Genomic DNA, 125,180 nt, shown 5'->3' on the forward strand with positions numbered 1-125,180 from the left:
CAAATTGTTTTCTAAAGAAGTTGTGCCTATTTCCATCCACTAGCAGTGCATGAAAATACCTGTTTGCCACACCCTCATGAAGCAGTGTCTGACTTTGTAACTGTAGCCATTGTGGTTGCTATGAAATGGTATTTCATTGTGGGTTTAATTTACATCTTCATGATCACCAGTGAGATTGAACCTCTTTTCAGAGGTTGATTGGCAATTTCTGTTTCCTCTTCTGTGAAAGGCCTGCCCACATTGTTTGCTCATTTTTCTATTGGGCCACTTGTCTTTTTCTTACAGATTTGTGGGCCCACTATTTTTTGTTTTTATCAAGGTAAAATCAGGTTAAATTGCTTTCAGAATCAGGCTGAAGGGATGAAAATTCAGAGGACGACATCTATCTAAGGGATGGACACATCAAAAGACAGAATGAACACACTTGTTACACAGTCCCTTAAGCCTTCTTTATCTGCAGCTGGCTAACATTTTATGCTTTAAGAAATGAAACCAACTAACATTATCTTCTGCTCCAGTGGTTCTCAGCAGCATCCACATCATCTGTAAACTCATTAAAATGAAAATTACTGGACCCCACCAACAGCCTACTGAATTGGGAACTCTGGAAAGAAGACCCCGCAATCTCCTTCAACATCCCTGCAGTGATTTGTACGCACGCCAAGTTCGGGAGCCACTGTTCTGCCCTGTCACCTTGTCCCACCTGGTGGGTAGGAAACTGACCATGACCTACCATTCTACAATCGTCACCCTTCCACCTACAAATATACATTACAGAGTGTTTTTTAAGAAAAGGACAGATATTTGGGGCCCCAAGAATGGGATTTTTGGTGACCCAGCTCAGATTGCAGGGCACTTCAGTTTACGGACTACTTATCCTGTCAGTATTCTAATGTTAAAACTCGAACCTAACCAGACTATTCTGTCTGCCTGAAGGAGGCATTAAACAAGAAAAGGCAAAAAGATGGGACGTCCTGCCTGCATGGGGTGATGTTTTCAGGGATGGTGTTGTCCATGTTGTTTTCTTGGGGTCTGTGGGTTGAGATAGTTTCTCTGCTTTTGGTCCAGGAGAGCGTTCCTTGTCATCTCCCACTCTGGCAAGCCTGGGGCAGCTTCCTCTGAGGCTCTTCCCAATCAGGCACTACTGAGCCGGTGCCAGTAATGAGCAGTGACCAGAAGTCTGCCATTTGCTCCAGGGCCTGTGTCTTCAGCACTTAGGTTGCCCTTCTCTGGATTCCTTCTCTTTGAAACCACCCAGGACAGCTGCATCTCAGGTGACTCTCTTCGCTCACTGAGGGGCAGAGTCAGCCACAATCTTTATTTTGTTTTATGATTATTTTTTGAGACAAGATCTTGCTCTGTCACTCAGGCTAGAGTGAAGTAGTTCGATCATGGTTCACGTAGCCTTGAACTCCTGGGCTCAAGCAATCCTCCTGCCTTAGCCTCCCCAGTATCTGGGACTACAGGAGTGTGCCACCACACCAGGCCAATTATTTTTATGTTTTTACATGTTTCGGTAGAGACAGGGTCTCACTCTGTCACCCAGGCTGGAGTGCAGTGGCATAATCAAACCTCACTGCAGCCTCAAACTCTTGGGCTCAAGCTATCCTCCCACCTCAGCCTCCCACCTGGCTGGCACTACAGTTACATACCACCATGCCTGGCTAATTTTTTTTGTTTGTTTGTTTTAGAGACGAGCATCTCGCTATGTTGCCTGGGCTGGTCTTAAACTCCTGCCCTCAAGTGATCCTCCTGCTTTACCCTCCCAAAGTTCTGGGATTACAGGTATGAGCCACCGCGCCCAGCCCACGCTGTATTTTAAAGAGCCTTGACTGTGCCTGGTTAGCATCACTTCTAACACAGCCACACGAGTCTGTCTGGCTGCCAAGCTGAGAAACTTCTTGGATTTGCAGGAAAGTGACTTCAAGCATGCTGGCTGATGGGGAGGCCTTCCTCATCTGCGCACACCGAGGTGGGGTGGAGGGATTGAGTGGTGCTTATGGAGATGTGAAAGTCAGGAACTGTTTTGACACCTATTCTTAGCACTTTCTGGAGTCTCTTTTGAAACTTAAAATGACCCCTCTCTCTTAACTGTTTCCTGCACACACGGCAGCTCTCAGCCTCAGCAGCCATTTGTGTACCTCCCCCATGTCTCCAGCTAGTTGGACCAGGAATTTACCCTGACCCAAGTTAGGCCTCTCGGCAGCCCTGCCCCAGGAGTCTGGACTGAGGCAGCTGGCCCAGGTCAGCGTGGCAGCCTGTGGCGGTGGCCGTGTTTCTTGTCCTGTGGACTGGAGCAGTGGAGGGTATGTGGGATCAGTAGAGTGAGAGAAAACGAATAGCTATCGGAGAAGCAGGGAGTCTTGACAACTTTCCAGTTCCTTCCTGAAGCCCAGCTCTATAATTATATTTTGGGTCCTGTGAGGAGAGATACTCCTGCACCATTTTAATACATTTTTGAAGATGCTAGATCAAACTGTATTCTGTTATTTAAAACCCAAAGAGGCCTAATGCACACAGGAGTAATCGCTAAGAAAAACTGTTGAGTAGAGTTAGATCTTATGAAGCACTGGAACTGCAAAGGGGCTTCCCCACCACACCCGCTTTCTCCCCCAGAGGCTGCATCCACTGTGCTGAGTGGCCACGTCGTTTAATACTGTGCCCATCAGCAGAGGGACCCAGTTACCACTTGATTTAGTAATGCATTTCCTTTCCTTACCACAGTAGCCCAACACATTTGAGGAAAAAGAATCATGAAAATTTTGTTTTTTCCACTCCCCCGACCCCCCGCCTTTGAAATCACCACCACAGCTGCTAACAGAAGCGCCTTTATGTAGAATGTGTTTTGTCCTTTTGGAGAAGACAAAGAATTGTTGAAAAAGCAGACAGCTGCTTGTACTGGCAGGAGAATGAGAAGAGCTTTTCAGCACTCACTCTTCCACCCTTCCTCAGCTGAATCACCACCGTCTTCCTCTTTACCTCATTTTGCTCTCTCTTTCCCTGGTCCAGAAACATAGAGGACATCACCCTATGCTTTTGCCTCCAACTCTGGGAAAACAGAACAGTCTAATCCCTCTGTCTCTGGTTAAACCTGCATAAGTCTCAAATCTAATACTTTAAGCAAGTCTGACAGTTGATAAACTTCACCTTGACTCATAATCATCCTCTCAGTCTCTCTCCTTCACAAACTCACAGATCACTCAATGTTCCAAGAATCATGTAAAAAGAAGTCTTTTGTTCTAATCACTGAGAACTTCTGGAGAAAAGAAGAAAGGTGAGTATGAAAGTTTCTAGTTATTTTCCTGTATCTCTGGGAAAATCCACAGCAGATTTGTATGCTGAATTTGTAGTTTCTAAATTGTGTGCGTGTTTTCTGTTTTTTTTTTTTTTTTTTTTTTGACAGGGTCTTGCTTTGTCACCCAGGCTGGAGTGCAATGGTACGATCACGGCTCATGGCAGCCTCAACCTCTCAAGCTCAAGTGATCCTCCTGCCTCAGCCTTCCAAAGTGCTGGGATTATAGGCATGAGCCACCACACCCAGCCTGAAGTATGGGATCTTGGGCAAGTTATTTAATGTTTTTTAAGATTCCCTTTCTTCACTTGCAAACTGGGGTAAAGATAGTGTCTATCTCATGGTAATGCTGTGAAGATTAAATGAGATAGGGCAATGGGTCTCAAACTTGAGTGTACATTAGAATCACCATAGAAGTCTCGAAAGTCCAACTGCCAGGGAGCACCCAGACCAGTTAAAGCAAAATTTCAGGTGCGGGAGCGAGCCATTAATATTTTTAAAATCTCTGTGGATCGTTCCAATGTTCAGCTATATATGAGAGAGATTGAGATGATACTAATAATAAGCGCTCAATGAGTAGTTGTAGCTTTTATTAATATAATTAAAAATTGAGTGAGAGTCTCCCAAATTTGATAGACTGCTGAAATTGAGGGCTTACAGGGATCCAGATTCATTTCTTCTTAAATTCATGTATCCAACAATGACTGAGCATTTACTGTGTGCTAGGATCTGTGCCGAATTTCCTCTCTCCAACTGATAGTAAAAAGATCATATTGCCTTCAAGATGAAATTCAAGTTCTTTAGGATGACCTGTCCTCCCCATCCCTTCACACCCTATTGGCTGTCAGTGCCATGACCTATATGCTGGTAAGTTCCAGCTGCTCTAAACTATAGGGTCGTTCCAGGCCCTCCTGTCCCTGTGCCTGTCCTCATGCTCTTCCCTGCGTGTAAGATGCCCTTCCCACACATCTCCCTTGCTTTTCCACCTAGCCTCTCTCATAGGATGGAACTCCTGATATGGAACCTTAAGAAAAGATGGGTGCCACTATGGTTTGAATGTATCCCCCAAGTTTCATGTGTTGGAAATTTAATTTCCAAAGTCATATGTTGATGGCATTTGGAGATGGGGCCTTTGGGAGGTAATTAGGGTTAGAGAAGGTCATCAGGGTGGGGCTCCCATGATGGGACCGTTGGCTTTATAAGAAGATGAAGAAAGACCTGAGTTGGCACGCTCTTGCCCTCTTGCTGTGTGTTGGCCTCTGCCACATTATGATGTAGAAAGAAGACCTTCACCAGATGCAGCCCCTTGACCTTGGACTTCCCAGCCTCCAGAACTGTAAGAAATACCTTTCTTTTATTTATACATTACCCAGTCTGTGGTATTTTGTTCTAGCAACAGAAAATGAACTCAGACAGGTGCCCAGCACTGCCTGGCCGTCTCCACCTATCCTCTCAGATGAATGAGCTGGCCACTGTCCTATCAGTCTCAAGACATTTTGAGCATCCTGCAGTGGATGAGTGATTAGTTATCAGGATCTTCTTTCTGCAGATGGGCTGGGCAACTCTCTCTTTCTCTGTTTTCCCTCAGGCCTCACTCTGGTGGAAGACTGCTCATGCTCAAGCAGGCTTCCTTTCCTTCATCTTGCTTACGAGGCTCTAGTGTTCCAGGACCCCATGGAGCTATTCCCCAGGGCCCCTCAAAGGGAGAGAACCCTTCCTCTTGAACCATTCAGAGGAGCAGGGCAGCTCAGAGTCATTACTTGGAACAGCTGGAGAAGCTGGAGGCTGGATCTTCTGTGGCCACCACATGAAATCCCATGAGGTTGGCAGCCTTGGGGGAATAACATGACTTTATGACCATGGGAATAACATGACTGAAGACTGTTTTGTTATCTCAGAGGAGAAACACCTCTAACAGCTCTGCACTGCAGCCACCTAATGGGTGAGGGGCTGTGGTGGCTGCCACAACTGTGGCAAATTCTGCTGAAGTAAAGACTTCCATTAGGAATCTTCTCACCCCTTCCTGGCTTTGAGCTGACCTCCAAAGTGGCCCTGCTGAGAAGGTTCTAGTCCTTTCTCTCCATCTCCAGCTCCGTCAGGAGGTGCCCCCAGTGTGTAGATTTGTATGTCCTCTTATTGAGCCTTCAGAGCTCTTTCTGTAGGGGCTGGCTAGGAAGACTTTACTCGATGTTCCCAGTACACACCCACAATTCCGCCCACCCATGATTCTGGCACTTCCAACACCACTGGGTGAAGTCATCAACTTTTCAGCCAGGCACAGAAGGCAGCCAGGCACTGCCTTCTGGCTTGGTGAGAGCATCTATCCTTCAAGATTCATATTCTATCATTGGCATTGGGGAAGGGGAAAGGAACTACTATTTGAATTGTTACATGTTACGTCACTTAAACTTTTGCCAAAAAAACCCAAAAAACAAAACAAAAACAAACAAAAAAACAACAAACCCTTATATAGTGGATAATTAGCCCCATCTTTCAAAAAAGGAAAGAGATGCTTCCCAAGATGACATGGTTGGAAGGCCAGTTAGATCTTGCTGTGTTCCAAACAATCCCCAAATTTGTGGCTTAAAACAACCACCAGTTATTTAGCTCACAGTTTTAGAGATTGTCTGGTTGTCAGCTGGATTGTTAGGAGTAGGGCACAACTGGCCACGTGGTTGCTCTCATGCTCCTACAGGCTAGCCTGGGCTTGTTCACATGGCAGATTGGAAGGATTCCAAGAGGAAGAGTGGACAGGTGCAAGGCCTCCTGATGCCTAGGCTTAGAACTGGCACTGCACCACTTCTACCATAATCTGTTGGCCAAAGCAAGTCATGAGGCCTGCCCAGATGCAAGGGAAGGTCAAACAGACTCCACAGCTAGATGGAAAGAACTGCAAAGTCATATTGCAAAGGGGAGCACAGAGAGATAGGGGTGAGAATTGGGTCTGCTTTTGCAATCAACCACAGTTGTTAAGTGGCAGAAGTAGGATTTTATTTTTCAATTTTGAAAATAGCATATGCACATGAGAAAAATTCAAATGGTATACAAAAGGGAAAATAAGGATGAGAAAGTCTCATTTTTACTCTTGGGATAGGAAAACACATTCTAAGTCCTACTCTCCACATATAAACATCATTAAGAGTTTTGTGTGTGTTTTGATACAATTATTTTGTACATCTACATAAATGGGGGTCCAATACACCCACGATGCTATAACTCACTCTTTTCACTTAACAGTATAGCTAAGAGCTCTTTCCGTAGCAGCACAAACAGAATTACTCTGTTCCTTTAAATATCCATATAGCAGTCAACTGAATAAAGGTACCATGTTGTATGCAACTACTTTCCCTCCTGGTGGACACATAGGTTGTTTCCAGTTTTTGTTGTGAAAATGCCAGAGTGAACCACCTCTAACGTTCTCTGTATACTTGTAGATTGGATTCCTAGAAGTGGAATTTCTAGGTCCAACATCATATTCAAGCCTTGATCTGTTCTCAGCGCACATGCTCTTTCTAAGAGGGGTCTCTGGTTAACAAGTGTTTGTCCAGCTTTTTCTTATTTATTTATTTATTTTTTCAGACAGAATCTTGCTCTTGTCACCCAGGCTGGAGTGCATTGGTGCGATCTCAGCTCACTGCAACCTCTGCCTCCCGGGTTCAAGCGATTCTACTGCCTCAGCACCCCAAGTAGCTGGGATTACAGGTGTCCACCACCATGCCTGGCTAATTTTTTGTATTTTTAGTAGAGACAAGGTTTCACCATGTTGGCTAGGCTGGTCTCAAACTCCTGACCTCAGGTGATCCACCCGCCTCGGTCTCCCAAAGTGCTGGGATTACAGGCGTGAACCACCGCACCTGGCCACAACAAATTTTTTTTTGAGATAGTATTTGGCTATGTTGCCCAGGCTAGTCTTGAACTCCCAAGCTCAGGCGATCCTCCTGCCTCAGCCTCCCAAGTAGCTGATATTACAGATGCAAACCACTGTACCTGGCTCCTAGAAGCTATGTTAGAAACCATGGACCACTCTGCCTATATGCACACATGTGACACATGCATATCATCTCTCCAGACCTGTTCCTTCCTGGGCAGGCTTGGGAGTCTAGAGCCATGCATTTTTAAGTCCTTCCAAGAAGATCCAGATTCGTTGTCTTTTCTACTTCTTGCTTTATGATATATTTTTTTGAGACACATACTACTTTATTACAGGCCAATGAGAAAAGAATCCTAGTAACAAATATTAACATACAGACGATGGGTTGCATCCAAGTGAAGCCCTAATGTATAAATGAGCAAGGATTTCATAAGCTGTGCAAATAGAGATAAGTGTAGGAGAATTAAGTGCATCATCACACAGCAAATAATAGTATAGGCCTGTTGTCACATCGAGGAGTTCTATTACATGAATTCCATCCTTGTACACAGCAACTTTAACAGTTCATGAACATTAAGTACAGTAGCAAATATGCAGTGAAGACATTTCTTAAAACTGTATTTTTTTTTTTTTTGTCCGGGCGTGGTAGCTTATGTCTGTAATCCCAGCATTTTGGGAGGCCTAGGCGGAAGGATTGCTTGAGCCCAGGAGTTTCAGACCAGCCTGGGCAACATACGGAGACCCCATCTCTATAAAAAAAAAGAATTAGCCAGGCTTGGTGGTGCATGCCTGTGGTGCCAGCTACTTGATGGGCTGAGGTGGGAGAATCAGTTGTGTCCGAGAGGTCAGCTGCAATGAGCCATGATCGTGCCACTACACTCCAGCCTAGGTGACAGAATAAGGCCCTGTCTCAGAAACAACAAAAACATTTTTAAATCTTTAATATTATTTTTGCAGTTCTTCATGGATCTGATGCCTACATGCTACCTTCCTGGGTGCCACTGGAGCACTGAAGTTTTACCAGGTTATGTATGGACTTAGCTCTATTGTGAACAGCAGGTTGGTGACATCAGAATCTGGAGGTAGCATGCAAGCACACCCAGATACCTCACTCTATTTCTCACAGCCCTCACTTAGGTCCCTGAGTAGATGAAGCCAATAATTCTGCAGAAGGGAACAAACAGCAGGAGGCCCATTTCTGTCATATGAGCAGCCTGCACTTAGGGCTGTTCAGCGGATAGGTTACAAGGGTAGAGTTCCAGATAATGCAGTTTCAAAAAAGTAATTACTTAATTGTTTGAGTTCTTTAGAGAAGTACAGGCATGTGCCTCAGACTTCAAAGCAGGAGGTGCCCAGTCTTCCACCTGTTTCTTAATAATGCAGATATTGCTGTTGCGAAAAAGGCAGAGTTCTGGAATATTCCCACTATTATAGCTCAAGGAAGAATATATTATCCCATGGTACACTGAAGAGGGATGAACTCACAGGCTAATCATTGACCAGTCACATTAAGGTGTTCATTTCTTCTTAGTGCCCCTTTCTGACAGAAGTGCCTGGGACGAAAGTCAAGAGACCTGGTGCCTGATTCTTCAGCCCAAGCCAGTAAGCAGGACACTCGTGCCCTCGTCAGAAGAGTATTCATGCCGAATGAGCTCCGAGGAGTGCTGGAGGAATTACTCTGTGATTGCTCGCCAGCTTCCCCCTGTTCTGGGATCTGAGAGGAGGCAAGATAAGCCTCCCTGTAAAATCCTCACACCTGCTTAGACTCTGCCTCATGCTGGCTACGCTGCCACTTTCCCCATCTTTCCCCCACACTAGACAACATTAATCCATGATGATAGCTATTCCAGCAGAGCCAGAATCTGGTGTCAGAGTCTTTTTCAAGATAGCTCTGTAGGCAGCCACTTTGGATCATCTAGTCAGCATGAGAGAGGAGACTTGTTTGCAGTCCTGCTTCTGAGTAAATTTGTGTAAAAGTAATTCTAAAATCAATGTCTGGAGCATAGGGTTAAGAGGACATTGGGGAGGGAACGGGCAGAGTCAGGGCTACTGGAGAACATAGCTATTACTTAGGTGGGGCTGTCTTGTGGCAGCTCGGGTATAACATGCCAGCCTTCAGATAGGCATGGTGATCTCTTCCCATTGTATTTCCCCACTGTGTGTGTGTGTGTGTGACTGTGTATCCAAGACCCAAGATAGATGGCTGGAGCTGTGGGTTCAGTTTGCAACCACAGAGCAAGAGGGATCCCCCTGATGGAGATCAAACTGATGTCCTTGATTGCCCTAGTGTGGTTTTCAACCAGCTAAGCTAGTTTGTGACCAGCAGAGAAAAATAAGGGCTCATTGTTCAAAGTGTGGTCTGTGGCCAGCTTGTTGGCCTCCTCTGGGAATGCGTTAGAAATGCAGAATCTCAAACCTCGTTCCAGAGCTACTGAAATAGTGATTCAGAGGCCACGTGCGGTGGCTCACACCTGTAATTCCAGCACTTTGGGAGCCCGAGGTAGGAGGATTGCTTGAGGGCAGGAATATGAGACCAACCTGGGCAACATTTCAAGATCCCATCTCTTTAAAAAAAAATAGCCAGGCATGGTGGTTGATATGGTTAGGCTTTGTGTCCCCACTTGAATCTCATCTTGAATTACAATCCCCATAATCTCCACGTGTCAAGGGAGAGACCAGGTGGAGGTAATTGAATCATGGAGGCAGTTTCCCCCATGCTGTTCTCGTGCTAGTGAGTGAGTGCTCACAAGATTGATGGTTTTATAAGGGGCTCTTCCTCCTTTGCTTGGTATTTCTCCTTCCTGCCACCTTGTGAAGGTGGGTGCCTTGCTTTCCTCTTTGCCTTCCACCATGATTGTAAGTTTCCTGAGGCCTGCCCAGCCACGCTGAACTGTGAGTCAATTAAATCTCTTTCCTTTATAAATTACCCAGTCTCGGGCAGTTCTTCATAGCGGTATGAAAACGTACTAATATAGCAGTGCACGCCTGTATTCTTAGCTACTGGAGAAGTTGAGGTGGGAAGATCACTTGAACCTAAGAGTTGGAGGCTGCAGTGAGCTCTGATTTCACTGCTGTATTCCAACCTGGGTGATGGAGTGAGACGCTGTCTCTTAAAAAAGATTCAAAATTTATATCATTTTAACAAATGCAGCTGATTAATATGCACATGAAAGTTTGAGAAGCACTGGCTTAGAAAAGTCACCATGTAGCGCAGTAACTTCAAACTGATTAGTATTTTAAGGGTCTACTATGTGCCCAGAAATGTGCTGGACTTTGATAGATATCAATGAGATATGTGACAGGCTCTGTCTCTGAAAGTAGCTCGGTGAGTGTAAAGGCACCATGCGGAGCACAGACTGGAAAGAGAACTCTGTTTTTGTTTTGTGCTGCTTTTTATTTTCCTTTTTTCCTCTGCTGTTCTTTTATCCTTATAGTGATTACTTAAAAAAAAAAAAAATTAACTCTTATGTTGTCCTGTGTTGCATAGGCCCTAATACCCAAATTTCAGAATTTCTCCCAATTCTTTTGGTGGCTTTGGGGGCTTGTTTCAGTCCTTCCACTTCCCATCCTCACCATCTGCTTCTCCACCACCTTTCTGCTGGCCCAAGGTTTGAACCAAGGCCCTGCTTTTGCAGAGCACACTGATAGGGCATTTTTCCACCTCGGCTATTGCTGATTTGCTTATTCTATTGAAAAGGGCTCAGAATCTTAGGCAATTCATTTGGCTTGGAGTGGAATTGCAGAGTGGAACCTGTTTACTGATGAGAGACAGTCTTATTCAATAGATCCTTAACTGGGGGTCCTTCACGTGTTCTGGAATCTATTAAACAGCTCCTTGGGCTGGGTTTCCCATCTATGTGGGTGCTGAATGGCCAAGGGACAGATGCCAACTGTTTTAACTAGATGACATACGCTATTATCTGTCTTCCCCATCTTCAGCAGGTTTGCCACTCTGGACTGCCATCTCGGGAGACTGCACTGCACTGCCCAGCACCAAGTAATGCAAGATCAGTTATCCCTACTAAGTTCATTTCTATGGGTCAGTTTCAATGGTGTAACTGTCTGATCTGTCCTCTTAACACATAGAACCGCGATTAGGAGAAACAAGACAGGGTGTCTCTAAAGTCAAGTGGGTGAAAGATGGGCTGCTGAAGTGGGTTCTATTTGCCTTCTCTGTCCTTTTTCAGGCCATTAGCTGGTGGTACAGGCACCTCACACTGCCATCCCTGGCTTCTGCCAACATTCAGGAAGGTGGGCCTCTTTAAATCTGAGTCTATGAATTAAATGCGTTTTCTTAACTCGGACGCTGTTAAGAATCTGTCAGCATTTCCATTAAGAAAAGATTAATGAATAAGATGACAAATTGCTAGCTATACCAATGCTCTTTTTTTTTTTTCCCCCTGAGGATTATTTTGGGTGAAGATTTCCACTCTTGTGGCATTGGTACACAACTATATGATCCTCTACTCTGCAATGGAATAGTCACTAACCCGATGTGACTACTTTAATTGAAAATAAAAGATTAAGTTTCTCAGTTACACCACATCTGCAACCTTCCTTTATTCCTTTCTCTTTTTCTTTTTGAAACAGGATCTTGCTCTGTCACTCAGGCTGGAGTGCAGTGGTATCATAGCTCACTGCAGCTTCAAACTCCTGGGCTCAGGTGATCCTCTTGCCTCAGCCTCCTGAGTAAATGGGACTACAGGTAATCACCACCACACCTGGTGAATATAAACTTTTTTTTTTTTTTTTGAGACAGGGTCTCACTCTATCAACCAGGCTGGAGTGCAGTGTTGTGATCTCGGCTCACTATAACCTCCGTCTCCCAGGCTCAAGCGATCCTCCCACCTCAGCCGCTCCCGTAGGTGGGACTATGGGCATGCACCACCCTGCCCAGCTAATTTTCTTTTTTTTTTTTGTATTTTGTAGAGATAGGTTTTCACCGTTTCCCAGGCTGATCTTGAACACCTGAGATCAAGAGATCCACCCATCTTGGCCTCCTAAAGTACTGGGATTATAAGCATGAGCCACCACACCTGGCCAATTTTTCTTTTTTTTTTTTTTTTTTTTTTTTTGTGAGAAGTTTTCAGTATGTTGCCCAGGCTGGTCTCAAATCCCTGGCCTCAAGCAATTCTCTCACCTTAGACTCCCAAACTGTTGGAATTACGGGTGTGAGCCACAGCACCTTGTCACCTGCAACATTTCAAGTGTTCAATAGTCATGTGTGGCTAGTAGCTACAGATAACGGACATTTCTATCACAGTTCTTTTAGACAGTGCTAAGAGTGGCCCAGTAGAATTTAGAAGAAAGAAATGGTCGTCTTTGTCACATGGGCCTTGGTCCTAATCTCATTTCTTCTAAGTAGTGAGATGACTTTGGGCAAGCCATTTGACTTCCCTAAGGGCTCAGTTCCTGCATCTGTTAATGGGGTAATTCTACTTGCATAACAGGGTCCTTCTGAGAGCTCTAGCATCAGTGCTCAATTGGCAATAACCTTTGTCCTGCACCTCCTGCCAAACAACCTATTTCTCTTAATCCCTAGATCACCTGTATTACTAGGAGCTCATTCTGAGCTTGAAGGCCTGGCCAGGAGCAGAGGGAATCGCCTTTCCCTCAGTGGTAGAAAGGGGAATTCGTGATATCCTGAGATTCTAAGATGGTGATTCCTGCCCAGGCAGGGAGGGGATAGGCTTTGCTTCTTCTGCACACCTTGCTTTTAGCTCAACTCATTTCTTCTCTGTCATTGCCTGAAATGAGTGTGTTGAAATCAGTAATGTTTGGAGTTTCCAATGAATAATTGTTACATAAATCATTAGTTCTTAAATTTTACGGGACTTCAGAATCACCTGGAGGGTTTGTCAAAGCACGGATTTCTGGGCTCCTCCCCCAGAGTTTCAGGGTCCGCAGGTCTGATGTGGGGCCTGGGAATTTGCGTATGCATTCCCAGATGCTGCTGCTGCTGGTCTGTAGTGCACCCGAATCATGGAAGCTGGAGCATTTTTATAAGCAAAGATTAAATTGTCTGTATCCTTGCTTTACACAGAGGATACCCAGCATGTTCTTGAGGGTATGAGAATTCTTTATAACATTGTTATAATTGTGATTTCATTGTCAAAATAGAATAGATTCACACTGATTGTAGATTATAGATGATCATCTTTTTTCTTTCATTTTTTTTTTTCTTTTTACAAACCCTTGTGTCAAGAAGGGCTGACTTACAATAGAGGACAACGAGGGAGCTGCTCCGCTACATCCAGAATTCCCAGCCAGAAGCAGGTGGTCTACCAGTGGTTTACCACCAGGTTCCCCACAAAACTGGCAGTGCATGAATGGCATAGATGACGGTCTCCAAGCCAACTGCAGCATGTAGATTTCAGTGCCTGCTTTTGCATTTGTATGTACAATCACATTATTACCAAGCGATTTCCAAAACTGGCAACATTTAACTTTTGACCTAGTGTTTCTCAAATTGTCTCTTCCCTTTCCGGTGATACCATGGCTGTAGCTGGACCCCTGGGCCTTCCCTATCCCTGTTCCTGTTTTGTTACTCCCAGGCTACTTGGTGGGAAAGAGAGACATTTCATTTTCAGGGCATTTTTGGTGGGTGAGCGTCGTAATCTACAGTTTTGCCTGTAGAGGGCAGCAGCACCAAGAACTTCCCGGCTGCATTTTCAGTGTCAAATGGGTATCAGCCTGGTGTCTCTGTTCCTTCCGTCCCTCTTCTCACCTTGCTCTTCTTCCTGGCAGTCACATCTAAAAAAATATTTTCAAAGTACCCCCGTTGCCTCGGCAACTGGTGCCCAGGAAGGCGGCCTGGGGTGTAGCAGCGGTGTTGCTGGATGCCCACCTGCTTTCAGTGTGGCTGGGAGGGGACTGCCCCCACCCCACAGCCTGGACACCTGGCAATGCCCAGTGACTCTGGGAGGTGGCTGTCTGGGAAGCCTGTGCTCGCTGCCGACTTCTGGGGCTTTGCTCGCACATATCCTCTTTTGCTTTCTTGTCCCCAAAATGCCTCTTCCCAGAAAGAATGAGTCAGTCTCTCGCCATTAGATTAGTTCCTGCCAAACTACGGCAGATGTCAAAGCAGCTGATAGGAAGATTATGATTCTCCCTCTCCCAACCCCAACAGGGAAAGCGGAGTAAAGAACCCGAGGGAGGTTTGTTGGGCAAAGTTCCGATGAGGACGGAAGATGGTTCTATATTTTGGCAGCTCGGTAACCATATTCCCATCCCCTCTGCCCCATTCAGCATGGAGACGCAGGAAGGAGTCCCACTTAACTTCCTGTCTGAACAGCCCAGGATCTTTGGATTTAATGTTGCCTTAAAACAAGAACAGTTTCCTTTCTTTCAATAGATACCCCTTGGCTTGGCCCACATGCTTGTGGAAGTAATGGATTTTTGGAAGAGGATTTTTCCTGGTCTAATGCTGTCTTTCCTACATGAACTCATACTCTCACTTGCACACACATGTTTCAACTTATCTTCTGTCAGACAGCACCTGCTCTGTCACCAGTGAGGGATAACTGCTAACAATTTCTTCTCCTGAGGCTCACAGGGAGGGGAGTTCTCTCTGAACCTCCTGGTTGAGGAGCCACTCTGCAGTGGTCCCAGGAGTTCGTCTGGTGTGGAACCCTCCTAGTGTAACCATACACTTGTCCTGGAGTAAACCCTTTCTCCTTAAGGACTTGACACAAAATCTTAGATCCAAGACCCCAGACAAAACAGCTCAGTTCAGAGAAGACTGAAGTCATCAGGATGCTAAAGTGGGCTCAGGAAGTCCTGCAGCCAGGTGGGTATCCTTTGTGGGGAAGAAGTCAGTCAGCAGTGGCCCCAGAAAAAAACCAGATCAAATCCAGGGGGTCAGGGCAGAAGTGGCCTGGCCTTGTGTTGTGCCAAACTCCTATTCACCTCAGTAGGGAAGGCACTAGGTTCAGGAGGCTGAAGAGACCCAGAGCCAGCAAAGGAGACATTGGTGGGTTTTTTTTTGTTTTTTAATTTTTTAATTTTTTAAATTTTTTAGTTTTTCAGATGGAGTCTTTCTCTGTCACCTAGGCTGGAGTGCAGTGGCGTGGTCTCGGCTCACTGCAACCCCCACCTCCCAGGTTCAAGCAATTCTCCTGCCTCAGTCTCCCAAGTAGCTGAGATTACAGGCATGTGCCACCATTCCCAGCTAATTTTTGTATTTTTAGTAGAAACGGGGTTTCACCATGTTGGTCAGCTGGTCTTGAAATCCTGACCTCAGGTGATCCTCCCACCTTGGCCTCTCAAAGTATTGGGATTGCAGGTATGAGCCACCACGCCTGGTCGATATGGGGTTTTATTAGGGGCTCACATACAGGGGAGAGAGTCCAGTAGTGGTGGGCTAGACAAGTTATCCACCTTACAAACAGTCCAGTGGCAGCAAGCTGGGCAGGAAAACAGTAATTGCTTGCAAACAGTGTGCAGTTTAAATAGCATTTTCACCTAACACCCTCCCCTTAATGACCTCCACTTACCAACCTTTGTTTAGCCCAAAACTCAGGGCCTCAATCCCTTGGATGGCCCGCTTTCCATGGGATGGGCCGGGGGCTCAGATATTCATCATTGATAAGATATGAATCTCCAGGTTGGCCATGCCAGATTCCTTAGCTTGGAACACACATTCAGATGTGTCTGCCATAGAGGGTCATTCTCAGGGTCTGCTTATGTTATTGCTATCAGGTGTGTTTACCCTACATGCAGCACGTATCAGGCAGCCTGTATCAGCCACAAGTATCCAGGTGGGAGAGCAACTGGTGGGGGTGCTGTGGCAGCAGGCAGGAGGGAGGGAGGCTGACTGGTGTTGGAATGCCCGTGCCTCTCTGTTAACTGACTTTTCCCTCCTCGGTTCTACTTCTCTGGTCTCCTCTCACCCCAGGCATCCCCTACGTCTTTTTCCCATCAGAACTTTCCTCCTTTCACACTGAGGTGCAAATGGTTAATAACAGCTGAGAGTGACAGTTCCTGAGAGATTTCTCTGGACTACAGTTTTAAGATCATTGTTTATAATAGAAAATGCCAATCGTGTAGAAACAGAAGAGTATAATCGACTCCTGAGTATCCATCATCCAGCCTCAACAATTAACTCATAGCCCACCTGGTTTCTTCTATACCCCTAGATTACTTGGAAGCAAATCCAAGCCATTTCTTTTTATGTGCAGAAGGCTCCTTTAAGCCCCAGTCTGACCATGCCACATGCTGGTGAATGACATTTGGTGGCAGGATAGGGTCCATGCTACTCCCTGGATTAGAACAGGTCGTCTGCAATCTGGTGCTGACATCTCTCCACTTCCCAGGAGGCCCTACCTTTTTAGCTATGCTCAATGTCGTTTCCCCAAACATCACATTTTAAAAATCCACCACTTAGAACTCCTGACCTCAGGTAATCCACCTGCCTCAGCCTCCCAAAGTGCTGGGATTACAGGTGTGAGCCACCGTGCTTGGCCTGTTCTGGCTATTAGTTTCAATGGCAAAAAAACAGCGATTACTTTTGCACCAAGCTAACACTATTTGTCTTCCTCTGTGGACAGTGAAGTGGTTGAGAACAGGGACTGGGACTTATGTTACCTGACACCACAGTGCTACAACCTGTATCTGGCACATTGCAGGTATTGAATCCCTGTTGTTGAATGCATGAATGAACACAGGGCATTCTACACAATCACTTGGAGAAACTCGACATGAACTCCTCCTTGTACCAGTTACAATTTCCAGAGAGATCAGGGTGTTAGGCTAAACGGGATTCTTAATATTTTCCATCCAACACTGCTATGGGTTATGGACCACTCCTTGAATGGAGGGCTGTCTATGGCTCTCACATGGGAGAGCACACTGCAGGGGTTGGAGAGGGCAACTGGAGGCGGTGGAGGCTGGGTTTCACACAAGTAGTTTGAAAAAGCTTCCTGTTGTTCCAGTGCCCTTCAGGTACAGCCTGTTGGCTGAGAATCATTGAGCTGGAGAGATAAGGTGCTAAGGCAAAATTCTAGGCAACAGCCTGGAGATGGACAGGGAATTTAAGGATGCTGGGCACAGACAGGGTCTTCCTCCCATCTCTCAGGCTCTTTTGAAGACCATCCCTGAATTAGACCAATGAGAATGAATGGCGCTATTTTCTTCACAAAAAACATGTTTTTTTCTTCCCCCGTGAACTCTAGTGGAACTGATACTGAGATTGATGACACATTTGAGTGAGCTCCTGGGAAGAAACAGGGAAGTTAGAATGTTTACAACTTTGCCTGCCCTGATTCATTTCAAGGACATGGGTCATTAGCATCTGCCAGCAGACAGAGATAGATGCATAAATTCCTACCATTTTGTGATCAAATGTGGGCATAACGTTTTTTGGTCCTTGAGGTGATTGTTACTGTTTGCTGGAAATTCCATTATTAAATCCCAGCAGCAAAAACCTTTCTCTTCTTTTTTCATAGTTCTCACTAATTAGAACCTGCTATTAGTCATGGTCTGGCTAGAACTTAACTATTGACCTAACCTAAGCCTTTTAAACAAGATTTTTATCACAGCTCTTCAGATACTCTGGCTTGTGAGTGGCAAATCCTCAACCCTGACACCCGTGTGCATCATGGCTCGCTGTGAAAACACCCTCGTTAATATGTAAAACACCTCCGATACATTTTGATGATTGCAGCAAAGAGCATTCACAAAATGAAACAGACCCTAATATCCAGTTCTACTGCTTCATAGTGTGACCTCAGAAAAGTAAAATGGCCTATTTAGTCCTCATTATCCTCACTGACAGGAGAGACTAGAACATGGCAGTTAGGTTTTCCTTTGCATGCCAATGTGACAGGCTGGTAGAGTTGCTTGGAATGTTCTGAGAAAGGATAGTGGGAAATGGTGCTGTGTTTTATTGCTGATGGGATCCCATGGGTGAGGGATCATGAGTGGCAAGATTTACCAACTGTCTGCCCACTCCAGGTTTGCAATATCTTAGGCCTGTCCCTGTAGAGAGATATAGAATGTGGTTAATGTTCTAGTTGGCCCTAAAGGCAAAATTGACCAGGCAGTAGTTCAGTATTTCAGTATGTTATTTGTGGGTATAGATCACCAAAGCCTCCAAAAGATGTGGGAATTCTGGGGTCTTTGGTGCACTTCAGAACTTCTAATGTCCTGGATGACCCCGCCACTTAGACTGAAATAAAGTCCTTCTTGGTGTGTGCTTATTAACCAGGCTAGGTTATTAGATCCCCAGGTCACCTGGTATATTGCTGGATTAGGGTAGGTGGGGGGACCAAGACCAGTGGCATCCCAGGAAGCAATGGGATTTCTGATGGGTGTAGTATTAGAGTACTAAGATAATTAGGGTATCTAATCTTTAACTTAGAAAGTATTCAGATGACCCAACGAATAACCCATGTTAGAGGTTTTCTGAATCTTAGGTTACATAACTGTTCAAAGTCACATGAGGTGGGGAGGAGGGAGCTAACATATTTTAAGAGCCTATTATAAGCCAGCACTTTATGGAGCTGTAACTCAATCTTTCCAACAGCCCTTTGGGGTAGTAATATAGTAATAGTATTACATAGGCAAGAAACTGGTGATTCAGAGTCATGGAATAACTTTCACATTGTTGCATAAGGAGAGACACAGAAAGTCAGTCTTCCCAACAGGCTGAATTCTGATCATAGTACACTTTGTATCAAGACTTCTGTATGTTTCATAACTTCCCAATGCATGAGGACCCCAGTAACTTGATACTTCTGACAACCAGGAAGTGGTATTAAAAAATACCCATTCATGATAAAGATGTTTGTAAGCCAACTGTCAGTATAAATAATTGCTATGGGAATTTCAAAGATATTAAAATTGGAAAGGGATTTTTAAGCCATTAAGAAGTATTTTTTTATATTCAAGTGATTGACAAGCTAATCAAAACTTCTTTATTAACATCAGGTTTCCCAAGTACTTCTGTAGGTCATTTATTGCTCACTAACTTCAAGAAATATTTAAAAGCCAAAAATAAGAGTTATGCTTTCTTTTAAAAGGCTGAGGACTATACAAGAGTTTAGTTTGGCTACCTAGACAAAGTAAAAAGGAAGAGTAGACTTGGTGCTTCCAAGTGAGTTGAGGATGATAGAAAACAATTAGACCTGCTCAATTTGCATTTCAAGTCTGTCTCTGTCCAGAGAAGGTTTGTGTCCTGAAGAAGATAAAACCAACATCAGTAACAGGGAACAAAGCCATTTGGGAAATAAGATGATAAAGCTATATGGAAGCAACTTAAGTGGTTGTAAGTCTCAAGACCTTGGGCAATGACCTGGAAGGGTAGTGAGACGAGAACTTTGTGTGTGAGAGCTCCAAACACCTACGTGTTAACCCTCAGTGTACAGAGGAAAACAAAGACGAGCAAAACAACTGCAGTCTTCAAGATGGAGAAAAAGATTTCACGTGTATACTGAAGACCAGCTGGCTTGATGTTGGTTGAGGCCAAAATCTAGAGAATGTTATTAAAATGGGCTTTTTTTTTTTTTTAAACTATTACACTTTAAGTTCTAGGGTGCATGTGCAGAATGTGCAGGTTTGTTGCATAGGTATATATGTGCCTTGGTGGTTTGATCCACCCATCAACCCAACATCTACATTAGGTATTTGTCCAATACTATCCCTCCCTCAGCCCCGTGACAGGCCCCAGTGTGCAATGTTCCCCTCCCTGTGTCCATGTGTTCTCATTGTTCAACTCCCATTTGTGAGAACATGTGGTGCTTTGTTTTCTGTTCCTGTGACAGTTTGCTGAGAATGATGGTTTCCGACTTAATTCATGTCCCTGCAAAGGACATGAACTCATCCTTTTTTATGGCTGCATAGTATTCCATGGTATATACGTGCTACGTTTTCTTAATCCAGTCTATCATTGATGGATATTTGGGTTGGGTCCAAGTCTTTTCTATTGTAAACAGTGCCACAATAAACGTGTGTGTGTCTTTATAGTAGAATGATTTATAATCCTTTGGGCATATATCCAGTAATGGGATTGCTGGGTCAAATGGTATTTCTGGTTCTAGATCCTTGAGGAATAGCCATACTGTCTTCCACAATGGCTGAACTAGTTTACACTCCCACCAACAGTGGAAAAGTGTTCCTATTTCCCCACATCCTCTCCAGTATGTGTTATTTCTTGACTTTTTAACGACTGCCATTCTAACTGATGTGAGATGGTATCTCACTGTGGTTTTGATTTGCATTTCTCTGATGGCTAGTGATGACAAGCTTTTTTTCATATGTTTGTTGGCTGCATAAATGTCTTCTTTTGAGAAGTGTCTGTTCATATCCTTCACCCACTTTTTGATGGGGTTTTTTCCTTGTAAATTTAAGTTCTTTGAAGATTCTGAATCTTAGCCCTTTGTCAGATGGATAGATTGCAAAAATTTTCTCCCATTCTGTAGGTTGCCTGTTCACTCTGATGGTAGTTTCTTTTGCTGTGCAGAAGCTCTTTAGTTTAATGAGATCTCATTTGTCAATTTTGGCTTTTGCTGCCATTGCTTTTGGTGTTTTAGTCATGAAATCTTTGCCCATGCTTGTGTCCTGAATGGTATTGCCTAGGTTTTCTTCTAGGATTTTTATGGTTTTAGGTCTTATGTTTAAGTCTTTAATCCATCTTGAATTGATTTTTGTATAAGGAAGGGATCCAGTTTCAGTTTTCTGCTTATGGCTAGCCAGTTTTCCCAATACCACTTATTAAATAGGGAATCCTTTTCCCATTTCTTGTTTTTGTCAGGTTTGTCAAAGGTCAGATGGTTGCAGATGTGTGGCGTTATTTCTGAGGCCTCTGTTCTGTTCCATTTGTCTATATATCTATTTTGGTACCAGTACCATGCTGTTTTGGTTACTGTAGCCTTCTAGTTTAGTTTGAAGTCAGGTAACATAATGCCTCCAGCTTTGTTCTTTTTGCTTAGGATTTTCTTGGCTATGCGGGCTCCTTTTTGGTTCCATATGAAGTTTAAAGTACTTTTTTCCAATTCTGTGAAGAAAGTCAATGGTAGCTGGATGCGGATAGCATTGAATCTATAAATTACTTTGGGCAGTATGGCCATTTTCACGATATTGATTCTTCCAATCCGTGAGCATGGAATGTTCTTCCATTTGTTTATGTCCTCTCTTATTTCCTTGAGCAGTGGTTTGTAGTTCTCCTTGAAGTCCTTCATGTCCCTTGTAAGTTATATTCCTAGGTATTTTATTCTCTTTGTAGCATTTGTGAATGGGAGTTCACTCATGATTTGGTTCTCTGTCTGTTATTGGTATATACGAACACTTGTGATTATTGCACATTGATTTTGTATCCTGAGACTTTGCTGAAGTTGTTTATCAGCTTAAGGAGATTTTGGGCTGAGATAATGGGGTTTTCTAAATATACAATAATGTCATCTGCAAACGAGACAATTTGACTTCCTCTTTTCCTAGTTGAATACCTTTATTTTTTTCTCTTGCCTGATTGCCCTAGCCAGAACTTCCAATATTATGTTGAATAGAAGTGGTGAGAGAGGGCATCCTTGTCTTATGCCACTTTTCAAAGGGAATGCTTCCAGTTTTTGCCCAATTCGTATGATATTGGCTATGGGTTTCTCATAAATATCTCTTAAGATGTGTTCCATCAATGCCTAGTTTGAGAGTTTTTAGCATGAAGGGCTGTTGAATTTTGTCGATGGCCTTTTCTGCGTCTATTGAGATAATCATGTGTTTTTTATCATTGGGTCTGTTTGTGATGGATTACATTTATTGATTTGTGTGTTGAACCAATCTTGTATCCCAGGTATGAAGTCAACTTGATCATAGTGGATAAGGTTTTTGATGTGCCGCTGGATTTGTTTTGCCAGTATTTTTTTTTTTTTGAGGATTTTTGCATCAATGTTCATCAGGGATATTGGCCTGAAAATTTTTTTTTTGGTTGTGTCTCTGCTAGGTTTTGGTATCAGGATGATGCTGGCCTGATAAAATGAGTTAGGGCAGATTCTCTCTTTTTCTATTGTTTGGGATAGTTTCAGAAGGAATGGTACCAGCTCTTCTTTGTACCTCTGGTAGAATTCAGCTCTGAATCCATCTGGTCCTGGACTTTTTTTGGTTGGTAGGCTATTACTGCCTTAATTTCAGAACTTGTTATTGGTCTATTCAAGGATTTAACTTCCTTTTGATTTAGACTTGGGAGGGTGTACGTGTCCAGGAACTTATCAATTTCTTCTAGATTTTCTAGTTTATTTGCATGGAGGTGTTTATAGTATTCTGATGATAGTTTGTATTTCTGTGGGACCAGTGGTGATCTCACCTTTATCATTTTTTATTGCATCTACTTGATTCTTCTCTCTTTTCTTTGTCTGGCTAGTGGTCTATTTAGTCTGTTGATGTTTTCAAAAACCAGCTGCTGGATTCATTGATTTTTTCTTTTTTTTAAGCATTTTTCATGTCTCTATCTCCTTTAGTTTTTCTCTGATCTTAGTTATTTCTTTTGCAAGAGTTTCAATTTGTTTGCTCTTGCTTCTCTGGTTCTTTTAATTTTGATGGTAGGGTGTTGATTTTAGATTTTTCCTGCTTTCTCTTGTGGGCATTTAGTGCTATAAATTTCCCTCAACACACTGCTTTAAATGTGTCCTAGAGATTCTGGTACATTGTGTCTTTGTTCTCATTGGTTTCAAAGAATATTTTTTGTCTGCCTTCATTTTGTTATTTACCCAGTAGTCATTCAGGAGCAAGTTGTTTGGTTTCCATGTAGTTGTGCAGTTTTGAGTGAGTTTCTTAGTCCTGAGTTCTAATTTGATTGTGCTGTGGTCTGAGAGACTGTTTGTTGCGATTTCCATTCTTTTGCATTTGCTGAGGAGTGCTTTACTTCCAATTATGTGGTCAATTTTAGAATAAGTGTAATGTGGCGCTGAGAAGAATGTATATTCTGTTGATTTGAGGTGGAGAGTTCTGTAGATGTTTATTATGTCCGCTTGATCCAGAGTTCAAGTCCTGGATATCCTTGTTAATTTTCTGTCTCATTGATCTGTCTAATATTGACTCCCACTATTATTTTGTGGGAGTGTAAGTCTCTTTGTAGGTCTCTAAGAACTTGCTTTATGAGCCTGGGTGCTCCTTATTGGGTGCATATATATTTAGGATAGGTAGCTCTTCTTGTTGCATTGATCCCTTTACCATTATGTAATTCCCTTCTTTGTCTCTTTTGTTCTTTGTTGGTTTGAAGTCTGTTTTATCAGAGACTAGGATTGCAACCCCTGTTCTTTTTTTACTTTCCATTCTCTTGATAAGTATTCCTCCATCCCTTTATTTTGAGCCTACGTTTGTCTTTATATGTGTGATGGGTCTCCTGAATGCAGCACACTGATGGGTCTTGACCCTTTATCCACTTGCCAGTCTGTGTCTTTTAACTGGGGCATTTATCAGGTTTACATTTAAGGTTAATATTGTTATGTGTGAATTTGATTCTGCTATTATGATGCTAGCTGGTTATTTTGCCTGTTAGTTGATGCAGTTTCTTTACAGTGTTGATCATCTTTACAATTTGGTATGTTTTTGCAGTGGCTGGTTCCAGTTGTTCCTTTCCATTTTTAGTGCTTCCTTCAGGATCTCTGGTAAGGCAGGCCTGGTGATGACAAAATCTCTCAGCATATGCTTGTCTGTAAAGGATTTTATTTCTCATTTGCTTATGAAACTTAGTTTGCCTGGATATGAAATTCTGGGTTGAAAATTCTTTTCTTTAAGAATGTTGAATATTAGCCCCCACTCTCTTCTGGCTTATAGGGTTTCTGCAGAGAGATCCACTGTTAGTCTGACTGGCCTCCATTTGTGGGTAACCCGACCTTTCTGGCTGCCCTCAACATTTTTTCCTTCATTTTAACCTTGGTGAATCTGATGATTATGTATCTTGGAGTTGTTCTTCTCGAGGAGTATCTTATTTCCTGAATTTGAATGTTGGCCTGTCTTGCTAGGTTGGGGAAGTTCTCTTGGATAATATCCTGAAGAGTGTTTTCCAACTTGGTTCCATTCTCTCCATCACTTTCAGGTACACCAATCAGAGGTAGATTTGATCTTTTCACATAGTCCCATATTTCTTGGAGGCTTTGTTTCTTTTCTCACTTTTTTTCTCCAATCTTGTCTTCTCACTTTATTTCATTGAGTTGATCTTCAGTGTCTGGTATCCATTCTTCCACTTGATCGATTTGGCTATTGTTACTAGTGTATGCTTCATGAAGTTCTCATGCTGCGTTTTTTAGCTCCATCAGGTCATTTATGTTCTTCTCTAAACTGGTTATTCTAGTTAGCAATTCCTCTAACCTTTTATCAAGGCTTTTAGCTTCCTTGCATTGGGTTAGAATATGCTCCTTTAGCTCAGAGGAGTTTGTCATTACCCACCTTCTGAAGCTTACTTCTGTCAATTCATCTAACTAATTCTCCTTCTAGTTTTGTTCCCTTGCTGGTGAGGAGTTGTGATCCTTTGGAGGAGAAGATGCATTCAGGTTTTTGGAATTTTCAACCTTTTTGCACTGGTTTCTCCCCATCTTTGTGGATTTATCTATCTTTAGTCTTTGTAGTTGGTGACCTTCAGATGGGGTTCTGAGTGGATGTCTTTTTTGTTGATGTTGATACTATTCCCCTCTGTTGGTTAGTTTTCTTCCTAACAGTCAGACCACTCTGCTGCAGGTCTGCTGGAGTTTGCTGGAGGTCCACCCCAGACCCTGTTTGCCTGGGTATCACCAGCAGAGGCTGCAGAACAGCAAAGATTGCTGCCTGTTCCTTCCTCTGGAAGCTTCATCCCAGAGGGCCACCTGCCAGATGCCAGCCAGAGTTCTCCTGTATGAAGTGTCTGTCAGCCTCTACTGGGAAGTGTCTCCCAGTCAGGATACATGGGGGTCAGGGACCCATTTCAGGAGGCATTTTTTCCTTTATCAGAGCTCAAATGCTGTGCTGGGAAGTCTCCTGCTCTCTTCAGAGCTGCCAGGCAGGGAGGTTTAAGTCTGCTGAAGCTGTGCTTATAACAGCCCCTTTCCCCAGGTGCTCTGTCTCAGAGAGGTGGGGGTTTTATCTGTAAGTCCCTGACTGGGGCTGCTGCCTTTTTTCAGAGAGGCCCTGCCCAGGGAGGAGGGAGTCTAGAGAGGCAGTCTGGCCACATGGGCCTTGCTGAACTGTGGTGGGCTCCACCCAATTCGAACTTCTCTGTGGCTTTGTTTCCACTGCGAGGGTAAAACCGCCTACTCAAGCCTCAGCAATGGTGGATGCCCCTCCTCCCACCAAGCTTGAGTGTTCCAGGTCAAGCTCAGACTGTTGTGTTGGCCATGAGAATTTCAGGCCAGTGGATCTTAGCTTGCTGGGCTCTGTGGGGGTGGGACCTGCTGAGCCAGACCACTTGGCTCCCTGGCCTCAGCCCCCTTTCCAGTGGAGGGAATGGTTCTGTCTCACTGGTGTTCCTGGTGCCACTGGGGTATGATAAAAAAAACTTCTGCAGCTAGCTTGTTGTCTGCTCAAATGGACGCCCAGTTTTGTGCTGTAAACGCAGGGCCCTGGTGGTGTAGACACTTGTGGGAATCTCCTGGTCTGCGGTTTGCGACAACTGTGGGAAAAGTGCAGTATCTGGGCCGGAGTGCGTGGTACAGTCCCTAATGGCTTCCCTTGGCTAGGAGAGGGAGTTCCCTGACCCCTTGTGCTTCCCAGGTGAGGCAATGCCCTACCCTGCTTCAGCTAGCCCTCCTTGGGCTATACCCACTGTCCAACCAATCCCAGTGTGATGAACTGGGCATTTCAGTTGGAAATGCAGAAATCATCTGCCTTCTGTGTCAATCGTGCTGGGAGCTGCAGACCAGAGCTGTTCCTTTTCCAAAACAGGCTCTTAATCATCAGAAGAAGATGTGTTGATCACCCCAGCAGGTTTTGGGTTTTCCAAGAACACAGGCCAGAATTATCTCATACTCTTTTCTAGTATATTATACTTTGGTAATTATATCTGGATTTTAGTAGAGTCTTAAAATAGCAAACACTTTAAAAATTATTATGGGCCAGATTTTATCCAAGCACCTTATATTATCTCATTTAATCATGTCCATTATCCACATTTGAGGTAGATACTATTATTATCTTCATTTCATAGATGAGGAAATTAAGGCCCTGATATTAAGACATCATATGTAAGGTCCATGTGTCATATCCTGAGGTAATTCAGTATGAAGGGCCCATGTGTCATGTCCCGGGGTCGACTCTCTAAACGATAGTAATGGTATTGTGACTCAGCATCAGTTATTGTATCCTGCCCGAGATGGTAAAGCTGCTCGTTAGTTGGGTGACTTTTCAAAGCTTGGGAAAATGTTATAGAAATATAGAGATAGTGAGGTAAATCAAATTTTGTAGTATTATACTTTGGTGTGGTTTAGGAATATGTTTTATGATCATTTGGATATTTTATGTATATTTTAAGGTGTCAAGGAATCCAGCATATTGGATAATCTGATTGCAATTTGAAATATGTAATTTTTATAAGACTCACAATACTAATTTTAAAGATGTCATAGACTTTTATTAGGTTTGTAAATGGTATTGAAATGTTTATTGTAAACCAGTTTACTATATTTTGTTTCATTTATTACATTAATGGCTTAGAAATTGATTAAGTGCATAGAAAATTTTGTTTTCTAGGTTTCTGTAAGGCGCTTGGAGTGCTTGAGAAAATCAGGTATGTTAAATGTGTAAAAATTTAAAATGCTTGAGGGAATTTAATTGACTAAATTTATAAATTGGATTAAATATTTAAAATTTAATCTTTTAAAGTTAGTTAACTGAGGTAATCAACGAAAAAGACACCATGAATTCTAATTTATTTATTTTGAAAGATGGAGTCTCACTCTGTTGCCCAGGCTGGAGTGCAGTGGGGCAATCTCGGCTCACTGCAACTGCCTCCAGGTTCAAACAATTCTCCTGCCTCAGCCTCCAGTAGCTGGGACTACAGGTGCTCACCATGACACCTGGCTAGTTTTTGAATTTTTAGTAGAGATGGAGTTTCACCGTGTTGGCCAGGCTGGTCTCCAACTCCTAAACTCAAGTAATCTCCCCGTCTTGGCCTCCCAAAGTGCTGGGATTACAGGCATGAGCCACCACGCCCGGCCTGAATTCTTATTTTCATATAAAATATTAGATTTATAACAAGACTTTTAAGTTGCACCTAAAGGCTTAGGCAACACTAGTCCTTTGAATTTACACTTTCAATATATTTAACTGATTAAAACTCAATTTCTTTGGAGTAGTCCCTTGAGTGCACAGTGTTCCCACAGATATTTAAAAGCTCAAATGATATTAGTAAGCACTCAATAAGTGGTAGTTACAGATGGTCCCTCACTCTTGATGATTCATTTATCTTAATGATTTTTGACTTTACAATGGTTCAGAAGCAACGCACGTTCAGTAGAACGTCAATAAATTATATGAGATCTTCCACACTTTAGTATAACATAGGCTTTGTGTTATAGATGATTTTGTTCAACGGTAGGCTTAATGTAGGTGTTCTGAGCAACTTTCATGTAGACGAGGCTAAACTGTGATGTTCAGCAGGTTAAGTGTGTTAAATGCATTTTTGACTTAACAATATTTTAACTTATGATAGGCTCATCAGGACATACCTCATCATAAATTGAGGAGAGCATCTATATAACTAACAGTAACTCTTGCTTTCCCTGTTGTCCCCTCGAATCCCTGAAATAAAACTTCCATGACCATGTATGTATTTCTTGTGACCCTGAGGGTCCTGATTAGTCACAGGTAAGAATTACTCCAAACAACAAAACAATACTTCTTTGAGTCAATAATTTTATTTCTATTATTTTTCACACTGAGGAGACTTAGTTATATAAAGTGATATTCTATGAATTGATTATCAGTAGTAGAAGCACAAAGGTGTGGACAGTGAAACAACAAGAAACACCCTTTATCAGAATGAAGTCCATGTGAGACAGAAGTACATACTCCAAACAGCCTATGTACAAATAAATAGCTTCCTGTCTATGTACAAACACATTCACAGAGAATAAACTGACATAGTATCGCCATGTATCTCATCATCCAGTGAAAATTGCTCATAATAAACATAACACATATAAAATGACAAGTAATTTGGAAGTGCATCCACTGGATTTTTTGTAGGGGTGAGGATAGGGGTTACAATGCTCCTTTAAAATGGAGGTGAACAAAGGAAGCATGAGACCACATCTATCCTAAAAAAGATCCTTTACAAAAATGGCATTCTGATATTTTTAACATAACCTGTCTAAAAGACAGTTTATATGTTATAGAGCAAATGTCTATGTTGGTGTCAACGTTGACAACATTTTCTTTGTTTTAACCATATCTGAAGAACAAAAGTGTAATTTCTCTTTTAGTGCTAGCAGCAACTTCACTGAACCAAGAAGGTAGCTTTTGCTATTCTTAGTTTTGATGGCTTTTTGAGTCTGGATTGCTTGAAGGTGGAAGGTGTTGCTTCCGGAGTCTTTTGACTTGAGCAGAAGAAATATCAAGGCTAGATGCAGGGCATATATGTGTACTTTGTGTTCAGGGTTCAATAGCACGATTTGGTAACAGAGGATCCCTCTTCCGAATAGTCTCAGCCCTTTAGAGAAACTCTTCAGACCACAAAACTGCCTCTAACAGAGGACTATCACTGGCCCTTGGTTCAGATACCCTTTGCTTAGGACAATTTGGCCATTTAACATAAAGTTGATGGGGTTGTCCAATTTAGTACCCATGTTTACTCTATATAGATAATTTAGGTAGCCAGTTCTGGTGGATATTTCTAGACTATTAAGTGCTTTTTAGTAATTATTTTACTTTTACTCAAATTATATAAAAGGGCTGGGTATGGTGGCTCATGCCTTTAATCCCAGCACTTTGGGAAGCAAAAGCAGGAGGATCTCTTGAGCCCAGGAGTTTGAGACCAGCCTTTGTAACACAGTGAGACCCTATCTCTTAACAACAACAACAATTAGCCAGGCATGGTGGCATGTGCCTGAGGTCCCAGCTACTCAGGAGGCTGAGGTGGGAGGATCGCTTGAGTTCAGGTGTTTGAGGCGACACTGAGCTATGATTGCACCACTGCACTCTAGCCTGGGTGACACAGTGAGACCCTGTCTGTTAAAATTATATAAAAATTTGTGATGAAGTAAAACATTAAAGTTTTTAGTTGTGGGGACATCTTTATGTATGTGTGTGTGAACTGTACCATACTAGGTTAGAACTTGTGTATTTTAGCAGAGAGGAGGAAAATAACCACCAAAGCATTATGAAGTCTGCTGTCCTACGTGTCCTCTGAAGGAAGGTTAATAATTTAGGCATAAGGAATTATTGAAAAATTGTATGTCTCTATTTGCCATTTTTATAAGGGAACTTCTTACACCCATCCTATATTTATATAAAAGCTCAAACACATCCTACATTTCCCAGGTATATGTTTGCTAATTATCTATTTCATTCTCCATATGGGTGAACTTTGCTTTACGTAACAAAATGGATTCCTGAAAAAAATCTACAATTTTAAAATAATTTCCATGTAGTATTAGAACTTGCTAAATAAACTGTAATAAGCTATTTTGAAAACGAAGAATGCTTTTGTGAAATGAATAATTTCTTTGATTTTCAAACAGTTTTATTAAAGCACACATCTAAAATTTATAAGTAGATTAGGATTGCCTAGAACCAATAATTGTAGTTAATAAAAATAGAACAGATAAACTCCAATTTACAATAAACAATACAAAACAGGAATGACTCATGGACTGCTTATTGATTGACTATATTCAGAAGCCCTGAATATATGTATTATTGGTATTTTATGGCTTTAATTAAGACAATTGTCTCTTATGAAGTACTATAAAGTGCAATATTAAAAAATTAAAAAACCCAAAAGGCATCCATTGTCCTTCAGTTTTATTCTGATGAGAAGAATTGGGGATCTGTTTAATTAAATGGCAAGAAGTTACCTACCCTTAATTCATGCATGTAATTTCATCCTTAAAATAATTTTATTCAAAGTTTCAGACTTTTTTTACTTTTCTATTTTTTATGACATGATTTAAAAAATTCGTATTTTCTTTTGGTTAGCTGAGTATTTTGGAGGCCTGTTAGTCTCCAAGACCTTAGTTACTTACGGATCCATTATGAAGGAATATGCAACCCAATATGTAAGAATGTAGAAACAAATTCCCATCCTTTGGTGAACCCTAGTCCATGAGATCAATCAGCAGCTTTACAAGTTCTATCCAACCTACCACACAAAAGGATGTAAACACACTGTAGTACTGGTTAATAAGTGGAGATCCAACCATTTACCCCAGTTTCATTTTTAAAATAAAAACATTGATTCCTCTTGATAAATTAGTGAGTGTAAGTGCAGGCCCAGAGCTTTGGAGTAATCTAAAGTGGTGTCTTCCTGATTGTGAGTTCTTTGTGAGTCTGAGATTATGACCTAATGACCTTAGAAACAGTTTGTGACCTTGACTTCACCAGGGCTTCATGGTCATGCTGCACCCAGTATAGTTCAACACTGTTCAGACAGTGATTATGATTAGTCATAAGAACTATGACTAATCATTTAAGAACAATATAAAGAATTTAAAAAGGCTTAGTAGAGAGAAGCTATAAAAATTAAGAGGGTTAAAGACTCAAAAATCTAAAGATAATTTTAATGAAAATAGGTAAAGAGTCACCTAGTGGTGACTTCTAACTATGGGGCAAAGAGTGAAGAGTGCCCAGATGCAGTTACTTTCTGCCAACAAAAAAACAGGTTCATTAAGGGGGGGAGGGTTTGGGTTAACTTGGAGGGAGGCCTTTTCTGATGCTGATGGTTGTTAAACATTGAGCTGGGTCACACCAGCATCTATGCTGGGATCTCCCCCGTAAGAGGATTATCCTTTGGATTAGCGTGATAGACTAGACAAACCCTCTTAATGGAATTACATCTTTGGTGGGAGCCTATGCAAGCTCCATGGCATTCTTTCAGACTTAGATATTTGTCTGGTTTTAAAAATTTTATTAGGTTTTCCAGCCTGTCAATGAATGATCTAGTAGAAGTGCTTTGGCTTAGATAATATGGTGCCCTACACAGTCCCTCACTATTTGTACACTAATTTGAAAAGAGTTGCCTATCCCGTCGTAATTGCAAGGTCATTTTTGCCTCTCAAATGCTGCCTGACTTGTGGATTTGCTTGTCCTTTGTAGCTGTTTCTTACTCTTTCTTAAGAAATCTGTCCCTAACCACATTAAGGACCTCCATGGAGTTTGGGTGGTTCTGAGCAAGGCTGGTGTCCCACGTGTGAGGAAGGCATGCAAAATGCCAGTGTGTACATTAGCTGGGGGGAGGAGTCAGTGTGGAAAACAGAGTCCTTCTAGAGCAAACATGAGTGTGCCTGTGATTTCTACAGATGCCTACAAGCTCCTGGTGATTACCTGCCACAACCTGTGCAGGTCCAAAGCTCCCGGTGAAAAAGGAATATTGCCATGGTGTAATAAGAAGTAATAGAGTTGAGCTGGCTGTGTAGTAGTTCCCTTATTGCTTTTCTTGTTTGCTATATATTTAAAAAATATGAAGCTGCGAGATTAAAAATGAAACACAAAGATAGAAGCAGAGGCAGAGTCAGAGAGCCAACTGTAAATAGATGGTGGAATAGGGCAGGGTTACTTTTCTTTCCCAAGGTCTTCCTGAGACGGTTTATTTTTTATTTTTTTTAAAAAATCTAAAACCGTATATGGGCTCTTGTAATTGGCTAAACATAGCCTGATATTTGTAACCATTTCAAACTACATAGGGATATATTTCAATGTGATACTTGGTTTCTTAGAATCCTAGGAGATTAATATCTCCTTTCTTCCCTTTCCTTATTCTATTTTTTTCCCTAACCCACTCTTAATGACAAGGCCTTATTTAGTAATTAAAGACAATATTGTTGAAAGAGGTTATAGGGGTTGAGGAGGTATCTTTTAAAAATACTAAGCTGAATGGCTAAGGAAGATGTGGCTTAGCAAGAGTGAGCACTGACTTCTATGCATGCTTTCAGGAGAGAGTTGTTTTTTCCAGAAATCACCCTGAGAACAGCTTCACTTTCTTCTGGAACAGAGCTGCCACCTATAATAGGGCCACCTACTTACTGGAAAAAAAATCTGTCCAGGTGCAAGGAAGCATAGCATCCACATAATCTTGCGTGTGTGTAGGAACATGGGTGTGTGTTTGGCAGATGTGGGGAGGAAAGCACACGGACATGTTCTGAAATGCTTGCCATCAGACCCATGTTAGATAGTCCAATGCAGTAATTTCTGCAGAGCATTTAACACAACTTCCATCTTCTTCAACTCTATCTGGCCAGCCACTCTACCAGGTGTCATTTCTTTGGTCAACTTTTTGTTAAGGTGGTTTGGAGGTGGGCTCCCTTTGTAGCTCACCTCTTCTCACACTGTTCCAGAGGCCTTTAAAAGCTATGTGCAGTGGTGGGGAGTTTGCCAACTCTCTCCCTGCCCAGGAATGGATGTACATTAACATTGTCAAACGTCTAATCAGTGAGGCAGCTGTGTTTTGCTGAAAGGGCTCCAAACCACCTGATTCATGTCTTCCCTATAAAATAAATTATAATGGCCCTTGTCAGGTGACACCTGTTAGAAGCCTTACAAAGCATTTTCCCTGAATATAAAACAGTCTCCGCCTCTTTTTATAATCTTCTGGGCAAGGCTTTAGGACATTCTGCATCTGCCGAGAGCATAAACAACCCTATCCCTTAGTCCCTGCATATATCATTGCTCTGTCACTGACTCAGTTTAGGTCCTGGGAAGCTGCATAAACACCATCTAATCTTCAGCTTCAGTTCATCAGGATCTGGTCAGGTGCAGAGGGCAGCTGGAGATGGCACGGGCATTCTCAGATGCAATTTAGGAGTTTCTATTTGGGAATTGTCAGTTTGAGCCAAGCTGCTCTGCTGCCTTGGAAGTATGGGGGAGGGCAGGCGGTGACAGCAAGCAAGACCTGCTTGGTTTGCTGTGAGTAAATGAAATCATTTGCGTGCAACTTGTTTACTGTAGATGGATTAATACAATGTTGGCTCTTGAATTGTTGATATCTTTTATACCCTGCTCCAGAGAAGCAAAGAGAGTATCTGCAGTCTAAATTTTTGCTCTGTATTTTCTGTTGTGTATTCTTTGCCTCTATATCAGCATTAGGGATATGGCTGACTGAGTTCCTTAAGGCTATAAATCGATATTCTTAGGGTGGGAAAAGATGGGTACATAAAGTGAATATTTGTAGGTATACGTGCATGGAACAAACAACCTTATGAAACCAGGAAGAAATGTTCCCTTTGGTTTGTGTGCATGACTTTCCTCTTCCTTGACTTTGGCAAACTTGATGCTCCCTGCTTTAGAATCCTGAATGTGATGGGGTCAGAGGGTGATGATGTAAGTCATATTATATGTGTACATATAGATCTGGTATAAAGATATATATATATTTATATATGTATATACACAGGCATGCAGGAAAGGAGTTAGAGATGTCCTGTTTTAGAAACCGTGATGTGGAAAGTTCTTTCTTATAATTATGCCAATGATTTGAATGGTTTAAAGACCCATTGTTGAACTCTGTACACATCTCTCTGAATTTACCCTGGCTCAACACATAACCACTTATACAGAAATGAAGGGAAAGCAAGGGCAGGCTGTGGAATCACTTGTGTCCCATCCAGTGAGGGAGCAGTGCTATTGTAAGTCAGGCTCAGTGCACATGACTGATGTGGGAACGGGGCTTGGAAATTTTGTCTTCTTAAATGCAACTTCACATGAAAGACCACAACACTTCCTGTGAAGTGGAGCTCTGAGACAAGCAAAGGGCACCATAGCTGCTCGGATCATTCTTCACTGTGAGCTGGGAATAAATGGGAGGGAGTGAGGAAGCAGGGGGAGGATCAGGAATAAGAAGAGGGCGGCACCAGGTCTCCTTCAACTTTTGTTTTACATAATCTGTTTGCAGTTGAGTCAGTCACCTATTTAAACCTTGTTTCAAACAACACACCGGTCAATAATATAAAATTCACACAATAACCAACTTCGCTGCCCTTCAGAAAATATACAGGGAAAACAACTGGAGTTTTTTTAACGTTAAAGTTCACTTCCTCATTCTTTCACTCAAAGGAAGCAGCACAAATTCTTGCCCCAGTACGAAGTCCTGACCTTGATGAATGCGATTCACTCCCATTAGGTGGCAGGTTCCACTGAGTGCCTCTATTGGATGGTGTTTCAATAGCTTGGCAGGCACTGTCACACATCTGAAGGCCCCGCTCTGCCGAGTTGGAGAGACGTGAAAACCAGCCTCCGACTGGCAGCCATCTTGATTTCTTGTTTTCCCAGGGGGCCTCGGGTTTGAAGTGCTTTTTGCTTCTGGGTGAAGAGCAATGATGGGCATTTCCTGTTATTGCCATGCTCTGTGGGGTGAGCTGGGGTTTTCTGGAAGGAATACTGAGCTTGATCTGGGGCTGTCAGGTTACCTTTCCTCTTATTCCGCTGTAAGTTCTGCATCCTATCTTCCTATGTTAAGAGGTATGTGGTCACAAGAAAATCATAGCAGGCGTCAATGAGAGAATAGATTGGAGATAGGAACACATACGGTGAAATTTCCCATATGCTGTATGTACCGACTTAAGACATAGGATGGGTACAGAATAATGAACCATCCTTGATTCAATTTTTCAACTGATTTTAAAGAAAGCATGACTTGGAGAAATGAAAAGCGCTCTATATAGTTTTCCACTGCTTTAGTTTGCCTATTTTTTCCCCCTTGCTGGCTTTATTTTCTACTGACATAGATGTGAGAAGTCACACAAGGTGTCATGCAGAACTTGGGGGCATTGAATGCATGAAATTAAAATATTCCATGTAATGTTGAGCAAAATCAAGAAATCAAATTGTTAGAGGAATAGCTTGAAACCAGTGTAAGGAAGCTGTCAAATACAGTGTACTCTAAAACCTAGACAGAATCCCAGATAAGGTCCTGATGGAAGAAGAGACATAGATGTTACAAGAACTTTAACCAAAGTCTGGTCCTGGTACAACTCGACCTAGCACTCGGAAACCTTCCTGGGGTGCACTGAGTGTGTAAATGCCTTTCCAAGCATCTCTAATCTGTCTCAACCCAAGCAGTGCTGATCAAAGTTAATTTAGTGCTATTGGGAATAATGATTTCTTCAGACACTAAAGCCCTTTATGACTACATTGGAAAACGTTTTAAAGAACTATGCCCTTTCATCCCATTAGGTGGCAAGGCCCACTAAGCACCTTTACTGGATGGTTTCTCATCACACATCTAGGCTCTCTTGGCAGCCCTTAGCATCAAAATATATCTAAATGACAATCACAGCTAAACTTACCCCCCTTCTTTTGATGATGATGGGACATGCACTGGAAAAATACAGGTTGAGTTTATATAGTCTTGCTGTCCTAGAAAAAGCACTAATTTGGTTTGTAGTCATATTTTCTACTTGCATGCTGGGACAATATAAGAACAAAACAAAAAGCCCAACCCTGGTTACCTCCCTGCTTCCCCAAACCAATGTCCACCCAGCCTAGGTTTTTAACCTCTGTCTGTCCTAAGTACCCTGACTTTCTTGGTCAGGGTACTCAGTTGGAGGTGGGCAGATGGTCTCCCTGTTTGGCTTGTGGGAATGTTTTGGAAGGCTCAATTCAGGGCCCTACAGACCTTCTCCACTAAGCCCTCCTCCCTGCAAACTATTTCCCTGAACCATCTACCTTACTAGGCAGGATCCCAGTAAGTCCAAGGCAGGCTGAAGGTCACAGCAATGCTACCTTTGTCTACTGGTTCCATTAGTTCTCCTCTTGCACTTAAGAGGTAAAGTCCAGACTGCAGGTTGATGCCCCTCTTCAAATAAGTACTATAAATATACTAGAGCTATCCCTGAAAAAGATGCATTTGTACTTTTATATATATATATGATTATATATATATATAAAATTTTTCTTTCTATTTATTTACAGGTATGTACTAATCTATAGGTATGGAAGGAGAGGTATAGTACAGGAACAGGCAGGATTTGTGTGTTCATGTGCGTATATTTATAATATGTATATTTATAGGTGTATATATATATAGCCTCTGTCGTTGTTTGCATCGAATGTACCTCCGACCAGCGAGGAGTACCTGTCAGTGGTGAATAGGGAGAAGCCCCATATTGACGGTTCTCTTTGTCTCTTACATGAAGTCATTTGAGTAGGCAAGGTGGAAGCAGCCTGTGAAGTGAATGGGTCCAGTGTGAATCCATCTCTCCTCAAATCCATCAAGGAGGGACACTTGGTACCCAGGGCTGTGTGCCAGCTGCCTCTTCTCAAGAGGTCAAGGAGCCCAGAGCCCAGAGTGGGGAGGGATCATTCACGCTGCTGGTGCAAGATATGGCTTTTCCTACTAGATGGAGACAGGGCATGTAAGAATTCTGTCTTCCAGGAGAACGCTCACCACCAGGAACACAAAGTAGAGGCCAAACATGATGAAGCCCAGGATTTTGTTCATTCGCCACTTGCAGAGGGCAATGGAGAGGATGACGAAGAGCAGCATGATGAAGAGAAGGACGATGGCACAGAAGAGGCCATTGCTGCTGACAGCCACTGGCTGGAATCTGTGAATGACCGTGTACAGGAGCCAGGGCAGTGGGAGCCTGTGCAGGAGGGAAGCAGGGCAGAGGGGAGTGGGAAGACAAGGGGGGAGTAGTCAGACACGTTGAAGAAGGCAAACAACCTACTACTTTCTCAGGAACTCTAATCTGTGTGTCTTGTTAGGTTCACTATGACTCGGGCACGGTTGGCCCAAGAAACCACATAAGGAAATAAGACTTTAAAAACCTTTATGTTCTGACTGAATTCAGAGCAGGGAGAACAGTTAGACAACATCAAAGACATGACTGCTGTCGGTGATTTCTGCATTTGTGAATTTGATTGGAAATTATTTTGTTTCCTTCCTAGTTGAGATTAAAATGTTGCTTTCAGTCCTAAAAAGGTGAATTGCAGGATTTGCACAGGGTGAAGGGAGCAGGCAGGTGCAAAAAAGGTAGAGAAATGAGTGGTGAAAATGAGGAAAAAATTAAAAAATGGAGACAAAGAATAGCAATGACTTAAATAACAATCTAAAGGCAAGTGAAATTAAATGACGGTGGTGGGGGCCATGATACAATATCATAGTCTGAAGTTTATTCTGGGAAAGATGTTGACAATTGTTTGATGAAAAATTGGTCTTTTTGAAAGATTTAAGGAAGGCAGTATCTTACATTTGTGATGTGTTTTTTGAAAAAACTTTATTATATATTTTTATACCTGTTTTCTCCCTTGTCATTCAGCTTTTAAAATCTGAGGATCTCTTGTGTTTCCTATCCAGAGTGGTGATTCTGAAAGCCCTCAGGAGAGCTAGTTTCCACTACACCACAAGTGTTGACTAGGACTCTGAGAAAGGAAGATGCTGGAAGTGCAGGGCTCAGGGGACATGGGCATTTCCAAGTGGCTGGTGATAGGCATCTGGCTGTACCCATCAGCCTAAAGACAGCATCGTGGCTAAGGAGATACCTGCTTGGCTGGCTGAGCTTTCTGAGTGACAAAAGCTAAGGGAGGTTCAGTTTTGGCCTAGTCTCAGGGTGTGGAAGAGGAGGTACTCTTTTGAAACATTACGTTCTCCAAAGGAAGAGAGAAATAATGAGGGTGAAAGGGGCAGTGGAGTTTATAGATCTGCCTCCTATGCTGGAGAGAGGGAATTGGAAGGCAGAGCCCATGCATTGTGGATCTTTGAAATTCTAGGCCTGGCACATGCAGCCCCTAACTGGGTGCATATATTAACCTGGGCCAAGCTGAAGTGATCGATGTTACTGCCTTGTGGGGATCAGTACAGGCACTTTGTCCACTAGAGCCTGGCCAGGAGGGGCTTCCTTCTGTGAACTTGTCAGGGAGGGGTTCCCAGCCTGGGAACAAGGGGTAATTCCAGTTCTTAGTGGGAGGGGGCAGCCTTGGCACTGGGGTCAGCAGTGAAAAGTCAGAAAAGGGAAGGGGAGGGCATGAGAGTGGCGGTGATGCCAAACTGAGAGCCGTTGACAGGGACTTGGTCTGGGAAACTCTTTTTCCATCTCGTGAAGAAAAGACCAAAACCAATTTTATTCTTATTACACACACACACACACACACACACACACACACACACACACACGCTTCTAGTGAAGTTGAGTTTAATAGCACTACAAATGGCTTGCAAAAACCTTTCGGGGGAAAATGACACTTTTCATGCCTTTTGGGTCTACCAATTCTTTTTTTTTTTTTGAGACGGAGTCTCACTCTGTTGCCCAAGCTGGAGTGCAGTGGCGTGATCCTGGCTCACTGCAAGCTCCGCTTCCCGGGTTCACGCCATTCTCCTGCCTCAGCCTCCCGAGTAGCTGGGACTACGGGCGCCCGCCATCGCGCCCGGCTCATTTTTTGTATTTTTAGTAGAGACGAGGTTTCACCGTGGTCTTGATCTCCTGACCTTGTGATCCGCCTGCCTCAGCCTCCCAAAGTGCTGGGATTACAGGTGTGAGCCACCACGCCCGGCCTGGTCTACCAATTCTATTGTCAGGAATTAAGTATAAAAATAACTGAAAATGCAGATTAAATTTTACTCAGAAAATGATCATTTCAGTGTTATTTTGAATAATAAAAAACTGAGTATCTCTAATAACCTCTAATAACAGGGAACTAGTTAAATAGCAAATAAGTAAATGTAATGTTATATAGCTGTTTAAAAATCACAAGCTTAGAATGCTACAGGAAAACAGCCATAATACAATTGTAAGCTAAAAATGAAAGATGCATACATACACACAAATAGCAATGTAATTTCAATCATGTGAAATACACAAGAATTTCAAAAGGGTGGTGAGTTATTGATCTTTAAGCTTTATTTTTCTTTTCTTTTTTCTTTTCTTTCTTTTTTTTTTTTCCGAGACGGAGTCTTGCTCTGTCACACAGGCTGGAGTGCAGTGGTGCGATCTCAGCTCACTGCAACCTCTGCCTCCTGGGTTCAAGCGATTCTCCTGCCTCAGCTTCCCGAGTAGTTGGGACTGCAGGCGCATCCTACCATGCCTAGGTAAGTTTTGTATTTTCAGTAGAGACGGGGTTTCAACATGTTGGCCAGGATGGTCTCAGTCTCTTGACCTTGTGATCCGCCCGCCTCGGCCTCCCAAAGTGCTGGGATTACAGGTGTGAGCCACTGCGCCCTGGACCTTTATTTTTATTTTCTATATCTGTGAGTATATGTTAATTTCAGAAGCATAAAGAAAATGCTGGCAAAGCTATGAAGAAACTTTTACACTTAATATATTGCTAATGACATCACTCAATATATTGTCAAAAATGTTGTAAGCTGGTGTAATTTCTTGGGAAAGAACTTTTTGGAAAAGAAATATACAAAATACATCAACAGCCATTAAGATGTTCAAAATATTTAGTTCATTAATACTGCTTAAAGGAATTTATCCTAACAAAACAATTGAAAGAGGTTTTTCTTCATAAAGATGTTCATCAAAACTCCCATAGCAGAAAAATTTAAAAAAATCCTATAAAAGAAAAGGAAAAAGCCACTGAAAAACAAGAGGGAAAATTTGAAGCCACAAAATGTTAGTTATGAGCTATGAAGAGTCTTAGAAAAATGGTTATGAATTACTAATTTATTCATAGATGCCTCTTTATGCCAGGCATATATTGCTTTAAAATGGAAAAATAAAAGCCTTCCAAACAGATAAAACTGAGTATTTTACTAAGAAAACTTTGTGAAATACATGGAAGAAAACAAAAAAGAAGTGTTGTTTCTGAGTGATAGAATTAGGAGTGACTTTTCTTTAAACTTCCATTTGTGTGTGTGTTTATATAATTTAAGAATAATGAACAAAACATTTTGTAATTCTTCATAATATACTATAGAACATTACTATTATTATTATTTTTTTTTACAAGAGATTGATCAAGAACACTACTATGAATATTTGGACCACAGAATTGAGAAACACTGTTTAGGCATTCATTCATTCACCCATCCATCCATCCATCCATTCCACAAACATGTGTCAAACAACTACCAGTGACAGCAATGCAGTAAGCTCTGAGGAGTTCCTGCTCTTGGGGATGCACAGTCTAGTAGGCAGATATACCAGGACAAAGAGTAAGACGTACAGAGAGTTTATAGGGACAAGAGCCTCTAAGTCGGGCCCAGGGGAATCAGAAATCAGGATTTAAGTTGTCACTGAAAGGATAAATCAGAGTTTTCCAGTCAGACAAGCATGGAGAGCTCTTCAGTGGGGGCTCACGTGTGATTGAGACAGTGGACACTCACAGCAGAGTTTTATGCAGGGAGTGCTACAATTGATAGCATAGACTCTTTGTTCAAATCCTAGCTACTGCATTTAATAGTTGTGTGAACTCTGGGCCTTTCAGTATTTTTATCTGAATAATAGGGGTGATAATACATACTTCATAGGATTATTGTGTGGCTTAAATGGAGAAAAATGTACACACAGTGCACATGGTAGACACTGTAGGAAAAACAATATGGTAATGAAAAGGTGTAAGACAGAACAATATTTAAGATATTCAATGAGAAAAAGTAGGTGCTTTCAGTAAGGTTCCAGACTCAAGTGTTAGGAGCCCAGTACTCCAGGGAACGTAAGGATAATGTCTTATATCTTATTTTCTCAGGGTACTGATGTTCAAGTTTGTCAGACTACTTTTACTTTTGACAAGTTAAATAAAATGGTAGAGATCACAGCACCCCAAACCCCAATCCGATTCACTTTAGTGATTATTCATATTGAGAGCTCACGTTTGTTTCATTGTAAGAACAGATCTCACCTTCTGGCTTTAGAAAACCTAGAATATCTTCACCAGTGCAGATAAAGAAATGGTAATGCCAAGATTCTCAGTATTTTCCAAGGAAGGATACAAGATATGTATGGTGGGCCTATGTTTGTCCCAATCTACCTTAAAATCCAAATCTCACCTTAGGCTGGTGGGGACTTGAATTAAAATTAGAATGTGAACATTCTTATCATGAAGCTATCACATGATATCTCAGTTCCACTTGAATGTTGTTATATAAGTGAAATTCTCTCAAAATATTTCCTTAAAACATCCATTCTGTATGTAGGTATGTGTTTCTGCTTGTCTAGGGATGACTTATTTTTCATTAAGTTCTCTGAAATGAGAAATAGAATTGGGGAAATGAAACGGTATTCTCAGTCTTTACTCTGTATTGGTATTGGTTAGTCGTAGGCTCAGAGATCCTGGTCATGTCTCTGCAGCTTCTAAGAAGACAAAGACACTGGTGGAGCTGCTGTGCACCTTTGTAGAACTATCTCTACTCACCCTACAGTGATGTCAAAAATGTTGCTTCCAACAGAGCTGGACACAGCCATGTCCCCTAACCCCTTCCGGGCCACTATGACACTGGTGATAAGATCAGGGATGGAGGTCCCAGCAGCCAAGATGGTCAGGCCCATAATCTCTTCACTGATGCCGATTGTCTCTCCAACCTAAATGTCAGGACAGGAATACACATCTCAGTGTTTGAAGTTACAAAATCATAAAAACCACAAAAATTTCAATGCAACCTCCTTTTAATGCATTTCTATACTGTGCTATGCAAAGTGCTGAGATAATAAAGATGAATAAGCCACAATCATTGCTAATAGAGTTTATATTTTTAGGATATTCAGACCCAAGGCATCAGGAATGTTCACATGAGAAACAGATAATCTCCGATAAAGAGCTCTAGAGGGCTAGAGTGCAGCGTTTATATGGTGCTTTCTAAGACTGAGTCAGGGAAGCTCCAGGATTAGAGGTAGAAAAGTCAATTGGCCATGGAATCTAGGGGCAGTGGCACAAAGTCCTGTGGCAGATTTGCCCTTCAACTTACTACCAAAACCAAGGACTGACACCCAAAGTCTCAATTTTCCTTTAGCATCTCCTAGTGTCTATAACCCATTCTTAAACACTTCAAGATTCTATCATTTCCACTGGAAACTCGATGCTGGGTGTTTTGGGTTTTGGTAACACACAGCAAAGCAGCTGTGGAGAAGCAAAAGCCAGAAAATCAGAGGACCTGGATCCAAGATCTGGCTCTGGTATGTGTTAATTTCTTGACATTTTGCTTACTGTACCAATTGTACAGTGTCTTTGATCCTCACTTTGCCATCTATAAACTCGGGATAATAATACCTACTTTAGCAGGTACTTGTGAGGACTAAATGATAATTTGTGAAAGACTCTTTGTAAATAGTACATTATTATTGAAAAGCAAGGGGAGGGTGGTTATTAACTGTTTTTTTTTTTTTTTTTGTCTTTGTCTTTGCCTTTTAAGACTGATGAGTTCTATTTTGAAAGGTTGGTCTAGCCTCAGGTGGAAGCTCCTCCACTCTCTTGAGCAATTTGTCTCCTTGGGACTTTCTAGAAAAACTTTCTATTTTTATTTTTAGAGATGGGTTCTTGCTCTGTTGCCCAGGCTGGAGTGAAGTGGCACAGCCATAGCTCACTGCAGCTTCAACCTCCTGGGCTCAAGCGATCTTCCAACCTTAGCCTCCAGAGTAGCTGGGACCACATGTGAGCACTGCCACACCTGGCTAAGTTTTTTTAGAGATGGGTCTTACTATGTTGCCCAGGCTGGTCTTGAACTCCTGGCCTCGAAATCCTCCTGCCTTGGCCTCCCAAAGAGTTGGGATTACAGGTGTGAGCCACTGTGCCTGGCCTCTTGGGACTTTTAAAACCTGTACATGTTTTGCTGGAGTTGGTGAACTGTGGCTCTGAAAACCTTCAAGATAATGCTTTCCATCTGGTTTCCAATAGGTTATCTGATGATGTCCAGCATTTTTTGAAAAAATTTAAAGGGCCAAAATAGCACATAAGGATAAAGGCTTTTAGGAAATAGAATACACTCATTTCTTAATCCTTTTTAAAAAATTCTTATTTTTATAAGAAATAGAGTGGTTCCTACTAGCTTAAAAGCATATTTTTATGTTGATGATCATGCCTACTCCAGAGCCTGATGAGTTTAACTAGCTTACCCTGTCCTCATGGGACACAGAATCACTGCTCCCCATTAGTAAGTTCCATATATGCAGGATCCTCACCTTGGTCACTGTGATCTCCCTAATTGACAGAACATACAGAGCCTGGTACATGGCAGACTCTTAGTACCAATTTGCTGAGTAAGCAAATCAATCCGCATACATAGGTGATTTCACCAGCATGTTTTTCTGCTGATTCTCCTAGAAAAAGTTCAATAAGAGTTTTGCACAGGAGTGCCCTATTTGAGCAAAATATTCTCAAAAGTTGTCAATTGTTAGATTTGGAGTGAAGCATTGTCAAAGACTGAGAAGATGCTGACTAAACAATTGTCACTGTTGGCAAGTTCCAATCTATTTAGAACATTCTTAATAATTAAATTCTTGGAGGGAATTCTAAAGTAGCGACTGTTTCAAAAATTATTTGCTGGGCGCAATGGCATGCACTGTAGTCGCAGCTACTTGGGGGTTGAGGCACAAGGATCTCTTGAGCCTGGACATTCGAGACCAGACTGGGCAACATAGCAAGACCTTGTCCCCAAAATATAAACAAAATCATATTTGGAGTTTGGACGCTACTATATACAGGAAAACATAGGAATTGAAGAAGAGAAGGATGGTGGTGTGGTTAAGAGCATTGGCTTGGGAGATGACAGTGCTGGGTGCAAATCCTAGCCTGCCACTCCTAGTGCAAGGTAGACAACTTCCCTGAGTCTCGGTTTTTCCCATCTGTAAAATGAAGAAAATATCCACTCAGAATTGTTGATGACTATATGTGATGATGCAAATGAAGCATATAGCACAGTGTCAGGCATAAAGTAAATGTTTTAAAAAAAAAACCTATACTTAATTTTAATTTTTTTCTTTTGTTGAGACGGAGTCTCTCTCTGTCATCCAGGCTGGAGTTCAGTGGTGTGATCTCGGCTCACTGAAACCTCTGCCTCCCGGGTTCAAGTGATTCTCCTGCCTCAGCCTCCCAAGTAGCTGGGATTACAGGCGTCTACCACCACACCTGGCTAATTTTTGCATTTTTAGTAGAGATGGAGTTTCACCACGTTGGCCAGGCTGGTCTTGAACTCCTGACCTCAGGTAATCCGCATGCCTTGGCCTCCCAAAGTGCTGGGATTGCAGGTGTGAGCCACTGCACCTGGCCAAAAAACTAGATTTTATAACTCAGGCATTACTCCTTTCCCTCTCCAATTTATTAGACTATCAGGTGTCTGGTAGCAGGAACAGAAATGGGCTTACTGGGGCCAATTCACATCATGGAAAACTTCATGAGAATTTTCATTAGACATCAAACCCCTGGTGAATCTGTGTGGCTCTAGAAATCCTTTCGTGGAAGGAGAACTAGTCTTCATGAGCTTGTTTTGAGTACATTTCACTCAAGTTAACTTTTGTCAAATCAGTAAAGATGATGGGTACATGGACGGGACAGTACTCTGAAAAATCAGGGAGCACCAGAGAGGCTTAGAGCTTTCAATAGAAAGAATATCAGCAGTCTTTTGGGGAAATTCTTTCATTTTCTTAAAAAAAAAAAAAAAAAAAAAAGAAGCCAATCATGAGGCCCATGCTGCTCCCAGTATTCCGTAATGCAGTTCTGTGCCTTGGTTTAAGGAGGATCTGAAAGAATGCTAATTGGCTAAATGAGACAAAAGGTCTTATTTGACTCTTAAAATTAACTTCTAATATTAGATGCAGGATTGACTTTAACCACAGATTTTCATCACCCATTAAATTCATTAAAGTGCAAAAACAATAAGCAACAAGAGTAACAAAAACAAAAAGGCAAAAAAAAAAAAACCACAAAAAAACCCAAAAAAAGCCAAGGGCAAATTGCGTTAAAGCGTTGTAGGTGAAGGACGTTTCTTTTTTGCCAAACAGTAGCCAAATTATCAAATAGCATTTATGATAAAAGTGTTGATAACAAAAGAGTTGAACACTAAATGGTATAACTGCTATGGATTTTATAGTTCAGAAGTACAAACAACAGAGTTAGAGCTAGACTTCTTGGAACAGAATCTACTTTGTTCAGCTGTCTGAGTGTTTTGAAAGAAGTATTTCTATAGGAAAAAAGAGAAATTTCTCTTCCATCATTGAAAAGTAAGCCTTCTGTTTATGCCTTTCATTCACCTTGGCTTTTTAAAATTATTCTTTCAGGCATTGAATTTGTGTTCCTTTTCTTTGAAAGAATAAAAAGGAAAACAAGACTGGAATTAAGGTAATCATTAAAATGAAAAAGATGGAACCCTGAATAATGATGTTTTATAAAATGGCAAAAAAGAAATATCTGGGAAACAACATATCGCAGCAAGTTAGGAAAACACCATTTTTTCTTTATTAGTATATGAAGAAATAAAAGATGATTATTAAGAAAAACTATTATATGTTATAAATGGCAAACAGTCCTTTCCGCCTGGACATCTGGAGGCTGAAAAGCAGCCCACCTTCTGCTGTGATTTCTGCCAGGTGTTGGTAGCAAATGTCTCTCAATGAGTATAGAAAATAATGACTCCAAGGCACAGAGAACTTGCTCAGGAAGCCAATGATTTTTTGGAAATATCCAGGAAGAGTAATCTGAAGTCAAATGTCAGTAAAATAACTGTGATATGAATAATATAAAATAACTTGTAGAAATAAGACAGTGTATCAGCCAGCGTTTTCTGTGGATCTTGCTAGTAACATGTATTCTTTTTTTTTTTTTTTTTTTTTTTTTTGAGACGGAGTCTCGTGCTGTGTCACCCAGGCTGGAGTGCAGTGGCCGGATCTCAGCTCACTGCAAGCTCCGCCTCCCAGGTTCACGCCATTCTCCTGCCTCAGCCTCCGAGTAGCTGGGACTACAGGCGCCCGCCACCACGCCCGGCTAGTTTTTTGTATTTTTAGTAGAGACGGGGTTTCACCATGTTAGCCAGGATGGCCTCGATCTCCTGACCTTGTGATCCACCCGCCTCGGCCTCCCAAAGTGCTGGGATTACAGGCTTGAGCCACCGCGCCCGGCCTTTTTTTTTTTTTTTTTTTTTTTTTTTGAGGCAGAGTCTTGCTCTGTTGCCCAGGCTGGAGTGCAGTGGCGGGATCTCGTCTCACTGCAAGCTCCGCCTCCTGGGTTCATGCTATTCTCCTGCCTCAGCCTCCTGAGTAGCTGGGACTACAGGCGCCCGCCACTACGCCCGGCTAATTTTTTGTGATTTTAGTAGAGACAGGGTTTCACCGTGTTAGCCAGGATGGTCTCTATCTCCGGACCTCGTGATCCGCCCTCCTCGGCCTCCCAAAGTGCAGGGATTACAGGCGTGAGCCACCGCGCCCGGCAGTAACATGTATTCTTTTGAAAACCAAGGTATGCTTTACATAGAGGAAAACTCATTCTCCTTTTTAAAAAGTGTACAGTTCTGCAAGTTTTTTGTTTTTACTTTTTTTTTTTTTTTTTTTTTTTTTTTTTAAAGACAGGGTCTCGCTCTGCCACTCATGCTGGAGTACAGTGGTGTGATCTTGGCTCATTGCAGCCTTTACCTCCTGGGCTCAAATGATCCTCCCCCCTCAACCTCCTGAGTAGCTGGGACTACAGGCATGTGCTACCATGGCCGGCTAATTTTTTGTATTTTTGTAAAGACAGAGTTTTGCCATGTTGCCCAGGCTGATCTTGAACTCCTGGGGTCAAGGGATCTGCCTGCCTCAGCATCCCAAAGTGCTGGGACTACAGGCAGGAGCCACTGCAAGCAGCCTGCAAGTTTTTACACATGTACGCAGCCATGTTTCTCCACATCCTTATCAACACATGCCACTTTTTTTTAATAGCCAACCTAGTGGTTGTGAAGTGATATCTTGTGATTAGTTTTTACAAGTTTATTGAGACATAATTTACATACCATAAAACTTAGCCATTTTAAAGTGTATAATTCAATGGTTTTTAATATATTCAGAGTTGTGCAGGCTTCATAATTTAGGTTTAGAACTTATTAATCATCCCCAAAAGAAACCCATACCCACTGGCAGTCACTCCGCATTTCCCCCCAACCTCCCCAATCCTAGGCAACTATTAATATTAACCTATTATATGTCTCTATAGATTTGCCTGTTCTGTGCACTTCATATAAATCATATGATATGTGTCCTTTTATGACTGGCTTTTTTTCACTTAGCATAATATTTTAGAGTTTCATGTTGTAGCATGTATTGGTACTTTATTTCTTTTTACTGTGTAATATTCCATTGTATGGATATACTGTATTTTGCTTATCCATTCATCAGTTGATGGATATTTGGGTTGTTTTCACTTTTTGGTAATTATGAATAATGCTACTTTGAACATTTGTGTACAAGTGTTTGTGGACGTATGTTTTCATTTCTCTGAAGTCTATTCCTAGGAGTGGAATTGCTAGATCATATGGTAACTCTATATTTAATGTTTTGTGGAACTGCCAAACTATTTCCCAAAGTGGATGCACTGTTTTACATTCCTACCAGCAGTATGTAAGGATTCGAATTTCTATACATCCTCATCAACACTTGTTAGGTTCTGTCTTTTTTATTATACCCATCCTAGTGGGTGTAAAGTGGTATCTTGTTATGGTTTTGATTTACACTTCTTTAATCAATAATGATGTAGAGCATATTTTCTTGTGCTTTTTAGGCATCTGCGTATCTTTTTCGGTGAAATATCTGTTCAGATCTTTAAAATTAGGATACTTGAAGATGCCTGCCTTCCTATTACAGAGCTTTAAGCTTATATCTTGGATACAAGTGCTTTATCAGATATATATGATTTGCAAATATTTTCTTCCAGCCTGTGGTTTTTCTTTTCCTTTTTAATGGTGTTTCCTGAAGAGCAAAAGTTTTAATTTTGATGAAATCTAATCAATGTTCTTGCTTTCGTGGATCATGCTTTGGTATTGTATCCAAGAACTCTTTGCCTGGCTTATGGTCATACAGATTTTTTTTTTTCTGTCCTCTAGAAGTTTGATAGCTTTACCTCTTAAAACTATGATCCACTTTCAGTTAAATTTTATGTAAAATATGAGGTAAGGATCTAAGTTTATTTATTTTGGCATATGGAAATCCAATTATTCCAGCACCATTTGTTGAAAAGTCTATTCACGTATGTTCTCAGTGTATATTTCCTTATTTCAAATTGCTATATTTTATTTATGTTGCCAAGTATAATAATTTTAGGATTATATTAAACAAAGGATACAAGTGGGAAGTTTGGGATTTATGTAGTTTATAAGAGAGGTTAAAAGTATGATTTTTGGAGTTGCAGAGTCCTAGGTTAAAATCTTAGTTCTACCTATGTGATTTTGGGTAATCTTACCAGCTTTAAGCTTAACTTCTTTATCTGTGAACTGTGGATCATAATAGTACCTCCTTCATAGGCTTTGAACCTATGTATAGGGTTACTGTCAAGATTATAAAGACAAAGGGATGTGAATTGCTGGGTGTGTAGTACATACTCAATTATCAATGGTTACCACTATTATCTTTGAAAATGTGAAACCCTTGACTCTTACTCTTCATTCATGTTTTTCAATAACGAATACTGAGAGTGTATTCTTGTGATAGACATTATGACTTGTATTGAGTTAAAAATACATAATCATTTATGTAAAGTAAAGCTCAAGGAAGAGGCTATTTTGTCTCCAGATGCTTTCCTAGAGCCAGTTTTGAAAGGCTGGTGAGAATGTGAGGTGAGTGGCTGCTCAAGATAAAGTAAGTACTACTGAAGCAGGCACAATCTTGACATTGCTCCCAGGTCTGGGTTGTCCTGGTGTCCGTCAGGCTGCAGAAGTAAGACGTAGTTAGACTTGCCTGCCTCCACATGGCTGTCCAGAGGCTATGCTGATTCATTTCCAGGCTACGGCCAGGAGACTAGGGAAAGTTAAGTGGATAAATTCCTCTAGTCCTGGAATGCTGACTTGTCTGTGTCACACCCAATACTGTTGTGGCAGTTGCAGAAAGCAAGCACAACGATTAAACACTTGACAATCAGGACTGGAGAAAAACCAGGCAGATGAATGTCACTATCAAAATCTTACCTGGTGGGCCCACCAGACCATCAAGTAAGAGAATACTGCAATCCAGGTAATGGAGCCAAAGAACGTGATGGGAAAAAACTTCCTTGATGACTGAAAGACAACCAGGAAGAGTTCAGAATATTAGTGTTATCCGTTGAGACTGATCTGGAAATCCAAAGCTAAAGCCACCATTGTAGCTATTTCTCTAGCATTTCCTGCATCTTAGTAGGATTGGCGATCAAAAGGCCCTACTCATTCCTGATCAAGCTGGGACAGTAAGATTCTTCCTTGGAAATACGAAATTGATAGGAACTGAATGATCACAGTGCTGGTTCCTGAGATGGAAGTCTTGGAGAGAATGTCTGTTAGTTCCTGCTATTAGATGTTTAGATTCCCTCTGCTCTTGCCCTTTCTAAGGCCTGGATTTTTGGCCGTTCCTCAATATTAACACCATATTCTCCCTCCTCCTTTTTCTTTCTTTTGCTCCAATGTTTGTCAGAATCAGTTTCTATTGCTTGCAAACCATGAATCCTAACAATCCATATGCCAGGAAACCTATGGGATTAATTCCATTGAACAAGAAATGGGAAGGATCAGCAGGTTTAAAAATAGATTGACTCATCTTACAGTCCCACCAATTATCAAGAAAGCCACACAGAAGAAGCCACCACCACAGCTTTTATAGATTCTGGATGATGGCCATTCTCCAGGACACTGGAACCACACATGGACCAGAGTAGACAGAGGCAGAAATGCTCAATTGTACTGATTTCCACTGAGATGGCAGATCAGACATTGCTCTCAAGAATGTTTTCTCTCCTGTTCACCACCCCAAAATACATTATGTTCAATTCTGCTTCTAGAAGTAGACTTTATGCTATCCCAGGCATAAAGTGTGAGCACTTTTAAAGTTTCCTAGAAATAGCCAGAAAAATCAGACACTTGAAATGCACTGTTTCTTACCCAGCCCCACTACAGAGAAATCCAGGCTTGCACTGTAGTGGTGTTCTTTTGATGTCCTTTGTTGAAAAATTGGGGTCCTTTAAAAACACACTCAGACAGCACAATGCTGTCAGAGAGCCTCTCGCCTATTATTGCCAAACACTTTTTATTTCAAAGCTTTCCACGTTGAGAAACAATCCCACTTTTTGCTTTGATAATGCCATCCAATTTTATCTAGAGAAATGAATTTTAAAGTTGACTTGTATGAAAGCAATCTCAATTGTTTGAAGGGCTGACCTTGGGCAGTCATATAGAACACATTCTGTCATGGCTTTTGAGAGCTCCATTAAAAGGAAAAGATAAACTCATACATGGTAATCTTTTGAATATCAATAATGGTGAACACAGTCTCTATTGCTCCAAACCAGGCTTACGTTTTCTTTACTAATTTCAAGTTTTTAATATATATTTTTTGTGATCATTTGCATGGTTCTTTTAAATTTTACCCCATCCATTTCTTTAAATGACTGCTGTTTTGTGGGGCCATTTGTTAGCTGGGATGGTTGGAAGACCAAGCAGGTTTGATTAAATCGGGGAAGGGCATCAGGCCACAGTGAGTAGCCAAAACATTATCCTCAAATGCTTTTCCCTGCCCCCTTTTAGAAAAATATTTTGGACAAGGACTCAGACCCCTCCTGGGGAAAAAAAAGTAATTTTTTAAAAAGTGGAGTTGGAGACCCTCACTTTTTTTTTTTCCCCCTCGAGACAGTTTTACCGTCACCCAGGCTGGAGTGCAGTGGCATGATCTTGGCCTACTGCAACCTCTGCCTCCTGGGTTCAAGCAATTTTCCTGCCTCAGCTCCTGAGTAGCTGGGATTACAGGGACCTGCTACCACACTCCGTTAATTTTTTTTTTACTTTTAGTAAAGGCAGGGTTTCACCATGTTGGCCAGGCTGGTTTCGAAATCCTGACCTCAGCCTCCCAAAGTGCTACGATTACAGGTATGAGCCACCACACCCAGCCATTAGATCTTCATTTATGAAAGCAATTTTTTTTTTTTAAAGCTAGGACTCAGCTGGATTCTGAAGACTGAATTCCCTGAGCCAGTGCTAGGAGATCAAGTTTTCCAAGGCATTCAGCTTATTAAATTTCCCATCCTTTGCATCTGGTCACAGTCACTGTTTCAGGATCCTACGTACAATGAGAGTTTCATCTTCCATGGCTGTGCTCTGTTACAGGAAAGAGAGGAGCGCTCTTGCCATGTGGGGTCACATGTGTGATTCGAGCCCCAACCAATGCTTGATTCTGGGCAATGTATGAGGATAATGAAAACCTTTCTACATGCTTTAAGGTGTGGCATAAGTACTGGGTGTCCCAGGAGAGTCCTCATTTCATAGATTGCTCGTTTTCCAGGTTAGCTCATTTAATAAATGCATAATTATTATTTCAACTTTGTACCTCTGCCTGTTTGTTCTTTGAGATAACTTCACAAGTCAGAATCAAATCATTTGAACATATTTCTCATCTGAAAAATATAACTGAGCTACAGAAAATTCCTAGCCATAAGGTAGAAAGCGAGGTATCAGACAAGGAATTAAAGGAACTAAATTCAAATGAACATACTAGTGACAACCTCTCTAAATTAATATTTGATGCTCAACCTCTCTAATATTTGATGACAACCTCTAAATATTTGGCTCATAATTAAGAAGCCAATTAGTAATTAATGGGCATCAAAACATACCTAATGTTGCATTAGGGGCTCAATGAAAAAGGCTAAAAATAAATTTTCTTTGTGAATTTTCAGAGTCTTCATCATAAGCTAGAGGTAGCTAAAGTCTGAGAACTTACTCTGTACCCAGATCCTGAACTAGAGATAAAATTGAAACTAGGTCTGCCTGACTGTACCGCATGTGCTCCCAATATCTAGGTTATACTGACTCTTTCCTAAAGAAAAACAGGGCCAATAATGCTCAAAATATACTCCGCCATAGACATAATGATCATGATCATGATCATGATCATCATACTAGGCTCTGCTCTGAATGTCAGAAAATAAAAAAAGCATCAGGGAAGTAGAAACTAGCATTCCAGCTGTATGGCCATCTGCCTCGCCCAACCTCCCATGTTGTTCCTGCTTTGGAAGTATTCAACCTTCCATGCATCAGCAGTTGGGCTAAGTGTTTCCCAACTGTCAAACTACTTTACCATTTCCATTCTCACAACCCAGGTGATCACTTCTTCTTTCATTTTTCTTGGACCATTCTGTTTACTTGGACAGCGTGGTCTCATTCCAGACATCTCTGCTCAGTAGCAACTGTACAGTCATTTAGTTACCAGTGTCATTGGAAGGCAGAAAATAGCCCTTGGAGCCAAGGTCTAACACGACAGTTTATGGTTATAGTAATGGGGGTTTATCCTGACATCTGCTGGGATGGACCTCATACTAATCAGCAAATAAGCAAATTGCATCCATGTGCTGGCCATTTTGTTCCCATGTTGTGGTTTACTTATATAATTGACAGTGGATGCTCTCATTAGAAGCTTTTAGTACATCAGAGTGATATCGGCTTGGCTTGGAAAAAGTTGCTGTACATTAGCTGGTTGTACAAATTAGCTATATCCTTACTGATTTAAATTCAACAAATATTCACTAAGCATCTACTCTGTGTAAGGTTCTGGGACATATATTTAATGAAGATCCACCCCCAAATCCTACTGAAGATTAAAAGTATGGTCTCTGGATTAATATGACTGGTATTGAAATCTCTGCTCACAAATTAACAGCAATGTGACCTGAGACAAATTATTTAATTTCTTTAAGCTTAGGCTTCTTCATCTGTAAAATGGGAGAAAAAACAATCTAGTTGTTTTGAGGACTTAATGTACATAAAATGTCTACCAAAGTTCCTCGCACATAAGTGCTCAGATAATTATACTTGTTATTAGACAATACAGTCATGCCCTGGTATCCATGAGGGATTACTTCCACTGCCCCTGAGGATACCAAAATCTGCAGATGCCCAAATCCATTATATGAAATGGAATATTTACATATAACCTTTGTGCATCATCCCATATACTTTATTTAGTTATGAGACGGACTTTTGCTCTTGTTGCCCAGGCTGGAGTGCAACGGTGCAATCTTAGCTCGCTGCAACCTCCGCCTTGTGGGTTCAAGTGATTCTCCTACCTCAGCCTCCCGAGTAGCTGGGATTATAGGCAGGCATGTACCACCATGCCCAGCTAATTTTTTGTATTTTTAGTAGAGATGGGGTTTCTCCATGTTGGTCAGGCTGGTCTTGAACTCCTGACCTCAGGTGATAAGCCCTCTTTGGCCTCCCAAAGTGCTGGGACTACAGGTGTGAGCCACTGCACCTGGCCCCCATATATTTTAAATCAGCTCTAAATTACTTATGAGGCCTAATAAAGTGTAAATGCTATGTAAACAGTTGTTAAATTGTATTGTTTTTATCTGTATCTTTTTACTGTTTTAAAATTTTTTTTCCTGAATATTTTCAGTCTGTGATTGTTTGAATGCAGAACCTGCAGATATGAAGAATCGACTGTATTATTCTCACTTTAGTTTTTAAGAGATAAAGAAACTGATACTTGGGGAAGTGAACATGACTGTGAAGACCTGGACTAGAGTCTTGGCTTTGCCTCTTTCTAGCTGGGTGTGCTTGAATGAGTCGCCACACCTCTATGAGTCTCAATTACTTTATCCTTGTTAGACCTTGCTTGGCTCATAGTAGACACTCAATAAATACTTGATGAATGAATTAATAGAAATTGCAAACACCTAGCTGGGTTCTCAGGTTCCTTCCTAGTTCTAATGGGTCACGTTTTCGTATCTTATTAGATGCATTTTTGTTTTGCAGGAGTATCTATCCTAGTCATGAGAGAAGATAACTTTTTGAATCTTTGTTTATTTTCAATTTTCATCAGAGACTTAGTCCTCATTGAGGTTTATATTTTAGTTCTTTTACTTTGGAAACAAAGCCATTAATTTAAGAAAACTAAGTGTGAAGCCCATATTATGTGAGCTGAAATTATGCACAGTTCAACAAACACTGTCATACAATTTGCATATAAAGCAGAAATAAAAGCTAGTGGGAATACTATACACTCTGAAACTATATACATTAAAAAATCATGTTTTCCTTGTAAATACTGTCAAAGTTAAGTATGTTCATCTCCTTGGGTAAACAAAATCCATGGAAGAGGTTGCCAGGCCCTAAGGAGGAGCAAATAGGTATTAATAATTTTTCCTCTCTCTTTCCTCTCCCTATATATTTTCTCAAGAGGTCCTTGTGGAAGCACATGAGTTCTATGGGGGTTTGCAAAAATGGGCACAATACTTTCCTGCTCCTCTCATCAAGAGGTAAGGTCTGTTTTTCCACCCTTTGAATCTGGGCTGGTCTTATGACTTGCTTTGACCAATAGAATGTATTGGAAGTGACAGCGTGCAACTAGATCTCAAGAGGGCTTTGTAGCTTTCATGCTTGCTGCTCTTGGCACTTTGCCATTATGTGAATAAGTCCAGGCTAGCCTGTTTTGGGATAACAGACTATGTGGAGCAGAGACAAGCTGTTCCAGCTGCAATAGCCTGTGCCTACCAGCTCCCAGCCATTGTTAAGTGAGCACCACTAAGACCAGCAGATGAACTGTCCAGCAGAGGATAGCCCAAATTGCCAATTCACAGAATTATGGACTAAAAAAAGGTCTTGTTTTAAGTCACCAGGTTGGGGTGGTATGTTACACAGCAAAAGATAACTTATACAAGGTGAAATATAACAAAAATCTTCTAACAAAGCATGATCACTTATTGGCTTTTGTGTCAACTGGCATGGTTTCTTTTATTTGGCATATTGTATATGCAGAATACACCCATATGTCTTCCAAACCAATATGCTTTGAGAATAAACTGGGACTGTCCTGGGTAAACTGGGATGTGTGATCACCTTAAACGTGCAGTAGCTTATTGATGGTTATCTCATTATGCTTTCCTTAATCACAGAATGTCATGGCTGGCAGGGAATCTAGAAATCTTCCAACCCTTTATTCACAGAGGAGAAAAAATGGGGTCCAGAGTTGAGAAGTGTTTTTCCTAATGTATAGTTAATCAGTTGGTGGGGGAAAACCCATTACAGTCAATGTGTTAGAATGAAAATGATCTGGAGTCAGGGAACTTGGGTTCAAATCCAGCTTCTCATTAATACAGTTGTACAGTCTTGCTCCATGGTTATATGTGGCCATGTCTGGTTTCCTTTACTAAACTTAGAGTGCCTTAACAATAGAAATTGTAAATTTTGTGTCTCTATATCTCTTTTTAAAAAAATATACTTTAAGTTCTTGGGTACATGTGCAGAGTGTGCAGCTTTGTTACATAGGTATACACATACCATGGTGGTTTGCTGCACCCATCAACCCGTCACCTACATTAGGTATTTCTCCTAATACTATCCCTCCCCTAGCCCCCCACCCCATGACAGGCCCCAGTGTGTGATGATCCCCTCCCTGAGTCCATGTTATCTCATTGTTCCACTCCCACTTATGAGTGAGAATATGCGGTGTTTGGTTTTCTGTTCCTGTGTTAGTTTGCTGAGAATGATAGTTTCCAGCTTCATCCATGTCCCTGCAACGGATATGAACGCATCCTTTTTCTGTGGCTGCATAGTATTCCATGGTGTATATGTGCCATATTTTCTTTATCCAGTCTATCATTGATGGACATTTGGTTTGGTTCCAAGTCTTTGCTATTGTGAATAGTGCCACAATAAACATACGTGTGCATGTGTCTTTATAGTAGATTGATTTATAATGCTTTGGGTATATACCCAGTAATGAGATTGCTGGGTCAAATGGTATTTCTAGTTCTAGATCCTTGAGGAATCACCACACTGTCTTCCATAATGGTTGAAGTAATTTACACTCCCACCAACAGTGTAAAAGTGTTCCTATTTCTCCACATCCTCCCCAGCATCTGTTGTTTCCTGACTTTTGAATGATCACCATTCTAACTGGTATGAGATGATATCTCATTGTGGTTTTGATTTGCATTTCTCTAATGACCAGTGATGATGAGCTTTTTTTCATGTTTGTTGGCTGCATAAATGTTGTCTTTTGAGAAGTGTCTATTCATATCCTTCACCTACTTTTTGATGGGGTTGTTTTTTCTTGTAAATTTGTTTAAGTTTGTAGATTCCAGATCTTAGCCCGTTGTTAGATGGATAGATTGCAAAATTTTTCTCCCATTCTGTAGGTTTCCTGTTCACTCTGATGGTAGTTTTATTTTAATTTTCCTGTGCAGAAGCTCTTTAGTTTAATTAGATCCCATCTGTTTATTTTGGCTTTTGTTGCCATTGCTTTTGGTGTTTTAGTCATGAAGTCTTTGCCAGTGCCTATGTCCAGAATGGTATTGCCTAGGTTTTCTTCTAAGATTTTTATGGTTTTAGGTTTTATGGTTGAGTCTTTAATCCATCTTCAGTTAATTTTTGTACAAGGTGTAAGGAAAGGGTCCAGTTTAAGTTTTCTGCATATGGCTAGGCAATTTTCCCAACACCATTGATTAAATAGGGAATCCTTTCCCCATTGCTTGTTTTTGTTAGATTTATTAAAGATCAGATGGTTGTAGATGTGTGGGGCTATTTCTGAGGCCTCTGTTCTGTTCCATTGGTCTATATATCTATTTTGGTACCAGTACCATACTGTTTTGGTTAATGTAGCCTTCTAGTATAGTTTGAAGTCAGGTAGCATAAGGCCTCCAGCTTTGTTCTTTTTGCTTAGGATTGTCTTGGCTATACAGGCTCTTTTTTGGTTCCATATGAAGTTTAAAGTAGTTTTTTCCAATTCTGTGAAGAAAGTCAATGGTAGCTGGATGGGGATAGCATTGAATCTATAAATTACTTTGGGCAGTATAGCCATTTTCATGATATTGATTCTTCCTATCCATGAGCATGGCATGTTTTTCCATTTATTTGTGTCCTCTTATTTCCTTTTGTAGTGGTTTGTAGTTCTCCTTGAAGAGGTCCTTCACATCCCTTGTAAGTTGTATTCCTAGGCATTTTATTCTCTTTGTAGCAGTTGTGAATGAGAGTTCACTCATGATTTGGCTCTCTGTTATTGGTGTATACGAATGCTTGTGGTTTTTGCACATTGATATGGTATCCTGAGACTGCTGAAGTTGCTTATCAGCTTAAGGAGATTTTGGGCTGGGACATTTGGATTTCTAAATATACAATAATGTAATCTGCAAACAGAGACAATTTGACTTCCTCTTTTCCTAATTGAGTACCCTTTGCTTCTTTCTCTTGACTGATTGCCCTGGCCAGAACTTCCAGTACTATGTTGAATAGGAGTGATGAGAGAGGGCATCCTTGTCTTGTGCTGGTTTTCAAAGGGAATGTTTCCAGTTCTTGCCCATTCAGTATGATATTGGCTTGGGTTTGTCATAAATAGCTCTTATTATTTTAAGATACATTCCATCAATACCTAGTTTGAGAGTTTTTAGCATGAAGGGGTGTTGAATTTTGTCGAAGGCCTTTTCTGCATCTATTGAGATAATCATGTGGTTTTTATCATTGGTTCTGTTTATGTGATGGATTATATTTATTGATTTGCGTATGTTGAGCCAGCCTTGCATCCCAGGGATGAAGCCCACTTGATCATGGTGCATAAGCTTTTCGATGTGCTGCTGGATTTGGTTTGCCAGTATTTTATTGAGGATTTTTGCATCAATGTTCATCAGGGATATTGGCCTGAAATTTTCTTTTTTGTTCTGTCTCTGCCAGGTTTTGGTATCAGGATGATACTGGCCTTGTAAAAAGAGTTAGGGCAGATTCCCTCTTTTTCTATTGTTTGGAATAGTTTCAGAAGGAGTGGTACCAGCTTCTCTTTGTACCTCTGGTAGAATTTGGCTGTGAATCCATCTGGTCCTGGACTTTTTTTGGTTGGTAGGCTATTAATTACTGCCTCAATTTCAGAACTTGTTATTGGTCTATTCAGGGATTCAACTTCTTCCTGGGTTAGTCTTGGGAGGGTGTATGTGTCCAGGATTTTATCCATTTCTTCTAGATTTTCTAGTTTATTCGCATAGAGGTGTTTATAGTATTCTCTGATGGTAGTTAGTATTTCCTTGGGGATTGGTGGTGATATCCCCCTTATCATTTTTTATTGTACTCATTTGATTCTTCTCTCTTTTCTTCTTTATTAATCTGGCTAGCAGTCTATCAATTTTGTTGACCTTTTGAAAAAAACAGCTCCTGGATTCATGGATTTTTTTTTTTTTTTTTGAAGAGTTTTTCATGTCTCTATCTCCTTCAGTTCTGCTCTGATCTTAGTTTTGTCTTCTGCTAGCTTTTGAATTTGTTTGCTCTTGCTTTTCTAGTTCTTTTAATTTTGATATTAGAGTGTCAATTTTAGATCTTTTCTGCTTTCTCCTGTGGGCATTTAGTGTTATAAATTTCCCTCTACACAGTGCTTTAAATGTGTCCCAGAGATTCTGGTATGTTGTGTCTTTGTTCTCATTGATTTCAAAGAACATCTTTATTTCTGTCTTCATTTCGTTATTTACCCAGTAGTCATTCAGGAGCAAGTTGTTCAGTTGCCATGTAGTTGTGCAGTTTTGAGTGAGTTTCTTAATCCTCAGTTCTAGTTTGATTGCACTGTGGTCTGAGAGACTGACTGTTATGATTTCCATTCTTTTGCATTTGCTGAGTGTTTTACTTCCAACTATGTGGTCAATTTTAGAATAAGTGAGATGAGGTGCTGAGAAGAATGTATATTCTGCTGATTTGGGGTGGAGAGTTCTGTAGATGTTTATTAGGTTCACTTGGTCTAGAACTGAGTTCAAGTCCTGAAATATCCTTGTTAATTTTCTGTCTTGATCTGTATAATATTGACAGTGGGGTATTAAATCTCCCATTATTATTGTTTGGGAGTGTAAGTCTCTTTGTAGGTCTCTAAGAGCTTGCTTTATGAACCTGCATGCTCCTGTACTGGGTGCATATATATTTAGGATAGTTAACTCTTCTTGTTGCATTGTTCCCTTTACCATTATGTAATTCCCTTCTTTGTCTCTTTTGGTCTTTGTTGGTTTAAAGTCTGTTTTGTCAGAGACTAGGATTGCAACCCCTGCTTTTTGTTTGTTTGTTTTCTGTTTGCTTGGTAAATATTCCTCCGTCTCTTTATTTTAAGCCTTTGTTTGTCTTTGCATGTGAGATAGGTCTCCTGAATACAGCACACTGATGGGTCTTGACTCTTTATCCAATTTGCCAGTCTGTGTCTTTTAATTAGGGCATTTATCACATTTACATTTAAGATTAATATTATTATGTTTGAATTTGATCCTGTCATTATGATGCTAGCTAGTTATTTTGCCTATTAGTTGATGCAGTTTCTTCGTAGTGTCGATGTTCTTTACAATTTGGTATGTTTTTGCAGTGGCTGGTTCCAGTTGTTCCTTTCCATGTTTAGTGCTTCCTTCAGGAGCTCCTGTAAGACAGGCCTGGTGGTGACAAAAATCTCTCAGCATTTGCTTGTCTGTAAAGTGGAGATTTTATTTCTCCTTTGCTTATGAAACTTAGTTTGCCTGGAAATGAAATTCTGGCTTGAAAATTCTTTAAGAATGTTGAATATTGGCCCCCACTCTCTCTAGCTTGTAAGGTTTCTGCAGAGAGATCTGTTGTTATTCTGATGAGCTTCCCTTTGTGGGTAACCTGACCTTTCTCTCTGGCTGCCCTTAACATTTTTTCCTTCGTTTCAACCTTGGTGAATCTGATGATTATATACCTTGGGGTTGCTCTTCTCAAGGGGTATCTTTATGGTGTTCTCTGTATTTCCTGAATTTGAATATTGGCCTATCTTGCTAGGTTGGGGAAGTTCTCCTGGATAATATCCTGAAAAATGTTTTCCAGCTTGATTCCATTCTCTCCATCACTTTCAGGTATACCAATCAAACGTGGATTTGATCTTTTCACATAGTCCCATATTTCTTGGAGGCTTTGTTCGATCCTTTTCATTCTTGTTTTCTCTAATCTTGTCTTCTCACTTTATTTCATTAAGTTGATCTTCACTCTCTGATATCCTTTCTTCTGCTTGATCGATTCGGCTATTGATAGTTGTGTATGCTTCACAGAGTTCTTGTGCTGTGTTTTTCAGCTCCATCAGGTCATTTATGTTCTTCTCTAAACTGGTTATTCTAGTTAGCAATTTGTCTAACCTTTTTTCAAGGTTCTTAGCTTCCTTGCATTGGGTTAGAACATGCTCCTTTAGCTTGGAGGAGTTTGTTATTACCCACCTTCTGAAGCCTACTTCTGTCAATTCATCAAACTCATTCTCCGTCCATTTTTGTTCCACTGCTGGCGAGGAGTTGTGATTCTTTAGAGGAGAAGATGCATTCAGGTTTTTGGAATTTTCAGCCTTTTTGCTTTCTCCCCATCTTTGTGAATTTATCTACCTTCAGTCTTTGTAGTTGGTGACCTTCGGATGGGGTCTGAGTGGACGTGCTATCCTTTGTGTTTTTTAGTTTGCCTTTTTTTTGTTGTTTTGAGACAGTCTTGCTCTGTTGCCCAGGCTGGAGTGCAGTGGCACGATCTCGGCTCACTGCAAGTTCTGCCTCCCGGGTTCACACCATTCTCCTGCCTCAGTCTCCCGAGTAGCTGGGACTACAAGTACCCGCCACCATGCCTGGCTAATTTTTTGTATTTTTAGTAGAGACGGAGTTTTACCATGTTAGCTAGGATGGTCTCAATATCTTGACCTCGTGATCTGCCTGCCTTGGCCTCCCAAAGTGGTGGGATTACAAGTGTGAGTCACCGTGCCTGGCTCAGTTTTCCTTCTAACAGGCCCCTCTGCTGCAGGTCTGCTGGAGTTTGCTGGAGGTCTACTCCTGACCCTGTTTGCCTGGGTATCACCAGTGGAGGCTGCAGAACAGCAAAGATTGCTGCCTGTTCTTTTCTCTGGAAACTTCATCGCATAGGGGCACCTGCCAGATGCCAGCCAGAGCCCTCCTGTATGAGGTATCTGTTGGCACCTACTGGGAGGTGTCTCCCAGTCAGGATACACGGGGGTCAGGGACCCACTTGAGGAGGCAGTCTGACCCTTAGCAGAGCTTGAATGCTGTGCTGGGAGATCTGCTGCTCTCTTCAGAGCCAGCAGGCAGGGATGTGTAAGTCTGCTGAAGCTGCACCCACAGGCGCCCCTTCCCCCAGGTGCTCTGTCTCAGGGAGATGGGGGTTTTATCTATATGTCCCTGACTGGGGCTGCTGCCTTTTTTTCAGAGATGCCCTTCCCAGAGAGGAGGAATCTATAGAAGCAGTCTGGCCACAGAGACCTTGCTGAGCTGCAGTGTGCTCTGCCCAGTTTGAACTTCCCAGTGGCTTTGTTTACACTGTGTTGGTAAAACTGCCTACTCAAGCCTCAGCAATGGTGGACATCACTTCCCCACCAAGCTCAAGCATCCCAGGTCGACCTCAGACTATTATGCTGGCAGCAAGAATTTCAAGTCAGTGGATCTTAGCTTGCTGGGCTCCGTGGGGGTGGGACCCATTGAGCCAGACCACTTTGCTCCCTGGCTTCATTCCTCTTTCCAGGAGAATGAACGCTTCTGTCTCACTGGTGTCTAGGCACCACTGGGGTATGGAAAAAAAACACTCCTGCAGCTAGCTCAGTGTCTGCCTGAATGACTGCCCAGTTTTGTGCTTGAAACCCAGGGCCCTGGTAACAAAGGCACCGGAGGGAATCTTCTGGTCTGTGAGTTGCAAAGACTGTGGGAAAAGCACAGTGTCTGGGCCGGAGTGCACTGTTCCTCATGGCACAGTCCCTCCACAGCTTCGCTTGTGTAGGGGAGAGAATTTCCTGACCCCTTGCACTTCCCAGGTGAGGTGACGTCCCACACCCCACCTTAGTTGGAAATGCAGAAATCACCTGCCTTCTGTGTTGATCTCGCTGGGAGCTGCATACTGGAGCTGTTCCTATTTTGCCATCTTGCCAGCAATCCTGTCTTTATATCTCTTAAACACTGGCTAAGGCCCAGTATTTGGCACATAATAGGTGCTCAATAAATATTTGAGAAGGCAGTTGAAAAAAACCAAAGTGTTCTTCATAAAAGTCTTATTTCTGCTTGGAACAGCAGAGATTATACTCAGAAAAAGAAAAGAAATCCAGTCCATTCCAGGGCTGGCACTTGGGGGAGCAATGAGGTAAAGCCCCGCTGGCTACCCTGCTCATTCTGCAGGGGCTGGGACTCAGAGGGGGAATGCACAGGGAGCAGAGGACTGGGGACAGCTCTGTTTTCTTGCTCTGTGCCTCGGGATTGTGGCATCAGCCAGAGCAGTTGTCATGACCCAGGTAACGACTGCCTTGATTGATTTTTGTTGGTTTTCCAAAAGTTACCAGTTGGGAGCTTTTGATCTTCTCTAAAAGCTGCTTTGACCTTTCAACTCAGATTATCAAGAGGATAAACACTTTGCCAGCCCTTTCTCTGAGTTCCTCCCACCCGTGAGAGTCAAGGGCCTTGACTTACTGGCATCTTCCTCCCATTCCTGCACATCTTCCTGAGTGCCTCAATGGTTGTATGCAAACATCCTCTCATCAACCAATCTGCTCACTCTGCTGGGGGCCACACCACATGAAGCCCTTTTTGGGAATTTAGAAAACTGTATCTGTCTCCCTGATTTTCCTCCCTAGGGCCAAACAAAAGCATTGGACTAAACAGCAGAGCAATGGGGGCGGGGGGGGGGGGGGAGAGAGAGAGAGAGACACTAGAGACAATGCATGCATATCTTAGAAATGTCAATGTGGTGTGAGCCAAGAAAAATCAAACACATTCAACTGTTTGGTTGTGGGTTTTCAGGAAGCCAGGCCTTTGCATAGTGCAGATGCTATACAATGGTATGTTGAATAAAGAAACTTAAATATTGCTTTAAGTGAGCCACACCTGTGTCATGTATCCTTTACCAGGAAACCTATACTGTTGGGAGTCCCTACAAGATGTCCTTTCTTGTTGTATACTTGACAAGACATGGCTCTCCACTAGGCTGTATTATTTAAGGGCCAGGCTAATGGGATGGGGTTTTTCTTCTGTCTTTTTCAAATGAAGGAGCTCTTGAAGACTTAATGATAAATTATGCTGAAAGTTATCAAAATATTCTATTCCAAGTGCTTTTAGAAATGATTTTTTTTTTAAATGATTTTTTTTTCTACTTTCTGGCATCACTAAATATGAAGCAAAGCCAAAGCCATGTGGTCACATAGACCTGGGTCTGGATCTCAGCCCTACTTTCTAGGAAATGACCAGGTATAAATTAGCTAATTTCTTTCTTTTTTTTTTTTTTTGAGATGGAGTCTCGCTCTGTTGCCCAGACTGGAGTGCAGTGGCCGGATCTCAGCTCACTGCAAGCTCCGCCTCCCGGGTTCACGCCATTCTCCTGCCTCAGCCTCCGGAGTAGCTGGGACTACAGGCGCCCGCCACCTCGCCCGGCTAGTTTTTTGTATTTTTAGTAGAGACGGGGTTTCACCGTGTTAGCCAGGATGGTCTCGATCTCCTGACCTCGTGATCCACCCGTCTCAGCCTCCCAAAGTGCTGGGATTACAGGCTTGAGCCACCGCGCCCGGCCAAATTAGCTAATTTCTTTGTGCCTAAGTTTTTCTATTTATGCCAACAATATACATATTCCTACCCTAGACGTTTCCTGAAATTACATAATATAGTTTACTGTGGGCCAATAACTCAAGGCCCTCGGCTCTCAGGGTTGGGAAGTACTTTTAGAATAAAGGTGGGCAAAATGTTCATCCTCTTGCCAATCTGAATTGAAAGATCCAGAAGGTATTAAAGAAGATCAAAGCCTCCTGATTGGCAGCTGCTGGCAAACCAACAGGAATCAATCAAGGCAGTTGTTACCTGGCTTATGACAACTGCCCTGGCTGATGCACAGAACAAGAAAGTGGAGCTGTCCACAATGCTCTCCTCCCTGTGCAGTCCCCCTTTGAGAGCCAGTCCCTGAAGCATGGGCAGAGTAGCTGCTGGGGCTTCTCTCATTGCTTCCCACAAGGGCCAGCCCTGGGATGGACTGGATTTCTGAGTATACTGTGCGCTGTTCCAAGCAGAAACGAGACTCTCACGGGGAACACTTAGTACAGAATCTGATGCATATTAGGTATACAGTTTTGTTGAATGAGTTTGTATGTGTGGTGCTATACTAAGTAGAGCTGTTTCTCCTTCTCTCATTAGTTCTTTCACCTCTGGGGCTAATGGCCCAAGAACTCACTTCAACAATAGTGGGTGGGGGTATACTCTTGATATGGTCTACACTCAGAGTGTACTTGGCTGATGTTGTGTTCGGAGCACCCAGTACATGATAATGGTAGATAATAAAATCGATTAAAGTAATGATAGTAACATGAGAGAGAACATCAGACATGTAGGCATTTATATTACATAAATGCATCTCTTTACATTTTTTGAATTAATTAATAATGTTCATAGTCACAAGAATGCTCAAGAAAATGTGAGTAACCTTCCTGCCTCAGACCTTCAGTTGCCGTTCTCACCTTCTCAGAGACAATCACTGTGGTGGTTTTAAAACACAGTTGCAAATTCTTTGACACTCTTCCCAACAGGAGAGTGATATGCTACATGACACTGATGTATTCTACGTAAACTTTTTGTCTCCTTCCCCTTTAATCAAGACACACTTATGACTGCTTTGGTCAGTAGGGCATAGCAGAAGTGAATCTATGTAACTTCTGGGACTGAATCATCATAGACCATGCAGCTTCTGCCTTCTGTCACTGCAACACTCACTCTTGGAGTCCTGACTCACCTCTTACATAAAACATTTCACTATCCTGAGGCCATCATGCTGTGAGGAAGCCCAAGTCACATGAAGAGGCCATGTTTAGGCATTCCAGTAGACAGTCCCAGCTGAGCCTAGTCTTTGAATAATTTCTGCCCAGGTGCCAGAAACGACAAAGAAGCCTCCAGATGATTGTAGCCCCAAGATGAGATACACGTAACCCTTCAAGTCTTCCTACTCAGGCCACAGACATTATGGAGCAGAGACAAGCCATCCACAATGTGTCCTATTCAAATTCCTGATCGACAGGATCCAAGGGCAGACTAAAATGATGGTTGTTTCACACCACTAAGTTTTGGGGTAGTTTGTTATGCAGATTTGATAACTTGAACAATCAGTATGATTGTGTGTCTGCTGAGAGAAATTTGTGTCTTCTTATATGTCACTTTCTCTTTTTCCTTAAACTTAAATTTTTTTTGTTACATAATAGTTGTACCTATTTTTGCGGTACATGTGAAATTTTGATACAAGTGTATTTCCTTTTTCCTTTTAACACAAACTGAAGCAGACTATGCACCCTGTTATGTACCATACGTTTTACAAGGAAACTATTTTAAAAATGCTTTACTTACAGGTTTGCGAACATCAGGTAAGGTAATCCAGAGAGGAAACACTATGGGGAAAACGATCAGAAATGTGACTTGCTTGCGGGTTTCAGAAGGCCAGGCAAGGCTAAGAGGCTGGTCCTCCTCATCATCAGCTGTCTCTGTGGTCTGTGGCAGAAAAAGAGGTAAAATTAAACAAACAAAAATGTTAAATGTACATAGGCACAACAGCAGGAGCACAGAACAAGGGGAAAACTCCATGTCTTATCAGGAGTTTTCTGGACTCGTTCCAGTAGTAGCTTCATATGTGTGTTTTTGAGGTTTGTAAGAAAACCTCATTTGTCACAGTCTGAGTCCTAGGAACAAATAATACATTGCCCAGTCATGAGCATGTAAGAATTTTCTTTTCTCTCTTGAATGCTCTTCAGCTTCTCATGTTCATCAACCGATTATTCAACTGGAGTGGGCTTACAAGTACAATTCACGAGCTTCTTATAAGAAACTATCTGTGGAGGAAAAGACTTGATGACCACCGTCTCCCCCATCTTTCCATTTCCTTGAAGATAGAGCCACAAGCTTCAGGCTCCTGGGGAAGGAGAGCACTGATAAAAATTAAAATTTCTTTGTTTCTCTTTTTTTTTTGAACACTGATTTTCATCAGGCCAATGAAAGTAACCACAGAAACAATTCAGTAATACTACTAAGAGAGATTAACTTCCCACTGGCCTTGGAATAACTAAGTGCATAGATTTTTGTGTAGTTGTGTTTTTTTCTTTCATTGATACTTTACATATTTATGGGGTACGTGTATTTTTTACATGCATTGAATGTGTAATGATCAAGTCAGGGTATTTGGGGCCTCCATCACCTTGAGTGTTTATCATTTCTATGTGTGGTAACATTCCGAGCCCTCTCTTCTAGCTTTGAAACATACAGCATGTTGTTGCTAGCTATGGTCACCCTAGTCTCCTAAGGAACATTAGAACTGATTTCTTCTATCTAACTGTAAGTTTGTACCCATTGACTGACCTCTCTTCATTTCTCCCTCTCACCCTCACACCCTTCTCAGGTTGTCAGTCACCTGCTTAACCACAGTTAAGTTCTAAGCCATTGTACTTGCAGCCAAAGACAACTTACGCAAACATATGCCTCAGTCCTCAGAAACAGAAGGTAGAAGTCGAGCAAGACATTGAACCTGCACAGGGTGTTGGAGCCAGGGAAGAAACTTCAGAGTCTCTGACTTGGCAGCCAGTGGCCAGCGTTTTATTTGTCAGCCACTGAAGTCAGTAGCTTCTGAAGTCAGGGCTGGAAGAGATGGAGGATCTGGGCCTAGCAGGGGGTGACTATTAGACTGTCAGCTGAGCCCTCAACACTTCCAAAACAGCACTGTAGACATCATCAATCACTCCCTTCCCTGCTTGTTTAAAAATGAAAGTGCAGCAGTGGACCACGCATCAGATCTAAAAATATCAACAGGAACTTTTCCACTGATGCTTCCTTTTGAGACCATATAAATAACTTTAGAAAGCTCCCACCCCTGGGGCTTTTGCTTCCAGCACCACACACTTTTCAAACAGTAACAGTGCACCCCTCCAGCACCTGTGTCCCTACAGAGGTGGCAGGAGGGGCAGGCTCAGGTCAGCTGGCCTCGAGGCCGGGCTCGCAGCAATGCTACGTCTTGTTTATTGACCTGGCAAACCTGAGGTACTGCCGAAAGTATGTGTAGTGGTTTATACAGTCTCTTCAACTCTCTCTAGGGGTTACAATTTGAAATAATAATTTAAAAAAGGGATGCCAGGCCATGTTGAAAAAGGTTGGTAACAACAGGTTCTTCTGCTTTGGGTATATGTCCTTGGCAGTGGGTAAAAGAATTTGTAAACAGCAAACATGATGGAATTTAAAGGGATTAGGTATAATAATAAGGCAGAATCAGGAAGTTGGCACAGTTTAGTTTGGTGCCCTGGATCCTTATTAAATACACACCTCACACTCCCTGTTTCTTTGCTATGCAATTCACATATTATTCCATCCATTGCTTTCTTCCATCCTGAAATGGAAGAAATCTTTGATGGAAGCTTGGTGTGCTGGCTCTGGTCCCTCTTCTATGCCACCTCTGTCTCTTCCTTGTGGATATAGCAGGTGTACAGAATATCATTCCCTATTGGGCTCACTAGCCTCCCAAGGTGTCAGCTAGCTACGTGAATAATCTTTGTGTCATGGGGCCAATGTGGATTAAGGAGACAGGTATGTTTTCCTGTCTGTTCCCTCCCAGGTACGATCCTTCTTGTTTAACCCAAATGAATGAGTTTCCCCTTACCTCCTGGAAGTTGTCCCAGAAATAGGCATGGGAGCCTTGGGGCATTGCATCATTCTTAATAAATACCCGATCTCTCATGAGAGATGATTTTTTTTTTTGAGCAGAGGGTCAGTCAGCTTCCCTGAAGACCCATCAAGCTGATGAGTTCATTAAGGCTCCTCCCTGTTCTGGGATTGATGCCTTCCCCGAGCTCTGTTCATCACTACCATCCACAATCTAGCAACTTCTCTCTCAACTTCAAGCTAACCATTTTCTGAAAAAACACAAAAGCAACTCTTTATGACTCATATCATTTTAATGACACCAACAGATGGTGACATTTCATCAATAACCCTTCTGCTTATAACCTACGGATTAGCTCCTTTCTCCATCTGCCAAAGTCACCAGGCAGGCATTGCCACTAGCAAATAGCAGAAAATAATAGTCTGTTTGGATGTATAAGCTCTAAACACACTACTGTCCAATGCAAACAATTAGCTATATTGTACAGCTTCCAAAGCTGCATTGGAGGTAGCTGTTGCTAGGGCAGAAATGGATTAGGAGAAGAGACTATGTCTCAGGCTGTGCCGACAGGGCCCTCCATGGAAACTTCACAGCCTCCTGGGGGCCAAGTCCTGCTACAGGGAAGTACGGGAGCCTAGAATCCTGGGGTGGATTTGAGAGGTACCCCAGGGAACAAGGCTGTTGGCATACATTAGGTGAAATTGTCTTTGCCAAGTAAAGTCTCACTCTGACTCAATGGGAGGCAGCTTGCAAGCTGGTTAGGGAAGTGGAAGAAAAAAATACTGTTCCAAGTTTGAGGCTCATTTTGTCTTTGTTCAAACTGGATGCTCCAGGGGAGAGGCAACTGAGGTTAGGGCAGCGATCTTCCAACTTTTCCTAGAGTTGTGATATGCTGGCTTTGACCTTGTGACAACTCACCCTTACCTCCTAAAACTTCTGCAGGGTGTCCATAGAAAACAAAACAAAGCAAAATGGTCCAGAAAGGATTCAAATGGCTTTTGATATAAGGGCTTAAAATAGTTTGATATCTGCTGGGGTCTCTGAAGTAGCCCTAGAATTGTGTAAAGCTTTAGGGCCTTGTAATCTTTGATATGAAAAATCTGACACAAAAACATATGACTTTAAGTTCCCACATGGTGGGTGGTGGTATGTTGGTTGTCAGAACTTAAAAGAGCCAGTGCAGCATGCTGGGAGGAGTAGGTGGTAGAGAATCAGGAATCCTGAGTTCCAGTGTCTGCTCAGGCTGTGATTCCATGAGCAGTCACCACCAACACCTGCAAGCAGTCACTGAGCACCTACAGGTGCAAAGCACTGCATTTAATTCTGGGACTCGTGCTTTCGAGGAGTCTTGGATTTAAAAGGTGAGACAGAACAGAAGATTCCAAAGAATTACTGCAGTATTTATCCAGTTACAGGGATGCTGGCAGGTTACGTGGCAAGAGACTACTGCTTGTCTTCCTATATCTATTCTGCCTATTGTGGACTGAATTGTGTTCCTCCCAATCATGCCCCTTCCTTCCTCCCCAACCAAATTCATATGTTGAAGCTGCAACCCCCACCTCTCCCCATCAGTACCTCAGAATGTGACTTATTTGGAGATAGGATCTTCAAAGAGGTAATTAAGTTAAAACAGGGCCACTAGGGTGGGTCCTAATCGAATCTGCCTGGTGTCCTTACAGGAGAAGATCAGGACACCTGGAGAGACACCAGGGGTTCCTGTGCACAGAGGAAAGGCCACATGAAGATGGGGGCACAGCAGGAAGGTGGTGCCAGCAAGCAAAGGAGAGAGGCCTCCGAGGAAACCAACCCTGCCAATGCCTGGAGCCTGGACTTCTAGCCTCCAGAACTGTGGTAAAGTAACTTTCAATAAAAAGTGATACAAATAAAAAGCGATACAGTGTAACAACTATTTACATAGCATTTACATTGCATTAGTCATTCTAAGCAATCTAGAGATGATTTAAAGGATATGGGAGGATACATATTTGTTACATGCAAATTCTACCCCATTTTATATCAGGGGCTTGAACATCCATGGAATTTGGTATCTTTGGGGATCTTGGAACCAATCCCCCATGGATACCAAGGGACGACAGTACTGCCTTTTGGCTTTAACAAATAGAAAGCTTGCTTTTAGCTAGGCCTGGAATAATTTCAGCCTTCTTGGCCAGGTGTGGCAATGTGATTAAGTTCTGGCCAAAGGATGTATTAAAGTGTCCGCCACACAACTTCCTAGATCTGTCTTTAAAGGGTGGGGGTGTATCCTTCCGTCCTCCTTCCTGATGGCTGGAGGGGACATTTTGCCCACAGCAGAAGAAAATCTTGGGCCATGGGGTAGAGGAACAATATGTGAGGCTCTGAGTTTCTGACACCCATCAAGGGCCATTCGAGCCCTGGACTGCCTGTATTGACTTGAGAGACAATCTGAAACTTACGATTGATTGCAATGCTTCTGGGACAAAGGCACCCACATGCTGTGACTTCGTTTACTGAGCAGCCTGGGATCGCTCTATGAATTACACAGGAAGGCAGGAATCTGGTCTCTCTATAAGATATCTTATTAATGCAGGTCAGGGGACCACATGTAAACACTAGACTAGGTGTCAAAATGCGGGACTTCACATGGGTTTTCTCGCTGTTTATAGGAAAGTCTGCCCAAGTCATGCACCCAACAATGACAGTGCTGGATCTGTGCTCACCGTGTTCCAGTCTTACTACTGTCCTTTCTCATCCTGAGCTGTATTTTCTCAAAACCATTCATTTTATCCTTTTTCATTAGACGTATTTTTGTAAGTAGCCTCCAATCTTGTGAAAAAAGGTGAGGCAGGACTAAAGAAATGTAACATTCTTCAGTGGTGTAATAGAAATTTTAGTGTAACTGTATCAGGTTGAAAAGCCTTGAGAGCCGGGCTCGGTGGCTCAGGTCTGTAATTCCAGCACTTTGGGAGGCCAAGGCAGGTGGATCACTTGAGGTCAGGAGTTTGAGACCAGCCTGGTCAACATGGTGAAACCCCATCTCTACTAAAAATACAAAAATTAGCTGGGTGTGATGACAGGTGCCTGCAATCCCAGCTACTTAGGAGGCTTGAGGCAGGAGAATCACTTGAACCCAGGAGGCACAGGTTGCAGTGAACTGAGATCTCGCTGCTGCACTGTAGCCTGACAACAGAGGCTCTGTCTCAAAGGAAAAAAAAAGACTTGATAAAGAGAATATAAATGTTATTCTAAGTGACAACTGGTAACAAATGGATAACCACCTTCTAGGACTCATTTATCAATACTGGAGGTTGAAATCTGGAGGTTCGGCCATCAGAACTCTTACGGAGCACAGAAGAGAAGAGTTTCAGAGGTCAGTTAGCATCTACTGGAAGGGGTAAAATCAGCTTGCCTTTTTTTTTTATCTGGTAAATGGGAGAGGTACAGCAGTAGCCGGTCCAGATTCTCATAGCATCATGAGAATCCATTCAGCTTCTTTGCATGTGCATCTTACACTTTTTCCACGTGAATTTGGTATAGATGTTTGCCCCCAAATAAACATCAGGTCTTCGGTGGAGGGGCCTGAGCTGGATTCACTAGTTCAGAGGTTGCCTCAGAAGCCAGAAAAATATTTCTTGGAGGCAACGCAGTTTCTTACTTGTTTTTGTCTGTGAAGGGCACTGAGCAATATTCCAGAGTGAAGGAGAACTTGCTTTAACACTATCTCTCCTGTCAGAGAATTAAAGTGAAAATCCAGGAGGCATCTGAAAGTAGGCCTAATTCAAGTTCAGTTTTAATTGACTGGTAATAACATCTCAACACCAATTCACAAGGAGCAATCTCAGAGGATCACCCAGATTTGCCTAAATCCCAGTTGAGGCTTGATTCAGGCTGGGAGTGAAGTTCTTACATCTCTCTCCCGGCTCACTTCAACACTTAGGAGTGCCACCTCTTATCATTGGGAAGCCCTTTCAGTGTGGCATGATGCTGGGTCAAAATAGAATGTCAGCACTTACGTATTTATGTAAAAACATAATTCATTGACTTTAAAAACATTAGTGCATCTCACTGCTTCTAGGCCCTGCCAGACCTTAAACACTACCTTATTGCAAGGCAGAGCTTAATTGTCTCCTGGGATGTTTTAATGTGGATTACCTTCCTGTACAATAACTTGTTACTCAATTAATCATATGGACAATAATAGATCACAACAGACAAGCTGCAATCATAGATGTCTGCAGTCCTTTAGAGCAGGAGCTTTAGGCCCCAAGAGAAGAAGGAGCTCCAGAATTTCAGAATTGGAAAAGTCTTGTCCTTGAGACCAGCGCCTTCCATTTGATGGGTAGGGAACCTGAGATGGAGTGACCTGTTGAAGAAAAGTGGCAGTGCCAGGCCAACCCTCAGTAACCCCTAACTCGCAGCTTAAGGATCTTCCCCTATTCCACACTCCCTCCTTTCCTCAGTCCTAAAAATAGATACAAATGGTTTTTACATCCAGTTATACCAGGCTTCTCAGCTTTGTTTTGTAATAAATTTAATCTATTAAAATAAAAGCTAGGTATAGCAAACATGAAGTGTAACAGTTCAGTCAGGGTGGTGGAAAAAATTGTAAGAGGAAATTATAGGAAAGAGAAGCAAACCTTCTTGGAAGGCCCGGGGATCGGGGGCGGTTTACAAAGCTTTGGGGAAGAATGAGCTGAAAGCAGTGGCTCTTATCCTGGGGCAGAGGGCGAGAAGTAGCTACAATAATACAAGGGAGTTTATCTGAATAGTTTGTTTACTCATGTCTCCAGAAACCTGGCCTTTAATCATCTGTGTGTAATTACCCTGTAGTGGTGTTGACTCAAAACCTTTGTCATTAAATCTGCACTGAAAAAATGCTGGCTGGGCCAGCTAGTCAAGGCGTGTGGCTGCCACAGCTCTGTGAGTGGCCTGGCCCCCTAGCTGCTCTTTCACTGAATATCGGTGTCTGAGTATGTTATTCATCTGTTGTGCAGCCTGGGTCTGTGGGTCAGACCCCGGCAATGAAGCATTTAATTGACTTTTTTTTTCCTATTTTCTTGAGCCTAAATCTAATTTCTAATGGTCTGAATGGCTCGCATTTCATTCTTTTTATTTTTTTATTTTTATTTTTATTTTTTTGAGACAGGGTCTCACTCTGTCACCTACACTAGAGTGCTAGATTGCAGTGGCATGATCTCAGTTCACTGCAGCCTCCATCTCCCTGGGTTCAAGCAATCTTACCACTTTAGCCTCCCAAGTAACTGAGACTACAGGTATGTACCACCATGGCTAATTTTTGTTTATTTTTTGTAGAGACAAGATCTCACTTAGTTGCCCAGGCTGACTCAAGTGATCCCCCTGCCTTGGCCTCCCAAAGTGCTGGGATTATGGGTGTGAGCTACTGTTCTCAGCCTCATATTTCTTTAAAAAGCTGATAAACATCTGAATATTGTATTCCTTTCCTTTTCTCAGAGTCACGTAACATCCACAGCAGCATTGAAAATGAAATGAAGGGCAGACCTGGGGGTGTGTGGAGAGTAGGGGCCACTGAGATGCCCTCTTCTCTCCTTTAGCTCACTGAGTAACGTCTCCAAGTTCCTAGGTGCAAATTTAAAAATGAAGTGCAGGTGCTAAGTCATCAGTGAATATCAGGACTTCAAATATAAGTTAGGAAGAAAGACTTGTTCTTTAGCATCTCTACCCAAGAAAAAAGTAGAGATTTAGCTCAGTTTGAGGTAGAAGGAGGTGGCAACCAAGTGCGCTATGGCCAAAATGAGGGCTTGTGATTTTATGTGCACTTCATTGCTGATGTCACCCCTGATTCCCATAACTGTGGATAATCTGGCTCTGGCTACTTCTAAAATGGATATCTGGGGGACATTGTAGAAGATGGATTAAGCCCTTTATAACAATAAACTTTCCTGGGGCTAACTTTAGCAAGAACTGAAAGAGGAAATAGGTTATTTTCAGACTCCAACATTCAGTGTTCAAAGGCCAACAGAGCCCCATGAGAAGAATATGCACAATAAAAACAGCATTATCTTTAAACAAGGAACTATCTGCTTCTCCTCCTACCTCCCTCCTCTTTCATTATTGAAGCATTAAAAATACTCTCTCTGACAAAGGTGGCATGTTTTATTTTTCCAATTAGATTTCCTTGGAAACTGGTAAAAAAAAAAAAAAAGTGTGTGCCTATAGTGAGTGTGTGGGAGGCTCCTAGGAGAAGACATCTTGAGAGTGTCTTACCTAATTGCAGGGATGGTTGGAGGAGGGGATCGAGAGACAAAGACACACTTTTCATATGGTTTTCTACTAAATAGGAAGTCAAGCCCAAGGCTGTCTTCAATGTAAAAGAATGGAATTTATAACATCGTTGTTATAAAATTAACTAGGATAATCCAGGAAGAGCACTTAGAATAGTGTTTGGCACATAGTGAACACTCAAACACTCAAACAAATGTCAAAGTAAATATTTAGGAAAACAATTTCTTCAAAGACATGTAGGAGAAAAAAAGCTTGACTAGGTGAATTATAACATTTCCAGCAATATGATTCTATAATTCAATTATTTGATTTGAAGGTGGAAAATGCAAAAATTTTGTACCTCCATCTGTCCACTTATCCAATATTTATCAAGCATTCATTGACTTTAGTGATATCAATAATTTCTTTTTTTTTCTTTTTTTTGTTTTAAATTATACTTTAAGTTCTAGGGTACGTGTGCACAATGTGCAGGTTTGTTACCTATGTATACGTGTGCCATGTTGGTGTGCTGCACCCATTAACTCGTCATTTACATTAGGTATATCTCGTAATGCTATCGTTCCCCCCTCCCCCCTCCCAACAATAGGACCTGGTGTGTGATGTTTCCCTTCCCATGTCCAAGTGATCTCATTGTTCAATTCCCACCTATGAGTGAGAACATGCAGTGTTTGGTTTTCTGTTCTTGTGATAGTTTGCTAAGAATGATGGTTTCCAGCTGCCTGCCTCCATGTCCCTACAAAGGACACAAACTCATCCTTTTTTATGGCTGCATAGTATTCCATGGTGTATATGTGCCACATTTTCTTAATCCAGTCTGTCACTGATGGACATTTAGGTTGATTCCAAGTCTTTGCTATTGTGAATAGTGCCGCAATAAACATACGTGTGCATGTGTCTTTATAGCAGCATGACTTATAATCCTTTGGGTATATACCCAGTAATGGGATAGCTGGGTCAAATGGTATTTCTAGTTCTAGATTCTTGAGGAATCGCCACACTGTCTTCCACAATGGTTGAACTAATTTACAGTCCCACCAACAGTGTAAAAGTGTTCCTATTTCTCCACATCCTCTCCAGCACCTGTTGTTTCCTGATTTTTTTAATGATTGCCATTCTAACTGGTGTGAGATGGTATCTCGTTGTGGTTTTGATTTGCAATTCTCTGATGGCCAGTGATGATGAGCATTTTTTCATGTGTCTGTTGGCTGTATGAATGTCTTCTTTTGAGAACTGTCTGTTCATATCCTTCACCCACTTTTTGATGGAGTTGTTTGTTTTGTTGTAAATTTGATTGAGTTCTTTATAGGTTCTGGATATTAGCCCTTTGTCAGATGAGTAGACTGCAAAAATGTTCTCCCATTCTGTAGGTTGCCTGTTCACTCTGATGGTAGTTTCTTTTGCTGTGCAGAAGCTCTTTAGTTTAATGAGATCCCATTTGTCAATTTTGGCTTTTGTTGCCATTGCTTTTGGTATTTTAGACATGAAGTCCTTGCCCATGCCTGTGTTTTGAATGGTATTACCTAGGTTTTCTTCTAGGATTTTTATGGTTTTTGGTCTAACCTTTAAGTCTCTAATCCATCTTGAATTAATTTTTGTATAAGGAGTAAGGAAAGGACCCAGTTTCAGCTTTCTACTTATGGCTAGCCAATTTTCCCAGCACCATTTATTAAATAGGGAATCCTTTCCCCATTTCTTCTTTTTCTCAGGTTTGTCAAAGATCAGATGGCTGTAGATGTGTGGTATTATTTCTGAGGGTTCTGTTCTGTTCCATTGGTCTATATCTCTGTTTTGGTACCAGTACCATGCTGTTTTGGTTACTGTAGCCTTGTAGTATAGTTTGAAGTCAGGTAGCGTGATGCCTCCAGCTGTGTTCTTTTGGCTTAGGATTGTCTTGGCAATGCAGGGTCTTTTGTGGTTCCATATGAACTTTAAAGCAGTTTTTTCCAATTCTGTGAAGAAAGTCGTTGGTAGCTTAATGGGGATGGCATTGAATCTATAAATTACCTTTGGCAGTATGGCCATTTTCACAATATTGATTCTTCCTATCCATGAGCATGGTATGTTCTTCCATTTGTTTGTGTCCTCTTTTATTTCACTGAGCAGTGGTTTGTAGTTCTCCTTGAAGAGATAGGTCCTTTACATCCCTTGTAAGTTGGATTCCTAGGTATTTTATTCTCTTTGAAGCTATTATGAATGGGAGTTCACTCATGATTTGGCTGTTTGTCTGTTACTGGTGTACAAGAATGCTTGTGATTTTTGCACATTGATTTTGTATCCTGAGACTTTGCTGAAGTTGCTTATCAGCTTAAGGAGATTTTGGGCTGAGACAATGGGGTTTTCTAAATATACAATCATGTCATCTGCAAACAGGGACAATTGGACTTCCTCTTTTCCTAATTGAATACCCTTTATTTCTTTCTCTTGCCTGATTGCCCTAGCCAGAACTTCAGACACTATGTTGAATAGGAGTGGTGAGAGGGGGGCATCCCTGTCTTGTGCCAGTTTTCAAAGAGAATGCTTCCAGTTTTTGCCCATTCAGTATGATATTGGCTGTGGGTTTGTCATAAATAGCTCTTATTATTTTGAAATAAGTTCCATCAATACCGAATTTACTGAGAGTTTTTAGTATGAAGGGCTGTTGAATTTTGTCAAAGGCCTTTTCTGCGTCTATTATCATGTGTTTTTTGTCTTTGGTTCTGTTTATATGCTGGATTACGTTTATTGATTTGCTTATGTTGAACCAGCCTTGCATCCCAGGGATGAAGCCCACTTGATCATGGTGCATAAGCTTTTTGATGTGCTGCTAGATTCGGTTTGCCAGTATTTTATTGAGGATTTTTGCATCAATGTTCATCAGGGATATTGGTCTAAAATTCTCTTTTTTTGTTGTATCTCTGTCAGGCTTTGGTATCAGGATGATGTTGGCCTCATAAAATGAGTTAGGGAGGATTCCCTCTTTTTCTATTGATTGGAATAGTTTCAGAAGGAATGGTACCAACTCCTCCTTGTACCTCTGGTAGAATTACGCTGTGGATCCGTTTGGTCCTGGACTTTTTTTGGTTGGTAGGCTATCAATTATTGCCTCAATTTCAGAGCCTGCTATTGGTCTATTCAGGGATTCAACTTCTTCCTGGTTTAGTCTTGGGAGAGTGTAAGTGTCCAGGAAATTATCCATTTCTTCTAGGTTTCTAGTTCATTTGCATAGAGGTGTTTATAGTATTCTCTGATGGTAGTTTGTATTTCTGTGGGGTAGGTGGTGGTATCCCCTTTATGATTTTTTATTGCATCTATTTGATTCTTCTCTCTTTTCTTCTTTATTAGTCTTGCTAGTGGTCTATCAATTTTGTTGATCTTTTCAAAAAACCAGCTCCTGGATTCATGGATTTATTGGAGGGTTTTTTCTGTCTCTATGTTCTTCAGTTCTGCTCTGATCTTAGTTATTTCTTGCCTTCTGCTAGCTTTTGAATGTGTTTGCTCTTGCTCCTCTAGTTCTTTTAATTGTGATGTTAGAGTGTCAATTTTAGATCTTTCCTGCTTTCTCTTGTGGGCATTTAGTGCTATAAATTTCCCTCTCCACACTGCTTTAAATGTGTCCCAGAGATTCTGGTATGTTGTATCTTTGTTCTCATTGGTTTCAAAGAACATCTTTATTTCTGCCTTCATTTCGTTATGTACCCAGTAGTCATTCAGGAGCAGGTTGTTCAGTTTCCATGTAGTTGAGCGGTTTTGATTGAGTTTCTTAGTCCTGAGTTCTAGTTTAATTGCACTGTGGTCTGAGAGACAGTTATAATTTCTGTTCTCGTACATTTGCTGAGGAGTGCTTTACTTCCAACTATGTGGTCAGTTTTGGAATAAGTGCGATGTGGTGCTGAGAAGAATGTATATTCTGTTGATTTGGGGTGGAGAGTTCTGTAGATGTCTATTAGGTCCGCTTGGTGCAGAGTTGAGTTCAATTCCTGGATATCCTGGATAACTTTCTATCTCGTTGACCTGTCTGATGTTGACAGTGGGGTGTTAAAATCTCCCATTATTATTGAATGGGAGTCTAAGTCTCTTTGTAAGTCTCTAAGCACTTGCTTTATGAATCTGGGTGCTCCTGTATTAGATGCATATATATTTAGGGTAGTTAGCTCTTCCTGATGAATTGATCTCTTTACCATTATGTAATGGCCTTCTTTGTCTCTTTTGATCTTTGATGGTTTCAAGTCTGTTTTATCAGAGACTAGGATTACAACCCCTGCTTTTTTTGTTTTCCATTTGCTTGGTAGATCTTCCTCCATCCCTTTATTTTGAGCCTATGTGTGTCTCTGCATGTGAGATGGGTTTCCTGGATACAGCAAACTGATGGGTCTTGACTCTTTATCCAATTTGCCAGTCTATGTCTTTTAATTGGAGCATTTAGTCCATTTACATTTAAGGTTAATATTGTTATGTGTGAACTTGATCCTGTCATCGTGATATTAGCTGGTTATTTTGCTCGTTAGTTGATGTAGTTTCTTCCTAGCATCGATGGTCTTTACATTTTGGCATGTTTTTGCAATGGCTGGTACCTGTTGTTCCTTTCCATGTTTAGTGCCTCCTTCAGGGTCTCTTGAAGGGCAGGCCTGGTGGTGACAAAATCTCTAAGCATTTGCTTGTCTGTAAAGGATTTTATTTCTCCTTCACTTATGAAACTTAGTCTGGCTGGATATGAAATTCTGGGTTGAAAATTCTTTTCTTTAAGAATGTTGAATATTGGCCCCCACTCTCTTCTGGCTTGTAGAGTTTCTGCTGAGAGATCTGCTGTGAGTCTGATGGGCTTCCCTTTGTGGGTAACCCGACCTTTCTCTCTGGCTGCCCTTTACATTTTTTCCTTCATTTCAACTTTGGTGAATCTGTCAATTATGCGTCCTGGAGTTGCTCTTCTCAAGAAGTATCTTTGTGGCATTGTCTGTATTTTCTGAATCTGAATGTTGGCCTGCCTTACTAGGTTGGGGAAGTTCTCCTGGATGATATCCTGCAGAGTATTTTCCAACTTGGTTCCATTTTCCCTGTCACTTTCAGGCACACCAGACGTAGATTTGGTCTTTTCACATAATTCCATATTTCTTGGAGGCTTTATTCATTTCTTTTTCCTTTTTTTTCTCTAGACTTCTCTTCTTGCTTCATTTCATTCATTTAATCTTCAGTTATTGATACTCTTTCTTCCAGATGATGGAGTCGGTTACTGAAGCTTGTGCATTTGTCACATAGTTCTCGTGTTATGGTTTTCATCTCTATCAGTTCGTTTATGGCCTTCTCTGTATTGATTATTCTAATTAGCCATTCGTCAAATCTTTTTTCAAGGTTTTTAATTTCTTTGCGCTAGTTATGTAGTTCCTCCTTTAGCTCTGAGAAGTTTGATTGAAGCCTTCTCTCAACTCATCAAAGTCATTCTTTATCCAGCTTTGATCCATTGCTGGCGATGAGCTGCGTTCCTTTGGAGGGGGAGATGTGCTCTGATTTTTTGAATTTCCAGCTTTTCTGCACTGCTTTTTCCCCATCTTTGTGGTTTTATCTGCCTTTGGTCTTTGATGATGGTGACGTACTGATGGGGTTTTGGTGTGGGTGTCTTTTCTGTTTGTTAGAAGGAAAACTAACAGTCAGGACCCTCAGCTGCAGGTCTGTTGGAATTTGCTTGAGGATCACTCCAGACCCTGTTTGCCTGGGAATCAGCAGTGGAGGCTGCAGAAGATAGAATATTGCTGAACAGAGAGTGTTGCTGTCTCATTCTTGCTCTGGAAACTTCGTCTCAGAGATGTGCCCAGCTGTGTGAGGTGTGAGGTGTCAGTCTGCACCTAGTAGGGGATGTGTCCCAGTTAGGCTACTCAGGGGTCAGGGACCCACTTGAGCAGGCAGTCTGTCTCTTCTCAGATCTCAACCTCCATGCTGGGAGATCCACTGCACTCTTCAAAGCTGTCAGACAGGGGCATTTACCTCTGGTGAGGTTTCTGTTGCTTTTTGTTTAGCTATGCCCTGTCTCCAGAGGAGGAGTCTACAGAGGCAGGCTGGCCTCCTTGAGCTGTAGTGGGCTCCACCCAATTCGAGCTTCCCAGTGGCTTTGATTAACCTACTTAAGCTTCAGTAATGGCGGGTGCCCCTCCCCCAGCCTCGCTGCTGCCTTGCAGTTAGATCTCAGACTGCTGTGCTAGCAATGAGGGAGGCTCTGTGGGCATGGGACCCTCCAAGCCAGGTGTGGGGTATAATCTCCTGGTGTGCCATTTGCTAAGACCCTTGGTAAAGGGCAGTATTAGGGTGGGAGTTACCCGATTTTCCAGGTGTTGTGTGTCTCAATTTCCTTTGGCTAGGAAAAGGAATTTCCTTCCCCGTTGCGCTTCCCAGGTGAGGCGATGCCTTGCCCTGCTTCAGCTCTTGCTGGTCAGGCTGCACCAGCTGACCAGCACCAATTGTCCAGCACTCCCCAGTGAGATGAACCTGGTATGTCAGTTGAAAATGCAGAAATCACCCGTCTTCTGTGTTGCTCGCACTGGGAGCTGGAGGCTGGAGCTGTTCCTATTTGGCCATCTTGGGCATGTCCCCCGATATCAATAATTTCTTATTCTCTCAGGCAATATGAATAAATAGAAAGCCTTTGTAAATAAGATGAAAGAGAAAAATTCAGAGCCCTAAGGAGAAAATACGATTTTATTCCAGTAGGCAAGCTTTAAGTAGACTTTCTATCAGAAACAAAGCTGCTAAGCAGGTGTCAAGACTCATAATATTGTGACACCTTAATTCTGTGTTTTGTGCAGAGCTGAAAACAATGGTAGAGTTGGAACTCTTGAAGGTAAAATTACCAAAAATGCACAGTCACACTTTGAAAGAGGGAAATGCTCTGAAATCAACAACTCTTTGCCAAATAAAAGGTGCCTCCCCAGAAACATTCCATAGAACACTCTTCATTTTGTAAGCTTAAATCACAGTACGCATTTCACAAAAGAAATACCTATAAACTCCCACCCAAAACTCTGGCTGGCTCAGGAATAGTAAGTTGTTCTCGCCTCCATGGTTTCCTAAACATATTGCCTAATTAGTGGGGTCAGCATACTAATGGCCTTCATTATGTCAACGGATTACGAAAATAGAACATTATACTTGAAATTTAAATATGAAAGACTGACCTATAACATTATTCACTACTGGGTTGTGGATCATTTTGGTCTTACAGACCCAAATACCTGACTTTAAAATCTCTAAGTGACACATGGAAAATGAACTTTTGGCACCCTGACACTGTAGTTTAGGACTCGCCAAGCAAAGTGTGCTGTGAGTCACTTCCAAAGCAAACCCGAGTTCTGGGATGGCTTTCCTAAGGGCTCTAAGGCTGAGGATAAAGCATCATTTGCTTTTCCCCTTTGAAAACGGATGAAAACAGGGAGAGTCTGGAAGAAGAAAAACTGTTAGACCACATGACAGAAAACCAGAGAGCTGTATTCAGAAAAGTTCAGTTACTCAACTCTGATGTCAGTCCCTATTGACTGTTATAGACTGAAAGTTTATGAGCCCTCCCTCCAACCCCCAATTCATATGCCCAAACTCCACTCCCTACAGTGTGGCTGTATTCAGAGATGAGGCCTCTAATGAAGTGATTAAGGTTAAATGAGGTAATAAGGGTGGGGCCCTGATTCAATAGGATCATAAGAAATTCCAGAAGGCTTGTGCTCTCTCTCTGTCTCTATGTCCCTCTCTTTCCCCTCAGGGTGCACGTGCACCAAGGGAAAGCCACGTGAAGACATAATGAGACAGCAGCCATCTGCAAGCCAAAAAGGAAGCCCTTACCAGAGACTGAATCTGCCAGAATCTTGATCTTGGACTTCCAACCCCCCAGATCTGCGGGAAAATAAGCTGTTGTTTTAGCCACCAAGTCTATGGTATTTTATTCTGGTAGCCCCAGTAGACTAATACAATGCCCATATGCATGTTTATCTTTTTCAAAGATCTCATTTTTGAATAGATCTTTTTGGCTTTGAAATAAATCATTGCGTTCGCTTTATTTTTAAATTGCCCTTTTTGTCCACTTTTATTCTTTACTGAGCCTTAGAAAGATCTCTTTATCTTTGTTCTTTTAATTTTTCAATGTCTTTGCATTTGTGTATGTGTGTGTGTGTGTGTGTGTATATATATATATATATTTTTTTTTTTTTGAGACAGTCTTGCTCTGTCACCCAGGTGGGAGTGCAGTGGCATGATCTTGGCTCACTGTAGCCTCTGCCTCCCAGGTTTGAGCGATTCTCTTTCCTCAGCCTCCTGTATAGCTGGGATGACAAGTGCCAGACACCATACCTGGTTAACTTTTTTTTTTTGTATTTTTATAGTAGAGATGGGTTTTCACCATGTTGGCCAGGCTGGTCTTGAACTCCTGACCTCAAGTGATCTGCCCACCTTGGCTTCCCAAAGTGCTGGGATTACAGGTGTGAGCGACCACACCCAGCCTGTATTTGTATTTTTTAACCAACTAATTCTCTGTACTCTGTTCTTATCCTCTACTTTCCTATCACTTATCTCTTATCCATAAGATAAGTGAAAAAGAGGTAAGTTTACGTGTTTCTTTTTGGAAGGCAATGCCATGTGAGACATTTGTTTTGCCTTCTGTGTGAACATCCTAAACCAACAGAGCTAACAAGTGGAAAACAGACTTTTTTTTTTTTTTTTTTTTTTTTGAGATGGAGTCTTGCTCTGTTGCCCAGGCAGTGGTGCGATCTCGGCTCTCTGCAACCTCCAAACGCCCAGGTTCAAGGGATTCTCCTGCCTCAGCCTCCCAAGTAGCTGGGACTACAGGTGCGTGCCACCACACCTGGCTAATTTTTTGTATTTTTAGTAGAGACGGGGTTTCACCGTGTTAGTGAGGATGGCCTTGACCTTCTGACCTTGTGATCCGCCTGCCTTGGCCTCCCAAAGTGCTAGGATTACAGGCATGAGGCACTACTCCTGGCCGAAAACAGACTTCTTAAAAATAATAAATCTTTGTTTGCCTGGTGGTAGAAAATAATTTAGTCCCTTTATAATACCATCATATGGTTTGTTTTATATATAGATGAGAAAAAATCAAGAATTTGGCACCCTAAACACAACATGAGAAGGTTTCATGCACTAATGGCCTCCTGAAAACAACTTAATCTTGGACAAGACTGAACCGAAATCAAGGTTTCAAAATATCTTGCTGTGAGTGATGAAGCTGTCTGGACCTAACTTTTCCAAGAGGTTGAGAAACCATTCTGTAATCATGCAGAATGGCTTCTGAAGAGTCTGGTGGAATGCAACTGTTTTCCCTCACTTTGCATTTTGCTCCAACGATTCTGAGGTGCAACTTATGGATGAGGTGGATTTTCTTCTGTATTGCTAGAGTAAATTGGATTTTGTTGTTTTCATGGGCTTTGTAAATCTGTAAATCTTGCTGATAAAATCCATAAGAGATTTGCTAACATAAAAGCCAACTCGAGAATCATAAAAAATTATTCAAAAACTATTTTCATCATCTTATTATCAACTGGATTAAAATTACTCATAGGAACAGTAATACTAATGGTAGTATTTCTTTCCACAGTGGTAATGGAGTTTTTTCTTTTTTATTAATAGCCCGTAATGTATCTTATGGGAACAATTTAATAGACATTCTTCAAACTCCTTTAGAAAGCACAATGACAAGTGGCATTTTTAATAGCGAGATTCTCAGTGAATATATAATTCTTTGTCAATATTCAAATTAAGGCAGAAACTCTAGAGTCTGATCTGTATCTATTTCATCTTTTAAATGTGTTGAAAGGCCTCTGAGTGCATCTTAAGCAGTTGGTAAATATTTTTCAGGTCATCACATACAGAAACTGGACCCCAGTTTTTCTGGAAAATATGTATGTACAGATTAACAGAAAAAAAATCCACTTCAGAAAATGGAACCCATGTGCCAAGGCCTGGTCAGTAAAAAATTCCTAATTTTTGCTTGTTTTATAATTTGTCTTGGGTTTTCTCTGACACTAGTGGATTTCTTTTCTAAGGTAGTCATAGCACTAACACTGTTCGGGTCTTTAAAAAATCCAATCTGGGCTGGGTTATGGTGGCTCACAATTGTAGTTCCAGCACTTTTGGAGGTCTGGATAGAAGGATCACTTGAGGCCAGGAGTTTGGGAGTAGCCTGGGAAACACAGCAAGACTCATTTCTACAAAAGATTAAAAAAATTAACTGGGCATTGTGGTGTGCACCTGTAGTCCTAGGTACTTGTGAAGCTGAGGTGGGAGGATCACTCGAGCCCAGAAGTTGGAGGCTGCAGTAAGCCATGATTGCACCACTGCACTCCAGCCTGGGTGATGGTACAAGACCCCAACCCTAAAAAAAACCTAAACAGTCCGATGAAGAGTCTTTTGATATTCTTACTTCTTTCACTCTTCAGCTTTGGTATCTCCCCCAGCACTGCTCTTATGTTCTAGTGGTGTCAGACACAAATACACACACCCACTTTTCACCAATGCCTTTACTTCTTGGGTGGCAGAACCTCTTATTATACTTGATTGATGTTCCAGGAGATTGAAAAACCAGGGAAATGCAGTTCTTGCCTATTTTCAAACTTTCAAAATGGTGGACCTGGCTGTTACTTTTTAACTATTTAGAAAGGTGACTTTCTCTTTGGAGGTTCCCAAACCCTGTATTAAACCTCACCACTGCTAAGAACTTAAATGTTTGCTTACTAAGAATAATATTTTAGGGAGAAAGACATCATATGAATTCCAGGTACCAAATACTTGGATAATCTTAGAAATCCCTATCTGAGCTAACATGTTTTGACCAACATTTATTACAGAATCTTCCAAAGAGGGTCTAAAATCATAGCTGCAACTTTAAACAACAATGACAACAACAATCTGTAATAAACCTTCTGATTTTCATAATGACCTTCCCTCCTTCCTCCCTTCCAACAATCTGCAACAAAACTATTGGTTTCTATAATGACCCTCCCTCCCTTCCAACAATCTGTAACAAAACTGTTGGTTTTTATAATGACCCTTCCTCCTTCCTTTCGATGGGGTCTCCTCTGTCGCCTAGGCTGGAGTGTACCAGGGTGATCACGGCACACTGTAGCCTCTGCCTCCTGGGCTCAAGTGATCCTCTGACCTCAGACTCCAAAGTAGCTAGAACCACAGGTGCATGCCACCATGTCCTGCTAATTTTTTGTATTTTTGGTAGAGATAGGGTTTTGTGATGTTGCCCAGGCTAGTCTTGAACACCTGAGCTCAAGTGATCGACTTGCCTTGGCCTCCCCAAACTGGGATTGATTACAGGTGTGAGCCACCATGCCTGGCCATGACATGTTTTTTAAAATCAACCTCAGAGATCTAAATTTAAGAGTAGGAAGATATTTTTGAGCATTTCTTTTTTTAAAACGAGAAATTAAAAACCACAGTCACTTGCATCCTGTTTCCCCTACTCATTCTTCACTTTGTGACATAAAACTCAAACATTTTTATCAGCATTATGAGGCTTTATAAAAGCAGATCTTAAAAACTCCACTGAGTTTAGGTAAAGATAACAGTATGGAGAAATAAGTCAGAGCTGAATTCCCGAGAAAGGAAGAGCTTAATATGGCAAGGTAATATTTGAATTGTAAAGTGAGAATAAAAGCACTTGCATTTTACACGTTCTCTATCTCTAACCATGTGTTATCTATCTACCTATCTCTGTATCTGTCAATCAATCAATCACATTCCTAGGAATGTGATTTTCTTATATAAATCTGTTTGCCCACAGGTGCATCTGGGAAGCTCTTAGCCAAAGCAGGGACAATTCTGATTTTCCCTAAGGACAGAGGGAAATCTTAGAAGTGAAATGAAATAAAAACTGAAACACATAAAAAAAGCTGTCTCATGCTAAGTGAAAATATAGGACACAGTTATTAAAAGTTGAAGTTTTAGATTTTAGAACTAAGGAATTTGCAAGTCTCTCCCCCTTCTACCCTCATTTGTGAGCATATTTAAAGGGTTTTGATGTGTCACAGCAGCAGGGATTATGATGCAGCAGGCAGGCCGTTTTGCAGTGTATGTGGGCCAAGTGCAAATCACCCATCTAGATTGGCAAAATTGAAATGTTAGAAAATGCTGGGTTCTGGGTGGGAGAGCATATTGCCTTGAATTGTCTTTCAAATCTGGCTAAATTCTCAACGTCAAAAATTTGAGAAGGTTGATAAATTCTCAGTGGCATCCCAGATCAGATTTCTCAGTGTTGGAATCAACAACATTGGATCAGCAGTTACTGGGAAAAGATAATTATCACTCAGCCATTTAAAAAGTCATACTATTTCTTGGTTCCACAGAATATACAAATGAAGCAAAAACTTCATTCCTCTGTGAGACAGTATTTTAAAAATGCTCTCCATTGCCACGATAAAGACTGTATGGCAGCACCCTCTCGGAGATGAGGTCACAATGTGAAATTAGTTCACTTGTAAATAGGGTTTTTAAAACAGCAGGTTAATTACACAGGGCGGGCTAAACTCTCAGGAGAATAACAGCAATGAGTATGGTGCATGGCGCTCATAATTTCCATTAATAAAGTCAGGACGCACACCCCACTTTTCATGGAGCTTGCTAAAAATACAACTCAAAAGGAAATAAAACTAACAAAATGAAAAGGCATTGAATCATGTCCATGAAACTGTGCTTCAGGTGGCCTGATCATCCTGCATTCACATTTTCCTTCTGACTCTGGAGGCCCAGCCCTAATTCCATCCCATCACCCAGACTTTCCAGCCTGGAAACCTCAGCAGCATCTGCAGCTTCCTTTTCTTCACTTTCCATGACCAAGTCAATACCAAATCTTCCCAATTCTGGCTCAGAAATGGTTCTCAAATCCAGCCATTGCCATTCATACTGCAGCTCATACATGGTCTACCAATAGATGCCTTGCCACTAGCGCTACTCAATAGCCATTAAAAAAATCTTAGTACTGCTAATAGTAGCACACACCTATGCAGTACTTACAATGTGCCAAGAACTGTTCTAAGAGCATTTATCCTCACAACGGTGCTGAGACAGACGCCATTATTATCCCTGTTTCACAGAAAGGGAAAATGGATAACAGGTTAAGTCACTTGTTCAGGGTTACACAGCTGGTAAGCAGCAGAGCTAGGATTTGAATTCAGGTGGTCCATCCTCAGTCTGTGTTATAGTGACCAAAGTACACTGCTCCTGTATTCCTTTAACCCATTATTTTTAGTAGTGTTGCATTTTTTTGGAAAAGGTAATACAATTGCCTGGTTCAACATTCAAAAGTTATAAAATGGTGCATTTTAAAAAGCTTCCTTTCCATCCCAGTTTCCTACTGCCCAGGGCCCTGTTCTGGAAGCAAGTAGCATGACTAGTTACTTGACAGCATTCCAAGCAAATGCTTATATGCTATTTCCCTTCCCCCTTTTTTTCATTGTACAAATATAATATACTGGATACAATTTGGCATGTTGCCTTTTTCACTAAACAACATGTATGGGAGGTCATTCCATAGCAGTACATGAAGAGCTTCTCATTCCTTTTTTTTTTTTCTGTCTTTTAAGACAGATGGTTGAAACTAAGGATGGGCAAACTTTTTCTGTAAAGGGCCAGATAGTAAATATTTTAGGCTTTGAGGTCCATATGGTCTCTGTCACAGATGCTGCTATTGCTTCCTTTTTAAAAAAAGTTTTAGAAATGTAAAACCCATTCTTGTCTCATGGGTCATACAGAAACAGGCTGCAGGTCAGATTTGGCCCGTGGACCACAGTGTGCCAATCCCAGAACCAACAGGTTCTTACCTCGCCTCCCTTTGTCTAGTATTTTTCTATTCTGATCCCTCTTGACCATTCTAAGATAATTGTCTTTCTATAAAACAAATCTGATGCTGCCACTGCTCCCTCTAAATCTTCTGCACTTCCCCACTCCCGAGAGGGTGAAGTCCAGACTGGTTGGCAGTGCACACAATGTCCTTCATGATCCACATACTTCTCCTCTCCTCCACATCTATCACACCAATACATGTCATCATCAGCTCTTTCCCTCAACGCCTGCAACAACCTCTTTGCTCCACTATTGCTATAAACCCTCCTTCCCCCAAATCCAACCTCTAAGACACCATGGCGCCAGGGATCTTTTACAAGTGCAAATCACATCTGCTAACTTCCAATGGCTTCTTGCTGCCCTAGACAGAAGTCAACTTCCCTATCATCTACAAGGCCTGTCAGCTCTGCTTGGCCCTCCTCTCTGACTTTGTCGCTACCATGCTTCCTCCTTCCACTCTCTCTCCAGCCATACTGATTTTTCTGTTTCTGAAACAAGCTAAGTTTATTTCTGCCTTTGTGGGTGCTGTTCCCTTGGCTGGCTCCTTCTTGAACTTGAGTCTCGGTTCAAATGCCATTTCCTTGGAGGCCTTCCCTCATCTCCCGACCCACAGGAGGCTCTCCACTTTCCTTTCATCCTATCACGCTGCTTTGTTTTGTTCATGGCCTTTGTGGACATGTATAATCACATTGGGTTGTGTTTATATTCTCTGCTTTGCTAGAACATATGGGCATCTCCAGTGCCCAGTACATTGTCTGACACAGATAAATAATCAAAATTTTCTGATTAGATAAACAATGGAAGAAATTCAAGCCAACTTACCTTTTCTAGTAGATATCTCCTTACTCCTCACCTTGTATTTTAGGCTCCAGTTCTATCATCTTTCTCTCTAATCACTAAACACGACTTTCCCTTTTAAGGCTTTACACCTTTGCACATGTTGTCACTTTGGTTATTTCTTTCTTCTTTGAGGGACAAACTCCTACTCACCCATCAACACCCAGCTTGAATGTTGCCTCTTCTATGGAGTTTTTATATCTCCCCTAGTTAGGACCAACTTCTTCCTCTGGCAGGCTCTCAGAGCACTTTGTATAGACCTCTAAGATCACACCAGGTCATATATACCACAAACATTCACTGATTATTATGCCCTGAATGCTCCCCAAATATTATATACATAAAACCTTTTCACTTTACATACAATGAGCTCCTTCAGGGAAAGGATACATTGAATGGTGTTTTAATGATAAATATGAATACATAATATGAATATCTAGCATCTAACTCTGTAATAAGGGCTTTATGTACTTTATTTCATTTAACCCTTATGATAGCTGCAATGAGGCAAGTACTGTTACTGTCTGTACTTCACAGATGAGGCGACTAAATTAAAGCTCAGGGAAGCTAGATAACTTGACCCTGGTGGATCTAGAATTCACTACTAGGCTGTCCTACAGGGCCATGGTGACCTGCAGGCCCAGGTCCTGATTGCGCTTGAGGTCCAGATCACTTGACTGCAATTGAAGACCTGATTGCTCTTGAACTCTGAGCCTAGCAGGGTGGTGCACAAATCTGTCCCGTTCCCCTTTGTGGAGACCTAGGGGCACAGCTCTGCTCAGAGAGGGGTCATCTAGGACTCTTTTGCTCCCCTGCAGCAAGGTCCTCCCTTGCAGGGGCACAGATGTCCCTCTGTCAGCCAGATGGAGAGGCATGGGGATGAGGCTGCCCTCTGCACACCTGTGATTGTGCCATCCCCAAGGGCAGCCAGATGTCCTTGGGGCCTGCCTCCTGCTGTCACACGCTGCTTATCCATGTGGACATAAACTGCTCTGCCAGCTCACTCTTGAGCTAATGCAAAGGAACCACAGGGCTCTGGGCAGGAAGGTAAGGAGCGTTGAAGGCAGAGGAGACAAGGGCAGAAGGAGCAGCAGGCTCTTTATTCTTTCTGTTAAATTAAGGAACTTTCCTTAGGAAAGAAATACATAATTTCTATCAGAATAAGGGTAACAGGCAACAATTAGCATTTTTTTTTTTTTTTTCTTAAGTAGTGGCTGCTGGGTTATATTGACTGTAGTCTGGTTTCTATTCGCAGGCACTGTATCACTTTTCAGCTCATTGGGGGAAATTCTGTCTAGAGAGTGCTTTCAGATTTTAGGGTAGTGCTACTCCAAGTATGGTCCTTGGACCAGCAGCATCAGCATCACTGGGGAGCTCATTAGAACTGCAGACTCTAGGCCTCATGGCAGACCTGACAAATTCAGAACCTGAATTTTAATATGACCTCCCCAGAGAATCTGTAAGTACATTAAAATTTGAGAAACACTGAGCTAGGTAAAATGCAAGTTTTAAAATGCCTAATTAACATGCAAGTTTGGGGCTCCAGGTCTTAGAAATTGATTCACCTGATCAGGATGAGATCCAGAAATCTAACAAGCACCAAAGGTGGTTCTGCCTATGTTTTGAGCAACTGTGTTCTAGAGGGAGTGGTGGAAATGGTACAGTTGGACAGTCCTTAGATGAAATCTCAGCTCTACCATCTACAAACTAGGTAATCCCAATTAACTATTTCATTGCACTGAGCTTCAGTTTCCTCAACTATAAAATGGAACTACTAGCCGGGTGCAGTGGCTCACACCTATAATCCCAGCACTTTGGGAGGCCAAGGCAAGTGGATCACCTGAGGTTAGAAGTTCAAGACCAGCCTGGTCAACATGGTGAAGCTCCAACTCTACTAAAAATGCATCACAAAAAACAAACAAACAAAAAACAGTTAGCCAGGTGTGGTGGTGCGAGCTACCCCGGAGGCTGAGGCAGGAAAATTCCTTGAACCCAGGAGACAGAGGTTGCAGTGAGCTGAGATTGTGCCACTGCACTCCACGCTGGGTAACAGAGAGTCCGTCTCAAAAAAAAAAAAAAAAAAAAAAAATGGAGCTACTCATGCCTACACCTTCAGCTGTGAGGTTAAAGGTGACAACATGTTGATATGGTTTGGCTCTGTGTCCCCACCCAAATCTCATCTCAAATTGTAATCCCCATGTGTTGGGGGGAGAAGCCTGGTGGGAGGTGACTGAATCAGGGGGCAGCTTTCCCCCTTGCTATTCTCATGACAGTGAATGGGTTCTCATGAGATCTGGTTGTTTGAAAGCGTATGGCACATCTCCATTCACTTTCTCTCCTGCTCTGCCGTGGTAAGACATGCTTGCTTCCCCTTCGCCTTCTGCCATGATTGTAAGTTTCCTGAGGCCTCTCAGTCATGCTTCCTGTTAAGCCTGTGGAACTATAAGTCAATTAAACCTCTTTTCTTCATAAGTTCTCTATAGCAGTGTGAAAATAGACTAATACATATGTAAAATGCCTAGTACCAAAGCTGTGGCAAATAGTAGGTATTTGATAAATGTTAGGTTTTACAACTACTAGACTGAACAGTTCAAGTGGTTGTGCCATTGAATAATGGGTTGGGCCAGAGACTGTTAATTTCAACCACAGGGACAGAGAAAGCCAAAGGGGGCTCACTGAGGTCTGATGGCTGTGGTTTCTCTATTAACACTGACCTTAAAGACACAGAGAAAGGATTAGACTGCAGCAGGTATCAAGCTTTATTATACATTAAAAATCACCTTGGATGCTAATTAAAAATGCTAATTCCTATGTGCTGCTTCCCAGTGATCCTGTTTCATCACACCTAGCATATGGCCCAGGGATCTGCATTTCATCCCCAGGAGATGCTGACGCATGAGTCTTCCAACCTCACCTGGAGAAACAGTGGCTTAAAGAATATTCATATTCATTCAATAAATGTAGAGGTTGCTGCTTATGGGACCCTGGGGTGGCACTGGGAAATACACACAAGGATAAATAAGGCCCTACCTGATTCCTGCACAGCTGAGGGCTGGGGCTTCCAAGGAGAATACAGTGTCTGTGCTGCCACGCTAGGACAACAGCCCAGAAGAGCAATGGAGAAAAGCCATACCTGGGCTTCTGCACCTTCAATGTTGTGGGAGAGATTTCCATTTTGTACAGGTTCTGAAGCATCACTGGATGGTGTCATTTCAACATCTGTGCTGTTGCTGGTTGGAAGCTCAATTTTTTCTGTGATATAATTTAAACACACACATACACACAGAGAGAGAGAGAGAGAAAGCAAGCAAATGGAATCAATGGGGGTAAAGAGTAATATTGAAAAGAGCTTCTTAAAATGTTGGGCTAAAGCAGAGGATAGTGGTGTCCCAGGGGCGATAAGTCCTAGGGCTGATATTGAGACAAGTGGGAAAGGATTTTTACCGTTCTTCCCCATGTCTTTCAGCATACGGCCTGCCCCCTTAATAGCACCCTGGCTTCCCGCTGTGGCATGACATTTTACCTTGAGGGCCGTATCAGCTCCCATGGTATGCCTTTCTTGAGCCTAGGCAAATTTACCAACTAGCTATTCAGGAAACATGAACATAGACATTTTAAAATGAAAACCACACCCAATCTACATACTATTGTTTATACCTGGGACTGTACCCTTCAGATATTTTCTTACAGTAATATCTTTTCTTTCATACTGTACTCTGGAAAGGATATTAGCTAGGGCTTCAGGGTCCTAGACTTTACTCTGCTTTGATCAGGCTGCCACCTTAGGCTAGTCCCCTTCTTCCTCTGGGACTTGGGAACCTTATCTGTGAAATAAGGGGGTTCGACAGGTTGACCTCCAAGGGACATTATGTTCAGCTGTAATTCAGGCTCTGTGAGTGGAAACTCTTCCAGTGCCTAGGTGGCCATGGGCAGGGCAGCCTGGTGAATGCTACTTAGCACACTCCACACCTGAGCATCCTATTGCAGGCAAGGCAAGGGGGAGATGGACAAGTAATAGAGGCCAAAGGCTGTGCCATTCCTGAATCAGAGAGAACATTTAGCTAGAGTAAAGCCAGAGGGTCAGCAAGTGCAGATTTGACACTTGAGAAGTGACTCTAGGGTAGTGGTTAAGCACTGGGAGTCTGTAACACTGGGAATCAGGTCTGGCTTCAAATTCTGGATCTACAACTTGTGCTGTTTCACCCTTTGCAAGTGACTCAACCTCTCTGAAGTTCAGTTTCTTCATCTGTAAAATTGGGGTGATGGTAACAATACTACTACTACTATTATTGTTGCTACTACTACCACTAACAAAAACCATATGATCAAAGAGTATTTCTGTAAAGATTAAATAAGAAAATGCATACAAAACACTTAGCATAGTGCCTTGTACAGAGCAACCAAGAAGCATAAACTATTTGGATCCTTATTATAGTGCCTGCCTTTCACTAGAATAATTTTTTTGTCATGACAAAGAGGAGTACCTCCAGGTGATCAATGTTCCAGTACCACTGAGGTCTGCTGGGACTTCATTGGGAGGGAAATTAAAAGGTTCCTATTGAGAGCACACACTCTGGCTGTTTTGGGTCAAATCATGGATTTTGGGATGGAATGAGGCTGTAGTATGCTGTCAGGATTGCTGGGGGTATCAGAATGCTCATCAGTATCAGATCCGAGCAGTATCACCTGCTCATGAAACATGAGAATATGCTTTTTTCTTTTCCTTCTAGCCGCTTCAGAGGGACTAGACATTTCCATCACTGGTGCTTAAGAAAATAATTTGAGAGTTACATAAAAATTGTTGAGTTTGAAGCAGCCAAATTTTGGAAATCATAGGGAAATATTTATGTTTCTTTATGTATTTAGTTGTGGAATATAGACACATGAATAGATTTAAATATGGAAAACCATAGAAACTCAAATTTACTTTATCTTTCCAAGTTTTTAGTAGTGACAGCAATATGTATGTGATGTTGTGCTATGTGTGGCTATGCCAGTTTATCTTAGTATGCTTGATTCAGTTATTTAAATAAAAAAATATTAAGAACCAGCCGGGCGTGGTGGCTCACGCCCGTAATCCCAGCACTTTGGGAGGCCAAGGTGGGTAGATCACGAGGTCAGGAGATCGAGACCATTCTGGCTAACATGGTGAAACCCTGTCTCTACTAAAAATACAAAAAATTAGCCGGACGTGGTGGTGGGTGCCTGTAATCCCAGCTACTGGGGAGGCTGAGGCAGGAGAATGGCGTGAACCTGGGAGACGGAGCTTGCAGTGAGCCGAGATGGCGCCACTGCACTCCAGTCTGGGAGACACAGCGAGACTCTGTCTCAAAAAAATAAAAAATAAAAAATAAAAAAAAATTAAGAACCTTGGGTGAATAAAACTGTTTGGAGAAGTCTATTGGCTGATGTGATACAACCTTAGGATCAGCCTGCAATGGTCAAATTGACCCTAGCAACACAGAATACTGGGTAAAAGGGGAGTTAAGATGTCCAAGAACAGAGATGAACAGATGAGCAGAGACTGCCTGCCAGGCATAATACCTAACCTGTGTGTGCACATCTTAGCTTATAAAGTGCTTTTACACAGCAGGCTGAAGGTTCATAATAAAAGAAAATATGAAAATAAATATTGGACTTACTTTGAAAAGCATTAGACACACACTATTTTCTACTTACAAAGTCATTCGGAGACCCAAGAACATTTTCTAGTTACAAAGTCATTCAGAGACTCAATCACGTGAGAAGAATCCTTGGAATTAAGTGTCCTACTTCCTTAAAAAAGATTAAATCCAAGTCTAAGGTTGGCCAGTCATTAAGAGGAGGATTGGGACTGAGCCCAGGAATCCAAGCTACCTCATTCCATAAAAGACAAGTCAACAAGTGAAGCAGAAAAAATAGCTCGTGTAGTTGAATCTAAACATCACAAACAAAACTCAACCTATGCAGTAGACTTTCATGGTGTGACTTTACATTTTTATAGTACAAAAGCAAAATACGCTTATTCTGAAAAACTTTATAGAAGCATAAAGAAGCAGAAAAAATATATATAACTCATAATCCCAGCTTTAGGAAGTAACTATTGTTAACATTTTAGCTGACTTCTTTCCAGTTTTTCTTTTCATATCTAATTGCATCTTAACTGTTTCTCAGCCAAAAATTTTCCCTGAGGTAGAAGTTAGGATAACAGGAAAGGCAGAAACTCTTCTATGGAGTGTCAGTATTTTGAGAGCAATGCTGTTGAATTTTGTCTGCAGATAATTTTAGTTACTTGGGTAATAGCTTCGTTTATAGCATAGATCCAGATCAGGTTAAATTTAGTTTGAATTTAGAATAAGAGAGCTATATTATAGTTACAGACAGGAGAGAAGGAACATCATGTTCCAAGTTAAAATAAGATGTCTGAATGTCACAATCTGGTCACACAGGAGCTCTGCGAAAGTCAGTGAAAAGAGACCTGGGGGCTGTTATTGCTGAATTCTTAAAAAACGAGCATCATCGAAGGTTGTATCACATCAGCCAATAGACTTCTCCAAACAGAGTTTTATTCACCCAAGGTTCTTAATATTTTTTTTATTTAGCATCATCTCAAAAGGACTCTGTCACTCAGTTCAGGAGTGACCAAGTGTGTGCCGTAAGCAACGTCACAGGTGTAAAAATCTGGTTACCAGTCAAGATTTACAGAACGGGGACTCTTACCTTTGATTAAACATTAAATGACATTGTGTATGTGTGTGTGTATGCGTGTGTGTATCCTGTTTATGTGGAATCCCTGAAATACAGTGATTTTCTATTCTTGAATGGGGATGACTAGTTAAGAGTTGGTTTTACTTCACGTTCCCCAGAGGATACGTTTACTCTTCTTGGACTTCTTCTAGAGTTACTGGTGACATACTGTGTCCATGTATACCCTGTACACACTAGGGGAAGAGGGACTCATTTCCTGTTGCACAGGGAAGGTCTGTGCTGCAGTGGTGTGTGTCTGCACTGAGTCAGGGGTGCCCACACTGGTCCTGCCTCTCTGCTCCCCTCACTTCCCCTAGGAAAGGTATAGGGTGGATATTTCCCTGCACTCACCCACGTGGTTGGCAGCCCCATTCTGCCGCTCGTTCTCATCCACATGACATTTCTTCTTGGCGATCTTGTGGAGAATTGAAGCCTTTTCTCTGAACCTCCCTGAAGCAAAAGAAAGTGGCAGGAAGGAGACACAATGAGAAAGAAGATAAAAAGAGAGTCTCAGGGCCAAGCAGGCATGTGGCCTCCTCAGTCACGCTGCACTAATAGCATGACCACTCCATTCTGTCCAATCCCAATGCACCAGGACCTTCCCGAAGGGTACTTTCTTGCCTTTGTAGATTTTTCAGCCCAATTCTCTATTTGAGAATCTCTTCTCTCCCTTTCCAGTTGCTCACGAAATTAACAAAAGCACCAAGCAACACTAAAGCTCCCCTATTGCTGAGATCCAAAACAGGTCTAGAGAAACAGAACTGCTCTGGGGGCATGGCCATTTCTCTGAAAGTAAATGCTCATTCCAGACCAGATTTTAACAATGGGCTGGGAAGGAAAGCCAAGCTCAGGGGTCCTTTGATTTGACTTCAGTTTCCAAACATGTTGAGTATCCCTAACTGAAAAAGCCAAAATCTGAAATGTGAAACACTTCTGGTCCCAAGCATTTCACATAAGGGATACTCAACCTGTCTTATAACTAACATTGCTGTTTCTAAACGAGTCAGGAACATGCATCACAGCTTTCCAGATTAGCTGAGTCAGCTGTAATTAAGGCATCAAGAAGGCAACTGATTCCATTTGTGGATTTAGGGCAAGGAAGGATCAACTGAGTGCAGCAAGTAATGGTGATGAGATGCTTTGGGAATGATGCTGGACATGCATATTTATAGCAGCACAATTCACAGTTGCAAAGTGGTGGAACTAAACCAAATGACCATCAATCAATGAATGAATAAAGTATATATACATATATATTCTCTATATATATTCCATCACATATTTATGATGGAGTACTATGCAGCCATAAAAAGGAATGAATTAACAGCATTTGCAGTGACCTGGATGAGATTGGAGACCATTACTTTAAGTGATGTAACTCAGGAATGGAAAATCAAACATCATATGTTCTCACTGATACGTGGGAGCTAAGCTATGAGGATGCAAAGGCATAAGAATAATACAGTAGACTTTGGGGACTTGGGGGGAAGAGTGGGAGGGGGACGAGGGATAAAAGACTACAAATATGGTGCAGTGTGGATATGGGTGATGGGTACACCAAAATCTCACAAATCACCACTAAAGAACTTACTCATGTAACCAAATACCACCTGTACCCTAATAACTTATGGAAAAATAAAAAAAGGTACTAGAAAAAATGCCATTCTCAAAGTAATCATTTTAAACAGCTGTACCACAAGTGCAATGTTTCATTTCTTATTATTGACATAATAGGTAAATGCATGCAATAAGAAAAATAAAAAAGCAAGCAAGCAAAATTGCAGAGATGAGGGAAACAGCACATTCCTTTTTTTAATCCTTTATTTTCTTCCTTGGGAACATTCAAGGTATAAAAAAATTCTCATTTTAAACTGATGATTGCCTAGATTCAGATATAATGAGTGTCTCAAAACACCACAATCCTTTCAGTTTTCCCACTGTGTATTTTTTTGTTGGCTGTGTTCCCTAGCAGCATATTAACAGGGGATCTCATTCTACTTTTTTATTTAGAACCAAACCAAACAAAAATGTTTCTCCTGGAGAGCTTCTTTTCCTAGAAGAAAGCATGGCAGATTGGCACCCACTGCCCGCCTCCGTGGTTTGGAATCATGGCATGTGGTCATAGTGATGACTTGTGTGACTGGCTGGGAGCGACAGCACCTGTAAACTAGAGTCAGATCAATGGACTCCAATGGTGAAAATGACACAAGCTGTGACCCTTTCTGCTCACGGCTCCATTAGTCACAAGCCTGGTCTCTTTGCCACAACAAAGGCAATCTCTAGGACATAAGTACCTTAATTTAGGCAATGAATGTGCACCGTTGAGTACACTCTCAAAAGAAGTAGGAAAGAAAATATTTCATGGAGAAAAGGCGTTTGGTGTGTGGCTTGGGTTTCCTAAGGAGTGAGAAAGAAGGATGAGGTGATGGGCACAACTCCATCCCTGAGGAATGTTGAAGGTCAGCATTAGATTCACCACCATGGAAGGTAGCTTGAATTTGATTGTTTCTGTTTAATTTCCAGGGGAAACTGGGAAGAAAAAGGGGAAAGAAAGAAATCCTGGAGACTAGGAAAAGGAGGTGGTAAAGAAGAACAAGAAAAGAAAGAAGAAAGAGAGAAAAAGGAATGTCAGGATGGAGGAGGCAGGCAGGGGCTATGATTGCCTGGAAGTTGTCCAGGCTGTGTGGATGCAAGATACCTTCCTGGCTGCCAAACCTAGTCTTATCTGAGGACTAGATAAACAGATAAGAGTGAGCTTCAGTACTCTGCAGTCCTCAGCCTAAAGAGGAGTTACTTTTTGCAGAAGACAACTCCAAAAAGTCCTAAATCATCTGGTTTTCCATCCAGAAGAGGAAAAAAGGAGGTTCTGAAACTTTATTGGAGATGATGCTTCTACTAATAAAACCATCCCATCGTGGTCTCAGGGTCATTTTTTGAACTCAGAACATCCTGCCACTCTAAGAAATATAGATGATCAATATTTGCTATTTTAAAATTATCTGTAAGATAATAATAAAGTAGGAGAGCATTCAGAAGCGGCAACAACTAGGTCTGGGGAAATAAAACCTAAAATAACCCAACTCAAATAATGTCCTAAAGCCATGAATCATGACAGAAAATATTGGATAGAAACCAGCTAAAGACATATCACTTGTGATTAAAAGAATCTTTTTAGAGTTTAGGTGTGTGCCAGAGAGAAATGATAATAAAAGGGACCCGAAAGCATGAAAACGGAGCCATGCCCTCTGCCAGGAAGCATCTTTCACAACAGTATTGGCCTCTGGCACTCATGGGCTGGTTTTCCCCAAATCTCCAACGAAAATCTAGGAGAACATGGTAGGAGATAACCCCAGAATTGGAATTTTATAGGTTCTCAAATATCTTACAGGCCAGTGAGACTGCGTGTTATTCTTTTCCCACTGCAACACCTCAGGTTTTCTGCACTACTGAACAGTAAGAGGGATTAGCGTTATTTGTGTCCTCTTGCTGCCTTAGGGGCAGCCAGCCAAAGCAGCAAGCCTGGTTGGGAGCTGTCTTCTCCACAGACTTCTTCAATTCAGCCTCTCCCCTAGATGATTCTTTGTTGCAACTAATATGACCTGGCAGCCATTCCACATCCTAAGTGCTGACAATGGCTGCTCCATAGGCTAGAAGGATTTTTCCCTTAAAGATTAGTTTCTGGAAAGGCAGCAGTTGAGGGCCCATCTTCAGAATGTAGCACACATGTGTAATCCTTCAGGGTGGTGGGGCAGAGCCTGACAAACCAGATTCGCTGATTCCAGCCCACTGGATACCCCTGGGATCGTCACAGGGCACCTTTTGAGAAATGCTATGAGGATGAGGCTAACAGGATCTATGTGAGCATGAAGGACCTGGGGCAGAAGCCAGCAGAGAACCTGTGATTTTTGAAGTGATCCTCTCTGCCTTGGGGTAGGAAGACATGGCATTTTCAGGACCTGTTCATTCCCAAGTCAAAAACTGTGAAGAACAGCAAACAGGGTGTGTGTGTCGGGACAGCACAATTTCATGGCTAAATGGAGGTTAAATGGATGTGATTGACAGGCGGGTAGATCTGAGTTCAAGCCCTAGCTTTCTCACTGTCTCTGCTGGGTGATTTTTGGTGACTTTCTAAATATTTCTGTGCTTTAGTTTTCCCACCTGTTAAGTAGGGATTCTAGTGGTATTGGCTGATCTGTTAAGCAGGGATTCCAGTGGTATTGGTAGAGTTACTGGTGACATATGATGTCCACACATGCCCTGTACTCACTTGCGGAAGAGGGGCTCATTTTCTGTCTGTCATCCAGGGAAGGGCTGAACTGCAGGGGTCTTCTGTGAGAAAATATATGTAAAGGGTTTATCACAATGTGTGGCATTGAAAGAACTCTGTAAGTAAGAGGAAAAAGAGAATCAAACAGAATCTCAGGGGTAAGGGTGATGTGGCCTTGAGTTGCTATAGGAGAATTGTTGCCATCTTCTCTTCTCTCAGTCCACACAGGCCGGGATGGAGAATCAGCCACATTCAGACCCAGAAGTTTAAGCATACAGGGCCTTGTTGGACTGGTGTTCAAGTTTCAGTGAATCCCCCAAAACTGATTAGAAAAAGGATCATTTTAGATCTCTCTGCAATTGAGAAGGTCAAGGTGATAGAGCTGGCTTTCTGGACTTTAAAAGTTGATACCTCTGCAATCTTAAAGTGCAAACATGATCAGCTTTCCCCCATCACCCGCAGGGCCAAAATACAGACCAAGGGACTATGTTGCTGCAAAATGGATTTGCTCAAAAGAACCTCACGCCGCACTAGGTTCTTAACCCCTCTCCACCTCAGGTTCAGAATGAGTAAGATGGAGCTAAGAAGAGCATCCAGCTCATACAGTCCTTGGAAGGTCCAATGGGTTAATACCCATTGCATGTTTCAATGGCCTCTGATACACAGCAAGTGCTTAGGAATTGCTATTCAGAAAGGGTTGCTATTATTATGGAAGTGGCTGACAGGAAATTCTTCTCCTAAATTACTGAAAATAAGATTGATATTTAAAATAGAACTGATGCCTAGCACCCGCAGGTGCAGACCTTGGTGGTAAAGGGATTGCTCAGATATTTTAGGCACAGATTCCAAACTGTCATAAAGGGTGGCATAGAGGAACGAATCTAAGAAATGATTGTGTAACTTCGTGCCTGCCGAAAAAGAATTATGATATTTTTGAGTACTTTTCAAGGTGAGTGAAGGAGTTATTTTTAACATGTTTCAAGGCAACTTTAAAAAATACACTCTCTTGTGGTCTAAACCCTTAAAGTGTTGTATTTTTACATAGCTACAGATATTTGTATAGTTAAAAATCTCAGAAATAGCAAACTGCTCAAATCGTGAGGCACCTACGTCAAAACCTAGTACATCATTTTAATATAGTTTAGCTTGGTCTGAAATTTGAAAGAGAGTACCAGCTGAGTGTCCTCAGAGGAGTGTATGTTGAGGGGGTGGTAGGGAAGTGCGGAAGTAAAAGATCCAAGCATAAGAGCCGAATGTGAATTTCGAAAAACAACCAGCAATCAAAATCCTTGACCAGATCATTCTGACGTAAAGCAGAAGCTTCATGCTACATGGAAAAACAACGTTTGGAGGGTCTGTTCACTCAAAGGAAATGGATTTTGTTTCTCTTCTGCTGTTAATTAAAACAGCCCCTTGGAAATTTCCTCCCTCCCATCTTTCCCACCAAGCCTATAATAGGCAGGGTTCCAAATGGAACCCTTTGGGGTGGAGATGAGATTAGCTTCCAGCTGCTACAGAACATTCTAAGCATCTGCAACACAGAAACAACGATGGGACAAAAGAGAGAAAAAGATGCAAAGAGAGTGGCTACACACACCTTGGTGAACAGACCATGGCTTAGGAGAAGAAAGGGAAAAATCACACAAGAGGAAAAACTGGAAAACAGCCTTTTAAACTCTATTTTTGTGTTTTTGGTTCTGCCTTTCTTGTCTCTTTCTTTGAAGTTTATGGCTTGGCAGGTAGCTTAAAAAGCAAAAGTGCATCTGAACTTTCCTCCCATTTATTCTTTTCCTTTTTTTTTCTGGAAGCAGAGACTTAAGTTAGGCAGATAGACCATCATCACTCTTAGAAGACTTGCAACAGAACTGATGTGGCACCGTGAAGTTATCCTGGGCTCCCCTGTTTCTCTCACACCCCACATGCCATCTACCAGCAAATCTGGTGTCTCTATTTTTAAAAGTTTTCAGAATCTGACCACTTCTTCCTTCCACCCCTTTCCCACTCCCCGCTCCGCACGCCCACCCAACCAGCACCAAGTCACACAGGAATAATTCTGCTGGTCTGAGTCTCCCCCTTCTACCCTTCCCTCTCCTTCCTCTGGCCAGTCTCATCCCAGCATCTTTAATGATCAGTAAAACAGAATGTGGCTCTTACTTCTCTGCAAAATCCTGCAGTGCGTCCCCAGGTCAAAGTGAAAGCCAAAGTCTTACCTATTGTGTCCAGTGAAGCTCACTCTGGCTGCCCTGACCTTGTGTGCTACCCCTCTCCTCTCTCACTGCTCCAGCCATGCTGGTCTCTTTCCTGTTTCTTGAAAGCGCTGTACACCATCTCACCTCTGTGCCATGGCATTGTGTGGCCCCTCTACCTGGAGTATTCTTCCCCCAGAGGTCCACAGAGCTTGTTTGAATGTCACCTCATTAAGGCTTGTCTGAGCAGCCTGTTTAAATCTATAGCTTCTCTCTCCAGCATTTTTTATCCCAAGTTTATTTTCTCTAAAGTAGTTATCACCAACTAATATACTATATTATTATGACTATAGATTATTTGGTGCTTTCCACTGGCAGCAGACAACCTTCAAAAGGGCAAGGCTTTTCACTGGCTTTGTTCATTGGTATATCTCTAGCATCAGACTGGGTTCAACAAATCCTTTTGTTCATGGTTTCTAGGCAAGTAGATGAGGTTATGACTCTGTAATGTGCTTCCCGTCAGCCAATGACCCAGAATAAATGTCTTTAGGACCTCCAAGCCCATGGCCCCAGTGGAACTGAATGTCTACCTATGGGATCCCAGGAACTTTCTAGAGGTAAGTAGGAGAAAAATGGGATGTACCAGGTGTTTATACTCCAGTGGTGGAAGGCAGGGGAGACACATCAGTTGTCCTTCTCTGCACATCTCCAGGGTCAACAAGGTGCATGTGCAAAGGAGCCCCCTTTCCATAGGACAGGAGGTTAGGTGAACACCACAAACATCAGGGCAGGGAAAGCTGGGCCTTGGTTCCTCATTTTTTAAATTAGCTGCCCCTCATTCATCAAGGCCTAACTCAACATCTAACCTGAAGGTTTCTCTGCACACACCCCTCTTTTCCAAGTGGAAACCCATCATTCTCATGGCACTTTAACTGTACATGGTACAGTCCTTATTTCCACTTGCTGCCCACATGCCTGCTTTCCCCAGCAGACAGCAGTCTTCTCTGGGAAAGGGATCTTCTCTCTGCCATCTTTATTATCCCTCGACAAGTGTCCTAGAATCACGCCTGACCCATCACAGGCCTCCACTGTCTTGCAGTTAAGCTCTCACTATTATCAGCTCCTCTGGGAAATCAAGCTTCCTTTCAAGTTAGTACAAGTCACAAACTAACACACTGCAAAGAGTAAAAAAACAAAAACAAAAACACCTGTGCTATGTACTGGGCTGTGTCTGGTGAATAAGATACATCTGGCTCATACCCTTGTAGAGTCCATAGCCTGAAGTGAGGAAGAGACTTCGGATTTGTGCTCTGATGGTGGAGGCCTTCTTAGGAGGGTATGGAGGCCCAGAGAATTATAGTGAAAGTTCCTCCACACAAGATGCCACCTAGCAACTAGAGAAAATGAATCCCCTTTTATTCTACTAACTGTCTTACTGGAACAGTTAATTTACCTAATAGAGGCAGGCTTAATTTTTATTCTTAGAAGCAAAATTTTAAAGAAATTTTTATTTTTTAAAAATAATAATTTCATCTTAAACAAAACTACCAAGAACATAGAATTTTATTTATTCCCAAATCTGTTTTTGAAGTACAACCTCTAAATTATTTTTTCTAATTTTTGTGAAGCATGATGCAAACCACTTATTACAGGGCTACACTGATATTGGTAAAAATTAAATTACCCTTGTAATAAAGTATTTTGTAAAGTGTCTTTAGTAAATATTTTTAAATGAACCACATAATAGAGATGATTAACAACATTTAATTATATTAGATTTACAGACACAATCATAGGAGTAGTTTCTGTAATTAATGAGAATATATACATAATTATATCTCAAGTGGTGACTAAACCCATTATACAATGAAATGGGGCAGCTGAATTTCCTTATTAAGACCCTTTTCTCCCCATTTATGTCTGCTTAGCATAAAAAAAGACTTTTTTCCTCATTTTCTCTACACTCATTAATTGGAATTCTGAAAGTAACACCTGTCTTGTCTCTCTTATTTATGTATTCAATTATTTACATAGTATAAATGTGTGCATATTTCTTTTATTCTATGGGCCCATTATTTATTCAGTTAATTAAATTGTTTCAAACTTGACCACTGGGATATTTTTCAGATTGGCTTCTGTGTTCAGTCAACAAGGTTCATCCTTTTCAAAGCATTTCTTTATTTTCTGGCATTACAAGAGGTTTCAATATCATTTTGTATGTTTCCTGGTTCAGCGCTTGGAAATAATCACCTCTCCAGAAGCACTGACTCCTTTTATTGGAAAATGGTATTTAGAAACCAAGATCTGAGAACTATGTGTGCTTATGGCTACTAAGATGTTGTTGCTCCTAGACTTTCTTAGTGGGCAAAGCTAAGAAAGATACGCATGTATACTGAATCATGCATTCTATATCTATATTTATCTCTGTAGTTATAGCTGTCTTTATCTATTTATGACTTCTGGGCTTTAATTGTAATAGTAGTAACCAATATATTTTTCTAGCAGCTTTGTGCTCCAGTGCCATTTGAATATTTGCTTCATTTGAAAGCCATCCAGATGCAATGGGTAAATGACAAATCCAGTGCTGTCTTTTCATATGGTTACCCATGTGTGCCCATTCAGGTTTTCTTTAATAATGTTCTATAAGAATGATCTTTGTGCCACCCATAAAGAATGGATCAGCCCAAACGTGAATTTGTTCCACCATCTTTCCTAGCAGGGTCACCTTATCATTAGAAATATGAACGTGCTTTTGTAATTGGTCTCCCAGTTTTCAATTGCATCTCCTGCATCCTCCTGAATTACCCTTCACAAGACTTGGAATTGTCCACTCTTCTTATTTGTCTTATTTCTTGTTAAGAGACTTAAGGAATTTGTCTTACTCCTTTTCAAGACTCTGCTTTAGGCATCTCATCCTTTTGGAAGCCTTCCCTGAGTCCCTCTCCCCAATCATAGCACCTGATACCTATCCTATCATGGCTTTGTCATAGAGCCTCAAAAGTGTTTTACTGACATCCTCCCCAATTAGCCTGTGGGGCTCTCAAGGATAAGGATGCTGTTCTCCATTTGTGCCCTCAACGCTCACTGCCTAGGCTGGTTCTCACAAGTATTTGTGAATATAGCAACATTAACACAAACAACAAAGAAGATGACATTAGTGGGTGTAGGTGTGAGAAAGTGCTCAGATTTTTTGCTATATGAAATGATATTCTGAGCTTATCTTCCTTTTTAGGGGTACGGAAAGAAGAAGAGCCTAGAAACACATCGCGGGAAACTTGCCAGACTTTCTGCTTGATTAACGCTGTGGGTAAGTTTCCAAAGAAACTAATAGTGTTTATAATTATGTTTATTTTAATACCCCCTCCTTTTTTTTTTTTTAAAAAAAGATAATCTAATTGAGTTCAGATGTAATTGGCATTTTACAAACCAAAAAACTCCCAGCAGGTATCAGACTGCAGAATATGATGTTTCAGGAAAAGGGCCAACTTACTGATCGTGGCTGATTCTGACAGTGCTTGAGAGCTGATGTTTTTTTATCATTTCAGGTCACCTGCTTCATTGTTTTAGGAACTTAATCTTTTGAACATTTTAATCTCATATATACAGACACAAATGGCTTACACAAAGAAATTCTCAGAGGTTTGCCTGATTCTCAGATTTGGAGTTCTGAGCCAGGTAGAGACTGCTAGACAGAAGCTTTAAATGTCTCCTTTTGTTCCCATCCCTGCAACTCTGGATGTCTAAGAGATAAACGAATGAAGAATCACTTTACTAAAAAGGCAGGCCTCATATCCTAAGACCTGCCAGCATTTAACCCAACTACCTCCTAATGGGCATAAAAATTCTCTTCAGAGTTATTTTGTCAAAGCCCATATTTTGGGTATGTCTCTCTGCAAGTGGGTTGTGACATTATTCATTTGGGGAGAGTTTTGATCTGATTTACTGTATCTGGAAAATAGTAGGTGCTCAAGAAATATGTGTTGAAAGATTATGATGACCTATATATAAAAAAACAGAATCAAACAAAATAGTTCTTTTGAGGAACCTATATATTACCCAATCATTTATTTTATTGTAAAGTGGAAGATTTTATATTTGGCTAATATGTATTCAGTAGTTGCCCCTATTTTGTGAACTTATAGCATGTATTGTCCCCTAGGTTTCATGTCTATGAATTTTCACTTAATCTGAGTTCTTAGTTTCTATTTTTATTTTAGTCCTCAACTTTACATTGTAATCTGGTACCTGTAAATCTCATTTGAAACTTGGGTTAGCAGCAGAAGCGCTGGCACATGCTGAGAGTCCTTAACTAAAGGCTTAGAGGCCCATGACTAAAATGAGATGATTTGGTTCACTTCAGATCTAATCAAAAGAGAAACTTACCATACCTAATTGAACATGCCAGCCTCCAAGTATAACAAATTCCCATCTTTTTTTTTTTTTTAAAGAACTTCATGAGTTGGGTGGGATCATATTAATTTATAATAACAGTATTCAAGTTTGACTGATGAAGACAACTTAAATCTTCATCTCTAGAGATGTCAGTAACACACAAAAAGAAGCATCCACAATTTGCCTTCTGCTGCCATTTAACACCTTCTACATATGCAATGTGGCAAAATCTGCCTTTCTTTGCCAAGTCCAATCTTTCTGCTTTTACTGCTGACAGTTTAGATCATGAAAATAAGATGCAATGAAGTTTGAAAAGCTGGATGTATTCTAAGTAGAAGAATTCCTTGGTCCTGGTTTTCAGGAAGACTGTGGCTTTACCCACATAGCTGGTTTGGTCTTTCTAACAGACCTGATGCTGGTTGCTAGCTGGTTAGTCTGGTTATGCACACAGACTAGCCTGCTGTCTTCCTAAGATCCAGCCCCAGGGAGATGTTTATAAGAATACATCTCTGAAGCAGTAATGTGGCTAGTACTGGTTGAATACAGTTTTTTTTTTTTTTTTTGATAAGGCCCAGCCTTACAGAGACATCTATTCAAGTGCCCAGAAAAATCCTCTGGTTATGAAAGTTTGAACTGCATGAGTTAAGCCATAAACTTGGGATGAATGAAAGATAGCACGATATCGGAAATGGTGTCTGTGCACAGTAGGGGCTCCCTGCTTTGGTAATTGCAAGGTAGAAAGTCAACTTGCAGTGTGCTTCTCAGACTTTTTATAGGGATAGCAATGATCTTGAGGTATGAAAGGCATGCACTGCAGTGGAAATTGGATATTCTGTGTAGGAAATCGGCCTTGTCATTTAATTTAGAGAGGTGAAATACTTCTACCATAACTGCACCCTGTATTTAACCCAACTTTGGCAAAAACTCAGGTTTCTAAAACAAGTAAATTAGAAGGTAGTTGTATTACAAAGGCTTATGTGCTTTGTAATGAAGTCAATTTGAGTCTCTCTTCAAAGGACTTATTTAAATTTGCTGTTTGAGGCCCCGCGTGGTGGCTCACGCCTGTAGTCCTAGCACATTGGGAGGCTGAGGCAGGCAGATCACTTGAGGTCAGGGATTCAAGACCAGCCTGGTCAACACGGTGAAACCCCGTCTCTACTAAAAATACAAAAGTTAGCCGATCATGGTGTTGCCTGCCTGTAATCCCAGCTACCTGGGAGGCTGAGGCAGGAGAATTGCTGCAACATGGGAGGCGCAGGCGGCAGTAAGCCGAGATCACATTACTGCACTCCAGCCTGGGCAACAGAGTGAGACTCTGTCTAAAAAAAAAAAAAAAAAAATTGCTGTCTGAGGCTCTCTCATTCATTATTAGTGTGAGCATAAACTGGTGCAATTCTTTTGGAGGGCAATTTGACAAATATCTTTCAAATTTTGAAATGTATATACTCTTTGATCTGGCATTTCTATCTTCAGAAATTTATTTTATATGTATATGTCTTCTACTCAGTAGAATTTGCTCAACGGCCAAAGAGGATACTCATGTAGCATTGTTGTAAAAACTAAATAAATCAACAGGAAATGAAAATATCCTAAATGTTCATCAACAGCGTACTGATTGAACCAACCATGGAACAGCCATGCAGTGAAATACTAAGTAGTTGTTAAAATGAATGAAGAAAGTCTAAATGTGCAGATGTGGAAAGATCTCCAAGATACAATTAATAACAAAAGCCAGGTTAGAAAAGAAACTGATAAAAATGGTCATCTGTAGGGAATGAATGGAATCTGGGGTAGGAAGGAGACTCACTCTTATTGTCTTTCTTTATGTAGTGTTTGCTTTTTTACTTATGTGTGCATGTAATGGTTTATAACAAAAAATAGTTAAAATTAATCCATGATTTAAGATTTCTACTGTGGTAAACGTTTGGATTTGTAACTAAAAGAGAATATTTTTCATCATTTTAAAGGTCTATTTCACTTATGTAATAAGTGTCACTTATCACTTATGTAATAGCACATTAGGAACTACCTAATGTACTATTTGCTATATTTAACCATATTAATAAAGACTTTGGATATGAACTAGATCAAATAATATACAAGCCTTTTATTTCAGATGCTGTGACCCAGGAACCTACCTACCATAGTCTTGGTGGCAGCTTACTCAAAATGCAAGATCAAGTTTTCATAGGGTTTAAGTACACTGAGGATCAATGTCTATCATTACACTTGATAGAGACAGAATCTTGAGCATGGCAAAAGAAGGGGCATCAAAGTATCCAGTATCTGAACACTCTTTGGGTGGAGGCTTCCCTGGCTTCTCTAGACAAAGGGACTCACTCTCTTCCAAGGCAGGCCATTCCATCTTTGGTTACGCCTATAGGAGAGGTCTTCCTATGCTAGGCTGAACTCTCTTTCTCCAAATTGAGGAAGGCTGATGTGCTTTCCCAATCAGCTAGACTTAAGAGGGTCCCCAAAGCTCCCTTCTCCTGGAAAGACAGACCCTACTTTACCATGGCAAACTGCCCATGGGACCGATTTCAAGAAAGAGGCTGTAGTAACAACTTCTAAAACATTTTCAAGTTGTTTCCTAACTACATGCTGCATCCTCGTTCACTTTAGCAGAGCTTCCAGGTCATTTATCAACATCCAGACCCTCATATCCAGACAGCCCTGACTGTCCCCGACCTGACTCAATCTCCCACTCTTGCCACCAGTAAATCTCCTAGATCCTTCACCGTTTTTTTCTGAAAATTCTCTTTGTCTTCTTGTTCCTACTGAAACTTGACTATTTCCTGAAGGCCCCTTTTCCCTGTAGCCCCTGAAAAGTGGCAGCTGCCTGCTCCTCCAAACACCCTGCTCTCCCTCCTGCCCTTTCTTATTACTTCTAGCCCACTTTTCCTCCCTCCTTGGGAGCACAAACCAATAACCCCTTCTACCCAAGCTGACTTCCTGGTTTCCCTCCATTCATTCCTGAAGATTGTAGAACCTAGCTCATTGTTTTCCTCTCTGTCCTTACTTCTGTCCCCCCCCAACCCCATCTGTGATGACTTTTTTTAGGTGAGCCCTGCAACACCTGGCTCCTTACCTTAGTGCCTTCACCTACTCACTCCCAGCTCCCTTCATCCTCATTCACTCACTCCTGTGGCAAGCCTGCACCTCATCACTAGCAATAACTGCACCACTTCCAAAATCCCGATTTGATATTAAGTTTTTGGCAAGTCAAAAAACCCCCGGTTTGAAGCATCCCACTTTCTGTCCATCACTCTTTTTTCTCTTTCTACTACAATGGTTCTTTGATCTTACTGGTCAATTCATTGATGCTCTCACCTTTTCACTACCCTCTTTTAACATGATCTTCACTCAGCTCCAGAGACACCATTCTATTCTGGTTTTCTTCCCACCTCAGTGTCCTTTGCTGGGCCTCCCCTTTCTTCCCAGACTCTAAACTTTGGAGTTCCCAGGGCTCAATTCTTGGCCTACTCTTATCAATTAGCTAGGTATTATAGTCCAGTTCTGTAGCTTTAAATAACACGTACATTTTATGACTCCCAAATTTACATCTACAGCTCTGCCTGACCTCTATCTCATGCTCCATACTCCTACACCTACCACTTTCTCAACATCTCCATTTGGATGTCTCATAGACAACTTAAATTTAACATGAGCACTCAAGCTCCCTCCTATAGCTTGCTCTATTCTCAGTCTTCTCCACCAACACACAGTTACATGAAAGTGAGATTTCCCTGTTGAGGAGAAGCTGCAAGTTGCCTATCCAATATCTATTCCATTTTCATTTCCTAATGACATAATGCCTAAATTATTGGAGACAGCAATTCACCCAGTTTAACAAACTACATTTCCAAATTGCCTTGAAACTAGGTAGTCATATGACTGAGTTTTGAGCAAATTTTACTGAGAGGGTCTTCAGGGAAAGTGCCTTAAAAAGAAGACAAAATACCTAGAGAAAATCACTTTGACTTTTCCTCCTTCCAGGAATACAGATGTGATGCCTGGACCTCCAGAGCCGCTATCTTGGACCATGAGGTGCCCTTGAGGTTACAAATCATACACTAGCGTGGTGGAGCGGAAGGATGGAAGGAGCCTGGGTCTTGAATCATTGTGAAGCTGCTAGAGCTGCCATGTATTGTCTGCTACTGGAATTCTTACACTTGAGAGAAAATAAACTTTCATCTTATTTCAGTCACTGTTAATTTGGATTTTCTGCTACATATAGCTAAAGCTATTTTGCCTGATATGTCAGTGTGTATGACACAGTCTCATCCATTCATGCAAGGATTAAAATGTCCTATGAAGGTCACGGATAACAAGAAGGACTTATTTTAAAATAACATTATTTAGTGGATATATCCTGGGCAGTGAAAAACATTGCTGAATGGTATTCCAAAACTTAATTTTTCTTTGAAAAGAATTAGACTATTTCACTGCAACTAAGAACATCAAATGATTGGCTGGACGATGTGACCTTAAGACACTTTTGTTTCTTTGAAATAATGGGGGTTTTCAAAACAGCCACATGCCTAATTTAGGACCCCATGATTCACATAAGACATTATTAGTTTTTCAGCTTGGTAAAGGGGCAGCTGGTTGCCATGAAACAGTAGGCTTAATTTAATTACAGAAAAGGTTGTTATAATTTTTTCCCTTGATACCACAACTTTTCTACCGTTTTCTCCCTTATACAAATGAACAAGGATTGACTTTTTAAATAGTGGTGAAATTATTTTTCTGGAAATGTCTTTGGTTAAATGGCAGACAGTTTAGGACAATACAGTGGAGACAACTTTCCCCACATATTGCTTCATTGCAAGATATTAGTTGGGATATCTGTCTACCTACGTACCTACCTACCCACCCACCTACCTACCTACATGTCTCTGTGAAACATTTACCTTTGTAGAGCAAAACTTACTAATTCTATATACTGTCATTGGTGGAAAGGTCTTTTCTCCTTTTAATCCATCTGACCCATCACACAAACTTGCCTAATTTTGAACTAGCATTCTATATTATTATTCAGAGTAATTTTAGGAAAAAAGCCAAGTTCAATTTATTGAGAATTTTCCAGAATGAGAATGGTATGAAATTTGGGTATCTGCAGATGAGAAACAAGCTATGCATTATTAACTTTAAAAGTTGGAGATTACCCTTCCAAAAATATGCAGTATCACTGTATGAGAAGATAAGGTGACTGCTGCCTGTGTAGGGAGAGCTGAAGTTACCAAAAGACATTTTTTGTCCCCAGAAACATCTTGTTACAGAGGCAAAGTCCCTGGGAGGAGTAAAGCTCACTAATTTATCATTCCTAGCAAAATGTCTCTTATTCAGAGGTGCTCAGTTATTACTATGTGAATGTATTAGTACAGGTGGCAGGTAAGACAGGTTGTCATCTTGGGACACATGAACATGGCAGTGGAGACATCGCCTGCCAGGCGCAGTGCTGTGGGCTTTATGAATTCTGCCTGCCCGCATTTCCCAAGGCTAAGAAAGATGCCTTCCACTGGGCTCTTCCAGCACATAGGGTCTCCTCATCTCATGCCTGTGTCTCCCACAAGGTCATGAGTTCTTTAGGAGAACTGTTTTTAATCTCCTCCGCTCTGCCCCCAATCCAGCACTGGTACATACTGGGTATTGATGAAAGAATACATAAATAAGTGGATAAAATTCGGATTGGCTTGGGGTGGGCAAGGAGGTTGGGTGTGGCCCTGGGAGCTGCTCCAGTGAGGTTCTAGAGTACCTTAGTGCTGAGGGAGAGAGGGGAGGGGAAAGGGCTCGGAGGACAAGGAGAAAGTTTTCAAACATCATGATTTTGTCTTGCGTGTGAGAGTAAACGTATTATAATACCTTTTCAGGTTTAAAATAACCTTTTCAAGGCAAAGTGCTCATGTAGGGAGAAATGTTTTCTTCAATAGCTCATTGTTGTCCCATCATGATGCCCCCATTCTTAGTCTATGGTCTCCATCAAGGCTTTCTTCCCACTCCCTACGCTGTAGCCAATTCCATCTGCCCCTGTTCCACTCCCCATGTTGTACAAGCTGCAGTGAAGTCCAAAGGGCGGGGCTTTGGCGGGACACAGTGCTGAGATCAGGGTCTGCATCACCACTTACCACCTCTGAGTCCCAGAACAACTTAGTTTGCTTCTTTGAGTCTTAGTTTCCTCATCTAATAAAATAACTCTTTGAGCCTTGTTTTTCTCCTCTTCAATAAAATCTACCTTTTGTGATCATTATGAGGAAAGATGATATAGAATATATATAAGCCCACAGCACTGCCCCCCAGCAAGTGGGAGGCACCCAGTGCGCCCATCCCTTCACCCCTTTCTTAGCCTAGTAGGTCATCCTCCTTTCCTGATTTACCTCATATTTACTAATTCTTTAGGGCCCAGTTCAAAGATTACCTTCTCCACAAAATCTCCTCCCACACCTCGCCCGCCCAACTTCCATGGAAAGGCAACTTTCCTCCCCTGTCGTCTGTCATCTTCTGAACACCTATGGTACTTACCACTTTCTTCCTGGTGTCTCAGTGATTGCGTGTGTTATTTTTTAATCCAAAGTCTTTATTAATACAGTTAAATATAGCAAATAGTACATTAGATAGTTCCTAATGTGCTATTACATAAGCGAAATAGACCTTTAAAATGATGAAAAATATTCCCTTTTAGTTACAAATCCAAACATTTACCACAGTAGAAATCTTAAATCATGGATTAATTTTAACTACGTTTAAAATCGCCTGCCCTTTACTCTTGTTTCCCCAAAGCACCTAGCAGAATAATTTGTACACAATAGGTGCTTAAAAATAATAAGCTGAATATATATAGCAAAATTCTCTGTATTTAGAAATCATCTTTCTTTTTTGGATACAGGGTGGCATATATAACGCATCTTTCCATTTGGTCCACTTAGGGAAAACAACAACAATAAAAAAAATGACCCAGGCTTCGCTGTAAGTCACTGACCTCACACAACATCCAGAGAATTCCCTGGAAACAGTTATAAATAAGGACTTGTCACATGGGCAATCACAACAAAGCCCTGCTCAAAAGCTAGTCACAATTCTAAAATTGTGCAAATGCTTAAATGGAGGGGGTATTTCTCAAAGGCTAGCTAGGCCACAGTTACTGCCCCAAACATCTTTGTCTTTATTCTACTTCCTTAAATTGTACAACATGAAAGTGACATAAATCACATATGTTATTCTTATTTTCCAGTGGGAGGGGAGAGGCCCTTGAGAGTTTGAAGAGGCCATGCCTGGCTTCTACCAGATCTGAGGTTACTGAGCTGGCTTTGAGACTTTTAGATAGAGTACCAGAATTAGGTTTAAGCCAGACTTGGCTTGTCATTGAGGTAGCTGTCAAAGGATGTGACTTTAGGTGGCTAGATGGAGAGCTGCTATTCCAAAATATTCTTTTTCTAGTACTTGAAAGGGATTGCTATATATTTAGAAGACTTAAAAATCTTTCAGAGGTTCCTGTTCTAGGTGAAGGATTAACTTTAACCAGCATTTCCACAAAGGTTCCACAAGAAGCTCCATATCAGAAAGTCTGGGAAACACTGTCTACTCCATCCCTCTTTACAATTTATTATATGCTGCAGTACACAGCAGCATATTGAAAACTCTTGAGAAGTCACATGAGAAAGAGACCTATTTAACTTAACTCAGAAGCTCTCCCACTTATTTATGGAATCAATCTCGCCTGTTTGATTTTTCTTTTTTTTTTCCTTGTTGTTGCAAAATTCCTAGTGACATCATATGAAGCCAGAATTTCATATAACACACCTTTAAAATGCTGCCTTTGCAGTTATTACCTATCACTGTAATGGGGATAAATTTTCAACTAAGAATGGGACACAAAGGGATATGTGTGAGGGGATGGGAAAATCAAGAGAAGGATAAAGTATGTTAAGGGTGACCCAGAGAGGGCCCCCAAACACAGTTTGACAGTTTTGCTCAGGACCAGTCATGGTTCTCATTTCAGACAGGATTTTGACTGGGGTTTCCTGCTTCCAAAGCTCAGTTGTTATCAAGTGATAGAATCAGATTGGAAGTAGAATTTTGCATCTTCATCTTATCTTGAATTGTCTGGCATAGGGAGGAAAGAAAGGGAACACTTGGACAACATTTGCTCAGATGGATGTGAGAATAGGAAGGAAAGGAGAAGGGGATGGCAGGGAAACAGAAGATACGTAGGAGGTAGGACATTCATGATAGAAGGTAATGGACAGGATGGAGGAAAGAGAGAAAGTAAAAGGCTTGACAGGTCAGGCAGATGCTAACAAACTCCCCTTCCTAAGCCAAGAATAAAATAACAGCTGGGACAGGAGACTTCCTTAAAGGTATAAATAGCTCCTTCTATCCCCTTGGTAGCAGGTACTTATTCCTACACATAGGGTTCTGCCATTGGACCTCTTGCTGCCCATGGGTCTACATTTCCCCAAGCTGTTGGTGGGGCCCAGTCTGAGATCCTAGTAGTGGCCTGCTGCTTTAGAAAATATCACAGTGGTTAATTTAAAGCACAGGGCTAGCAATAGAGAAGGGCCTATGTGTTGTGCAAAAGTCAGAGTGGAGAGGGGCTGGGAAGGGGCTTCCTCTTACCCGGGGTTGTCAGATGTTTCACTTCTTGCATGCAAAGCAACTAGGAGATCTCTGGCAAGCTAGGGCAGCTTAGAAATATTAGAAGCTGAAACCAAGATATGCAACACATTTGGGAGTATCTCTTTCATGCTGAAGAATAAAATGAGCTGATTCTTCTACGAGGGCACCTTTCAATTTCTTGTCAGTATCCATGTAAAAGTCATGTAAAAACCTTAAATGTTTTTCATAACTTACAAATATTGTATATTATTAAAAAGTCACAGCATGTATGGGATGAAATAGGGGTTAAGGCAATAGGACAGCTCCCTTTACAAGAATTCAAAATCTTCACATTGCTGTTCCATGGCGAACCTATATCAGAAATGAGATTCTTCCTGGGACAAGGCTATGTTCTGGGATAGTGCCTGGAATTCATTAATAAATACACTTTAAATAAATCTCTACTCAGAGAAAATGGTTGAAATGATATGCCTGTCCTCATGGAGTGGGAACCCTCATGTAGACAATGCCACTGGCTGGAATGGTGGACCCAGCCTCTCAGAGTAGTGCTCTTATCTGATACAATAGGGACTGCAGGGACCTAGGGCATGAGCCTACAGTCCTCTGCATCAGAATCAGGTGTCTAGCTGGTTCTGGGTATAGAAGTTACTTCAGATCTTTCATTCCTTTGCATAAATCAGAAAATCACCAGAACATACATCCCCCTCTGAAATAAAGGACATATTAGAAAATTATTGGATGAATGTTTCTATATGTTTTGTGAGCATGTGGGGGAAAGGTACTGGCACAGTGGGTATTTGTGTTTACATTACTGACACCATTTCTCTGAGTGTGTTATATAATTATGATGGTTTGAATTGCTTGAATGGAACAACATGATTACCCATGGTATTGCACGTCTCCAATTCCAAATAAACACAATGGCAAAAACTAGACAAAAATGCAGAAAGAATAGTAAGTCGCACAATGTCACTGAAGTCATGCAAAGAGGAAAAAAAAAAGAATAAAAAATGGGCAAGCAACAGACACCATAAATGAAAAAAAGCCAATGCATACAATTCTAAAATCATTCTTACCTTCTTCAGTCATTGTGTCATAATATTTTAGTTTTCCATATGATCCAAGTTCTACAACATCACAGTAAAAGACACAAAGATAAGGAACGAGCTATAATGCAAGAACTTTGTTTTTACACATTTTTAATTAATCAGATTCAGAGTTATACTGTCAAATTTTGCAATCGTAACTATATGGAGATGTGCAAACATGGGCCATGTGGCAGACAGCTTTCACGGCCCATTTTCAGAAATCACTTTAAATATATTATGCTACTGGGGGTAGAGTGTGCCCTGCATTACAGAATAGGGCACAGTTATCTTAACATCCAATGAAACAGAGTACTTGGCAAAGATAACTTCACCCCAGGTCTATGGTAACCCTATAATTTTCATACAGGTGACACTCCAAGAGAAAGGGACTGAACAAGGACAACGTCCAGGCTCAAGGAAGTTTGCAGGCACTGTGATTCCTTGCCACAGAACAGCAGTTCAAGAAGTTCATTTCACAGCTTTTCTCCAACAGAACCATTTCCTAGAGAAAAAGGAAGGCTACCTAGGAAAATCTAACATGAAAAACCACGTTCTAAACTTCCCTTTCTCTTCTTAGATTTTAGACAGACAACACAGAGTGCTCTGGGAGGAAAAAGGAGGCATGTTCCCAGGGAAGACCACCAGCTCAGATAGGTGACAGGGCAGCCACAGCTCCAGGACTAAGGCATTGGCGGCTGCTGTGTAAACAGCAGGAGGCAGGGCAAGGACCAGCAGCTCATCCTCTGTGTACGGATCATCAGTGGACTCCCCTGTAATGGAAACCCCTGGCAGAATGTGAGCTGTTTTGAGTGAGCTGGTGGGAGTGGCAGCTGCAGTCGAGGGGAGAGAAGGAGTGGGGATACACCATTTCTGTTTTCTTACTTCAGTTTTAAAATAGCAACTTTTATCCTTGTTTGTCTGAAAATTCTAGATTGTTTTAAGCAGTTTTGTGAGCAGGTTAAAAATATAATTTCTGGTCATAACACCACTCTCCCAATAAACTTCAAGACATTAATTAGACTCAAGAGATATTCCTGTGATTCTGCAGAATGCTCCCATGGCCCATTAACTGGGCCAGCTGCTGGGAATCCTCATATGAATCAACTCAAAATTGATGGGTTTTGTGTGCAAGATGAAGGATCTAGCTTAAAATGCAATAATAAATATTCCTGTATTTCATATTTATATGATACATCATTTGCATATTTTTTCATGTACCTAGATTTCTATCTAAAATTGTTTTAATACACCAGTACAAAATTATATCTTGGGGAGAAAAATCACATGTTTATGTTTCTACGAAGAGCTGCCTATTCTGGTTTTTCTTGGATACATTACAAAAGATGCAGGTGCTTCAAAAAGAAACTGAATTTTGTGTAAATAAAAAGAAATTTTTTTTCATGACTTCTGGGGATTTCCATCAGTGAAAAAAATATGTGTGTGTATATATGTGTGTGTATATATATGTGTGTGTATATATATATATTTTGGTATTTTAAGAACAGTATTATATATTTGACATTGCACAAGTTTGGAATTCTTAAATGACCTAAATACCTTCATAAATATAAAACACATAAATATAAAACATATGTTCATAGTGGCTTCACATATATGTGTTTGCATGTGTGAGTAATCTTGGAGTAGATTAACAAATCGTATCAGCCAACTAATTGTTTTGTGACCTCTCTTCCTTCCCTGAGTTAAGGAGTGGAATAAGCAGCTGGCATTCTCTGCCATTTGCTCAGCAAACAGAATGTGGGTGGCTCTGTGGTTGCAAAGTTGGATGTAAACTATATTCTACACAGTGACAATACATCATTGCATCTTTATGGATCTGTTTTTGTGGACGCAAACCTCTGTATGCACACACTTATTTTCACGTATCAATCCCAACTGTCAAACATCTACTTGTGGCAGATGACATTATTCCTCACCTCTTCTCTTGCAGAATCAGGTACAAATAAATACATTCATATTGTTTAATTATCATTTTATTTGTACACAGTTGAATCGGAACTGTTCATATCGGACAAAGCTCACACATTCTCGACAACGTGGCAATGTCTAGATCGCTTCTTAGCTGCTTCCTTGGATGATGAATGAGACTGAAGGACAAGAACTAGGCAGAACATAACAAAAATGAGGCTAATGATGGTGGAAGAGAAGGAAGAAGAGTAGTGAAAAGCTGAATAACAGCAAGTGATGTGGCAACTCAAGGCACAGTGAGGAAGCAGCAGAAGGGAATGGTATCTGCCCAAACAAAGAGAACCATGTTTACAGTTTACTGAGGAAGAGTCAGAAAAGAATGGAGATGGAAACCAGCCTGCTAGAATATGGTCTTTAGCACTAACAGCAACAGGATGGTGAGATGGTGAACTCAGCAGCAGCATCCTAAGGAGGATAGGGCAGCATCTCCAGGAGCCACAGGCCCTCCTACCTGATGCAGGGACTCAGGAGGTGCAGAAAGAGAAATGACATGCGACTAGGACAAACAGCATGCATGCATACACCAGAGCTCATCATGCACCTGGCTGGAGTCCAATAGCCCATGATGCCTCCTGGAAAGTAGCCTTGGCCACTGTCTATTGATAGCCTGTGGCAAGACCTAGTCTTGCTGAGAGGACCCAGGAGGCACTCACCTGCATAGGAACATGGCTTGCAACCAGCACACTCCCCATAATGAATAACCAAGGCACTCTGAACACAACTGGATTAGGATTCAAACTGAGGCTAATCCAAGGTTAGTTTTTTTGGGGATAGGAGGAAAGAAGTAAGGGAGTTCAAGAGCCTATTATTTAACATCATCTAGCACTGTTCGCTGTATCACTGAAGCAAGAGGCAGCCAGAATTGGAAGAACCATACATCACCTGTGAATGTCATTCTGGGTACCACCTGGTGCCTCTTCTCTATAACATTTCTCTAAGAAGCCATACAGATGGAGAAGACATTCCAGAACCCGGTGGTCGGTGTTTGAGATGAGCCTGTAATCCGATTGTAAATGCTGCCCATCACGAGAATCACACTTGCTTTCATGCCACCGTGGTGGAGCCCATGTCACTGAGCTGTGATGATCCCATGACAAATCTCCTCCCTTATGTATATTACTACCTCTCTAGCTCTGTATCACACTAGCCAAAACAGTGACTTTTTTGGTTTTGTTTTAAATTTTACTTTGCGGAGGAATGAAAGTTGCCCATTAGATGTAACAATTCCCAATTATCTCACAGGGACAGATCTCGATTATGGAAAATACGGTGAAAGTTCTGAAAGGTAGGTTACCATCACAGAGGGAGATGCCAATGTAATTATGTAGGAATTATCATCCTCAAACAGTGAACAATAATGTGTGGTCATTACTGTGGATCATGCAGATGGTTCATAATGAAATGCCCAAGCGAGTCCCCAGATTCTGCAACTTCTTATAAATTTGCCACCTCATTTTCAGCCTTGCTTCTCTGTGGTGTTGCTTAGCAATATCAGTGGTTACCGATTTCTGTCCTGTGACGAGCTGATTCAGGCCATATTTCACCTTATTTTACATGCTCTGGATGATCAAGCAAGAAAAATAGGACCTAGATGTGCTGTTCTGCTGCTGTCCTTTTGAGGTGTGCTGGGGAGGGGGAGAGTGTAGGATAGAATATACAGGTTTCTGAAAAGGATTTTTAAAGAAAAACAATAAGCAACCTAGACAAGAGAATCAACCCAAAACAATCTGTCTTTTACAAGTATCTTTTTGAGAGGTGAAGCCAGCTGGACTTCCTGGGTCGAGTGGGAACTTGGAGAACTTTTCTGTCTAGCAAGAAGATTGTAAAATGCACCAATCGGCACTCTGTAGCTAGCACTGTAAAACACACCAATCAGTGCTCTGTAGCTAGCAAGGGGATTGTAAAATGCACCAATCAGCATTCTGCAAAAACGCACCAATCAGCACTCTGTAGCCAGCAAGGGGATTGTAAAATGCACCAATCAGTGCTCTGTAAAAATGCACCAATCAGCACTCTGTAAAATGCACCAATCAATAGGATCCTAAAAGTAGCCAATGGCAGGGAGGATTGAAAAAAGGGCATTCTGATAGGACAGAAACGGAACATGGGCGGGAACAAATAAGGGAATAAAAGCTGACCAACCCAGCCAGCAGCAGCAACCCACTTGGGTCCCCTTCCACGCTGTGGAAGCTTTGTTCTTTAGCTTTTCACAATAAATCTTGCTGCTGTTCACTCTTTGGGCCCGTGCCATCTTTAAGAGCTGTAACACTCACCAGAAAGGTCTGTGACTCCATTCTTGAAGTCAGAGAGACCACGAACCCACTGGAAAGAACCAACTCCGGACACATTTTTACTGTGTAATTAAAAATCTCAATAACAATCTTAAGATAATTTTAAACACTGACACTTCGTTAGAATATTTTTTTTCTTTTTCACAAAGTCCAGGAGATAAGTGATGATAAAGCATGAGGGGTGTGTGCATAGTTTGGAGACTTACAGACCTTGACTTGACAACTGGGTCTACCACTTGTTAGCCATGGGCAAGTTACCTAATGTCTTTGAGACTTAGTTCTTACCCTTACATAAATGAGAAAAATACTAGTTGTATTCTAGAATAGTGGTGAGAATTACAGGTGCTTAACCTGTAACTGACAGATAATATTCACTAACTATATTGTAGGTATTATTATGACTTTAGTGCATCAGTTGGTTTTCCTTCAAACTGGTCAGGAAGCTCCATACATAGTACTCTTCTGATCTTCAAAAATCAGAGTGAACTTTGGTATCAAGAGACCTTATCATTATAATGCAGAACAAGGAGATCTTGTAGCACAGTGGAAATTTTGGAGTCAATAGATATGGGATCTAATCCAGACTTTGCTTTTTATTACCAGTGGGACTTTGTAGTAAGATAGCCTTTCAAAACCTTAGTTTCCTCATCTGTAAAATAGGGCTCATCCTAGTACCTCCCTCAATATGTTGTTGTAAGGAGCTTTGTGCTATGCCTGGAACATTGGAAGTGCTCAAGCTCACACATATAGAACCCATCACTCTATGATTGGGCCAAAATCTAGTAAGTGATGAGTTGTTCAGACTAAGACAATATGTCACAAGTGACCACCCAGGATTTGAACCTTGTTTCTAATATCCTTTTCACAAGTTTATATTGGAGAAGAAACAGGTAAAAAGAGAATGACAAAAATAATGACCGATGATGTCATGCGAAAGGAAGTCTGTGAATGTCATTTATATTCTTTTGTATAATCTAACATCAGGTGCATTGAGACCTGATGTCAGTTACATTGGTATTATTTAAAGAATTACAACTCAGAGAAAGAGATAACATAAAGATCATTAGGTTTTGGTTTTTGAAAGGGAAGCTCAAAAGGGACTTCAGCTGTTCAGGAAAGTGGTATTGTCCAGTGGTTAAAAGAGTGGCTCCTGGGGTCCAACAATCCTGGGTGTGAACCCAGCTCCATCAGTTACCTGTGTGGTCTAGGGTAAATCATTTAGCTACTCTAAACTTCAATGTCCTTATTTCTAATATGGTTATAATAAAAGTTCTTATCTTATAGGATTGATGTGGAAGATAAATAAGTTAATCTGTATAAAATGCTTAGCCCAGTGTCTGGCAGGCACATGGTAAATATTCAATAAATATTAGTTGTCACTATTGTCACTATTATTGCCTCCACATGCATCAACGAGCTGAATATTCAACATTTTCTCTGGTCCCTTTTTCAGCTGTAGTTTGAAGGGAAAAATAATATTGTTAAAGATAGTGAAAAAATATGATTCGAATAGCAAGGAACATAGAATATCTGAAACCATCCATGCAACAGCTGGAATTCATTTCTAATTTCAGATAATCTGTTTAAGCTCTTCTAATAGAGTATTTCTAAAACATATTCTTAATTTTTGGGGGAGCAGGTGGATAGGGGAGTTAGGAAACTAACATTTTCATTAATGACATCTATCATCTTGGGTACATTTTTGCAAGTCTATAAATTGAAAGATTATATTTACAAAATCAAGCAAAAGGTACTTTCTCATCAAATCCTATCAATTCTGGGCTGGGGGTTACAAACACATTTATTACCCGGCCTTAGAAGTGGCAAAATATTCCATTATCTTCCTCTACTTTTTTTAAAAAAGGATTTATGAGGTGCTATGTACGGATAGGCCCGTTGGTTTCTTTCATAGAAACAGGAGCTTGGTTATATTACATGTGACTAAGGTCCACAGGGCGAGGGGAGAGAGGGGGACACTAAGGTGATGCTGATGCTTCTATAAGCCACACTCACAATCCAACCAGTCACAAAGTTTAATTCCACCCCTAAATGTCCTCAATTCCACCTTTTCTGCTTCATTTCCGCTGCCCTGGCCTTAGTCTGAGGCTTTGCCTAGACTACTGCAATGGTCTTATTTGCACTCTTCTTCCCTCATCCTTCTTACTACCTGTCTACCCCCAGTACCTTTCACCTATCTTTCTCATCGTTATCAAGGTAATCATTTTAAACACAAAGTGAAAATACAACACCTCTCAATCCTGCACATACTGTGATTTTGTGTTGGAATTTTACTATGTCTCCTAATTTACTGAGTCTTTCAGAACCCTGTTGAGGTTCCCTCCTCCAAGCAGCATTCCTAAATGCCCCCATCCCTAATGTTAAGTCACTTTCCTCCTGTGTGTCTGTTCCAACTATACACTTTTGTTGTTGTGCTCATCTCATCAAATGTACCTTAACCTACTTGTTTTCTGCCCTTTAGGGCAAAGAGTCATTGTACTCATTTTGTTAATTTCAGCACCCAGCAGAATAAATGGGCACTCCGTATGTGTTCAACAAATGCTGCTAAGTTGAATTAAATATCTATTTAAAGTGCTCTGTTAATCTTCCTCACTCTTGTTGCCTTTGGTACTGACACTTATGATTCTTTCCATTTTAGTGTTCTAATTCCACAGCTTCAACTATTCTGGCTTATAGTGTCTCTATGGGGAGGAAGCCCCATAGGTGTGGTCTTGACTCTTGCAATTCCCTTCATTGCTTCAGTAAAGTAGGAGGACTTACATCCTGCAAAAGAGCCATCAGGAGAGTCCTCAGCACACAGAAGACAAAATGGCAGCACTGTCTTTAAAAAATGGAGATGGAAAATACTGGTGCACAGAATAGATGCTGCATGCTGGCTAGAGAACAACTTGGATATACTCCTGGATCCCATCTTGTGGCCTGGCTGGATTCAGCAGTTTTTGCTAGGCAGAAAGAATCAGTGCTAATTTATATCCAGCTATTGGGTCAGTACAGCCGAGTTTCTACCCTCTGGTGCATGAAAGCATCCAACAATATTAGAAAAATATCCAAGGGGAGGAGAGGAAAACCAGTAAAATGAAAAAAAAAAATTAAACTCCAGCCATCCAAGAAGGGAAAAAGGCAAGAGATAAGAGAAATATGAGAGGGCAAGAGAATTTGAGAACACAATGAAATTAAGGGAAAAAGGACTGGAAGACATAAAATTAATGCCACTGATGTGACAGTAATTCAAGGTAAAAATGATCCTTACAATGATATATTCTACATTACAGTATTGTCTGGCATATTATTTTCCTGAATATTTGGTTCTTTACCACAATAGAAACAATCACCCCAAATTATGAATAATTTACAGGAATAAATTTAAAGTAGAATGTTCATAGAATCCTTTAAATTCCATCTGTTGTAAGTATAAATCCATGTACCATTACTCCTATTAAATACTAGACTGTATAAGTGGGATTACATAAGTCAGTTTAAAATCCAGGATGCAAAGAAAGGGTGGAAGATTAAGATGCCTTTCCCAAACAGTTATGCACCTTAGATTAAATAGCAAATGCCTACCAGTAAACCAGAGATTTGGTTACGCAGGAGGAGCTAGGGCATGCCATTATCTTCTGACCCCCAAGTGACTCCCAAAGGATGGCCTAAGAATGTTTCCCTAGAATTAAAAAATTTATAGAGTAAATGCTTTTGTAGATTTTTATCAATATATTGGAAAGATAATTTTTTTAGTCTGCTGAACACCTATGGACCCCAGGTAGAATTTTTTTCAAGTCTGCTCAACAGCTATGAACCCAAATAAAATCTGGCCTATTGGAAGGAAATGAGTTAAGTATCAGGCCATACGATTTCCTTCTCATTGTACAAAGGACAGAACTCTGTAAATACAGATGCTATAATTATACAGCTTTGGGATAACTTTTGCTCAATGAGAAGCTGATGAATAGAAAATCGGTTCCCACGATATCTTATAGATAGGTATACCAGGACCTGAAGATATGGCACATGATAAATAGGCTTCTTTTTGAGGAAAGAAGATATAGAAAAGATAATTCAAGGTCTTATGACTGAACCACTGAAAGCTGTCTAAAATTTTGATGGCTGCAAGAAAAAATGAACAACTGATAGCAACTTATTTGGCAAATGCCTACAGAGAACTAATGATGTGGCAAGCACTGTTCTACATGCCCTACAAATAGCATTCCATTGAATACACTAAACAGCCCGTGACAGATACCAATATCTTTCCTATTTTACAAAGGAGGAAACTGAGTTACAGAGAAGTTAAATAACTTGCCCAAGGGCACACAGCTAGTCAGAGGCAGAACTGGAGTTCAAACCAAGGTGGCTGGCTCCTCACTGTGTCTGCTCAATGACTAACTCTGCTATTCCTCCCAAGAATCTGATGGGAAGAGGTTACCATGCACACCCCAAGCAGGGTACAGGGTTTTTCTAAATGGGCACATTATGTGATGTCACCTTTGGGCTCCTAGAATCAGCTCTTCATGGTCTAATTCTCACTAGCATTGACAAGATGGGGTTTATCTCTCAGCTCAAGAAAATAGTCATAACCTGGCCGGGCGCGGTGGCTCAAGCCTGTAATCCCAGCACTTTGGGAGGCCGAGACGGGCGGATCACAAGGTCAGGAGATTGAGACCATCCTAGCTAACGCGGTGAAACCCCGTCTGTACTAAAAAATACAAAAAACTAGCCGGGCGAGGTGGCGGGCGCCTGTAGTCCCAGCTACTCGGGAGGCTGAGGCAGGAGAATGGCGTGAACC

At 41.4% G+C, this 125,180-nt stretch overlaps 1 protein-coding gene across 4 annotated transcripts; it reads right to left on the bottom strand.

Annotated features, from left to right (window-relative positions):
* Positions 1-27,957: 27,957 nt before the first annotated feature.
* Positions 27,958-117,285, bottom strand: LOC100998003 (sodium/potassium/calcium exchanger 2). 4 transcript variants are annotated; one of them, XM_031661472.1, is made up of 7 exons: positions 116,088-117,285; positions 95,902-96,000; positions 91,958-92,076; positions 65,640-65,780; positions 49,288-49,377; positions 41,568-41,734; positions 27,958-36,856 (listed from the first exon to the last, which is right to left on the bottom strand). In XM_031661472.1, the coding sequence occupies exons 1-7, from the start codon at positions 116,098-116,100 to the stop codon at positions 36,607-36,609; spliced, it is 879 nt and encodes a 292-aa protein (XP_031517332.1). In that variant the 5' UTR covers positions 116,101-117,285; the 3' UTR covers positions 27,958-36,606. The 4 variants fall into 4 exon arrangements, with proteins under 4 accessions (XP_031517332.1, XP_031517329.1, XP_031517330.1 ...); XM_031661469.1 differs by lacking the exon at positions 116,088-117,285 and adding an exon at positions 99,818-101,516; XM_031661471.1 differs by lacking the exons at positions 27,958-36,856; positions 116,088-117,285 and adding exons at positions 39,391-41,397; positions 99,818-101,793.
* Positions 117,286-125,180: the final 7,895 nt, after the last annotated feature.

The sequence above is a fragment of the Papio anubis genome, unplaced genomic scaffold, assembly GCF_008728515.1.
Source record: "Papio anubis isolate 15944 unplaced genomic scaffold, Panubis1.0 scaffold170, whole genome shotgun sequence".
NCBI classification, from domain to species: domain Eukaryota; kingdom Metazoa; phylum Chordata; class Mammalia; order Primates; family Cercopithecidae; genus Papio; species Papio anubis.

Excerpts from the sequence above, each read along its gene's own strand:
- LOC100998003 (XM_031661469.1), bottom strand. The coding sequence starts at position 100,091 with ATGCTTAAACTTCTGGGTCTGAATGTGGCTGATTCTCCATCCCGGCCT. Across the intron at positions 96,001-99,817 it reads AATGAGCCCCTCTTCCGCAA|GGAGGTTCAGAGAAAAGGCT; the intron begins GTGAGTACAGGG and ends CTTTTGCTTCAG. Across the intron at positions 65,781-91,957 it reads TTGAAGGTGCAGAAGCCCAG|ACCACAGAGACAGCTGATGA; the intron begins GTATGGCTTTTC and ends TTTCTGCCACAG.